Below are 144179 nucleotides of genomic sequence, written 5' to 3' on the forward strand. Positions count from 1 at the left end.
TTCATCCACCTCTTACATACAGTCTACCATTCATTCTGGATGAGATTTTCTTGGTTCATTTTCCTCTGTTTTGTTATTTTGGGCACCACTTGTAATTTTTTTGATAGCCAAAACAAAAACTATGGCCAGAGCCCTGCATTGGACTGTCTGTTCTTTTTAAACAGCTCCCATAGGATTTCTGATGATTAACATCCGCTCACAGCTCAAACAGTATTCAAACAATAGTTTTTCAAGCTGTAAAATAAACAAAGACATAATTGTAGTCCAACAAAACATTGAATTTGATCCAGTTAAAAACCAACTGCCAACACTGTGGTGCATTTTGCATTGAACTTGAACACAGTCTAATGTGGGCTTTGATTTACTCATAATTATTTGCTCCAAGCTCATCTCAAAGTGCTGCAACCACATCTTATAAGAAGGCAAAAGAAGAAGCAGAGAGTAGAAGAAGGCGAGAGTCAATGAGACAGGAAGGATGTGTGGACGTGAGATACAAGACAAAGGGGAGGTAAAATAAAGAGTGGAAACAGCAGGCAGTACTACTAGAAAAGCAAAGTACACAAACCTAAAAAAAACTGAACAACGTGTGACCGAAGCTGCGCAGGACTCACGCATCGTTGTGTAAACAGATCCAGGAGAAAACCAATCCGAGAGCCAAAAAATCTGTTCAATAAATACATAAATACAGCTACAGACATTCTGTTCACTAAATTCAATACTGGACGTGTGCACTTCATTCCCACCGAGGAAAAAAAATCAAAAAGTGCACAACAGAAATCATCCCGATTTTGGAAAAAAGTGACACACAGATGAGAGCTGTGATTCTGGACTTCGGTCTGGAACATGAAGCTTCCTTTGTCCTAACTTTCACCTCCATTTCTTTCTATTTTGTCACATCCTGCCGGAGCCTGTGTACATGTGGTTTACGGATCCTCACACAGACCTGCACGTCTTCTCGATTTTTAAAAAAAAAATTTTCACTTTAATGACTGAAAACACTCACGTTCTTGGGGCCGTTTTTTCGGCTGCAGTCAAAATAAAAACTAAAAACAAGTGATTTTCTCTGCCTTTAAAGCAATACTATGTAACATTTTTACCTTTAAAATAACAGCTTGAAAAAAATTGTGCGGCTAGAATGAGTTTTAATATCACGATTGGCCTGTCTCCTATGCCCTTCGGGGGTCTGAGTTGGAAAAACTGCGCTATGTAACTTTGCTGGAGCGGCCCGGGAGCTGAGCGGAAGTACTTCGACTTGCTTTCTGGCACACCGACCGCAAAAACAAATAGAACCCTCTCACGCTCCCAGGTACATTTGATTACTCTTACCTTCTCGGTCGACATAGCCACAGTCCTTTTACATACAGCTGTTTTGCTTCCTATTCGGCCCATTATACAAAATTTGGCTGCAGTTCAGTTGATTTTTTTCTGGGGGCGCTGGCGAGCGAGTGCAGAATGAGATTGGCCATAGGGCTGGCGCTAATAACTCAAAAAATGTCCCCGCTAGCGGCTGAAACCTGAAAATATTACTGTGATTTCTGACAGAGGGATGTGGATTTATATCAAAAGTACAATAACCTGGGAGTTATAGCTTTCTGTTTTCTTACAGGTCTGGCATTTGCGAGTCAGTCTCCGCTAGCATCTAGCTAACGGAATCTGAAGAACGCACGGCTGTTTACGACCGGCTGCTTTACGGCACTCGTCCACTGTGCCAGAGTGCTAACACAGCCCATTTACATAACTCTCTGGTGCTAACCTGGTGCTGCTAACAACAACCAAAGCTAAACCAGAGGCTAGTTCTAAGCCAAAAGGGGGTGCGCTCTTAAGGAGGATCCTGAATGAACATTAGCTTCCCGTGCAACCGACCAATCTACAACTGCCAACTGCTGTTCTTTATTTCTATTTTTGGGGAGGAGGGGCCCTTGGACGTACTTATCTTACCACATTGTATTGTAAAACAAAAATAAAGATGAATATTTACTGACTGCGAACATGGATTGAAAAAAAAAAACATGGATTGAAAAATAAATAAATACGACACCTTTTAAACGTGTACAGCCGATGTGATCTGAGATCTCCCAATACCATCTCCAGCTGACAGCTAGCACTACTGCCAAACCAACGTGTACAGCTGACACGAGCTGAAATCTGTAACTATTTGAGCTAACACCTCTCTGCTAGCTCAGCGCTAGGCCTGACCATGCCGTAAAGTGATGCCACATGCGTGACGTCACTCGGGATGCAATACTGACAATAAATGTGTATTTTAAAAAAATCTAGTGAGTCTAAAAAATCAAACCAAGTGCCGTTTGAAAGTATAATTTATCCTGCCTTTAGGAAAATTAAAATGAAAAAATATAAAAAATTCTATCCAAAGCAATGGCTGCATCTAAGGTGGATCTCATAGTACCACATTCATTCTGACTGCTCTGCACTGCTTCATTGGCGCCGCCCTAGAGTGCAGTACCACCCGGAAAAAGCTGCCAGCTTTCTCTCTCCTCATACAATAGAAACTCTCTGACATAGCTTGCACCTTCTGACTCCTCGCCGGTTCGTCAACAAACGTGAAAGCGAAAGGGTGTTGTATTTACGACAGTGTAACTGTACATTACCTCCAAGGCTTTAGGGGGAGCTCCATAGTGGGCTTTTTGAGAAGTTACATTGTATTGCTTTAAAGGTTGGGTAGGGGATCTTTCTCTTGAACATTTTTTTACATATTGCTTGAAATACTCTTCACACCCCCATTGCAACCAATTAATTAAATGTTTTGACATTAATATGAAAAGTTTTAGTGGCCTCTAGAACGTACAATCTAGGAAAAACAGTATCCAATCATTGTGAACGGACCGTTCACAATGATTGGATACCGATGCCGTCTATCAAACTGCAACCTGCTCCTCCCTCCCCCTCCTTCCCCCTGTGCGCGTACCCTGCTCCGTGAACGTCCAGAAGCTTGGCAGGAAGCTAAACTAGAGCCAGCTTGGCTAGCACCTAGCATTATTAAACGTATAGTTAGCATATACTAAATACTAAATACTAAATACTAAATACGGCAACGATCGATGCTTGCTGTCAGAACAGCGCTCGTGCACCTTCGTGCTCGTGCGCGTTCATGTACTCTAGAGGCGTGCCTTCAGGGGGAAAGTGAAGAAAAGGGTTGGGACTTTTTACCTGTGTATTTTCAAAAAGGAAGCTTCGCTGGACTCAAAATCCAGGATCTCCTACCCTACCTTTAATGTGGTAGATTTCCAAGATAAAGAACTGAAACCTAATCACCACACACACACATTGTGCCCACGCTGGTAAGCATAATTAATCTGACTTGTGCTCAGAAAAGTGCGAATATGCACTTAAATGGATGATTACTATTTGCACATTGTCCCATATCAGATGCTCTGTAATATAAAGGAGAATCAGTGTTAAATTATTCCCTCAACCTGACCAACTCACCTCATGAGGGCAACTACAACTCACCAATGAGAGGCAGAGGAAGGCAGATCATATTTTTACCTTCTTGGGAAAACTAAACTGAAAAGCAGCACATAACTAGATGTGATGCTCCTCATAGGTGAATAAGAGGCAGGTAAACTATATTATGACTAAAAAAAATAAGCCACCATCCTTACATCAGGAGTTAATTATCTCAACATCAAGATAACAAGACTTTCCCAAGATAACGGAGTTCTATATTTTGGTAGTTTGACCTTGTAAAGTTTATTTTTCCATCACAACAACAGAATCACCTAAAAGGTAACTATCCACTGAACCAAAGTGGAAGTGATCAAACTTATCTACACCTACAGACGCCGCTTTTAGGAACAACAGAAATTTAAACCCAGTACAGCGCATAGTATTGCACATGACTGCATTAACTTCCTGTTATATATCCTCCTGAAATGCCATGACTGGGATAATGAATGATGAAAAGAGGTATCAATAGAGAAACTACTCTTTAAAAAACCAAAAAAAAAAAACGTTTTTGCTTACTAACTGAAGGAAACAAAATGCGGATTTTGTTTGAAAACATAATAAATAAAGTTGTTATCATGCAATAAGCAGCTTTTTTAATCAGGTGATAACAGCAAGGCCGCTCTCGGCTTCTGATTATCCAACTATCTCTATATAGAAACTGTTTGTGACTTGAAAATGCGAACTCCAGGTCTGAGGGGGCGATATGCACATTTTTGCTGGTCTGAATGGGTCAAAGTGATTTAAATTTACAAGACAAATAATAATTTTCTCATCATTTTAATACTTTAATCTGAGAATAATCAAGTTTTTGTGCTGCAAAGAGATAAATAATCACTAAAATCCGAACAAAAAGCAGACAAACTGACTGATTGTTTTCATATGAGCTGGTAAACTGGTAGTCGACAGGAAAGTAATGAAAAATGACAATGGAAAAAAAGGTGTTCAAGTAGTAACTTTCTTCATCTACGTCATAACATTACAAACAGGAGATGCTGCCTTTGTGGCCCTGAAACTACCACCACTTCCTGTCACAGGCAGCAAAATCTGCATCTTTCACAACAACTAGGTCAAGGTAATTTTCAATATAATTTCCCTTGTTTGTTGTGGCAGAAATGTGTGCAACCTTTTAATGCCACAGATTTCCAAATTACTTGTTTCATTCGATGTACACTTTTCAGATCGAACAATACTTAAAAAGGGACCTCAGTGTCACCTCTCGCCCCCTCCAACATGCAGAATGAGATCAGAAAAATTTCCTCCAGCTTAGTCCAATCGGGTACAAGTGGTTGAATTCATTTTTTTCCCTCCTTTAATCTCACAATAAACTGAATATCCACAGGGGTACAAGTGACAAATACTTGCCTCACTGTTTGAAAACCACATGCCTTAACACAATAGAGAAAACTCAAACTCAACTTCATTCTTAAAGTCCAACCTGTTTGATCTGGTCTCATCCAAAAAGTGGCACCTGAAAAGGTCCATCTGGGACATTCTGACACCTCCGTTCTTTCATTTGCGCAGTAAAAGGTCCATTTAACAAGGTAATTATCTCATCCATATCTGCATTTGAGATATGACACTACAAACCACAAACTCTGCATTTCTAGTCCACAAATAAACATCTCAGTTTAAATCTCAGTATTGCTGGAAGTAAATGTTTCCAGTGCCCAAAATGAAGTTTGCATGTGGACACCAACACATGGGAAAGGCTTAGTTTGTCAAAATGCTCTTACTCACGTGGACCATTCCTCAGAGAGCTGAAAAAGCCTCTTTTCACACAGTATTCTAGTTTGTAAAATGCTGTTGGGCAGATTTGACTGCAGCAACAGAATTTAGAGTAACAGTCTGTGTAAACCCATTTTCACAAGTTAAACAGTCTGTAGAAAGCTTGTTTGTTAAAAGTTGATATGAAAGTAAATGCTGTAAAATATACTTTAAACTTGGGTAAAAGTAGATTTTTTTTACTGAAAAGGTTTTGGTGGATTTATCTGATGGTTTCAGCACAGTGGCTTAAAAAACGTGACTTTCTCTGACTGAACTGAGGAGCTATATCAATTTGAACCGGAGTCACAAGAACCCTGAACAAGAACAGAGTTACCAGAGAGGTTCAACCATCAAGGCTTCGGCGAAGGGTTAGTTTCTGGGCATCCTTCGTGTAAATCAGTTCAAATCGGTCTTATTTATAATGCGCCAAATCACAACAATGTCATCTCAAGGCACTCAAAGAGTCAGTAAAATTGAAGAATCCAATTAGAATCCAATTCACTGTATTCCAATCAAATTCCAATCGAATTCCACACCAATGCAACACTAATTTTAGTGACCTCTGACTGGATTTCATTACTGCCGACATGAATAACTATTTTACCGTATCTATTATATATGTATGTTTATATATGTTTACTCTTGGCCAGCAGTTTCAAATAGGATTCTACGTCGCCCGCTCTGGCTCCTGAAACACATTTGACTGGTCGCTGGTGTCTCTAATGCCATGTTTCTGACTATGGAGCTGCCAGTTACCAGGGTTCTGTCCTCAGCGGGTGGGATGCTGAGTGGGGGAAAATGTATTAGAAATGTGAACAGGTTGATGGTGAACCACAGGCTTTATTTTAGGACTATGCCTCTTCTTGCTGAACGTTACCCAGCCAGCCCGGGGGGCCTGGCTGCATGCTGGGGCATGGCTAACGGGATTAGCTACACTCGGTGGGTCTGCATCGGCTAAAGGGATTGGTTAGAAATCTGGTGGTTTTCAACAGTGTGGAGCCCAGATTCCAATTCGGACAACCTTGCTTTCAAAACTACAAAAAGGCAACGTTTGTTACATGTACCATTATTGCTTAAGGAGGCAGAGGAGTAACTAAATATCTGACACATGGAGGGAGAGAACTAGCCATGCTAAGCAACAGAACTTTAGACATAACACTATCACAGTAAAATGTATCGAAATACCAAAGATCTACAGAAATGGGTGCTAGAACAGAACAAAAAGTGTGTGATAGGGTTTATAATATCATAATAGGAAGAAATTTAGTTACATTTAATAACCCAAGAGGAGCAAAAAGTCCCAGAGCACGAGGTGACAGGAAGTGATGTAATACATCTTACTAACACGGACATAATGAAGCTATTCCTCCAGCCAGACCAAAAACACTCCAGCTTTGTATATAGATACAGATAGTTACTCTATTGATCCCAGAGGGAAACAGTTTAGCAGTATGGAACAGCAATGTTAGCAGCAGATGCTAATAAACAATGTGTGGCAAGGAGCGGAGTAAAGGATGAAATTGTTAGAGCCAACAACGCCACCTGGGGACTTGCACCCCAGGATATGACAACTGAAACCCAACTGCTATAAGGACACAGGGTTGTGACTGAGGAGGCAGAGACAGTAAAGTAAAGAAAATATATTTATTGAAAATAATATTTATGAATAAAACTTTAAGTGGAACTGCTGTTGCTGCGAAGAAACGAAAGAAGGTTAAACACAAGACAAATTTAATAAAGTGTTTTTAATGACAAAGCTAAAAGGCCGGCTATAACCATATTAAAAGCCAAATGACTAACAACATTTAAAAATCAGTGGGCTGAGGTCTCAGGGGGAGGCATACTACCGGATGTGTGTCTCTTTCTTAAGCTGGGGTGCAACACTACAATTGTAAAGCCACCACAAACACGCTAAAAGTGCCCCAGTGTACCTGAATGCAGGCCCGTTGCGTTAAGGTAGGCAATGTAGGCAATTGCCTAGGGCCCCCGAGTAGGAGAGGGCCCCCCAAGGACGACAGTTTTTTTTTTTTTTTTTTTTTTTAATTTAAATTTTTTTTTTTTTTTATTGAAAAAAAAGTCTGATACAAATGCAACATGAATCAAACAACATGTATACCAATAAGACAGGTGATGTATTCAACAGCAATGACGATTTTAAATAGCTTCATAATAATGCACAGTCATCTGTATGAAGGGCTCTGCTGCGAGGGCAGCAAGAGCGCCTCCCGAGCATGCGATGGCCGAAAAGCGCAACAGTGTAGTCGAAATACCCCAGCTCGAGGGGGCCCCCTCTTCCCATTGGTTGGCTGCATCAGTGACAGCATCAAGTCAAGTGCAAATAGCTAAAACTGAAAATGAAGCGAAATTATCTTTCTGGGAACCAAAAAAGGAAGAAGAAAAGGGAAGAGGAGGAGAAAAAAAAACAAGACACCGGTAAGTAAAATATACACAATCAACATGAAAATTGTGCCAGGGTATTACCGTATTTTGCAAGAATAGCGAGGTTGTAACGACGACTAGCTAGGAACTGTGGAAGCTAGCTTACCAGCTGTCCCACAGCGTCGGAAAGTTCATGCACTTGTAGCATGGGACGTGCTTAACAAAAATGTCAATAGGAACTAAGTCGGCTAATAGTTTTCTGGTAAGGTCTTTAGCAGTTGGTGAACACATTTCTTTGTGACCCCGTTGGCTTTGTAATGGTGCGTCTGGGATCATGTGACCAATATCTCGGCAATTTCAAGACACATCCCTATGAAACACTTTTTTTTTTCTTTTTTTTTTTTTTTTAATAAAGGCTACTTTTCAGAGTATGTTTGACCTCTTTTGTGACCCATTGTCTCAGGGGACAACAAAGTTGGCCAATAATTATGCCCACCTGATTTGGGGTGTTTATCTCCTTAGATCACACTGCCTCTCATTATTACAAATGAATCTGCATAACCTTGAATGCTTAAATCCAGTAGGTTTTCATGTTCATACAGTTTAGAGTTGTAAAATATGTGGTAGAGTTGATAAAATATATGGTCTAAATACTTTTTTGCCTCATAATTCTGCACATGGTGTATATCTATTTCAACAAAAGCATTTGAAAAATAACCAAGCTAATCATACTTATTTTTTCTCCAAGGGGCATTGCTGAAATTTCTTCATCCCGCTCTACCAAGTGTTGTCTCTGGTGCTACTGAAGGTAAAGTTTTTTTCTACCTATTATTAGTGCCTTCTATCAACACACTTGATGTTATCAAAATGACTTTAAATTTTTCTAATTCAAGTCATAGTTGTGTGTATTCAATCCACTTGCCCACAGAGTCTTCTGGACATTTCAAATATTAAAATGTGGGACATTCACTAATGTTAATGAATAACTGAGTTGTTGAGATCAATGCATGCTAAATGTGCAATATAGATAAAAAGAATATTATTTATTTATTTGTTTGTTTATTTATTTTTGCACCAGGGCCATCAACATCGTCTTCGTCGCATGTTTATGAGGAGGAGCAAGTGGAAGAAAACATTGCGGAGTCCACACCACTTCCCAGCAGCGGTTCAACAGAAGGTGAAACAATTGAAACAATTTCAACTTATCACCTAACATAGTGACCCAAAGTTATAGCAGTATGTGCTGAGAAAGTGTATTAAAATGACCATTTGCTATAAAGCGTTACACAAGTAGATCACCATACCTTAAGCGTTTAGTTGTCGTACTTCACACATGAAACTGTGCCATAAATTAATTTGTAATTACATATTTTTTCAGCAGTGCCATCAACTCCATCACGACTTTATGAGGAGGAGCAAGTGGAAGAAAACATTACAGCATCCACACCACTTCCCAACAGTGGTTCAACAGAAGGTGCATTAAGCCTCACAATTTCAACTTATCACCTAACATACCCATGTGCTGTGAAAGTGTATTAAAATGACCATTTCTTTTTAAAGCATCATACAAGTAGATCACCATTCCCTAGTTGCTGTACTTACCACATGACAATTGTGCTATAAATTAATTTGTAACTATATGTTTTCAACAGTGCCATCAACTCCATCTCCACTTCATGAGGAGGACAAAGAGGAAGATGACATTGACATGGCAGAGACCACCCCACTATCCAGAACTGAGGTACCTGTCGGTATTGCAAGCACCACATTAAGTGATGACCCAGGATGTTGGCCCAGTGTCATAACAAGCAGTATGTGCTGTGAAATAGTCAAAAAAGGACCTGTGCAAATCATGGACATTGAATTCCCGCAAAACTTAGACAATCCTCCTCGAAGATTCACAAAGGACAGTTACAAAAGAACCATGAAAAATGGTGAGAATATACATCGATCGTGGCTGGTGTATTCCATCCACACAGATGGAGTGTTCTGTTTCCCTTTTACTGTTTTCGGGAAGCGTGACAATGCCTTAACGACCTGTGGCTACAGTGGATGGAAGAACCTTTCCTATCTATTAAAAAACCACGAGTGCACAAAGGTGCACTGTGACAATGTGAAAAAGTGGCACGACCTTCAGAGGAGACTGCAAACCAGTACACTGATTGATCAAAGACAGAAGGAGTTGATGCAACTTGAAGTTGAACACTGGAAAGGCGTGATTCGGAGAGTGATTGCCATAATTTGCCATCTCGCAGAACGCAGCCAGGCTTTGAGAGGAACTACCAGTACCCTGTATGATCGCCACAATGGGAATTTTCTGGCTCAAGTGGAACTCCTAGCACAGTTTGATCCGGTTATGAATGAACACATCAGACGAATACAAAGCAAAGAGACAAAGGTGCATTACCTGAGTGGAGTCATTCAGAACGAAATCATTCAGCTGGTTGGAGACAAAATCCTACAGGAGATTGCAAGAAGAGTGCACAAAGCAAAATACTTCTCCGTGATCATGGATTGCACTCCTGACATCAGCCACAAGGAACAACTTTCAGTTGTTCTCAGGATTGTCAACTGTGAAACACCTGTTTCTATTGCTAAGCATTTTTTTGGATTTGTACATGTTGAAGACACAACTGGTAAAGGGCTCACTGAAATCCTGCTTGACCAGTTGGAGAAGCACAACCTCAGCATTTCAGATTGCCGTGGGCAGTCATACGACAATGGCAGCAATATGATGGGCCACAAACAGGGTGTGCAGGCAAGAATTTTAGAGCTGAACAACAAGGCGCTATGCATCCCATGCAGCAGTCACACACTAAATCTGGTTGTGTCAGATGCTGCCAAGTCTTCAGTGTTGTCCATGTCTTTTTTTGGTGTGCTGCAACGACTGTACAACCTATTCAGTTCTTCTGTGCAACGCTGGGCAATTTTGAAGCAGCATGTGAAGCAGCTCACCCTTAAGCCACTTTCAGGGACGAGATGGGAGGCCCGAATTGACAGTGTGAAAGTAGTGCGGTACCAGCTACCTGAAATACTAGACGCACTGTCAGCACTGCAGACATCTGCTACAGAGAAGGGGGACTCAGAGACCATGTCCTCAGCAAAAAGCTTACATGGTGAGCTTAAAACATGGTCCTTTCTTCTGTGCACAATAACCTGGTACAACGTTTTGTATCAGGTTAACCATGTGAGCAATTCCTCCAGAGCCCGGATGTTTCAATGCAAACACTGAAAAAAGAAACCGAGGGAGTGACAGAGTACCTAGAAGATTTCAGGGAAAATGGACTAGCATCAAGCCAAACGGATGCAATGGAGATTGCAGAAGATCTGGAAATTGAGAGGAAATTACCTGAGAAAAGGCAGCGGAAAAAGAAAAGGCAGTTCCTGTACGAGAGTACAGACGAAACACAATCGACCCCAGAAGAGGCCTTCAGAAGGGAATTCTTCCTGCCTTTGATTGACACTGCCATTACAAGCTTGACAGACAGATTTTCCAGACTGGAAGGTGTGTATGCCCTGTATGACTTTCTGTTCACGGTTGATAACATGAGGGACACAATCAAGAGTAGAAAACTGCATGAGAGATGCAAGAAAGTGGAACAAACCCTCCATGATGTTGATGCAGACGACTTGGCATTGGAAATCAACTCTGCTGTCCACACCTTTCCAGATGATGTATCCAGGTGCCCATTTAAAATGCTGGACTACATATACAGTGAGAAGCTGTTGGACCTGTACAGCAATTTAAGCATTGCACTGCGCTTACTTCTGACCCTTCCTGTCTCTGTTGCCTCCGGAGAGAGGAGCTTTTCATCTCTGAAGCGCATAAAGAACTACATGAGGTCGACCATGACCCAAGAGAGGCTCTCTGGACTGGCACTCATGTCAATTGAGAGTGACGTCCGCAGGTCTTTGGACTTGGAGGGGATTGTGTCTGCATTTGCTGAGGCCAAGGTCCGCAAGCAGCAGTTTTAATCATTTTGGCTGTGTGTGTGTGTGGTTTGTCATTCCCTTTTAAAATGAGCCACAAAAAAAATAAAGACTACTTTCCAGAGTATGTTTGACCTCTTTTGTGATTAAAATGCACGAAATTGCATGTAGGAAATACAAAATTTTCTGGGGGAGGACCCCCAGACCCCACGTAAAAAAGAAAGCCCTAGGGCCTCCAACAACCCCTTTGCCTAGGGCCCCCAAAATCCTAGAAACGGGCCTGCCTGAATGCGAAAACGGAAGTGAGGTCCTCACCACAGTGCCTAGCCTCCCACCCGATGACACCCAGGCCACACTGAAACTCAAAAAAAGGAAAAGTTAACAAACCTAATAATCAAATCAATAATCAACCTAAAAGACAAAGAACTACACAACCAAAACAAAAGTAGAACCAACCAAACACTGCACAACAGGACAGTACAAACAAACTAACAAAACAGCACAACAGAACAGAACAACAGGTATAAACAAACTAATAAAGACAAAGCACAGCAGCCAGTGAACCACCTGAATTAGGTCACAACACAAGCTCAGCAAGAGGCTGAAGGAGCTAAAGGAGGTGCTTACAGGTTAACTTGGGTTGTGTTTAAGACCTATAGGTCCACTACAATCGCTTTCTCATCAACAATAATGGAACAAGCCGGAGATGTTTGTGATTGTATACATTGGCGGTGGGGGGGCGGAGCTTAAGGGGCTTGTTTGTGTAGAGTCATATCAAGGATTTTCCTTTTTTTTCGTTCAAGTAATTCAAATTGCTCTGGGAAATCTTTCGGACCAAATAGTTTTCGTTGTTATTGTTATTTGATTATTCATGAGCACATAATCCACTTTGATCAAAGCCTCATCAGTTTGAGCACTTGTAAACTTCATGATTTGCTTGTTTTTGTATCATTTTGTTTTTTTGAATAACTGGCACAATGTTGTGCAACACAGAAAACCCAACACATATATACATACATGTAGATGAGAGATTTCAGTTATTTGATTCTTAATTAATGTACACATTTCTAAAGGTTCTTGTTGTGTAAGTATGGGTTATTGAGTGTCATAATTTGGGTGATAGGGTTTAAATAAAGCAGCAGCTTCTTGAGTGCACACATCTGCAGAATTATTCAGCTGCAAAATCGATCTTTTACAGAGGGCTGTCCCCGTGGGGGGAAATTACCCAGGAGTGATTTTGGGTAGAATTCCACACTGTCATGGAATGGCAGCAGAGGGCGGAAATGACGATAGAAACCAGACTTCTTTTGGCATGTTCAATCAGTAAAGTCTAAAATATTTTTGTGTTTTTATTGAGCATTTATTCACTGTTCAGTTAATTGGCTCATTGAAAAAGAAAGAACAGTAAATATTGCAGATGTCCTATCATACAGGGTTATAAAGCGGTTACCTTATGACTATGCCAACTTTCAGATAAACCACAAAAAAAAAAAAAAGGTGCTGGTTGCTGTTTTCTTAAAACCAAAAGTTGTATGTTTGTTTAATGCTGAAAGTGATTCCGGTCTCAAAACTGTCAGAGCAGTTATAACACAGTCATAACACATCCTTTTAATCTTTAGATTTGTTTATCAAAATGAAAAGAAAAGGAATTCCATATTCACCAAGACATGGCAGGACAGAACCTCTGAACTCGCTCTAAACATGTCAGAAAAGCCGCCCAGGATTTTGCTCTGTTCTTGTCATTTAATTTCTTAACCATCAACTTGTGTTTTAGACCCAGTTCTAACCAGACTGTTCAAGTCAAGTCAAGTCAAATTTATTTGTATAGCACATTTCATGTATTAAAGGTAGATTTAAAAATGTCTCCATTTGGTGAAAGTTTAATCTCCACTGGCAGTTTGTTCCACCTGTTTGCAGCATAACAGCTAAATGCTGCTTCTCCATGTTTAGTCTGGACTCTGGACTGGACCAGCTGACCTGAGTCCTTGGATCTAAGAGCTCTGCTGGCTTTATATTCTCTAAACACTAGTGATGGGTCATGCGCACAAGCATCGGCTCTGAGAGCCGGCTCGCATCAAGTGAGAGCGGTATTCACATGAGAATTAAGGAGTTTGGTTCTGGTTTTGGATCTGTTCTGTGGATTTGTTTGAAATTTATTGTTAATTTGTGCAATAAAAAAGTTTAATTGAGGACATTATTAAAGTAAGCTTCAGTTTGGTTCTGTTCTGTGGATTTGTTTGAAGTTTATTGTTAATTTGTGCAATAAAAAATATAGGCTACAAAAGATCCTAAATAAAGAGCCGGCTCTTCTTTGGGAGCCGAGTCAAAAGAGCCGACTCTCGGAAAAGAGCCGAACTTCCCATCACTACTAAACACATTCAAGGAGGTTTCCCCCTTAATCAACTTCCATTTTGGATTTGATCAATCTGTCTTTGTTGACAGGATATGTACCTCAGAGTTTTAAAGGGACACTATGTAATTTCTTCCCCCATCTAGTGGTGCAATTTTATTTTGCAAAGTTGAATGAATTTGCTCTCTAGCGCCTCACGTTTTCAAATGTGCGCTGCAACTTCTTGAACTACGGCAAGCGGAATGTGTCAAGATTCAAGAAGCTATAGCTTCAGACTCAAGGTCCATACAAACAAAAAGAAATCAAAACACACAGTACAAAGGATTATATAACACACATACAACAACACTATGAATACAGATGACAGATAACATGTCAGATAACATAACATCTCCTTTGGTGTGCAAGCAATGCAATTAGTCATATTCCGGGAGTTACCGGAAGTGACGTTGACGCAGTGTTAGCATTAGCCTGTGTTAGCAATAGGAGCATTAGCAGCGGTAAATAAACTCCCGGTAAACTTACAAACTTTCTAATGCCTCGTTTTGTGAGCTAAGAGCCTATGTGTACTACGGCAGAAGTTTGGTAACAATCAATGCATTATTAGTGGGATCATTTACGAGATAAAATCTATTTGGCATTTTTTTTTTTTTTAAACTTTATTAGTAAATCAACAAAATAACAGTTTACAAATGTGAGCATAACGCCAAAAAGAAGATATCCAGGGGGAGCATAGGAATAATAATAAAAAGAAGAAGATAATGCACTTACAAAAAGAAAGCTAATGAACACAAAGACATATGTGCCAAGGAATAAAATCTATTTAGCATTAGCGGCTGTAATAAGCCATTTGGCGGAAATGACGTCACAATGACGTCATTTCTGCTTGTAGGCCTGGTGGGGAAATCGCGATTCGAAGTGCTTTATGTCCCTCTCGGCACTTCGTCATTTTTCATAGACCGGAAGGACATGGCAGCCTCCATAGAGCTTACCTGCTCTATGTAGATACAGACAAGTTATTCTTCACTCAGGAGGATAAGTGAGATTTTTGACAGAGATCATTTTACACCAATGAGAACTAACTTATGAATGAATATGTTGATTTGAGCTAATAAATGACTTAATTTATTACATAGTGTCCCTTTAAGGTCGATGTAATTAAACCTTCACCTGGATGGGTCAAATGCGGAGGAGTAATTTCGTGTTAACATGTGTGTGTACATGACAATAAAAGCAATCTTAAAAAAACCTACTCCTGATTCAGAAGTGTTACCTAATTATCATCCTTGATCCAATCTCCCTTTTATGTCAGAAGTTCTTGAGAAAATGACCATGGTTCATTAAAAATTAAAATGAATTAAATAAAAAATGGGTTAAAAACATGAGTCAGAGAAGAGCCAAATGTGCTTAAACCAACAGGTATTATGACCAAAGCCTGTCTCATACATCTCAGTAGGACCTCAGAAAATTGTCCTAAATTGTTAAGAAGGGCTCAAAGAGGCATGATTACGTCTCCTTTAGTTTAAATCACCCGACAGATACCCTGGATATGTTGACCCTGCCTGTCATGTTGGGGTGGGGATGTGGCGTGGAGAAGGAGGACCCAGATGCAGATATTCAAAAACAAACTTGATTTATTTGAAAAAAAAAAAAAAAAACGCGGCTTAGCCGGTGTACAAAACCTAAACTGTGAAAAAACAAAACCTGACCAGAACTGTGAAAACAAAAGCACAAACATGGGTTACTTGGCGTGGAATCAGTGGCTTCAGTGACGGTGAGGATCTGGCAAAGTGCATGAGCTAACCTGGAAACTAAAGACTGAGGGGGTGTTTGGTGAGTGAGTGCAGCTGAGGGGAAAAACCCAGGTGACGTGAGCGCAGCTGATGGCAGGGCAAGAGTGACAGAGGAACACAGGGCAAAAAAACTAAAGATGGACAGGAATCTGAAACATGATCCAAACCAACAGACATGACAGAAACATAAAACATGAGCAGAAATGTAAAACATGACACTGCCTTGTAGAACAGGCCTCTGGTGCAACTTCAATGGCACACTGTAAATATTCTGAAGGCTCATAAGTTAGAGACACACGCTGGTTTCATTCCTCCCTCTGCGATATTTTGCATGGCTTTAGGTTGCCAGTACTCCTCTTCCTCCCAGGCAACTTGTAGTGTGGTGCAACTGGTTCAGTTTTTAGAGAATCAAAACAGAAGCAAACAACTAAATGAACTCACTGTGTAGAAATGTATAATCTGTTAAAGTGAAAGCCTAAAAAAGTTTGAACGATACCTGTTGAAGGTATCGAAATCCCCGATCAATGTTCCTTATAAGCACCATCACCCTCTGTTTGCATGAGGCTTTATGTTCCATGACTCAGAGGACAGAAGTAAAGAAAAGTTTTTTGGTCTGTTAGATGAACTCATTTACCAATCGACACCTACATACCAAAGCCACAAAAAAAAAAAACATCCGCATGCGACAATGTCCCATCAGTCAATCAGAGAGTTTCAAACCAACACTTTCATCCTGTGTAACCAAACAGTTTGAACCTCATTTATGATTTGTAGATTAAACAAGAGCTGCAAAATGTTACATTTGATATTCTAACAGAGAGCCTGAAGCTTAATTTGTTATTGACCCATTGGCAACGAACCCAACTAGTTGCAGCATGATCCTCCAGCCTTTTGTTGCCCCTGACCCAACTTTTTGAGCCATCAAATTCATGATTCATTTCAGAAAATAGTGAAAGGTTGCTGGTAAAATCGTCGCCTCACCTCAACCCTCGAAGAGGAAACCATTCTGTGGCACAGGACACTGCAGAGTTATGTATTCCTCTGAAGAGATGTTGGAACTAATGTGGGCTTGTGGCTGAAAATATCTCAACACAGGTAACCTTCGGGGGAAAGTTTGGGCTTATTTTCCCGAGTAGGAATGTATGATCATTACTTCTGATTTATAAGTTTAAGTAGTCGAGGATAAAATGAAGAAAAGCTATCTTAAGATCTGTCTACGTTTATAAATGTTGTTGGATTCTGAGAAATGTGTGTGCGTTTTTGGTCATGTAGTAACACGATGACGTTCTCAAAGAGCATTTTCCAGTGTTTTTCTGTAGCATTTGTTAACTACTGAGAACCTGAGCTGCTCCTTGCCTCATGGAAACAGATATGGAAGGAATACTTATGGAAGGAAGCGTGACTGCTAAGAATCTGATGTTATCGGTGGGGAAAACAGACTCTGTACCTGGAGATACTGAGGACAGAGGGTTCTAGTTTCATTTTTCTCACTCTATTTTCAATGTACTGTATAGAAAACATTTGTGAATGCTACAATCTGCGTAGTTAGGACTTAAGAACAAATCTGTTGGTGAATGAGGCCCAATGTTCCATCAGACACATGCACTTGTTGATTTAATCATTTCTACCTTTAAATAATGGAGAGGGAACAACACTTAATGCACTTTTACTACACGAAGCATCATGTACGTTTATAAAATCTACTACAGAGGATTACTGGACACATAATATGGCCTCTGGTTCTGATCTGGGAATCGCATGGGATTCATTTAAGACAGTCCAAGTGGACAACTAATCCAATTTAATTCAGTTTTATTCATAAAGCGTCACCAACAAGTGTCACCTCAGGGTACTTTAAATATATGGTCCTGTTCAAGCCAGATAAATCAAATTCATTCAATCCTAAATTAGTCCAATTCACACAGAGCCAATTAAAAAAAAAGTAGCTAAGGAATCCAACAGATTTCACTGAAACTTCTCTTTGATCCAATCCCCGTCCTGAAAGAAAAAAACTCCCTTTTAACAGGAAGAAACCTCCATCAGAACCAGAACCAGGAAGGGCGGCCATCTGCCTCGACCAGCTGGGGGTTGAGAGGACAGGAAAGAGGGGACAACAAGCACCACAACCAATCCAACATTGGTCCAGCCATAAAAAGGAAAGATTATCTGGGCTGGAACAACAACTAAAGTATCTTTGTGATCAATGTACTAAAAATCCAGACCAAATTATCTGGAACAAAATGAATGCATTAAGATTTCAAATGAATATTTACCAAAAGAAGGCTGAATTTACTCTTCTCCCAACTAAAAAACGCTTTGTCTCTCCTCCCCAAGCAGTTTCACAAACATTCACAGCTTGAAACTCTTTTATGACCTATAATGTTCAGAAATGACAGGCTTGAAAGGTCTTTTTCCCCATCATAAGCCACCATTTGATGTGGTTTATTTGCGGGGGACGCTGCATATCAACCGTAGAAAAGGAAGTCAGGCTGCAGCTGTAACAGGATACCACTTGATGAGACTCTCAGTCTAGCTGTGGCTCAACACCAGTGACAACCTGCGACACAGTGATATCAGTGTGAAAGAAAACTTTTACGTGCCTCAAATCTTAACGTTTTATCAGAATTTCCACCGGAAAAATGTCCGACTTTCGTCTGTCTCAAGCGCTGGATGGGTGAGTTAAATAAAATTTTATATTTGACCCGTTTCAGCATTCCTGCTAAAAGATGAGTCTTATGGATAATGTTGGAGGGCTTTAACGTCTCTGATGTCAAACTTAAACGGTCCAGTTCCCTACAGAACACAGGGTTAGAGAGTAACATCCCCACTTATTATCTCTGAAAAGGGAACAGGTCAAAGCTGGTAACATGTTTTACTTCCCATTCAAAGCACATTGTACTCATGTTTTACATCTGAAAACTAAATATACATGTTCATCTCCATACATATGATGTTACAAGCACTTTTAAAGACTGTAATCACATTAGAAGTCTTCCATGTTTGCCTTCCCTGCTCAACAAAGCACATTTGCGCAGATAAATAAGTAACAGGCCAGCCTTGCTGGAAAATATACAGCTGAGTGTTCTCTTAATTTAAAAACTTTGCTATAGACTCGAGGTAAAAGACAAAAAATATATATACAAACACGTGTTCAAATCTATGTAACAGTAGTTATGTAACAGTCCTCAAAATACCGACTTCTGCAGAAAACAAACTTGATTTACAACGAAAACATCTCACTCTCCTCAGTAATAATCTCTAGCATCATTACCAGCTACCTGAAGCCTCCGTCAACTAACATTTTTATCTTTTGACTAAAAGTTTTCAGTATAAAATGGTGCACATTACGTCCAAAACAAAGACATCTTCACTCCACCTGTACATGCACTAAAACCACTGAGATTACTATCAGACCATTTCAAATCTGGGTGTTTGATAGATTCGCTGTCTTTGCTTCTACAAATCATGACAACACTCTTAGAAGTAGAAGGGAGCAGGGTGGTCCCTGGCGTAGTGGGTTAAGCAGGCACCCATGTACAGAGGCTACCGTCCTCGCTGCAGCTGGCCCCAGTTTGAGTCCTGCATCGGACAGCCCATTGCTGCATGTCATTCCCCCTCTATCTGCACCTGCTTCCTGTCTCTCTTCAACTATCCTGTCCATTAAAGGCATAAAAAAGCCCCCCCAAATTTTTTTTGAAAAAAGAAGTAGAAAGGAGCTTCTTAGGGTCAGCGTAACTAATCTAATGTGGTTTACCAGTTAATTATAAACACACACTAGCAAGTGGAAAAAGTACATTTAAACATAAAATATACACATATTTGTGGGGGGTGTTTTGTGGGGTGTGTTTCAGTGCTGTAGTGCAAATTTCCTCACAAAAATCAACAATAACTCAGCTGCTAAAAACAGCAAAAGACAACAATCTGGTGTCAATAAAGTGGGTTAAATGCATTTTAAACTGCTGTTTAAACTGAAGCTCACATATGTAACTGTTTTCAAGGTGTGGGCAACAACTCCCTCCCCATGTACGCTGTTAAATTGAAAAAATTCCCATGTGATTATGATATCGACAGGGCACATTGCCCATTCAGGTTGGGCCACATTGGTTCTGCCAGTCGTTTCTGATCGAAAATATGTAAAGTTCCTCTACAAAAAGACCCACAGACTGCTTTATCATCTATTCCACTCCAAATGGGAACACAACTCACAAAACGGACGTCATGCGCTATGAAATGAGAGGCGATTAAAATAAAAAAATCATAAACATTCAACGAGGTGTCAAATCAAATGCAGAGTAAGCTTCTTTCCACATGCACTTTCACAGAAAACAGCAACACAGGAGTCGCCCTCTACTGGTCATTACATAAACTGCTGTTTCCAGGACAACAGAAACCCCCTCACTGGGCACATGAGCATCATACGCTCATCTCTGTCCACACTTGCATGTAATTTCCAAAAAGATCACCAACACATAGATCAGATGCTACTGAAATACTAAACACCTACAAAGAGACCGTTTGACATTGTTGTGTCAGATGCTGGTGTGCATGTGACATGCACTGCAAGGCAGATCATAGAACAACAGCTAATGACTGAAACTTGGATATTAAAGTTGTGTATTTCATAGTTATCCTGTTTTGGTATTTTAGTTCAGCTGAGTTGGAATCCATCTGCTGTGACATAAAGGTAAGATTTGTCATTTATTTTTATTTTTTAATATATAACTACGAATACAATTAGAGCATTTGCATTGTGAAAACCCTTGTGTCCTGGAAGTTTGTCTTAAAAAAAAGAAAGGAAGATGATCCATGACTTGATCTCCCCTTCTCACGTAAAGGGTCAATTAAAAGGAAGCCTATTTTTGCCTTTAATGGAGCCTCAGTTATCAATAAATAAATAGATCCTCAAACATCGATGACATTATAGTACATCGTGTGAAAGCTGAAATAGAGTGAATGCCATTTTAATGTTGAGTTGAAGTTACGTGACCTGGGCCAGAAACCGATACCTTTTTTTTGGTTTGTGTTTCCTCTAATGCAGGACGTGCAGCTTGAAACAATCAATATTGACGAGAATCTGGACCTGGTGCTTTCCCAGGACAGGAAGACCATGAGGAAAGTAGCTAACTTGGTGCTGGTGGTGAACAGGATGATCAACCTCTCCAAATGTGGCGGCGAACTCAAAGATTATGAGCTCTGTAGCATGATCATGGACCAGGTGGTGGAAGGTGAGTCGACCCAGACTGTTGGTTTTTGATATGTCAGCAGAATTGTCTGTTAAAGCTGCTAAAAACTGAGGCTATGACATTTGTATACACTTTTATTGAAGTAATAGCTCCAGGATGCTACTTTTAGGGACGTTAAAAGTGACGTGTCGGTTTAAGCACAGTGGCTCTCTGTCTCAACCCTTTTTTGACATCTCTCTGAAAACGGTCTGTTTTCGGGGTGGAGACTTAGAAAGTTGAGTGATCACTACTCAGCTGGTCGAGCTTATCAGTTTGAACCAGAGTCAAGGAGCTACCTGAAAGGTTCAAACAACAAGGCTGCAACAGGATGTCAGTGAATGGTTAGTTTCTGTATGTTTGTACGTTGGCTAAGGACGCACTCAGTGGGGTTCCATGGCACTGAAAGGATCGGATTACTGGCTAAATTAAAATAAGACTGAGTTGCTCCTTATTTGAGCAAAGGTAATTATCCTTGGATATATGGCGGTGAATGAATCGAATCATTGGCACAAAGCGTGTCATACTCCGATATGATAGGTGGCGCTGTACCCATTCCAACTATTGCTAATAGAGCCACTTCACCACCACCAACAACAGCAAACTCAGGTATTCGAGAAAATGTCGAACAAAGAGCAAGATGAAGCTACATCATTCTACATTTGGTCTGTGATTCAATTCAATTCATTTTTATTTATATAGCGCTAAATACAACAAATGTCATCTCAAGGCACTTAGATAATAAAGTCCAATTCAAGCCAATTGGAATTCAATTAATTGTAACACTGTAACACCATTCAAAGAATATCTGTTGGAACAGGGAAACATGAGTTAATGACAACAATAATGTCCCATATACATAAAGAGAGTAAAGTGAGGAAAGGTGTGACAGATGAGGCCCCCCAGCAGTCTAGGCCTATAGCAGCTTAACTATGGGATGTTTCAGGATCACCTGAGCCATCCCTAACTATAAGCTTCATCAAAAAGGAAAGTTTTAAGCCTGGTCTTAAAAGTGGAAAGGGTGTCTGCTTCCCGGACATTTACTGGCAGCTTATTCCACAAGAGAGGGGCCTGATAACTGAAGGCTCTGCCTCCCATTCTACTTTTAGAAACTCTGGGAACCTCAAGTAAACCTGCAGTTTGGGAACGAAGTGCTCTGTTATGAAAATATCTTACAATGAGATCTTTAAGATATGATGGAGCTCGGTCATTAAGAGCTTTATATGTAAGGAGAAGAATCTTAAATTCTATTCTGAATCTAACAGGGAGCCAATGAAGAGAAGCTAAACCTGGAGAAATATGATCTCTCCTGTTAGTTCTCATCAGAACTCCGGCTGCAGCATTTTGGATCAACTGAAGGCTTTTCAGAGAATATGTGGGACAGCCCAATAATAAAGAATTACAGTAGTCCAATCCTGAAGTAACAAATGCATGAATTAGTTTTTCTGCATCACTCTGAGACAAGATGTTCCTGATTTTAACAATATTACAAAGACGAAAGAAGGCAGACCTAGAAACCTGTTTTATATGTGAGTCAAATGATAAATTCTGGTCAAAAATAACTCCAAGGTTCCTCACTGTAGAACTGGAAGCCAAGGAAATACCATCTAGAGCAGTGGTTCTCAACCGGTGGGGCCCGCCCCCCTGGGGGGGTACGGACACTCTCCCGGGGGGGCGCGAGTAGACTACAGGATGAGGGAAAAAAAAAAAGAAAAAAAAATCGGAAAAAAAAAAAAATCACGAAAATTCCCTCCTCGAAAATGCAAGAAGTTGGACTATTGTTTGACTAGTTTCATTTCAAATTTACCAGGGGGTAGTATTTTGAGCCTGCGACATCACGTAACGTAACGTAACGTGTCGTGGGGGTGGGGCCGTGAAGAGGGGGGGTGGTGTCGGGAGGAGGGGGGGCCCCAACTGCAATGAACCATCTTAGGGGGGGCCCCGCTTGCAAAAGGTTGAGAACCCCTGATCTAGAGTAACTATATAGCTAGACAATTTCTCCCTGAAACGCTCAGGTCCAAAGATAACGACTTCAGTTTTGTCTGAATTTAGAAGCAGACAGTTCTGAGTCATCCAGGTCTTTATGTGTTTAAGACATGCTTGTAATCTGACCAACCTATTGGGTTCATCTGGTTTTATAGATAAGTACAACTGGCTATCATCAGCATAGCAATGGAAATTTATGCCATGCTGTCTAATAATGTTACCTAATGGAAGCATGTATAAAGTGAAAAGAATCGGTCCAAGCACAGAACCCTGAGGAACTCCATGACTTACTCTGGTGTGTGAGGAAGATTCTTCATTTACAAGAACAAACTGAAATCTATCAGATAAATATGACTTAAACCAGCCTAATGCAGTTCCTTTAATCCCAATAACATGTTCAAGTCTGTGTAATAAGATACTGTGATCGACCGTATCAAATGCAGCACTGAGATCCAGCAGGACAAGCACAGACACAAGTCTGCTATCAGAGGCTAAGAGGAGATCATTGGTAACTTTCAGCAGTGCAGTTTCTGTGCTATGATGCACTCTGAATCCTGACTGAAACTCTTCAAACAGATTATTTCTGTGTAAGTGATCACAAAGCTGAGCTGCAACTATTTTTTCAAGAACTTTAGACATAAAAGGGAGATTGGATATAGGTCTATAATGAGCCAACACCTCTGAATCAAGAGTAGGTTTTTTAAGTAAAGGTTTAATTACAGCAACCTTAAAAGGCTGAGGTACATATCCTCACTTTGTGGAGTTTAATCACCCCATTTCTTCATTAAAATATATTGGAATTGAGAAGGTGACTCTGCCCCCTAGGGGTGGTAACCTAGACTTGTTGTTATCAAGAAGGGAACATTTTGGATTCACCATCTTAGAACTCTAGCACCTCACGGTTTGAATGTGGATTTTGATTTAAAATGTTTCTTGTGATTGACACTTGATATATGGACCTATTATGATTAACTGATGATATTATTTATGATGATCCATTTTGACTGATGCTGTAAGATCATCTTTTGATCCTTTATCTTTTTCTTTTGTTTTTTGTCTCTTTTAGTTTTTTGATTTTTTATGTAAAGATAACATGATGTAGTACTTAGTGTTTACATAGGATGTGGACTGAATGAAAAAAAGTTATGTTGATTGTTATTTGAAAAACATTGTATCCAATCCTTAATTGTAAACAATTGAACACTAATTGAGTGCCTACACACCTGTCTGTAGCCTAATTATGTGTCAGGTGGGAGCAATTAACTCTTTCGGTGCCATTGACGTCTATAGACGTCAATTTAAAAAAAACTGTTCATTGCCAAAGACGTCTATAGACGTCAATTGCGTTTTTTAACGGAGCGGGCTGGGGGACAATCTAGCGGAGTTCGTCACTAAATCTTAGGCTTGTAAACACGAAACAGAGAATATACTGGCAAAATTACCCGCTAGGTGGCAGCAGTGCCACTATGCACAAAAAAAAGAGCTCGTTTTCTCAATTTTTTGGGTCAAACAGCTGTTTTTGGTGAAACCAACCTATGTTCTACTGTCTATTACTAAAAGACTGAAAATGGTAGAAACAAACTTTTTTTTCCTGATCAAAGAAGAGAGTCTACTCTTTCTTTTGGTAATTTCGGTGTGTACATAGTCATAAGACATACTTTTCTGTGGGTCTTGGAAAATCAGTCAAAATACTGAAAAACACTTGGCAGTATGGGTGGCTCTGAACTGAAAATGGCTGGCAGCCAATGAGTTAAGCTTCCCTTTAAAAGGCAAGGTACTACCTGTTGTTGGATACGTGACCTGAGGAAGGCTGACACAGGCCGAAACGTTGTCACAATAAAAGATCATTACTGCAACTCGGGAGTGTGCGGCACTTCTCTCTTTTCTCTATTGTTGTCCTAGTTGCCAGCACCTCTTTTTCTGGTGTGCGTTTGGCACCTCCACTCATCTGAGGTACATATCCTGTCAACAAAGACAGATTGATCAAATCCAATATGGAAGAGTCAATTAATGGGAAAACCTCCTTGAACAGTCTGGTTGGGATTGGGTCTAAAACACAAGTTGATGGTTTAGAAGAGACTATTGCTGTTGTTAGTTCAGAGAGATCAACTGGGCAGAAGCCGTCTAAATACAAATCAGGTTCTAAAGATACTTCTAAAGCTGCTGTACTTGATGATACATCACTGATAATAGTGGGAAGGACTCCATCAATCTTCTCTCTAATAGAAACAATTTTATTGATAAAGAAGCTCATGAAATCATCACTGCTGAGAGTTAAAGGAATAACTGGCTCAGCAGAGCTCGGACTCTTAGTCAGACTGGCTACAGTGCTGAAAAAAACCTGGGATTGTTCTTATTCTCTTCTATCAATGATGAATAATAAGCAGTTCTAGCTTTACGAAGGGCTTTCTTATACGTTATCAAACTATCTTTCCAGACTAATTGAGACTCTTCTAAATTAGAGGAACGCCACTGTCTCTACAGCTTTCTTGCAGTCTGCTTTAAAGCACGCAGCTGTGAATTATACCAAGGAGCCAGCCTCTTCTGACTGATTACCTTCCTTTTCAGAGGGGCAACATTGTCCAGTGCTGTACGCATGAGCTGCTTGTTGCACAAACGCGATGGACAACGGAGCATTCTCCATCGCGTTGTTTGTTTCTTTCCGACGGCGGCGACAACAACAGTAATATCGTCTCTTCCGGCTTCCGGTTCCCGAACCCGGGAAAAAAATCTCGAGCATGCGCAGAACCCAAAGTATAATTCACCACGTGCTTCACCGTCTACAAGCACGTTCAATTTTACTTTCAACCGAGTTATCTCGGGTCTTAATCCGATCCAATTTCTTGTCCAATTTCCGTGTCTACATGAACTTAATAACTGTCTTATTGTAATTTAGCCAATAATCTGATCCTTTCAGTGCCATGTAACCCCACTGAGTGTCATGCTGCTGGGGAGAGTTATGGTGTGTTTACGTAAGTTACCTGTCATCAAAACCGGACATCTGTTGAGAAATTTAATGCAGTAAACACAAACATAATGAAGTTATGCTAAATATTTTAGCAGTGTAGCTGTATATTTATATATAAGTTAGCACATACACTTAAAGTACTATGTAACATTTCTACCTTAAAATAACAGCTTGAAAAAAATTGTGCGGCTAGAATGAGTTTTAATATTACGATTGGCCTGTCTCCTATGCCCTTCGGGGGTCTGAGTTGGAAAAACTGCGCTATGTAACTTTGCTGGAGCGGCCCCGTGGCGGCCCGGTAGCGGCCCGGGAGCTGAGCGGAAGTACTTCGACTTGCTTTCTGGCACACCTACCACAAAAACAAATAGACCCCTCTCACGCTCCCAGGTACATTTGATTACTCTTACCCTCTCGGTCGACATAGCTTGCACCTTCTGACTCCTCGCCGGTTCGTCAACAAACGTGAAAGTGAAAGTGAAAGGGTGTTGTATTTACGACAGTGTAACAGTACATTACCTCCAAGCCTGTAGGGGGAGCTCCATAGTGGGCTTTTTGAGAAGTTACATTGTATTGCTTTAAGTGCTAAAGAAACACTGTCATGCTGCTGTGGAGAGTTACGGTGTGTTAACGTATGTTACTTGTCATCAAAACCTGGATATCTGCTGTGTAATTTTATGCAGTAAACACAGACATAATGAAGTTATTTGTCCAGTCGTACCAAAAACCCTCCAGCTCTATTGAGAATGAGGAGTCACGTGACTCCGGTTGGCCGGTCGGCCATGTTGGCAGAAGAATCTATTGGTTCCCAGGGGCAACGCCATTAACTTAACGGATATCTTCCCGCATTTGTCATTTCGGCAGGGCAGAGACGAATACAAAAGAAAGAAAGAAAGCAAAGCAATGGAGAGAGATAAGGTGAAAGAAAAGGGACCTTACAGGGACAAGCTTATTACAAGCGCAAAGCAGCGGTATTTGGAGAAACTGTCCAGCATCCAAAATATTGATCCTTACGAGCTCCCTGCAGCAGAATGGCACACAGACCTGGACCAGTTACCTCCGTGCACATATATGGACATAGTCAATTATCTTGTCTTTGGTGTAAGTTACTACACTATGCAGGAGTTTAAAAGTCACAAATCTTTGGAATCGTACGAGACTTTCTGCTGTGGCTGGGTGCAGGACTTGGCCATCTACAAGCCTCCAGGTGGCTCTGGTGATGATAACAGCGTTGTACTGGCAAAGGTAAGGTTCTTGTCATGCATTTTAGTGTGTTGTAATTACATTGCATTGAGACACTTCTTGACCAAAATGACAACGTAATTAACTGCGACTTGTTTTGTAAACACTAGATTAACGAGATGTTCAATGTACACAAACGTTTCCAATGTTTTGATGTATGCTAAGGCTTATGTTTAGGTATTTAGTTGTCATTTGATTTTAGCCCAATGACACATACTGTAGCAGGTTATTGTGTTGGGTGTTGGGGGCTGCAAAGTGAACAAACCAGTTCTGGGTTGGCTAGGGTACTTATGTGTGATTGCAAGGTGTACATGTCCTGGTTAGATTACAGCCATTATCAATGTGTCTAAAGTGTAGACTGTAACTTGAAATAAATGCTTTTTATTGTTTAGTTTATTTCACTTTATTTATTTTACAGGTCCTGCATTCACGGAGACTCTGAGCCTCCACTTACCCAGTCCAGTGGTATCACTTCAGTTGTGTGGGGCTTGTGGACAGACCCTCCGCTGACACGCCATGGTTTTGCTCTTCTTGTGCTGAATAGTGTTTCTTTGTTCTTTTGCACTAGTAACAGTATTATTTTATTATTGCTTGTTGTCAATGTTTACATGCTGGAAATTTTTATACTTTTTATTCTGAATGCACACATGTTCTTTTGCACTGTTAACTTTTCCTAGAGGTATATTGCATTCTGCACCTTGCACCCTTATTCTTTTTTTCCTGTTCTGTTAATAAACATTGTTAAGCCATATCAAGTTGTTTCAAGCATTTATTTCAAACAAATTAAAAGGTAATGAACAAGGCACTCAAACATTTATTTCAAACAAATTAAAAAGTAATGAACAATGAAGAATGAACTCAAACAACACTTTTGCACATGTTCGTTAAGGCACAGCAAACATTGACAATCTTATCTAAAGGCATTAGGTTTTCACCCTCACATTTGAGCAGCATGTGCACAGGTACAGTTGAATGTAAAAATCTGAATTTGTCCAGTCAGCGTGGTTCTCCAACATCTCATATGATGGCTTACCTACAACAGAATAAATAGTTTATGAAAAAAAACTATGCAATCAATGGCAAACCCATCACAGAACACATGCAAAATAAAGATACAGACTGAGAGGGTAACGCTGCTCATGGTATGACAAAAGGGCTGAAGGGGTACACATTAACACATTAGCCACATTAGGGGGTAGTTAACATTAATTTTCGAAGAGGCAACAGTTTGCAAATTGAGCATTTTCCAAGAGGCAACAGTTCGCTAGTTAGCTAGCTAGGCAGTAACGTCAGGTGCACTTCAGGGTTTGCAACAACATAAAGTAACTTCGTAGCTTTAAGAGACAACAACATAAAGAGATTTTTAGATAACGTACCCGAGTGAAAATGTAGAGAACACACTCTCATCGACGGAGGGGTGCAATCGAAAGTAAGGTCCAGCCAGCCAGGCAATCCGGCGTCTCCTCGTCAGGTCAGACGCCTGCTCTCCCTGATGCTGCATCCATTTAGGAAACCGAAAAAAAATGTATTTCGTTGTTCCTATGTTTCCCAAACGTATTATGTGAGGTACTGGAACAGTTCTTCACACAGCAGTGATGTTCTTGCAATTCCGCACTGTTTAAACTTACTGATTTAAAAACACACGTGTACAATGTAAACGAACGGAGAGAATGGCGTTTTCTCGCTAGCATTCTGCCAACATGGCGGATAGGGGCGGGGCTCTGTACTATGACGACAACTCCTCATTCTCAATAGATACAGATAGTTACTCTATTGATCCCAGAGGGAAATATTTTAGCAGTGTGGCTGTAAGTTAGCAGCAGATGCTAGCAAACAAAGCTTTCTCATCAACAGTGACGGACCAAGCCGGAGATATACACAGAGTAACTCGTAGTAATGCATGTGTACCGTTAATTACTGCGTTTATACATTTTGTATATATTAACCTCATTAAACAATTGTACTTGGAGACCTACATCTTTATCAGAAACATGCAGATAATGTAATGTTAACACACCGAGAGGTACACAGCGTTCAATGTAGCAGCGAGAGTGAGGAGAGGACCGGTGTTGTGTTGAAAACACACCTTATCCACACAGCTGCAGGTTGATGAGTTACTGAACCTAACCGTTCAACTAGAAAGCTTCAGCTAACAAAGTAATGTGGGAACTATAATGTTCATCTTTCAGAAAGGAACAGCAATAACTCCTTAGAAGTTGCTGTATGTCATCTTCATTAGCTAAGCTGTTAGCATTAGCTACTGCTAAAGGAAAATAAAATAAATCAATAAATAAATCATGAGGAATTATCTCTCAGATACTTCCATTTCCCTGCTCTGAAGTTCAGGCTCTGAGAGTTGGAACTGATCCCTCTTTGTGGCTCAGTTTCTTCAGTCCAGCGTTGAACTGGACCAAGTTGTTAAAACAGTGGGATGAAAAGTGGCTGCTGCACATCCACAGTCTTTAGCTAACTCTGCTGGAACATTAGCCTCAGATAGAGTTTATCCACAGTCTTTAGCTAACTCTGCTGGAACATCAGCCTCAGATAGAGTTTATCCACAGTCTTTAGCTAACTCTGCTGGAACATTAGCCTCAGATAGAGTTTATCCACAGTCTTTAGCTAACTTTTCTGGAACATTAGCCTCAGATAGAGTTTATCCACTGGGCTCTGATATCCTCTGAGGCTGCTGCTGGATGGAAGATGCATGCTCCTCAGTACAGCAGACAGCAGAACAGTTCCAACAGAGCTGGCTTCATCCGCCTAGCAGGGTGGATGTGAGTGGGCGGGGCTTAGCCGAGGAGGTGGAGTCAACTTAACACGTGACATACTTCTTAAATGAAAATCAGAACGGCTAACTAAAAAACTAAACTCAAAAATATGCCAGGATTGTGTTTTTGAGTTTAGTTTTACACTTGCTGGTGACTTAAGATGCCCAAATGCATGCTCCCAGAAACAGGAAAAAGGATTTTTACTTAATATGTCACCTTTAAGCCTTGGTAGAAGTTTATTTAACCCCTCCTCTTCCAAAAGCTGCTAACATCTCCTCCTCTTCACAGAATGTATTGTCAAGACAGACGGGAACTCCACCATAGGAGAGCTCACCTTCCAGCCTCTTAATAGCGTGAAGCAGTTCACATTGAGTGACCGCTCAAAGAAAGATGTCATCCTGAACTCTAATGAGTTTACATTAAAGGCAATCACCCTTAAAGGAGGAAACAGCCATCACAAAGGTAAAAACATTCACTTATGTACTTAAATTTGAGTACCAACCAAATACTGTCAAATAAAATATAAAGGAGTAGTTTTACTGCTGCTTAGTGAATACAGGACATTTATCTGTATACTTCCTTAAAGGTACTGCTGTTGTCCTGTACGTACTAGAATAACGTCTGATTCCATTTTTTCTTCCCGCAGTGAATTTCAAAATGTCTATGTACATCTCTTCCACCAAATGTGATGGTTGTATGGTTGTCCTGTCAATCATGAATGACCTGTACATTTCCTGCTCGAAGCCAGAAGACAAAGTTGTGCTGAAGCTGGAGGTAAACACAACAGTCACACAACACAGCTTCACCCTTCAAAATGTAATCAAATAGTTTAAATATGGACAAACAATGACAGAACTTGCACGAATAAATGACAAAAATGTCTCCTTCCTGTTTGTGTCAGAAAATCTCCAAGGAGAAGATCAAAGAGGATGAAGACAAATATCGCTTTGTCTTCATAAAGACGACCACAGGGATAACTCTGACCAGCTTTGAGTCCCTGAAGTACCGCAGTTGGTTCATTAGCACCTCCAGTGAGGAAGAGAGGCCCGTGGAGATGTGCGAGGCAGACGCTGTGTGCCGTATCACCCACTTCAGGGTCAACTGCTGAGTCTGTGCAGCTTAAACATTTCCACAAATATGCTGACATTTTCAAAAGGAGATTTTTATTTCAAATGTACTTCACTCCCTAAGTTGACTCCACCTCCTCTGCTAAGCCCCGCCCACACACAATCTAACATGTAAATTGGTGGGTGGGTGGTTGGTAGCGTAGTGGGTTGTGCAGCCTCCATGTATAGAGGCTACAGTCCTTGCTGGAGTCGGCCTGGGTTCAATTCCCACATTGAACACCCCTTTATTGCATGTCATTCCCCCTCTCTCGGCCCCTGCTTCCTGTCTCTCTTCAACTGTAAATTAGTACATTTATTTAAGTACAGTAAATACACTTCAAATTCTGCTTTTCTACAATTTAATTACAACTAAAATATATAGATTTTATATTTTTTTGTAAAATATATGTTCCAAATTAGTAAACTTCAAGTTAACTAATCATTACTTAGAATTAGAATATACTTAGAACATTTATTTATTTAATATATTTTTCTGTTTACTTTGTTGTTATATATTTTACGTGCTGTTGTGTACGAAATATCGACTTTCGGCTTTCTTACACATTAAATTTGTCACAGTTTTCCTTTTTTGTTAATATAATTTTAACCCCGTTTTAATTTTGTTGAATTATTTTCATAAATGCTCTTCTTTTTGTCATTCTTAATAAATACCAACCGTTTCTTCACGTGAATCCGCTCAACCCTCATAGGCGTTGAGATTTCTGCTTTAATATAATTTTGTGATTTTGAAGCTTTGCTGTATTTATAGACCATAGATGCACTCACACACATGACAGCCTGTAATCCCAGTTTCAGCACTCCACAAATTAAATGTCAATGACACTTTATAAAAGCGGACTTAAAGAATCTCAGCCAATCGGAGACGGTTCGGAGGAAGACGACTCGTCCTCATTGGTGCAGCCTTTGTGGGTTTGCATGGCGACACCTCGGGCTGTTTCTCAACCGACTAAACGCCAATGAAAGATGCTGCTGAACTACATTTAAAGCAGATTATGGAGTGATGTGCATTTCATTTTAAAGCAGCATGAACGAGCAGTGATCTTCCATCTTAAACTGCATCCTCATTTCTTCATGTTTTGCCTATTTTTTGCCTTGCGTCTCTTTCTCATCTTCTCTTTCCCTTTATGTTCATGCCTTGTTGAGGTGAGAAACATACAGTTAAGATGCCTCATCTGCCACCTCCATCCTCAACATCTTTTTCAGACTTCATGACCAAACTGAGGTTCAATGAGGGCAACATGGAACTGGGGATGATACGAGATGAAATCACATCTGAATCCGGTTCATTGATCTGAAACACACACATATACACACACTCATGCGCAGGAGTGTATGACCAGCAGTGAGCCTATTGTGCAGGACTACAACCGAGTGTGTGCACGTGTGTGCACGTGTGTGCACGTGTGTGCACGCGTGTGCGCCTCTGCAAGGCACATTCCCGGGCACATGGCAACAGGAGCTAAATATAGCCTTCCCAGCAGGATCATGCTTTCCCCTGCTAACGGAGGATCGCTCCCTCTTTCTGTGCTTCCTACAAACATGAACTCCTCTGCTGCACCTCCCTCCACCTCCTTCTTTCTCTGTAACCCCCCCAAACCGGTGTTTTGACACTTCCCTCTTTTTAGTAGCGAATCCAATTGTGTTCTACTGCAGCTCCTCTGATGTGCAGAATTTAATATGAAAAGCAGGTTTGTTTCGCTCATCTCTTTAATTCACATCCATGTTTACACATACGGAGACTTCTTATGCCAAAACTCATCGAGCATTTCATATCATATCATTTACTTATTGCTAGTTGTGTAGAGTTGTGGGGAAAAGAAGAAAAACATCAAATCAATCATTTAACTAGGGAAAAAGCCATTTGAATCTCAACAAACAAATCCTATCCAGTCAACAAATCCATTATTAATTCTGTTCAATTTCTTCACTGAAATACAAAGATTATCATAACTTAATTCAAATGATGCACATAGTATAGCATTGTAATTAATGTTTAGTGTGAAGATGCTCAATGTTCAATCTTTACTTGCGTTTTCCTTCTTTGGTGTGATTCTGTATCCAAATCAGAATTAAAGTTGTAGTTTATGTAGGAGGTGCTATATTAGCTGTAGCTTCACACTACACCCTTTCACTTTATCACTTTTAATAGTTGAACTTCTTGCGATACAAATTAAACAATAAAGATACATAAACACTGAGTTGGGAAATGCTAAACTTGATTTTATTTTTTTTTACTGTTTCTATCAACAAGATAATAAAGATGTTCTGAAATACCAGTTTAATAATGTGTTGCTTTGATTCAATTTATGCACCGCAGAAATACTGTTGGTGCCATTTTAATTAACAGCCTTCATGAGGTGGATGCATAAATTCCCACAAAAATTCACTCATTTGGTTCGATCCCCATGTGGAGATTAAAAGAAAATGTAGACAAGACACACAAGTTCAAGACTTTTATATATATAAGCTAATATAAGCTTTTTTAAAGAAAAACTTATATTTCAAAAGGCTGCAGCTTTAAAACGGTTAGAGATAAAAGGATACTTTAAATGGAAAAACTGTAGAGTGTCACCCACAGTTTATGAAGGGAGTTCATTTAAAGGAGAAGTTAATTATTTAAGACCTTGAGTCCCAGTTCCAGCTTGTTTATCAAGAATAAGAAATGAGGAGACCATTTTCACAACAATAGCTCATTTCTATCCATTTTGGCTGTTTTCGCTGGTCCATCCTGCTGCTGCAGACAGGGTTCCATTGGGCACTCTGTTCAATGTCCTTAAAACAATACTAATGTTAATTTTAAAGAAAAGGTCAACTCACCGGGTGGTTAGTAGTATTAAAAAAAAAAAAAAATGTCGGCGCATTTTATGGTTTTCCATCCGTGTAATCCGTGTTCTTTGCTGTTCAGGAACTATTTTTCATGCTAAATCACGACGCACGTAAACATCCGCTCTATGAGTCTGAGGCTCTAGCCCACTCCCGGCCACCAGATGGGGGTTTCACCCTGGCGCAGTGATCTGACAGTGAAAGTGAAAAGTCTTCCAAACGGAATACAATTGGATTACAAAATGCTAAATAAAGCAAGAAATAACTTTTATTTCGCAACGCAATTTTTTTTGGGACACACAGGAACATCCACGAACCACCCGGTGAGTTGACCTTTTCTTTAAAATTAACATTAGTATTGTTTTAAGGACATTGTACAGAGTACAGAGTGCCCAATGGAACCCTGTCTGTAGCAGCAGGATGGACCAGCGAAAACAGCCAAAATGGATAGAAATGAGCTATTGTTGTGAAAATGGTCTCCTCATTTCTTATTCTTGATAAACAAGCTGGAACTGGGACTCAAGGTCTTAAATAGTGAACTTCTCCTTTAATCACCCATTTTGCGTGTGATGACATCACTAATGACATCACTGTACTGCTTTGGATTCCACAACTTCTGGTAAAAACTTTTTTGAATTTTGAACATATTTCCACATGGTATCTGGAGAGTTTGGAAGTCAGGGGGACACCTCAGGCTCTTTGCTATTCAGCCTTTCCTCAACTGTTTTTCCAATGCTCAGTGCTGCTCGTCAGGGGAGTGGTACCACTCTGGGACTGTACGGCTGTTGGGGGGTTGACTGCTCTGCAGAAATGTTTAGATAGGTAGGTCACGTGTCAAAGCGAAATCCATGTGAGTACCTGGATGCAGGTTTTCTGAGCTGTGCACTGCATCAAGAGCCGTAAGTGGTCATAATGTTATGGCTGATCGGCGTATTCATCCCCGTTTTCTCAGATTAAGACATTCGCCATACACAGTTGGTGCATTGAACTTGCTAGATAGCTGACTGCAGAGCATTGCTTTCGCAGGGATTTAAAGATGTTTGTTCTCTCCCCGGCTTTTCACTGATTTTATTGTTGTTTTAGTAGGTATTTCGGGATTAGACCCGCAGAGTTATCGGTCAAAGCTGAGCCGCAGCAGGATGTCGCTGCTAATCATTACTTTGCATGTAAAGCCCTGCGATTATAAAATGATTGTTGATGCTTCTTTTCTTTCTTTCTTTCTTTCTTTCTTTCTTTCTTTCTTTCTTTCTTTCTTTCTTTCTTTCTTTCTTTCTTTCTTTCTTTCTTTCTTTCTTTCTTTCTTTCTTTCCCATCACTTTGCAACTACTTGTTACTTTCAAAGTATTTGAAACGATCCATAATTAATTTAATAACGTCTTCCACTAATAATGCACACAGAAGACATATTGCTAACATATTTTGCAGCATAGAAAAAACCCAACAGGATAAGCAAACTGTGGCTGGAGCTGCATAATTGTTGGAAACTGATATAGACGTCAGCATATTCTGAATCTCTAACAAAAAGAACCGACTTCTGACCAACATCGAACACACGAGCATTTGCATTGTGCATTTAGGGAATCTTCTGTGGCACACATCGCATGTTAACGCTTCCTTAAAGGCGGGGTAGGGGATCTTTTTCTGGAACATTTTTTTACATATTGCTTGAAATACTCTTCACACCCCCATTGCAACCAATTAATTAAAAGTTTTGACACAAATATGAAAAGTTTTAGTGGCCTCTAGAACGTACAATCTAGGAAAAACAGTATCCAATCATTGTGAACGGACCGTTCACAATGATTGGATACTGATGCCGTCTATCGAACTGCAACCTGCTCCTCCCTCCCCCTCCTTCCCCCTGTGCGCGTACCCTGCTCCGTGAACGTCCAGAAGCTTGGCAGGAAGCTAAACTAGAGCCAGCTTGGCTAGCACCTAGCATTATTAAACGTATAGTTAGCATAAACTAAATACTAAATACTAAATACGGCAACGATCGATGCTCGCTGTCAGAACAGCGCTCGTGCACCTTCGTGCTTGTGCGCGTTCATGTACTCTAGAGGCGTGCCTTCGGGGGGAAAGTGAAGAAAAGGGTTGGGACTTTTTACCTGTGTATTTTCAAAATGCAGCTTCGCTGGACTCAAAATCCATGATCTCCTACCCTACCTTTAAATGATCCCATGACTTCTGTTTTGGTCTGGCAGTGTCGGGATCACTAAGGCGCATTCGCACTGTAGGAACCTTTATCAGTTCCTGTAACCTTTTCAGGAATAGGGCCGTTTTTTCTGTTCTGCGTTCTATAGGAACACATCTGACGGAGGTGGTTGGTAGCTACGCCACATGTCAGATTTCCGCTTCTTCATGTTCCTGATCTGCTCAGAATAACGGCCGTAGAATAACGGCTGAAATGTTTCCACATACGACACGGACACAACCTTGGCGTGTTTAATAAGTTAAACCTCCACGTGGTCTCCTTTGTCTGCGGCGCTCTGCTCTCCTTCCTTCATGAAACCAAGAAGTATGGCCTGCGCTCCATCCTTCGTCTCCTGACTCTCTCTGTGAGCTCTTCCAGCCTCCATGTTAGACGCCCGATGTGATCGTCCATGATTAATATCACCATCATGCAGACCATGAACACGGTGACCTCCCCGCTCTCCATATTAGCTTCTTTGTGGTGTTTTTTCTTCTCTGCTTACTTTTACCAGGTTTTGTTTTGTTCTGTTTTGTTGTTGAATGTGGCGCTAAAGTAACACATCGCTGACGCAGACGGCTGCGTCGCATCAGTCCCATCAAGGTCCCGACTCATGTGGGAATTCAAACTGAAACAGTTCCGCTGGGGAAGGGCAGCTATTAGAACGAAATTCGAGGTGGACCGAACATGCGGCTTATGTCAATAACGTGTGTCTGCTTTAAAGAGTGCAGCAAAGGGCAAACACCCTGATTCTGCAATAAAAAAGCTGCAAAGTAGTTTGTGATTTGCTTCCCTCTTTCAGAGTTTTGTGAAAGCTTTGGCAACATTTGTTCAATTCAATTCATTTTTATTTATATAGCGCCAAATTACAACAAATGTCATCTCAAGGCACTTAAATAATAGTCCAATTCATTGTAATCCTAATTAATTTGAAAATAATCCAATTCGTTCATATAGAGCCAATTCAAAAACAATTTCCTAGCTAAGGAAACCAACAGATTGCACTGAAACTTTTTCTTTTTCGGTCCAATCTCCCGGCCTGAGCGTGCCTGAGGCGACTGTGGAGAGAAACGACTCCCTTTGAACAGGAAGAAACCTCTGGCAGAACCAGACTCAGGAAGGGTGGCCATCCGACCTTGCCCAGCTGGGGTTTGAGAAGACAGAAAAGAGGGGACAACAAACACCGTAACACCATTCAAAGGATACCTGTTGGAACAGGGAAACACGAGTTAATGACCACAATAATGTCACATGTACATAATATCATTTGAGAAATTAAACAGGGGAAAAAGAGAGTAAAGTGAGGAAAGGTGTGACAGATGAGGCCCCCCAGCAGGCTGGGCCTATAGCAGCTTAACTATGGGATGTTTCAGGATTACCTGTGCCATCCCTAACTATTAAAAGTGGAAAGGGTGTCTGCTTCCTGAAGCCAAACTGGCAGCTGGTTCCATAGAGAGGGGCCTGATAACTGAAGGCTCTGCCTCCCATTCTACTTTTAGAAACTCTGGGAACCTCAAGTAAACCTGCAGTTTGGGAACGAAGTGCTCTGTTAGGAAAATATCTTACAATGAGATCTTTAAGATATGATGGAGCTCGGTCATTAAGAGCTTTATATGTAAGGAGAAGAATCTTAAATTCTATTCTGAATTTAACAGGGAGCCAATGAAGAGAAGCTAAAACTGGAGAAATATGATCTCTCCTGTTAGTTCTCATCAGAACTCTGGCTGCAGCATTTTGGATCAACTGAAGGCTTTTCAGAGAATATGTGGGACAGCCCAATAATAAAGAATTACAGTAGTCCAATCCTGAAGTAACAAATGCATGGAGCAGTTTTTCTGCATCACTCTGAGACAGGATGTTCCTGATTTTAACAATATTACGAAGATGAAAGAAGGCAGTCTTAGAAACCTGTTTGTTGGCAGCAACTTCAACCAGGTGTTGTTGGTCCTTCCTCTGCTGGAAAAGGGATGTTTGCTCATGTTTGTTGTATTTCAAAGAATTCAGTTGAAGCCAAAGAGCTTCCGTATGCAGGCTTTTAATGCTGATGTTGCTGGTTGGATTTATTGCTCAGCCATCATCTGCTTTCCATTCACTCTGCAGATGCTTCACTTCTGTTTTTACCAAAGTTTTTAGTTATGCTTCCTGTCATTACCTTTAAAAACTATGAACGGTAAGAAATTAATATATCATTTGAAATATTGCTTTATGTCATGTTACCTTGGTAAAGTGTTTGGGACAAATAATCTTCTTAAAAGACTACCGGTAGCGTGTAAGACGGCGATTACACAGAAGTGGCTTAATAAAGAACCACCGATGAAAGAAGAGTGGACGACCATTGAGCAACCAATTGACTCTCTCCTTCGAACTTTGAGTGTTTCACAAATGCTGGTCTATCAGGGCATTGAGGAAACTGTAAAACACTGTATCCAAGTAATGTATCTGGATTAAATGTTGTGGCTCAACAACTTTCTATAAGGTGTGTTTCTTCCTTTTGTTTTGTGACCTTTGTAATAAAACATGCTCCATTGCTGGATTACAGATAATGACAAGGCCCGATGACCCGGTAATGTAACCCCGTACGTGTGGATTTGCTCTGATAATCTGAATTATTTTTGTTACTACCCTTTTTGCTCTGCGTTTCTATTTTTAAGTTCATTAAAATCTGCATAAAAAACAAGTTTAAAAAAGGAGGAGAGAGCTGTGGCTCGAGCTTTGAGTAAATGTTTAATTCATGGCTGCATTACAGCAGGACACGCTCAAACATGGAAGCCAGTGAGGCTGGATGTGGCCGACCTCGTGTGCGATAGCAATGGGCTGCTGGGAGCATGTGGAATAATCCTGGCTTGATTTGGCGTTGCGCCCGGCGGGGTATTACAGTGCACACAGGCTGCATTAGCCCCACTGTTGACATGTGCATGCCTGCACACATTACAGCCGGGAGGACAGGGAGGGATGAAAGTGATGATGGGAGGTCATCTGGGACGTGGCGCTTTCCAGTTTGGAAATCTACAAATGAACTCAAGTCAAGATTTCTGGGACCAATCACTGATTGTTGGAAGCAGGATCTGCCGATTGAGGCCACATGGTCCTTCCTTCACCGTGGAACATTATCGATTTGTTGCCTTTAACGACATTACATGGATTTTCTCATTTCAAAGTTGTACACAGTTTTCCAGAGACAGAACAAAGAATCTCATGAAGGTTGTGGCTCGCTCCTGTTTAAGGTGGTCATAAAACTCAATCCAGGGCAGGCTGCTGCATTCTGGGATACTATGCTGCCCCGACTCCACATAAGTCACCCCCAGATGCATCCTCAGTAAAAAGTACTTTCCTTGATGCATACTTTGTATTTGATGCGTATTTGGCGCCTACTACGCCTAGTGCTCGCTCAGGATGGGAGACTGGATCAAAGAGAAGTTTCAGTACAATCTGTTGGCTTCCTTAGCTAGGCTACTTTTTTTATTCATTGATTTTTTAAATTGGCTCTGTATAAATTGGACTAATTTTAATTGCATTATGATTGTATTGCAATTAATTGGATTTTATTTGTCTTGAATTGGACTGAATCTGTAAAATGCCTTGAAATAACATTTGTTGTGATTTCGTGCTTTATGAATAAAACCGAATTGAAAAAAGGATTTCCCCATGGTGCATGTAAGTACAGCTGAATTCACTCCAAAGACGCTGTCTTTAAGTTATTTTAATGGTGGTTTTGTCAGATGAGGCTGTGGTTATAAAAGCAGGATTTTATTAGAGCAGAGCGACAGTCTGGAAATGCTTTAAGTGTCTTAATGGGCTGATTTTCAGTCACAGTTTCTGACAAAAGAAACAGAAAAATATGTGAATGAGAGCAGCTTTATTGGGAATTCAGCAGGATTAATTTACAGTTACACTTGACTATTTTTACAAAAAAAATTGCAAAAAGGTGGAAGCATGTACAGGAAGCCTAGGCCTATTTGAGTTTAGTTGAGTGTTTACATTCAGAAGTGGCTCAATTCCCAACCACATTATCCAAGTATGTTTTCAGAAGCTCAATTTCGTGAGATTTTGGTCAGACAAACATGTTTATACGCATTTTTGGTTTAAACGCAGTTGGTTTATACACAATTTTGGTCAGACAAACACTAGAATTTGTTTCATGTAAATGTGCTCATTGTCCACTCATTAATACTTCACACAAAATCCACGTAAAAAAAACTAAATCTAAATATATCAGGAAAAGATCTTCCAACTAAGAAACATGTTTCAAACACCTACTTGTGATAAACACCTCACAGTAACATTGTACATCGAGGAAAAATGGGAATAACAACTAAATACTGTTAAAGAAGATGATATATTGGAGGAACTCTGTGTAAACTGTCACATGGGAATCAGTAGCCAATTGTGGGAAATATTTTACTGGAAATCAATGACAATATACTTCAACACTCCTCTAGACATTTCTACATATCTGAAAACACTATCGCAACAATTTCGCTGTAGAAAATGTGGGAAGTTTGGACATCATTCATTCAATACTGGAAAAATACTAAAGATTTTACAATTAGAGATTCCCTCAGAACCGCTCATGTTCGTGTTCCTATAAAGAAATTAAGTTCAGAACAAATATATATTCTAATAATACTTTTATTGACAGCTAAAATAACCATAAATTGGAAAAAGAAAGAGGCACCAACCAGGATACAGTGGATTCATAAACTAAAACAGGTCCAATGGACTCCTTCAATCAAAGATGGGATTGGGTTAGTGTTTATTGTCTGTGACTATTGCCCTGCATATTTTCTATTTATGTAATTATTTGCAATTCAAGCCCTTGTTCTTCTTCTTTTAACCTCTAATGTATTACCAAAGGAATTGCTATTTGTTGTTACTCTTAAGAAAAAAAAAAAAAAACATGGAAAAATGAATAAATGTATTTGACCTCGTTTCCTCCAATTCATGTTTTAGAAAGCGAGTTCTTCAACATGGTCCCACTTTCAGGGAAAGTTTCTGCCTCGGAAGCAACCGTCGCAGCCATGAAGACGACCAAGAGGAGGATGGGCTTGTCTAGAGTCATGCCTGATTTTTATCAAATGGAAATTACTCAAGAAAGGCCTGAAATTACTGCAATAAATGCTTTGACTTAGACATTACTAATAGGGCTTCAATCCCTCTGCATGGCTGTGTTACTCACAGTGAGTCACTGTGCTGGTACACAGCTCACCTCACTCAGAAACCACATCCATGTCTTTTTATACGATCTCCTTACATGTAATGTTAGTCGGAGCAGCAGAGGGTGGAGGATTTGTGCTCTTCGGCTGCAGCACTACGCTGTCTGCTCTCATTAAAGACCCAGCATCTCGCCTCAGTGCTGCAAGATAAAGCAGTTTTGTAATATGCAACATTACATGCAGCTCGTCCTCTGAAACGTGCACACAGGGCCTTGTTCATCTAATTGCTGGTAAAGCACCTCTTATCGCACGCTGGATGCCAAATTTAAATTCCTAGAACGTGACATGAATTATACTTTCTTACATCTTTATAAGTAACCTGATCTCATCTTGGTTCATTCCTGTTGTACTAAAGCAAACATGTATCCCCTTTTACATATTCCTGTTTTTCATTACTCTTTAAGTAGCAGCTTGTATGGGAGAGACAACGATTTACATATCATTTAATAATTTATTCTCTGCTTTGTTTCCTTCTACTGTCATTTTTTTTAAAAAAGAAAGAAAACACTCTTTCAATTCTAGTGTTTTAAATATCAGGACATAACTCATCATCTGGTTAAAAAATGCAACACATGATATATTACACTGTGTCACTTTTAATTGGATAAACTGAGGCAAAACACGGAAGAAGTGTGTGGAAAACTAAGTGAACCCTTACTGCTTCCACAGGAACTTAGAGGGTAAGTAGCATCCAGCTGCTGCTGATCAATACACTGACTAATTTATTCATTAGTGAGCGTGAGCACCTCTATAAAAGCAGAAGTTTTATAAGTTTGCTGCTCAGGAGCATTCAGGTGGTTGTATTAACACAATACCAAGGAGGAAAGATCTTAGAGAAGCAGCTGTTGCTGCCCATCAACCTGGGAAGGGTTATAAGGCCTTTTCCAAACTATCTGGAGTCCATCGTTCTACAGAGAGAAAGATTCTTCACAAGTGGAAAACATTCAGGACAGCTGTCAATCTGCCCAGGAGTGGACGTCCCAGCAAGGTCACCCCAAGGTCAGAAACCCAAGAGCTACATCTCAGACTCTGCAGGCCTCAGTTAGCATGTTAAAGGTTAAAGTTCATGACGGCATGATTAGAAAAAGACTGAACAAGGATGGCTTGTTTGGAAGGGCTGCAGGAGAAAGCCTCTTCTCTCTAAAAAGAACATGGCAGCACAGCTTAGGTTTGCAAAGCTGCATCTTCTAGACTGCCTGGGCTGGTTCAGGTGGAGACCCTCGTTCATGGCAATATTATGCTAATCTGGCATGCCTTCTCTGGGCTATATAGCAGTTTGCCCCCTGCTGTATGGAGACACGCCCACCTGGCCTTCAGCTCAGTGGTGCTTTGATGCGTATATGTGTGCTGTCTGTTGCTACGATTATGTTTGGCAGTCCAGCCACGGGATGAAAGTCCCTCTTAATTTGTACTTGTTGGACAGCGGTGTATGGGAATCTGATGTACCATGGGTGATAAACTGATGAGAGCTTTGATGACCAAGGGGAGCGCACGACTCACAGAGGACTGGGACACCCCCGATCTGTCTCCAGTCTCCCTCTGAAAGGTTCCAGTGGCCAAAAATCCAAGGGTGGTGAGGACCTGGACGTGTGGTGGAACTGGGTTTGATCAGCGTGTTTCTCTCTGGAGCTGTGGCTCTAGCAAGCTGCATATTTGCAGCAGCACAGTCCTTGGCAATCTAAATCGTGATGTCAGCCATTTGTCTGTCTCCGCAAGGACATCTACAAGCTCTGAGCTGAGCCTGACACGCTAAGGCATCCAAAAGTAGCAAGTCAGCCGCTGGTTACGCTTCCCATTGACCTTGTTATATACAGAGTCAAATTAACATTCAATTAGTGCATAATTTAAGTCAAACAGAATAATGTCAGCATAATAATGGGGTATAATGTATATATTTATTTATGTTTGCTTCAAAGTAATTAAATATACAATCCATTACTCAAGTAAACTTGATTGGAATAACAGCGGACTATTTTAGGAAACTCCTACGACAGGTCTGGATCACTCGTAAATTCTGTTCGTACCTGAAAGAAAACGTAAAATACGAAAAGATTGGTGAATACGCAAATTCTCTTAAATCACTCGTACGCACGACTTAAAGGTGATAGAGAAAGGTTGAATGGGGCATTAATCCTTGTTCTGTGATGTGATGTAGCCCAAAAAAAATTGGTTGGGTCTGTAATGGCTCAGAACCTCCCTAAAAGGCTCTCTGAAACAGCTGTTACTATGCTGGGTTTAGAATGCGTCGTTTGCCCTTATTGGCGTCGTTTCAGAGCTTATCTGGCAACCTCATTATGAAATGCAGGTAGGTGTTGGCGTTATTGGGTTGCCGTTGCTTGATTGGCTGCCTTTGCTCTCACTGAAAAGAAAGTACTCCGTTTGGCTTCATTTATTTTGTTTTACTTCGGTAACTGTGACTTCCAAAGGTTATGCATTGAAACAAGCAAGCTGGCCTTTGCAGGCTTACTTACCGCCTGCATAATAGTGCAAATAGCTAGCTGCTAAGGGGTTAGCTCATTCCCTTTAGATAAATAAGCCAGAGCTAACGTGCAATTCTTACAACAGGAATATGGCACAACACACATTTAAAACAAAATAAAATGTGATACTTACAGGCTGTACTGATTGCTGGGGGTTGATTTTGTTGCAAAGTCGGAACTGACCCTCTACTGAGCATTAAATTCCGACTGAAGCCTGCTCGGAATCGTGCAAGGTTTGTGAAACTGTACTCCGTGAAGGGGCGTGTCTGAAAGGGGGTGGCTGTGGATTTGGGTGTGGGGGGGCGATTGCGTCAAAACTTACGTCACTTAAAGGTAGGATAGGAGATCCTGGATTTTGAGTCCAGCGAAGCTGCATTTTGAAAATACACAGGTAAAAAGTCCCAACCCTTTTCTTCACTTTCCCCCCGAAGGCACGCCTCTAGAGTACATGAACGCGCACGAGCACGAAGGTGCACGAGCGCTGTTCTGACAGCAAGCATCGATCGTTGCCGTATTTAGTATTTAGTTTATGCTAACTATACGTTTAATAATGCTAGGTGCTAGCCAAGCTGGCTCTAGTTTAGCTTCCTGCCAAGCTTCTGGACGTTCACGGAGCAGGGTACACGCACAGGGGGGAGGAGGGGGAGGGAGGAGCAGATTGCAGTTTGATAGACGGCATCAGTATCCAATCATTGTGAACGGTCCGTTCACAATGATTGGATACTGTTTTTCCTAGATTGTACGTTCTAGAGGCCACTAAAACTTTTCATATTTGTGTCAAAACTTTTAATTAATTGGTTGCAATGAGGGTGTGAAGAGTATTTCAAGCAATATGTAAAAAAATGTTCCAGAAAAAGATCCCCTACCCCGCCTTTAATGCTCAAACACGGATTGGCCCATTTTCTGGGGGCAATTCAAAAAAGGGGGAGTACTTGAAACAGAGGTTCTGACACTTGTTGGCACTTCGTGTGTACTCCCCACAGCGGGGAGACTCAGAACTAACACCAAAAACGTGAAAAAGATGATTTTGATTCTCTATCCCCTTTAAGAACAATGGATGCTGTGGTGGGACCTTCAGAGAGCTGTGCAGAAACCAATGCTGCAGACCTCAATGAGCTGAAGCAACGTTGGAAAGAAGAGTGGGCCATTTTGTAACAGCATGCATTTTGACAACCTCTCTTATCTTATCATTTAACTTTGTTACTTTGGCCTTTTATAATGCAAAAGTAATCCTTTCAACAGGAAAAACATCCCATAAACACAAAATTAAAGAAGAGAAGTCAGGTGAAGTTATTCAGATAAAAGAAGGCCAAGTAAAAGTCGACGCTTATTCAGTCTGCATCCCATTGATCAAGTGAAGTGTATTAAAAAGCTTTGCAGCAACCCAGTTACAATGAATACTGTTCGAGAATTACACAGCATATGGAAGGCAGCCCGATCACTTATCACTTTCAACCAAGTTATGGATAAATATGGCATATCAAGAAATTATCTTTCTTTTTTATCATGAAAAACACATCGCTGCTTGCTGATATGGTCACACAGATGGAAAAACAAGTGCTTCTTCTCAGGGGGAACCTTTAGTGAGTGATTGCTCAGGTGTTGGCTCTTGGAGTGATCCGGGTGCTGTGATAACTGAGGAGCTGTGGGGGGGGGCATCTGGGATAATGCAAGGACAGTAAGGTTTGTGACCGGAGAAGAGCGATGGAATGGAAGATGCTGCCCAGAGCGCACGTTGCTCCGAACCGTCTCTCTGAATATAGAAAGGATGTCTCTCCATCACCGTTTCTGGTCATGTGTGAAAATACAAAAATATTAGAATGTTTTACTTGAAATACAAATAGTTCTGAAGAAGGAGCTTGAACTCAACCCGGTTTTTACCTCCTTCTGGGTCTTCCCGGAGACCGTGTAACTGATCCATCAGAAAAATATTCTTCAGCGCTGGATTTCAGAAAAGGCCCCTAAGTAATGGGATGGCATCAGACAATAATGGAATATAGATCTTTCTGCTTTATTTAGCTCCCATTGTATTTCACTCTGTACTTTATAATGAACTTGTAGCATTTACTTGAAACTGATTGTTCTGTTTGTGTTCTTGGCTTTTGTGTCGTTATTCCCAGCTTGTTTTTGTTTTGTCCTGTCCTGAAATCTAGTAAAATGTCTATATTCAAGTTTATTTCTTTTACAACAGTAAGTGGAGGTGGAAGCTAACAGGCCAGCTATGTGTTTAATGCTGTGAATGTTCAGTTTTGTGAATAAACATGAAGTACATGAACTCAGAAAGTAACTTAAAAAAATGATAATCCTCAAACAAACTTAAGTTTGGGAACGTTTTTATTCTGATTCCAAAGCGGATTTCAAGACATTTATTGCAATGGGCATCACAAACAACGTTTTCCTGTGAAAGGAAAGCTAAAGTAATAATTCATTATATACAGATGTTTCACGTCTGTTTGTTCTGATTTAACTTTTGGTCATAAAGCTAGTCATGGCAAGCTGGGTTACAGGGAGGCAGTGTGGACTGATTTGACTGACAAAGAGTAACTAAACTCCAGTTTAGCCAAACTTTTAAAACAGGTAAATATGCCGAATCCACTATACGGAATATAGCTTTGTTAAACATTTTTAAATTTTAAGTTTTCACTTATTAAATCCTTTTGACAGTGATGAAAACTTAAAAACATAATCATTCTCAGGCATGTTCTGTAGGTTTATAAACTGCCTTTCTCCTCCAAGAGCTGCCTTTTTGGGACACTTAAATATGTATTTCTTGTTTATCTTTAGGTTTTATTGAGCTCTGACACAACGTGTTCACATAACTCGCTAATAAAAGTTTTAAAGTGGTTAATTTACCTTAAATGGATAGTTCGCCTCTTTTGACATGAAGCTGTATGACATCCCATATTAGCAATATCATTTATGAACATCTTCTCTCTCCCTTTGTATCACTACGGGCTGTGCAGAACGAGCAGACTGAAATGCAGACCGAGCAGTCGCCTGCTTCCAAGCAGCAAACACCGTAACAGGTGCGGCTGTCGGCAGGTGGCTGAACGCAGTGATACGAAGGGAGAGAAAATAGCGCCAAGCGATTGTGAGGTCTGACTTTTTTTGGAGAACGATTTTGTGATGCAAATGTATTACCCTGTTGAACGCATATTGTTTTGAGAAGCAAGACGCTTTATTTTTTAAACCCCAGCCAACTAGCCGGACTACCTTCATCAACACCAAAACTCAGCTGGAACTCGGCTCACAGGACGCAGCAGGGGGTAAGAAAATGTTCAGAAATGATATTGCTAATATGGGATGTCATACAGCTTCATGTCAAAAGAAGCGAACTATCCCTTTAAATAGATGAGCCACGCATCACTGGCTGTCGCCAATTAACAATACTAATGTTAATTTTAAAGAAAAGGTCAACTCACCGGGTGGTTCGTGGATGTTCCTGTGTGTCCCAAAAAAAAATTGCGTTGCGAAATAAAAGTTATTTCTTGCTTTATTTAGCATTTTGTAATCCAATTGTATTCTGTTTGGAAGACTTTTCACTTTCACTGTCAGATCACTGCGCCAGGGTGAAACCCCCATCTGGTGGCCGGGAGTGGGCTAGAGCCTCAGACTCAAATATAGAGCGGATGTTTACGTGCGTCGTGATTTAGCATGAAAAATAGTTCCTGAACAGCAAAGAACACGGATGGAAAACCATAAAATCCGCCGACATTTTTTTTTTTTTAATACCACTAACCACCCGGTGAGTTGACCTTTTCTTTAAAATTAACATTAGTATTGTTTTAAGGACATTGAACAGAGTGCCCAATGGAACCCTGTCTGCAGCAGCAGGATGGACCAGCGAAAACAGCCAAAATGGATAGAAATGAGCTATTGTTGTGAAAATGGTCTCCTCATTTCTTATTCTTGATAAACAAGCTGGAACTGGGACTCAAGGTCTTAAATAGTGAACTTCTCCTTTAAAGTTTGGTTTCGGCCATAGGAGCAACAGTTTTGTGGTGAGTTTCGTTTTGCAAAGAGACTGCGAGTTTTTGTGGAGCTAGCTTGAGAAAAGTGTTTTGTGTTTAGAGAAAACGGAGGGCAGTTTCCTGAAATGTGTTCTGACATTCGAGAAAAACTGTAACAGGTAATTATTTTTGGTGTATAAAATGGCTGAAATGCACCTTGAGTTAACGCGCTTTTTTTCAAGGTTCAGTTTATTCATCATAACGCAGCACATTTAGTTTATTTGGTTTTGTATTTATTTATTTTCTCTGTTTCTATGGGCTTTAAGTTGCTTTTTGGATGTTGTCTTTGCAGATTTTGTGCACTTTTAAGACTTTTAATACTTTTAATACTCACACTTTGAACTTAACCTCTTAAGATATGTCCTTTGAATAGACTGAATACTTGATGCTCATGCCAGTTTTTTTTTTTTTTTTTGTGCTGAAGCTTTGGATAAAAAGCTTCTTCTAAATCCCTGTTTATTTTTCAGCATTTAACATTTGACAGTTGTCTTCTTTTTGATTTGTGGCTGTTAGGAATCTGTTTGTGCTTCTTCTGCATTCATCTTTAGCTGGTTCAAACAGAGCCTCTGGCCATGTGTCTGCTGACACTTTGACCCTGACTTCTGCTATTTAGTGCTCTGCTTTATTTATTGTTTCATTCCTTTTAGGTTTTTGAGGCAGTAATTATGAGCTGAGCTCGTAGAAAGAAATAAAAACAATGAGGAAGCTAGTAATTGGTCTGTTGGATAATTGGAGCAGCTGACCTCCTTCTGCTGCTGAAACACAAGGCTTCTTATAACCACATTTGAAATATCAGTCAGCAAATAGCTTAGAGTGTTTCAGCACAATGAAACTCTTGTATGACTCAGTACCCCAGGCATTGAGGTACTCATGGCACAGCTGACTCCTGGACCAGGAATGTCAAGTCTGTAGAGGCCTCCTATATTAAAATAGCCGGCATGCCCGGTCAGCACACCCCCGGTGCGTACGCATAGGTGCCTAACAGCTGCCAAAGTTACCCAGAGAACCAGCAAACGGGCTCTAACAACAGGCAGAGATCACCACAAGAGGAGGAGGAGGAGGCTGAGAAGGGAGTCAGATTACCCTGAACTATCCCAATCCACCACAGCCAGACAAGTTCAGCTGCACAAGTCCACAGAATCCATTAATCAGACGAGTCCACGGTGGGATGAGGCAGCAGCGACTCATCGTCTTACTGGGAATCAAGAACAAGCTCTTGTTGTGTGGAAATGCTGACTGCAAACAGTTTGGATTCATTTTAGAAGCAGCTGTCGTTATGTGTGTGTGGGGAAGAGCTACTGGAGCATATAAGCCTCGTACACAACTCCAAACACGTTTCAGGTTATATGTTAGTTTTATCCTTCACTCTTTTAGATATAAATAGCCAGAAAGTATTTGAAATGTTTGCAGTCCAAAGAAACCTATTTAACAGCATAAAACTGAATAGAACATAAACAGGAGGCTCCAAAAGTCAGAGGCTACACATATAAAATGCTTCCATTTTTAATTATTTAGAAATTTGATACAATTTTTTCACCCCAAATGATAACATTACCATAAAAAATCATAAAGAAATTAGATTTATCATTTTGTCTGTGCTGACATAAAATCTATGTATATATTTATATGTATGTATGTGTGTGTCTATATGTAGATACGTACATACATGTACGTATCTATATATATATATATGTATATATGCTGCAGCCAGAGTTTTGATGAGAACTAACAGGAGAGATCATATTTCTCCAGTTTTAGCTTCTCTTCATTGGCTCCCTGTTAAATTCAGAATAGAATTTAAGATTCTTCTCCTTACATATAAAGCTCTTAATGACCGAGCTCCATCATATCTTAAAGATCTCATTGTAAGATATTTTCCTAACAGAGCACTTCGCTCCCAGACTGCAGGTTTACTTGAGGTTCCCAGAGTTTCTAAAAGTAGAATGGGAGGCAGAGCCTTCAGTTATCAGGCCCCTCTCTGTGGAACCAGCTGCCAGTTTGGGAGGCAGAGCCTTCAGTTATCAGGCCCCTCTCTTGTGGAATAAGCTGCCAGTTTGGGAGGCAGAGCCTTCAGTTATTAGGCCCCTCTCTGTGGAACCAGCTGCCAGTTTGGGAGGCAGAGCCTTCAGTTACCAGGCCCCTCTCTTGTAGAATAAGCTGCCAGTTTGGGAGGCAGAGCCTTCAGTTATCAGGCCCCTCTCTGTGGAACCAGCTGCCAGTTTGGGAGGCAGAGCCTTCAGTTATCAGGCCCCTCTCTGTGGAACCAGCTGCCAGTTTGGCTTCAGGAAGCAGACACCCTCTCTACCTTTAAGATCAGGCTTAAAACTTTCCTTTTCGATAGTTAGGGATGGCTCAGGTGATCCTGAAACATCCCATAATTAAGCTGCTATAGGCCCAGACTGCTGGGGGACCTCCCATGATGCACCTCTCCTCCCTCTGCTCTCTTCACTCTCCATGTAAATGTGATATCATTGTTGTCATTAACTTGTGTTTCTCCTTCTCAGCAGGTACCCCTGGCCTGGTGTAATGGCGTGTTTCCACTATGCAGTCCGGTAAAGGTCGGTTCAGAACGGTTCGCTTATTTCACTGTTTCCACTACCACGAAAGCGTACCGGTCCCATGGAACCCGTTACCCATGTGTGTAACCCTTCTGCTTGGGGTACCCAGCACACAGGACCAGTTCCAGGCTCTGCTCTCCGTTGTTGGTGAGGAGGCTGTGCAGCGGGGGCTCGATGGCGCTGTGCGAAATGAAAAAGTTTTCCAGCTGATTTCAACCGGACCGTGAGCCAGTGTGGCATTAAGCTGAAGAAGCTTGGAGGTGGTTCCACATTATGGATGTTATTTGTTATTTGCTGTTATTTGCTATTTACGCTTCGGCACGCACTCCGCCCACCCCTGAGGGTCCCCTTTGTATAGTTGGAACGCAAGCTGACCCCAAAGCGACCCGACCCGTACCGTACTGCATAGTGGAAATGAGGCTTTACAGTGCTTGTTGTCCCCTCTTTTCTGTCCTCTCAGCCCCCAGCTGGTCGAGGCAGGTGGGCTTCCTTCCTGGTTCTGGTTCTGATGGAGGTTTCTCTCTCCAGTTGCCTTGTGAAGCTCATTATTGGATCAAAAAGAAGGTTCAGTGAAATCTGTTGGATTCCTTCGTTAGGCTACCTGATTTTTTTTACATTTAATAAATTTGATTTGATTGGATTATGACTGTATCCCACTGAACTGGACCGTATCTTTAACCCCTTAACACCTGAATTTATATAGCTGTATATAAAAAAATGTTTTGTGTGTGTTTTAGCCTTTAAGTAGATGGTAAATAATGCTGAGATTATTAATTTCACTTTTGCACAAAAAATAAATAGAAATTTTGGTATGTTGCAAATTTGCGACAACAGGCATCCTGGTCAATAATAAGATAACAACAACACAGTGATATAAAAGTGAAAAAACAATGTTTTTTTATTCACCCTTTTTTTTTTTTTTTACATATTTATTTATATAAAGGTTCCTAGGTCCGTAGTGAATATGGACTAACCGGCATTGGGGGAATAAAGATGCTCAGATCTCAGCTGGTTGATTGAGTCAAACGGTTTGTAGCATATATGCGACAATAGGCGTTAAGGGGTTAAAGTCCCTTGACATGGCATTTGTTGTGATTTGGGGTTTATAAATAAAATTTAATGTTTCTGACTGTTCTGCAGGACATTTAGGGATAAAAAAAACGTGTTAGCAATGTCTACAGAAGTGAGTTTTACCTGAACTCTGCCCTAATAAAAGGATTGAGCTCACCTGACTTAGATGACATTTTTCTTCAATCGTGAGTCTAAAACCATTTTTTTATCATATTTTTTATCATATTTGACAAGGAAACTACGAATATTAACCTTTGAAAAACTGACATCAGAGAATTTAAGTTTTGTTTCTTTGCTTGAATGATTTTCCTGCAATATTTATTTTCACCGGGATGTCTTGGACATCGTTTGTCTTCTAAGAGGTTCAAGCATTTGTAATAATCCATCGTGTGCGAATAAGAAAAGCAGGAAGAATGATTTTGACAACATGTTTTTCATCAGTTTAGTCCAAAAAGGAGTCAAAGAATGAATTTACTTTTAATATATTGTGAAGAAAACAGCAAATACATATTTTAGAGCTGGAGCTAAAAGTTGTTTTAACATTTTTATTAACAAGTTTAGCTAAAAACGCATAAAACTACCTTATAAGATTTAAAAGGTCTAAATCTCTATCATTTTCTAAAGATATATAAAATACTTTCGTATAAAACAAAGAAGCAAATATATAATTTTGGAGGCTGTAACCAGAAAAATGATATATCAAAAAGTGTATAGTTTCAACTCTTATGGGTTTTCATCAAAAGATGTTTAATTTCCCTGTCGAATGACAATGTAAACAAGAAATTCTGCCTATTTTAGAAACAAAAAATGAACTCTAGGCTTGAAAAATTGTTTTTGTTTTTAACTTTAAGAGGTATATTATATTAGGTTATAGATCTACAATTAACTCAACACGAACAAATGTGAAAATAAACAAAAGTTATCAATAATAATGAGCCAGTCAGAAACCAGTCAGAATGATTTATACTGATAATTTCCAGCTCTAGGAGCTATCTGAGTCATGTGAAAGTCAACATGTTTATAGGAAAGGATGTTAAAATATTTCACAACCAGTTCTATGACACATGAAGAAACCTGGTTTTAGATAAGATAAAAAGACCATTTTAAGCTGAAAAAATAAAAATGAGGATCCCCATCAGAAGTCTTAGTGGGTTCATTTCATCATGAATTCCTTCAGCTGGTCACTTTTAAAGGAAAACGGGAAGATTTATCCAGTGTTCGTTCAGACCTTTCAGGTTTTTATCCATTAATCAGACAAAACTAAGAAAAAACAAGCTGAAAATCTGACATTTTATGAGCAAAACCTAAAGTAAGTCATGAAAATAAACAGGAGCTGGATGGGACCTCATAAAGACGGTACAAAGCATCTTTTTTTAATCCTCCCGTTGACCCGAGCGACGACACAATAATCCTGCTCTGGATTTGGTTCTGACGACTTCCCAGTAAGGATTTCTGTTCGTCCTGAGTGGATCAAACAAGTTCAGACGACATGAGGAATTTCTGTTTCTGAGGAGAAACCGACGTTATCGCTGCTTTTCTTCCTCACTTTAATGTGAGATTTACTTCAGGTTAGCTTAAACATCATATTAAAGAAATGAACCGTTCATCCAATCAACGTCAAACTCTGTGGGCGGAGCCAAAGGATGATGTCAAAGGTCACCGCAAAAACCCAGTAACCCCAAACCACGATGAATAATAACCAAAAAATATGCAATCACAACATTGGGTGTTACATTTAAGGTGGTTTTAATTAAGGAAGTGTTATACTGAAGAACAAAATGGAAAATAATCTGACAATTTCAGTCACAACTTTTTGTTTTAAGAAATTAAAATCTTGAAATTCTTTTAAACACGGCTTCTTTATAAGTATTTGAAAATATCTTCTGCTGATCTGTTTGATAATATCTTTCCTATAAGTAGAATTTCATTTTAATATAGTTCTCTTTTGAAAAAAAGAAAGAAAGAAACACAAAAAGAAATCATCCGTCCAGGGTCGTCACGTCTTGGAAGGCGGTGTAAAAAAATAGCCGGACTGGAGGGCTCCTTGCCGGTTCTGATGCGGCATCTCTCACCCCCCTCCCCCCCGGCCTACTGCCTGATATTTGGACCCTTGTATGTGGGAGGAAATGAAGATCGTAGAGGTCCCATAACATGTCTGCGTTGTCCAAGGGGTCCTCTAACACCCCGCTCTACCTCTCTGAGTGAATCCTACTGAAAACAACATGAATTACACTTTGCTAAGATTATATGTATAACATAAACCCAACTGATCTGCTCTCCAACTGACTGCTGGAGTCAAAGCTTTCATTTATTCCAAGAGGCCCTCGTTGTTTGGGCTTACAGACCATCCTCTCGGCACATTCCCCCTGACATTTTTGGGTAATCTCCTCCGCTGAGCATTCTCACAGTGGCGGCCGCTCTCAAAACGTTCCTCCCGGGTCCCTCCGACTCGACTTGGAACAGGATGGATGCTCGCTTCTCTCCACAAACTTAGCAAGTAAATCATCTTTAACAGGTCTTCACTCCTTAAATATAAACTATGTTTCAGGTAGGAAAGCGATCGCTGGCTGCGTTTCTAGTCATAAAACCAATGTGCTGGTTTTAGTTTGTACTTTCTTTCCTTTTTTTTGTTTAAACAATAAAGCATAACTCACTCATTTTTTTTTTTCAACCAATGAGATACATCTCATTTACATATTTTTCACTTTCAGGAAATTCACACAACCACTCCAACCCTCAACCCTACTAACTTTAGGATAATACACCAATAATTCCCTGCACATGTACTTTTTACGCCACAATACTTTAGTAGGCTATTACAGCACGGTTTGTCATGCACTTTATCTGTCATTTCTGCTTTTTTTCTTTTATGCCAAATACCCCTATGTTGCACATCTGCAGTGTAGCTGGACTAACAGCTGTCTCGTGTCATCTGCTCAGTCGTCATCCACGTCGTCCCCCTCGGATTCGTCTCTCCTCTCGTACATCTTGTCCCTCTGCCTCTCCTGGATCTCCTTCATTTCCTCGGCGTATCTGCTGAAAGCTCCTCCGAATTTGCCCCAGGCTTTAAACGGGATGGTAATAGAGTTCCTGTAGCTGGGCTTCACCTCGCTCACGCGCAGGAACACTCCATATTTGTTGGACCCGACGTCGAAGAAGAACCGCTTGGAGTCCACCATGATGGATGTGCCCTCGGGCAGTTCACCATAGCCCCCTGCGGCCGTGCCCCCAGTCAGCTCCTCGTCGTCACCCCCGTAATCATCTATGAGCTTAGCAAGGGCGTCTCTAAACTCTATTAACCCCTGCGCCGGAAGAGCTATGGTCTGGCCGGACAGCATGCCGCCCACTGGGCCACCAACTCCGAAGCCTGGTCCGCGGTTAACGGTCTGCCGAATCCGCAGGAACCTCCCCCGCTGGTTCTCCTTCAAGTCCAGGTAGTACTTACGGTTTTCCCGGACGAGAAACTCGCTCTTTAGAGCTCGCCTGGGCCCACCGTCTTCCCCCGCGGTGGCCTGGGCTATCTGTTCCGGACTGCTCGGGCCCAGCTGGGCGTAGTGTTCGATGAAATCCCCGAGGTAGTCACGGAACTCCGCCGCAACTGACAGCGAGAGGGTCAAGCGACTTTTGGAGCCCCCGGCCCCAACCTCGGCGATTTTAATGAACCTGCCCTTGCTGTTCTGCTTAACATCCAGGTAGAAGCGCTTGTTCTGTATGTCGAGGCGCTTGGACGCCAGCTCCTGGGTCTCCTGGTCCCTTTGAAAGTGCTGGAAGCCGCCGCCTCCTCCTCCGCTGCTACCACCGCGCTCACTCCCGCTGTCTCCATCCGCCATCTTCAGCTCCACCATTCGCCTTCTGCCCTCCTCTCCTGCGTGCACTCGTCCAGCGGCGCGCGTCCTCCCTTCACGCTCACTATGGGTGCCCTTCAGGGAGCGCTGTGATTGGCCCAAACACTTGCCACTTCCACATGTTCACACAGTTACAGGACTCCAATTGGCCAATTGTTGTCCTTAAACCACGTCCACTAATGCTGTCTGTCTTTTGCCATTGGCTCAGACTCATGTTCTGTTTTCGTACTTCTTGTAAAACTTTTATTTATTTATTTTTTTTAAACCCTGATTGTGAAATCTACTTTTTTTTTAAGTGCGACATAATTCGTAACAGCTAAATATGGCACAGTAGATATTTCGACATGCTTAGTTTCCCTCGCTGTTCCTATGAAAAACTCTGAAAAGTATGAAATAAAGTTGTTTTTACAGGGGAACATTTCTGTGTGACTCATTTCTAGCAGATTAAATCAACCAAATTCAAATAAGAGTCATTCTCCAGCCAGGTAGCGGAGGAAGAATAAACTCACAGGTGGTTTATCCAGCAGCCGTTTAATTTGTTTTTCTACATTGTTGTTGCATTACTCCAATCTGTCCACTAATGGCAGTGTAGACCAGGATTTAGGTTGATTTGACCTCTTCACTGCTCAATATGACAGAAACATCTGTGAGACGGAGATAAAACCACAGCTGTAATACGCTTTTCCATCTGCTTATCATATACAGTGTTCATGACAGTATGGAAACGCTTGTGAGGGAAGTTTGGACACTCTAAAGTCATAAAAACTTGTAGCTTTATGTCCATAGTGAACATTTTGATACTGAAATAAGTTTATAATATTCGAAGAACAGTCAGATTTCATAAGAGGAAAATGTCACTTAATAAAAAGTTAAAATTAATGTAAATGTATTACAAGCAAATATCCGTTTTTGGAAACTCTGTTTTCTAAAAAATGTTGAAAACTGCAAATCATTTAATCATTTCTCTTACTGAAAATGGTGTGAAGTTGATATAAAATGTTGAAACTTGGATTTTTTTCTTTAAATGCTCATTTTGAAGTTCAGAGCAGCTTTGAAAGTGAAATATTTTCAGGATTCAGTTCCTCGTTTGTTATGTTTTAGTTTCATAAAGGTCCAGATGTTTCAGTGAGTAACTGCAGGCAGCTGCCTGCACAATATTTTCAGTATTTTTCTGTTATTGATCTGTGCCGTTACGCTAAAAAGTCAAACAGGTTCTAAACCTTCACTTTTATAAGCGGAGTAAATTAAAAATTAAAAATTAAACCCTTGGCATTAGATTAGGATTTAATTTATCATCAAACGTTCATATTTTTAACTTGATATCCTGCTAAGTTTGAGTAGAGGTTTGATTTTTTTATGCTGTTGACCTTCCACTGTTAACGTTTGGCATTGTTCTTCTTTTTTTGTATCTTAACTGAATCCTCTTGTGCAAAAAAAAATTAAAACAAAAACTTTAACTGAACAAAAACATCAAACTATTAAATGTGGTTTGCTGAATATCAGATCTCTCCTTTCGAAGTCTCTGTTAGTGAATGAGTTGATTTGTGATCATCATATTGATATATTTTGTCTTACAGAAACCTGGCTGCAGCAGGAGGATCATGTTAGCATTAATGAAGCAACTCCCTCTGACTGTTTAAATGTTCACGTTCCTGGAACCACAGGCAGAGGAGGAGGAGTGGCAGCTCTTTTCAGATCAGGGTTACTAATCAGTCCCAGACCCAAGATTAGTTTGAGCTCTTTTGAATCTCTGATTCTCAGTTTTTCCCAAAGTGGAAATCACAGAAACCTCTTGTGTTTGTTGTTGTGTAGCGTCCACCTGGCCCTTATTCTGAGTTTCTGTCTGAATTCTCAGAGCTTTTATCCCAGTTAGTGCTGAGTACAGATAAAGTCATTGTAGTGGGTGACTTTAATATTCATGTAGATGTTGAAAATGACAGCCTGAATATGAACTTTAATTCTATATTGGACTCTATTGGATTTTCTCAGAGTGTTCACAGACCGACTCACTGCCTTAATCACACCCTTGATCTTGTGCTGACTTATGGCATTGAGAGTGAACAGTTAACAGTGTTCCCTCATAACCCTGTCTTATCTGACCATTTTCTGATAACCTTTGAGTTTACATTACTTGACTATACAGATTCTGAGAAGAAATTTACATATAGAAGGTGTCTATCAGAGGATGCTGTTACCAGATTTAAAGAATTAATTCCATCATCCTTTTCTTCACTGCCATGTGCAGATATGACAGAGGACGACTACCTAAACTTTACTCCAGCAACACTTGACTCTCTTGTTGACAGCACTATAGTTTCAATGCGTACAGCACTGGACAATGTTGCCCCTCTGAAAAGGAAGGTAATCAGTCAGAAGAGGCTGGCTCCTTGGTATAATTCACAGCTGCGTGCTTTAAAGCAGACTGCAAGAAAGCTGGAGAGACAGTGGCGTTCCTCTAATTTAGAAGAGTCTCAGTTAGTCTGGAAAGATAGTTTAATAACGTATTAGAAAGCCCTTCGTAAAGCTAGAACTGCTTATTATTCATCATTGATAGAAGAGAATAAGAACAATCCCAGGTTTCTTTTCAGCACTGTAGCCAGTCTGACTAAGAGTCCGAGCTCTGCTGAGCCAGTTATTCCTTTAACTCTCAGCAGTGATGATTTCATGAGCTTCTTTATTAATAAAATTGTTTCTATCAGAGAGAAGATTGATGGAGTCCTTCCCACTATTATCAGTGATGTATCATCAAGTACAGCAGCTTTAGAAGTATCTTTAGAACCTGATTTGTATTTAGACGGCTTCTGCCCAGTTGATCTCTCTGAACTAACAACAGCAATAGTCTCTTCTAAACCATCAACTTGTCTTTTAGACCCAACCCCAACCAGACTGTTCAAGGAGGTTTTCCCATTAATTGACACTTCCATATTGGATTTGATCAATCTGTCTTTGTTGACAGGATATGTACCTCAGACTTTTAAGGTTGCTGTAATTAAACCTTTACTTAAAAAACCTACTCTTGATTCAGAAGTGTTGGCTCATTATAGACCTATATCCAATCTCCCTTTTATGTCTAAAGTTCTTGAAAAAATAGTTGCAGCTCAGCTTTGTGATCACTTACACAGAAATAATCTGTTTGAAGAGTTTCAGTCAGGATTCAGAGTGCATCATAGCACAGAAACTGCACTGCTGAAAGTTACCAATGATCTCCTCTTAGCCTCTGATAGCGGACTTGTGTCTGTGCTTGTCCTGTTGGATCTCAGTGCTGCATTTGATACGGTCGATCACAGTATCTTATTACACAGACTTGAACATGTTATTGGGATTAAAGGAACTGCATTAGGCTGGTTTAAGTCATATTTATCTGATAGATTTCAGTTTGTTCTTGTAAATGAAGAATCTTCCTCACACACCAGAGTAAGTCATGGAGTTCCTCAGGGTTCTGTGCTTGGACCGATTCTTTTCACTTTATACATGCTTCCATTAGGTAACATTATTAGACAGCATGGCATAAATTTCCATTGCTATGCTGATGATACTCAGCTGTACTTATCTATAAAACCAGATGAACCCAATAGGTTGGTCAGATTACAAGCATGTCTTAAAGACATAAATACCTGGATGACTCAGAACTGTCTGCTGCTAAATTCAGACAAACTGAAGTCGTTATCTTTGGACCTGAGCGCTTCAGGGAGAAACTGTCTAGCTATATAGTTACTCTAGATGGTATTTCCTTGGCTTCTAGTTCTACAGTGAGGAACCTTGGAGTTATTTTTGACCAGAACTTATCATTTGACTCGCATATAAAACAGGTTTCTAGGACTGCCTTCTTTCACCTTCGTAATATTGTTAAAATCAGGAACATCTTGTCTCAGAGTGATGCAGAAAAACTAATTCATGCATTTGTTACTTCAAGATTGGACTACTGTAATTCTTTATTTTTGGGCTGTCACACATATTCTCTGAAAAGCCTTCAGCTGATCCAAAATGCTGCAGCCAGAGTTTTGATGAGAACTAACAGGAGAGATCATATTTCTCCAGTTTTAGCTTCTCTTCATTGGCTCCCTGTTAAATTCAGAATAGAATTTAAGATTCTTCTCCTTACATATAAAGCTCTTAATGACCGAGCTCCATCATATCTTAAAGATCTCATTGTAAGATATTTTCCTAACAGAGCACTTTGTTCCCAAACTGCAGGTTTACTTGAGGTTCCCAGAGTTTCTAAAAGTAGAATGGGAGGCAGAGCCTTCAGTTATCAGGCCCCTCTCTTGTGGAATAAGCTGCCTGTAAATGTCCGGGAAGCAGACACCCTTTCCACTTTTAAGACCAGGCTTAAAACTTTCCTTTTTGATAAAGCTTATAGTTAGGGATGGCTCAGGTGATCCTGAAACATCCCATAGTTAAGCTGCTATAGGCCTACACTGCTGGGGGGCCTCATCTGTCACACCTTTCCTCACTTTACTCTTTTAATGTATATGTGATATTATTGTGGTCATTAACTCGTGTTTCCCTGTTCCAACAGATAAAAAGTTTTCAGTGCAATCTGTTGGTTTCATTAGCTAGGAAATTGTTTTTGAATTGGCTCTATATGAACGAATTGGATTATTTTATGAATAATTATGATTACAATTAATTGAATTCCAATTGGCTTGAATTGGACTTTATTATCTAAGTGCCTTGAGATGACATTTGTTGTATTTGGTGCTATATAAATAAAAATAAATTGAATTGAATGTTTTTAGTGATTTTTAACCCAAAGGCTCAGCTCTTTTTGAACTCTTTTTGAGCCCTCTTTGAACATGTTTTACCTCCAGAGATGCGACGACACTCCATCTGATGATGACTTCTTTATTTCAATCTCACTTTACAGCCACACAACAGAGATGATTCAAGTTTAAATATATCCAAATATACACACACAAAGATCCAAACACTAATCATATTATTGCACACGACCCTGTTTGATTCAAGTTTAAAAGCTGCAACTGTGCCGTCGACCATCCGTTTGTCAGCCTTCATCCTCTCAGGGTGAAAGGTCGAGTTAGAAAAGATGAAGTCGACATCCCAGCAGACTTTACGGAGCTGGAGATCGTCTGTTCTGTAATCTGATCAGTAATACTGAGTGTAGGTAGGGTAGGATCCCCGGAGCTGAGAGGCGGTGGGCAGCATGACTCCTGGGAGGCTGTTGTGCTGATAGAAGGAGTCCAGGGGCAGGGTGGAGGTGCTGGGCAGAGGGGAGCTGTACTGCAGGCTGTGAGGATGGATGTACGACAGAGGAGCCGGGGCCTCCGGGGCCGCCGCTGATGGGTACCTGGGGTAGGGAGCCGGCCTGTAGGCCTGCAGCTCGGGGTAATGCATGAACGGAGAGGCAACGTTGGCCTGGCAGGCGTGAGCCAGGGCGTCCTGCACCGTCCGCTTCAGCTTCATCCGTCTGTTCTGGAACCAGTTTCTGATCTGAGAGGAAGAGAAATGTTCATATCTCATGAGAAAAGCTTCATTACAGAATATCAGACAAGTCATTTAAGGGACATCAGAGGAGTGAGTTGAGAACATGACCTAAAAATGAGTGAAAACTATCAGAAAATATTCTGTGATGAGGGTCTCACCTGTTTGTCGGACAGGTTGAGCTTCTTGCAGAGCTCCGCCTTGTCCTGCGTTCCCAGGTAAGCGTTCCTCTTGAACGCCTTCTCCAGGCTGCTGATCTGTTCCGCCGTGAAGGCGGTCCGAGGCCTCCGGCCGACAGGTGGGGATGGCGGTGACGTGGAGGCACAGTCGGCGTGGGCGGAGGGAGAAAGAGACCGTCCGCCTTCGCTCTCGTACCCGGAGGTCTCTTCTTCGGTCCCGCTGCTGAAACCGCCCTCAGTCACTGGAAACAGAAGAAGAAGAAGAGACGTTTGTTAATGCATTTCAACAACAAACCGATTCAGTGTCCAGATGCTTCCATAAAAAAACAGTAAAAACCAGTAAAGCTCATCTGTTCAGGAGCAGAACATAAATGAACTGAGTTTCACTGGAAGATTTTTGACTTTAAACTTCAAAACATCACCTGCAAAGATATATTTGCACAAAAGAAGGCAAATCTGAGTTTTTCTGTCAAATATTAGGTTAAAAAATGTTCAAATCACTTTAAAAAGTGATTTAAATGTTAAAAGTTTAAAAGTTAAAAGACAAAAATCGAGGCTAAAAGCATTAGAACAATATTTTCTTGCAGTTTGATTCAACAGGTCAATAGATTAACTCAAATAGAGAAACTAACACATTCAAAAATGAAATCAAATTCCCCAAACAATGAATAAATGAATAACAAGTAAAAAACTTTTAGTCTAAATAATTGATGTAAAATCTGAATCAAACTTATTTTAGTCTGAAATGAAAAAAAAAAAAAAAAAGGAGATAAATCAAACATCTTCAGTTAACTTCCTTCCAAAAACAGAAATAAATGAATAAATCTCAGATGGATGATTTCATTTAACTGTAAATGATTAAACATAAATGAACTTAATTAAATCATGTGTTTTCCTCTGAGATGCCATGAAATGGAGATACTGGGGTAAACCAACTTCTGAACTGAAAGCTCTCACCTGGCTGACCAGGTGAGCTCTGGTTCTGGTTCTGGATGGTGCTCCTGCTCTCCTGCTGGACCCGTTCAGCAGTCTTTGGCCTGCGGTAAAAACCCGGCAGGCTCTCTGAATGCGTCCCGCAGGCCGCAGGTCCGGCGGGCTGGATGGAGGGGCTCTCAGGTCCGGCGGGCTGGCTGCTCTGAGCCATCCACTCGATGGAGAAATGTCCTCTCATAGCTGCTGAGCTCTGAGCTTCTGAGCGGCTGGAGTTATATCCTCTGTTTTAAGGCGGCTGCGGGTTTGTCCAGAGTTCAGGTCAGGAAGACGTCTCTCTTGGGGGGTTTGTGGCTCTGTTGTGAGAGAACTGGTATTTATAGCAGACATCCCAGCTCATTTCACCCTGAAGATCAAAGCACACATCCTCCCCTCCCTCCCTCCCTCCCTCCCTCCCTCCTTCAGTTTTCACAACTGGAGTAATTAAGACATCCCATTCAGTCTCAATGAGGCTGTTACAACAAGGCTCCAGTGAGTCTGGCAAGGACCCCCCCGCACCCTCCTTCCTGCCTCCGAAACAGATAACAGACTCACCTCACCCCAAACCGTCTGCATCTCCTCCACAGCCACATCCACGCTGTAAAACATGTGTAGTGAAGCTCCTCTGCTAGGGGTGAGTTTCCACTCAGGATGGGGGAGGAACTTCTGAAAATCTACATCAACTCCTCAGAAAGTCTGAGAGAAAAAAATCAGAGTTTAGACATGAAAACAAAGCTGGTTTTAAAAAGGAAAAGCGCCAGAAAAGGGATTTAAACTCAGAGATCACATCTTTAAGAGTATGAGTTTGGCCTCTTTAAACACACACACACACACACACACACACACACACACACACACACACACACACACACACACACACACACACACATTTAAAAGCAACAAAAAGGACAAAAAGCTGCATTTTCATGAATGAAATAAAGTTTTAAAGGAGTTAAGGTGAGAAAGTTGAAGAGTAAATGTTTTGTATGATAACAAAGTGAATTTTCCACCAATTTCTGACACTTTAAACCCAGTTTAATCATTAAAATGTGATGCACATGTTCTGATTTGATTTGTCAGAATTATTCTGCAGATTATTTGATAAGAAAACAGTTGTTTTAACAGCCTTTAATCAGCCGATGAAAGCCCTGCGAGTGCTAAACTCCTCGTCCCGTAACGTAAATCCTGATAAACCGCTTCAAAATGACACTTCCTGCAGCTTCAGGTGAGAAGGGGCCTTCAGGTTAATAAGCAACATAATGAGCGGTGAGTGGCTTAACATGCAGACAAAAGCTAATCCCGGGATGATCCCGAGATTAAAGGCCAACTGTGTGAAGGCTGATATGAGACACCCACACCGAGGGTCCTCCCCTGTGATCAGGATTCATCCTGCATGGATTTTTAAATCAATATCCTGAAGAAAAGAATGATTAATGTTCTGTTACAGGAAACAGGAACCTTAATAAGTTTTTAAAAGCACCAGACAACGTAACAAAGAGGCACATTTGAGGTCATTTGAGTCAGAAAACCACGGATATCAACAGTAATTTAAATTAAAGCTCAACTCTTTACGGCAATATTGTTCAAAAACATGATTTTTGAGTTATTCAGAGTGCAATTTTCTTTTTAATTCTCATTTTTAAAACTATTTTTCTCTTTTTTGTTGCATTTAAACCATCCGAAGCACTTTCTTCTACATTCAATTAGCATAAAAAGGGTTTGATTGAATTGAGTGAAAAGTTCTTCATTTGGTGTTAAAGTTCTGCATTCAAAAGCCCACTCAAGTCAAAAAAAGGGTCATTTTTATCTAAAGTATAGAAACTAAAGCAGTGAATGCAGGTAAATGGCTTACTGAGCTACGTTATCACATTTTACAACACTATGTGGGGCTCATGGAGCTTATTTCTAATGAATTTATACACTATTTTGACATTTCTAATGATGTAACGTACTTTAAATAAACATATAGACATCAGAGATAAATACAGGAGTAAAAGTAAAACACTTTCCTCTAAAATGTGCTGTGAATTTGCTTTAATTAACAAAACTCTTAAAGGAAGTCCCTATCAGAAAGAAAAACATCAAAAAATGAACGAAACTGGATGAAAAAATGCAGATTATTTACTTTAAAAGTGAAGTTAAAGTCCTGACTGAGAAGTTCTTTTATAATAATTAGTTTGTTACAGTATCTGAGTGACTACAGTTGTCTGATAAAGTTTAGAATCTCACCATGAGCCTCATGATTTGGGTCAAAAATACAAATCTAGTTTGATGTTATTTACTTGTATTACTGCAAAGAAATTCAATATTTCCAGAAAAACCTGTTGAATAAGACGTAAAAACGAGCTTTTTTAACTAAATATTTGTGTTCAGGTTTATTTCATGTTAACGTTGTCATAAATTTGCCAAAAACAAAACTCTTCCTTGAATGCATCAAGAATTCATCTGACAGGGAAACCTAAAGAAAGAGACAAGAATGTCCAACTCTGATGCTTAAAAAAAGAGTCAATCCATCAGAAAGACTCTCCGTTACAACCAAACAGCTGAAGCTTTTATACATTTTCATGCTTGTTTTATTCAGACTTGTTCGTCTTATGACTGATAATTTGTCTTTTCACATTTTTGATGTAAAATTTGCTGCAAACAGATATCAAACTGATATCTGATTGGTTGATATCAAACAAAGAAAGTGGAGTAAGTGAGTAAAAGTTCTCAGTTTGTTGCTGAAAGAAGTCAAACACCTCCAACTGAAACGTGTTGAGAAAAAAATCATCCTCGGGAGCTGGTTTCCTTCGGACTTTTTGGAGCAAATAAATGAGAATAGACTTCAGGTCCTTTGAGAAACTGAGGTTTGGTCTCTTCTGTGTGTTTGGGAGTCGGAGCAGAGTCTGTGGGGATGGAGCTCCGCGTCAGATAAGGAGCTGAGGATGAGGATGATGACCCAGCTGGGAGGCGGCTCATCTCTGCTCCGGTCGTCTGCAGCATGCGGGCGCTGTTCTGTGTGCAAATGGTGCGGTTTAAAGGATTAATCGGCTCAATCACGCCATTGATAAGATAATGAGGGCGCGTGCAGAGCGGAGGAAGGCTCCTCTGACCCAGGGTTCTGATCCAGGGAGCCGATCCGAGCCCCCAAAAGCTGCTGTTACCTCAGCTGAATGGTTTGGATAAAACCAGTTAATAGGAAGCACTAAAGAGCAAATGTGGAGATAAACAGAGGTGATCAAACATTATTATAAGCGGTTCTTTTTCCTCTTACTGTTAGAGTCATGATCGAAAGTTTAAGTTGAGCTGAGGACTGAACTGATGGATCATTATCATAATCAAGATGAAGTTAACCTTCTTCCTCTTTCTGACCTCAGTCTGACTCGCTAGGACCCACCACTTCATTTATTCCTTACTTACTCCGTTACTTCTTCATTATTGGCACATTTAATCCATCTTTATTGTTGCACTTGAAGCTAACCAGAGTCAAATTCCTTGTATGCGAGTACAAAGCTGGCAAAAAGTGTGATTCTGACTTTTTTTAAATTCTACTGTTCCACAACCTTTCTTAGTAGTTAGAAGTCAGATATGAGCAGTTGTGGAAAGATATTGCCTATACAATATGACATTAATATGTTCTTATTCTATCAATAGTTTGCTCATTCAGTTCACACATTGCTATTAATAAAAAGTTCACTTAAATTTAAGCTACAGTCTAATTTAAAATAAACTAAAACTTTAACGTGTCTATATATATATATATTAATAAAGTATACTTTCAGTGCACTGTTACAATAATAATTTTGAGAAAACGACATTTAAAGATACAAATGTGACATAAATCCACAGTTAGTGTGGATAACTTTAACTTAACGTATATTTTCTTTAAATAAAAGGAACTATGGTGCGATTTTTTTCAAGTTTTTTTGTTTGTACATTGGAAATATATTGAAAATGTGAAAATATTTTGAATAAAATAAAGAATTTGTGTTGTTTTTCTGTGACTCAGAGAGAGGAGCCAAAGTTAATCAGCAGATAAACCGGCAGCCGGCTGATTGGTACAGTTTAAAGTTCAAAGGGCTCCCTCCCGGTTGTTTGTTTTCTCTCCATCACCTCCGGCCGCTGCCCCTCCGTCTGATGATGATGATGATGATGCAGGACGGGTGGATGTCTTGCTGAGGCAGACGGGAGACGCAACCAGAAGCGCGTTTGTCCTCAGAAACTCAGCTCATCTTTTGTGGGGAATAAAACCACAACATTTCCCTTCGGTGAGGATATTTAGTCCTCAGAGACAGAATTAGTTCATGCTCTGATGATCAGATGCTAATTTGCTTCCTTTCACTGAGTCCCACGGTCATATTTTGTTCCTTTTTTCCGCCATTTCACACTTTCTGCTTTTCAAGCTGCAGTTTCTTTAGTTTCAGGAAATGAACCCTGATGATGTCGCGCTTAATTTCCAACTTCTTCACTTTTTAATTTCCAACTTTTCCAACTCCAGATCAGGGAAACATCCTTTAATCGTCCCTCTTCCACACCTCTCCTCAGCATCATCTTCACTTCTTCTAACATTAAACAACTTTCAGTCTTCATCGTGATTTTGCTCTGGTTTGTTTGCTGTTTTTGGAGGTTTTTGTGTCCCCACCTCAAGATTAATTGACTATTTATATGTTTATTTCGTATCTTAAGAATGACCAAATTGTGTGTAAAACGACACAAAATGCTTTGTTATCAACTGTAAAGTGAACATGCTCAGCTGACGTCTCTGGGGCATCATTTTCTGAGCTTTAATAACAACCTCGCAGATCATTGTTTAGGATTATCAATCAAGTTTTTATCTGGGATTGACGTAAATAATAAAAAAACTGCAGAAACGGCCATTTTCCCTCTTCGTTTCTTTCCTTTGAATACAACAAATAGGCTAAAAAAAGGCCCACTTTCTCTGAGTCAGAGGAGCTCAGCGTTTAATAAGACACTTCAGATAACTTCATGCCTGATCTGTGTTCGTTTACACGTGTTTTCTTCTGTTTGTTTCGTATGTGTGGACAGAGTGTGTGTGTGTGTGTGTGTGTGTGTGTGTGTGTGTGTGTGTGTGTGTGTGTGCGCGTTAAATGACGGGGTCATTCATCCGTCCTCCTCGGCCCCGGTCGTAGGACGCTGCTGGCTGTGGGGTAACAGACCCACGCTGGGCTCCTCTTTGATAGGCTCCATTCAGCCCCTTTCATCTGTAATGGGCCTGTTTGCTGCTCTGTTATGGACACAAACACACCTCAATCCTCCCTCCTCCCACCCCAGCCTCCCCTTCCTCCCCCTTGGAGACCAGAAGGAGACACACGTCCCCACAGACTGAGATCTGAGATCTTTTCATATGGAAGTTTTTATGCTCCACGAACAGAACCGACTTCATCTCAGGGAAACTCTGCTTCATCTAAAGGATAAAAGCTCTTTAAAGAGTCCAGTCGTTTCTCTAAAAAGAGACAAACCAAAAAAAAAAGCTCAGAAATATATGGTTTCATGTTGAAAGTGAGCTCTGTAGCTTTTAATGAAAGTAAAGAAAACTATTCCACAACCTCTCTTAGTAGTTATAAGTCAGATATGAGCAGTCGTGGGAAGATATTAAGCTTATTTTACGATTCCACAACCTTTCAGGGGAGAGTTTTGCACTTATACATCAAATGTGATGCAAATAAGCTGAAGTACTACAGTATAATATTCTTAAAACAGATGATTTGGTTCATTTTTAGACTTTCAGGCAGATTAATAATATTTGTTTCTCATTTGATCATTTGGGGTAGCTGCAGTCGGCTCAGACTATATATTAAATATTTTTCTGGTTCCAGCTCCTCAAACTGGAGCTTTTAACCTTTTATCATCCTGGTCTGCCATTTACAGCTCATTATTCACTGACTGTACTCGGCCTTATTACAGATTACTGGAAGTAAACCAGCCTAAACCACGTTTTAGAGATGGTACTTTGACTTGAATTTTGAATAAAGGGTCACAAGTTTTTCTCAGCGTGGAAGTTGAAGGGTTAAGGAGCTCGAGTTTTTCCACTTTTTGACATTTTTCAGACTAAACCACTAATATCCACCTTATTGAGAAGATAATTAACCATTTAAATGGTTGAATGAATTGTTATTGAAGGTTATTTTACAAAAATAATCTAACTAAACTTAATTTTCCCTCATCTATATGTGGTTTCGACTTCAATCCTACCCAAAACAACTTTCTTATAATATCTGTAGTTCATTTCATTTTTGGTAAAAACCGCTCAGGAGTAGTTATTTCATAAAAGTTGCTCAAAAAGGGGGAAATAGTACACACGTGGGAGAGTTTTCAGCGTTCGCTCGGTTGAAAATGAATCAAAAGTAAATTCTAAAACTATTTTAAACATTTTTAATAAGGAGCACATCAGAAAAATCCTGATAACTCTGGTTCCAGCTTCTTGGATTAGACTTTTTTTTTTAATGAAATGAACCCAACTGCCAAATAAGGTAATAATTTAAAGGATAGAGCTTCTGTTTATTCCCATTTTCTTATTCCATCCAATAAAAATGACCAAAATAAACAACGTATTAGTCCACCAGTGTTCTAATTTTCCCTCTTTGTCTGTGGCCTCGTCTCCAAGCTCAATAATTCCAACTAAATACACAAATATTGATCTTTTAAAAACAAGTGTTTTCTAAAACATCTGAGCACTAAAGCTTAGAATAATGAAGTTAAAAACAAAAGAATCTGAATTTTAAAAGAGGAAGAGGTGCATTTGTTGGGGACTAGTTTAAATGGCGGATTAATCTAAAAATAGAAGTTTAATCAGAGTTTAAAGAAAAAATGGGACCAAATCTCAAAGTTAAACTCCTCTATCTGGAAGTTTTATTAGATTTAGGAAAACTGAATGAGATTAGTGTTTTAAATGCCTCAGACTAAAGAGGAGAATAATCAGTGTTTTAGAGAATGAAGCTGCTATCACTCCCCTCTTTCTGATCTGATAAGTTAACCAAAGATAATCAATTAGTTAGTCTCTGTCCTGGCTCCATCCTCAGTACGTATTTCTGTAAATACTTGAATACTTTTCTAATGAGGCTCAGTTTTATTGTCACTCTTATTCTTAGCAAACGTTATTAAAACCTGGAAATGTGACTGGCTGCTTTCAGCTGTGAAGACGACCACACAAAACCCATCATTTATAATAACCTATGTGCCTTTTCCTTTCACATTTAACAACTAATTACTGATATTAAGCAGATGATTTACGTTTTAAAGGATGAAGCTGTTGTTATTCTGCATTTTCTTCACGATTAAATCCAATAAAAAGAATCCCATTTTCCAGCTCCTCTGCTCCATCTGTTAGCTGTTAACGTTGGACTTTTTACAGTAATTGTTTCCAATAATCAGAGAAATTAAGCAAATCTCCAGACGTGCACTTTGAAACAGACACACAGGAGCTTAAAAACACTTCTGGATGTGTCTCTTTGATGCTGAATGGATTCCTCTATGCAGATCAAGGCGGTGATGACACCTAATAATCATTGATCTCCACTGCCGGCAGTCTCCAGCAGTTGCCCGCCCCGTCTGTAACACAGTCAGTTAAGGCCTCTTTCCCTGTCCCATTGATCCCTATCAGCCTCATCAAAGGCTCCCGGGGCTTTGATGGGGCCAGCGGGACTAGTCCCGGTGGATGAGCAGGCGCTGCGACCCCCCTCATCAAATGGAGGCTGGTTTGAGAAATTTGAATTTCTTAAAAATGTAAAATTAAATATGTAAACTCTTCTTAATGATCAGTTCGTCTGCTCTGATCTGATACAGTTTGATCGTTACATTCAAACATTGTGCTTGATCAAAAAAAGCCCACAAACAAATGAAAAGTTTCATGTTTGTTTGACTTTTCTTTATGAAACTGGAGCTACTAAAGCTCTCTGGTGGAAACAGTAAGTGTGGATTCACCTACATGCTCAGCATTCTTGTTCTGGTTGCCTCCAAACGCGGTCTTCTGGATGTTTTCAGGTGTGGCGCAGAGCAGCATGCTCCTCTGAAAAGGCAAGAAAAATGTCTGTTGCCGTGTTTTACCGAATACATTTTACATTCATCTAAAAATAAACCGAATAACTGTGTTAGTTTGACCAAAATCAGACTTTTAAAATGCACGCAAACATGTTGGTCTGGCTGTTAGAAAGCTTGTGAAAGCCAGACTAACATACCAAGAAAACGATGTAGTTGATCAAATCCCTCCTGCGTGAACACACTCAAACGGTCCAAAATTCCATTTTTTTGTAAAAACAGTAAAGGATAAGTGTATATTAAGCCAGCTGAATTCCTAATAAAGCTGTTCACATTCACATATTTTTCTGTTTCTTTTGTCAGAAACATATAATATAATAATGTTTAATAATAATATTTTTAATTATTATCTGAATTAAAGGAAATCAAAGTCAGTAAATGAGGTTTTTTTTAGGTGTGGCAGGGAAAGAGGAGCAGGAGGGATGTTCAGATTTGACTTGGTTTTGTTTGTTTTAGTATTCTATGTCTAAAAATGTTTTGTCCATGATTAGATTTTTATCTTACCTATAACAATTGGTCCTGTGTTTTGTAGTGCCTGATACTTACCAGCTGTGCAAAGGAGTGCAGGAAACAGGGCAAAATTCATATAGTCGAACATAAAACATTTTGAGAATAACACACTCCAGGGGAGGCTCACCAGATATGGTGCACCTTATCTTCTGGCTATGTGCCTGTGGACGGGGGGGCGCAGCATCTTCAGGGTCACCAAACAGGAGAAGGTTTTACCTTACTTAACGGGAGAAGCACCCACAGTGAGACAGAGATTGCACGGACATTTGGGCTTTAAAGATGTCTCCGGATCTGATGCATCATTCTGTAATTCTGATACAGACCTGGCTGGCAATAAAAAGGTTTCTGTGTTCGACCAAGTCTGCGTCAGCAGAGTTCTTCCTCTCCCGTATACACATAGACCTCATACACCACAGTTTCCCTGCATTGCACGTTTCACGAACAGAGCTGATTATTAGGATAAAAAATGTGACCTCAGTAACTTTATGTGCAGCAGCACCCCTGGTGGGGGGACTGTTGTTGTGTTGTTATTATTTTGCTTATCTTACATCCATATCTGTGATTGTTGTTATACTCACTGTACTTAGATAAACCAAACAAAATGTATACCTGTAGTAATAAGATTTGGCAAAAGAATGTTTAAATGTTAGTGAAGCTGTAAAGGATAGCACATCCTCTGCCGTGGCCACGTGAAAGTGATCCAAACCAACATATACTGTGTGATTTCTGGAAATAAGCTGAGCAGTTATCTGCTAACAAACACATAAACATCAACAATCAGGTGCGTCTGCTCTCTCCTCGGTAGAGAAACAAGCAGAAAAAACTGCAAATATAACAAATACAGGCATGTAGACGTGTTGGCTTTGTTGAGGACAGAGGAAGAAGAAGTCCTGGGGGGTATTCCTTGAAGCTGGCTTAGCGGAAAGCCTGGCTTACTTTAGCTACTTTCTAGGAATACCCCCCTGGTCTTCATCGTCCTCACGAAGCTCCCAAAGTTTACGCTGACAATGTTTGGTTTGTGTTTACCAAACTATTCTCATATGACAAATACAAATAAGTTCAAGTTGAAAGTTGCTAAAACAAGCTAATATTATCATTTATAACGACATTGGTTGCAGAGATTGTTTTTACTATAAAATGAGTCCTTTTACTTTGATTCTTAATGTACATTTAATTAAAAGCAGTCTGCTTTCTTTTTAATAGTATTACTTTTAGAGTATTTTTGCTAAAACCTATGTAGAAAACAACTTAAAATGAGGTTTGAAGGCTAAAAATGAATATCAACTACAAGTCGAGTCTATTTGAGCCACTGCTATGATAATCACAGACTCCTTTAAGTCATTTTAAAAGTAAATATAATAGAATAAACTCAAAATATTTGCACATTTCAGTATGCATGTAAAGATTTACAGCTTTTTGAGCCACTGAAAACTATTGCTAAAACTAAATAATGCGATTTAAATAAACATTACATTTTATACTCTACATTTATCTTGCATCTGTAGTTTTTATTAAAAAAAACATTTGATAGTTTCTTAAATTCTAAAAGTTATTAACTGATCATGTGTTGTAGAGAAGAAGCATAAAGTTTTAAACAAAATTAAACACTTGACTTCAACATGCTTCATTTCTGCGTTTAATCAGGTTTACCTGAAGCTAATGTTTACACAAATTCACTCTAAGCAACCATTTTCAGTTATTTTCTCCCATCATAAACACACTAAAAAGGCATTTTTATTGCCACAAATTGTTGTAATCTGAAAATCTTGGGGTTACAGGGGGTATTTTTCCATCATTTCATAGATTAAAAATAAATCATGATAATAATCATAAGCCTTCGTACTCGGTAAAATTCCAAACTGCGTCTATCCTATCTCACAGGTCCAGGTCTCCTGTTGGTTCACACATACGGCGTCAAAAACAGTCATGTGTCGACGCCGATTTAAAAGAGCATAAAATAGGACCTCATTCCCCCTCGTAAAGCATCTCCTTTACGTCTCACACAGGGGACGCGTCTCGAAAAGCGTCTGCTGAGCTGTTTAAATCACATAAAGACCTGGCTGAAGCTCAACTTTCTTCATCTTGAAAGCAAAAATGAAAGAAAAGTTAGGTGATTTGTTTTGGGAAACTTGACCCCTTTAGTGAGTCATTTGGCTTCATGTCAGGTCTTTTAAAATGGATCAACAGATCAGCGCAGTCAGTAAAACGAGCTGTTAAGAGTTATTTCCAAGGTGAAACCTCCCCCTAAAGGACCTGAAATGGACGGCTGAACTTCTTTGTGTTTGGGCATTAGTCACAGTCTACAGTTTTAACTAAACCCTGATCCCATGAGTCTAGTCCCGTCTTCCCTCCATTGGCTCCTAGTTCATTTTTTGATAGATTTTAAGGTTATATTGCTCACTTTTAAGGTTTTAAACCAACAGGCACCCTCATACTTTGTACCCAGTAAGAGCTCAACCAACCAGATGCTCTGAGACACCCACAAAATAATCTTCAATTTGTCATTAATCACTTTCAGATCACATCTGTTCTCCTTGACTTTCTGCTGCAGTTTGACATCTTTTAAGATGACTGGACCTTTATTTATTTATTTTTTTTTTTGTCTTTTACTTCTGTCAACTGGGTTGTGCTTCATTGATATTTTTGTTGTTCTGTTATTTACTTAGTTTCAGGCATATTGATTTGAGCTATTTTTCATAGGATTTGATTGTTGTTCTTATTCACTTTATCCAACCGTGCAGCACATTGGTCAATGTTGTTTTAAATGTGTTTTGTAAATATAAATGGACAGAAAAGCCAGTCCATGAAGAAGGTTGTGGATGTGAGAGGAGGTGGAGGTGTGAGCGGGGACACCACCTTTGATGTTTAACGGGTATTTAGAGGTTAATGAGGCTGTTAGGAAGAAGTAAAGGAAACGCTTGCGAGTTCACACTCGAAACCTCTGCAGCTCCTGACAGACCTCTGTCACCTGAAGTGGGGTGACGTCCATCCATCCATTTTCTATTTTTCTTTTCAACATGAAAAAATTCAGATGTGCGGCTGTAAATGTGCAGGGCTCGCAGGTTTAATGCAGTGGAGGTACATCCCACAACTTTAGGGGGAGCCAAATGTGTCCAATTCCCTTGGGTCATATTTTAATAAACAGATCTTTTTTATATGTTAAATCTTAATCCAACACGTAACGGGTAAAATCTGTGAAGATTTTGAAATGTAGTTAAAAAATCTACAATAAATATCACTGAAATGTTGCAGAGTTGTGTTTTTGCCTCCGTTCTGCCTTTAATATCAGTAAGACAATAAAATATGTATGATTTAAATGTAACTAAACAGTCAGTGTTTTAACCCTTCATCACAGTATTTTTTAAAAATGTGAAAACTAACTGTTTCAAAGGTCCTTTTAGCCTGTTAAGGCCTCGGTATGCTACTCCGTCGCTATCCGTCAATCCGACTCCGTAGTCACGCAGAGGCTTTAAACCTTTCGAAGTTCTCCGTCTCCTCAGCGGACAGATAGATAGGAATGTTGGCCGACGCATGCAAGCGACGGAGAGCGTCTCCGTGGCTCTCCGTAGCCTTTCCAGGACAACCATAAATCAGGCTTTAAACTATCACCTACTCAAAGACTTTTCTCTACTTGATAGGCTAAACAAAATGTTTTTAAGAAAAATGAATCCCTGTAGTGGATTTCCGCTGCCACCTACTGGATATTTGGTGAATCTCCAGCTGCAGGTTGATCCGCTCAGTTTCAGGTGAAAATAAATGTAACCTGTGCTCTGCTTTTTTGTTGAATATCAGCTTATACCGATGTTATATCTTTGCATGCCTTGTGCAAATGTACAAACCTAAATCCAAAAAAGTTGGGCGCTGTGTATAAAGTAAAACAAACCAAAACAAAATGATCAGCAAAACATTTTTATGGCAGCAACACGTCTCAACAAGTTGAGATAGGGCAACAAAAGGCTGGAAAAATAAGTGTAACTCAAATGAAACAGGTGGAGGAACATTTTGTAACTAATTAGCTTAAAGGGACACTATGTAATTTCTTCCCCCATCTAGTGGTGCAATTTTATTTTGCAAAGTTGAATGAATTTGCTCTCTAGCGCCTCGCGTTTTCAAATGTGCGCTGCAACTTCTTGAACTACGGCAAGCGGAATGTGTCAAGATTCAAGAAGCTATAGCTTCAGACTCAAGGTCCATACAAACAAAAAGAAATCAAGACACACAGTACAAAGGATTACATAACACACATACAACAACACTATGAATACAGATGACAGATAACATGTCAGATAACATAACATCTCCTTTGGTGTGCAAGCAATGCAATTAGTCATATTCCGGGAGTTACCGGAAGTGACGTTGACGCAGCGTTAGCATTAGCCTGTGTTAGCAATAGGAGCATTAGCAGCGGTAAATAAACTCCCGGTAAACTTACAAACTTTCTAATGCCTCGTTTTGTGAGCTAAGAGCCTATGTGTACTACGGCAGAAGTTTGGTAACAATCAATGCATTATTAGTGGGATCATTTACGAGATAAAATCTATTGAGCATTTTTTTTTTTTTTAAACTTTATTAGTAAATCAACAAAATAACAGTTTACAAATGTGAGCATAACGCCAAAAAGAAGATATCCAGGGGGAGCATAGGAATAATAATAAAAAGAAGAAGATGATGCACTTACAAAAAGAAAGCTAATGAACACAAAGACATATGTGCCAAGGAATAAAATCTATTTAGCATTAGCGGCTGTAATAAGCCATTTGGCGGAAATGACGTCACAATGACGTCATTTCTGCTTGTAGGCCTGGTGGGGAAATCGCGATTCGAAGTGCTTTATGTCCCTCTCGGCACTTCGTCATTTTTCATAGAGCGGAAGGACATGGCAGCCTCCATAGAGCTTACCTGCTCTATGTAGATACAGACTAGTTATTCTTCACTCAGGAGAATAAGTGAGATTTTTGACAGAGATCATTTTACACCAATGAGAACTAACTTATGAATGAATATGTTGATTTGAGCTAATAAATGACTTAATTTATTACATAGTGTCCCTTTAATTTGTAACAGGTCCGGGGTTTAAAAAGAACACCTTAGGGAGGCAGAGTCTTTCAGAAGTAAAGATGGACAGAGGTTGAGTAATCTATAAAAAAAATTACTTTTAAATTGTGGATCATTTCAGGATAATGTTCCTCTTTCTATCATCTACGGAACATAATATAATCAAAAGATTCGGAGGATCCGGAGACATCTCTGTGAACTTCAGGCCCTCGGGGAGCTGTGCTTTAAAAACAGATCCAATTCTGTCCTGGAAATCACTGTATGGGTTCAGGAACAATTCCAGAAATCACCGTGCCATCCACAAATGCAGGTTAAAGCTCCATCATGCAGAGAAGATGTGGTGGAGCAACAGATGAAGAGGAAATTGTATTCTGTTTTGGAGAATAATAAACATCCTCTCCACAGCATCCTGCAGCTGCAGTGAGAGGCTGCAGGACTGAGAGCTTCAGGAGGTCCTTTCAACAGGGACTGCTGAGTTCTTGATTGATTGATTGATTTTTTTATTTATTTAGTCATTTATTATTATTATTATGAGTTAGTAGTAGTATTTTTTATTAGAATTGGTATTATTATTGTTGTTGTTAATATACAGTCATTGTAAAAATTCATTATTTTTTGAGCTACTTGACTAATTTGAATTTTGTTGCTGCCATTAAATTCAATATGAGCTGATATTTCTCAAGAAATTGTAAAATGTCTCACTGTCAACATTTAGTGTGTTTTCTTTGTTCTACTGTGAGTAAAATATTCCTTTAGGAGATTTGGAAATCGTCTTTCACATCCTCACGGCAACATTGTTGACAAACTGCTTTTAAATGCAAAACATTTTCTGTCTTAATTTGAATAAAATTGGAGGATGTTCTTTTCTCCTTAAAGTCTTCTTGTGGCGCCTGCAATCTCTTTACATGTGAAACAAGTTGCTCTTTAATGAAATACGTCGACAGTTTGATTCACAAACAAATAAAAAAAATATGTAAAAGTAAGAAGTTCAAGGATGCCGATAAAGTCTGAGAACTTTGATCTGTTTACCTGGTGCGACTTTAGTATTTGAACACATCAGTTAAATTCACAAAGATTAAAGTTCCACGCTACAAGATAATAACCAGAAAATGTCTCAGCGAAACCTAAATATTCACATAACTCAAACCAAAAAACCCACAAACCATCACAGAAACGTCTTCGAGAATCAAGAAAAAGAAGTCCAGTTGCTCTTATTCAAGCTCTGAGGATCCACACTGAAATGTTGAAAACCAGAAAATTTCAATTTCAATTCAGAATTTATTATTATTTATATTGGGAAATAAAGTATGACTTATTTCTATTTTGATTTAAGTGGTTTTACCAACAGTTTCATGGACAGATTTAGATTAAGAAAACCAATTTATAACAACTCAGTGATGTTTCGGAAACATTAAAATTCTTGCCTTCCATGTTCACATGAAAAACATCCGGTAACAACATCTGCATGATGATAAAGTGCCGTAAAAACATCAATATTTCACCTTCGTCTTGAGTTAAAAGGGAAATGATCCGGTTGAGACCTCCAAACCTGCACTTCAGTCAGTCTCTTATCCCACAGTGAGATCTCTGCGCAGCTGTGTGGTTTCTGTTCAGATAAGAAGACGACGTTGAATGCAGGTCACTGTTCCACAGGTGTGTCTGCGGGGAAACCTAACCAAACTTTGAAATGATCCACTCGAGTCGCACAGAAAGAAGAAGGAAAGCGGGAAACTAAAACTGTCACCACATAAACTGTCATCAGTTCACAACTGAACTGGATCTGCTTGTTGTTCATCATGTGGTGCTAAACTCTGGAACTGGTGACTCCAAACTTACCCGAGGAGTGAGAGTGGTTGGCTGGTGGTCTCTGTGTGACCCGTCCAGGGATGTTTGCTCGGTCCAAAATGTTTAAGAGGGTGAAACGTGACACCATTGTTTCCAGGCAGAACCTTGTTGTAGTTCACAATGTTTCTCTTTGTTGTTCTACTAAACTTTTCATTTTCTGCACGTTTGCATATTTTAACTTCCTACACCAATCACTACTCACACAAAGAACTTCTAGCAGACAAATTCTAACAATTATCTGTGTGTTTTTTATGTTTTTCCCCCTAACATTTCCTGGAATTTAACATAAAACTGATTTACAAAGTCTTTTCTGGATTTTAAAGCACGTTTATGGAAAATATATATATATATAAAATCTGTTATGTTGTGTACTTTCTATAGCTGCATAATTTCTAATGCAATAACTTTTCATTTTACAAACCATTGAAGCCTTTTACGTACCTATATTTTTTCTCTAACTTCCATCTGGTTCAGTTCAAGTGAACCTTTTCATAAACGCTTCTTCTTTAAAATAGTTTTGTGCAATAATTTTCTCAATTTCAAGGTTTATTTCTTTACTTTATGCATGTTTTTTTTAAATGCATTTAATTATGGATTTAAAAACAAACAAGAAAAGAATAAAAATTAAACATAACATATCAGTGGTAAAATGATAGAGACTTGAGCTTTTTCACTTCTATATTTAGTGGTCTGTGCACCGTTTAGTCCAACTCCAAATATCTTGACCTTCTTCATGAAAACTGTGGATGCGTCTCATGGTTTGGTGTCACCAGAAGATCCACAGTGTTCATAATAAGACTTAAAACTTTATTACACAATATAATTCGTTATAAAACACACCAATATTGTACAGGTAGTATCAGGATCACAGTACTGATGGTACCAGTTCTGTAATTCCAGTCAAAGGTAAAAAGCACTTGTACTCCCACCGGAACCAGGTTATTCCCTTTATGTTTCATACGTCAGTGTTTACTTTTCCTTCGATCCGTTTAATATGACAAACACATGAAGAAGAGCTTGAATAAGGGCAACTGGACTAGTTTTTCTTCATTTTTGAAACTGTTAAGATCGGTGGATTGTGGAGGTTGTAGAGGACCTCAGAGAGCTGGAGGCAGATGGACGATTACTTGAGGACATAAACTAACAAATGGAAGATTGTATAACTAAATAGGACAAAGAGGAAAACCAGATGAGTTTGAATACTCGATAGACAGCGAACAGTGATGAGGATCTGACAAAAACATTAACCTGGTGTGAACAGAGACAGGAAGTGAAGCGAACTTAACACACGAGGAACAAGAGACTCCAACATAAAATAAGAAGTAACATTAACTAAGACAACAGAGAATCCGGGTAAAATAACAAGAAAACTAAACTGAGCCAAGAACTAAAATACCAGAAATCAAGAATGAAAAATACAAAGGAGGCACAAACATGAAAACAAACTGGATCTAAAGATATAAAAACCAAACAGGACACAAAGATTAAAGTTCCACGCTGCAAGATAATAACCAAAAAATGTCTCAGCGAAACCTAAAAATTCACAAACCATCACAGAAACGCCTTCGAGAATCAAGAAAAAGAGGTCCAGTTGCTCTTATTCAAGCTCTGAGGATCACCGTGACCTGGGTGACTGAGGATCCACACTGAAATGTTTCCATCTGTTCAGCAGATTTGGAAAAGAGAACCAGATAAAGGCCTCAGTATGCTTCTCCGTCGCTATCCGTCAATCTGTCTCCGTAGTCACAGAGAGGCTCTCCGTCCTTTCAAAGCTCTCCGTCGGGATGTCGGATACGCAAGGCAATTCACCTCCCGATCAGTAGGCGTCGCTACGCTAGACGACCCAATCTCGCGACGTCTATCGTAAAAGTCGTTGGTTGATTGTTCACCTTCCGGCTCCGTTCCACTCCTCACAGTGAACGATGGCGATCGAGAGAGAAAGACTGTTGTTGGAGTTGGAGCTTGTTAATATTGAAATGCAAATAATTTTGACCAAATGTTGACCAGCACACAGTAAACTCTTTCAAAAATGCCGGTGTTGTTGTTCTGAGAGGGAGGAGCTAAACCGGAAAAGTGATTCCGGAAATGATGTTGTTAACCGACCAATCACAACCCTTGCGCCCTCCGCGAGTCTCCGTCGCCTCGACGGATAGATAGATAGGAATGTTGGCCGACGCTGGAAGTTTTACAGGTGTGCCTAACACCGTTGTGTAATGGACACGGGACTTCCACGTATGTATGGGATATTTTAGGCCATAGGGTTTATTTTTATTTCAGGTATTTTCCTTTTCTTTTTTTTTCCTCCCTCTTTTTTTTCTTTTTTCTTTTTCTTCTTACTATATCTTGTCAGATACCAGCTACTTTCACCTCCATGAAACAGGTTCTTGTTGGAAGCCAAATGTAACATCTCCATATACTTGGAAACAATATAAGATATGACACCAAACGCAAGTACCACACTCAGACTTATTTCTTGGAATGTGAAGGGGATGGGTAATGCCATTAAATTACGACGTGTAATGACCCATTTAAACCAGCTTAAGGGGGATATTTATTTTATTCAGGAGACTCATATGTTTAACAATCATATTAAAAGTAATCAATGGACTGGAAACATTTTTCATTCAACATTTAATGGTAAGGCCAGGGGGACTGCCATCATTTTCCGAAAAAGGCCTTCCTTTTATACCAGAGAAATCAATCCTAGATCCAAACGGTAGATATGTCATGGTTGCAGGGAGGCTTCGGGAAATCCCATTTTTGTTTGTGTTTACGGTCCGAACTGGGATGACAGGGACTTTGTGTCTAAACTTTTTTCTTCTTTCCCAGATATTGAAAATCATTATATACTTATTGGAGGGGACTTTAATCTGATACAGGACCCTATTTTGGACCGATCTTCCAACAAACCCGCTCCTCTCACGAAGGCAGCAAAAACACTACGTATTTGTTCTCAGCAGTTCGGTCTTACAGATCGTCTACCAAAGCCTTTTCCTTCTTTTCACATGTTCATCATTCATACTCCCGAATAGATTTTTTCCTTATGGACCTTAGACTAATACCTAAATTAGTTTCCACTGATTATCACACTATTGCGATTTCAGATCACGCACCTGTTTCCCTTGATCTGGCACTGCCTTGTCGATTGGTTCTGATAAGGCAATGGAGATTCAATTCAGTTCTCCTGGCCGAGGAACATTATCGAGATTTTATATATTTCCAAATCTCCTTATTTTTTTAATTAAATGATGTGCAGGATATAAATAGGAGTAGTCTATGGGAGGCATCCAAAGCCTATATCAGGGGCCAACTTATGTATTACATCTCTACTCAAAAAAGAACTGAGAGTGCACGCTCCAATGAGCTGCCCTACTTAAATCTAGACAGCATTTTAACGAATCAGGAGACAAGGCCGGCAAGCTTCTTTCATATCAGGCCCGGGCTGAGGCATCTTCTAGACTTATACCAGCAATTAACTCCAGCTTTGGTGTAACTACACTGACAATAAGGTTATAAACAAGGCCTTTGCTGACTTTTATACTGCTCTTTATACATCGGATTGCCCACCCTCACCAGATACTATATTAGATAAAATAAACTTTCCCTGTGTTACAGAAGAATCTGCAGAGCAGCTTGGCGCCCCAATTACTACATAAGAAGTCCAAGAGGCCATCGGTTGTCTGCAGGGTGCCAAATCACCAGGGCCTGATTGGTTTCCCACCGAATATTATAAAGCTTTCTCTACTCTGCATAGCCCTTTTCTTAAAGAAATGTACAATGAAGCCTTCTCTCTTGGACAACTTCCTAGCACCTTGTCAGAGGCTACGATTTCACTTCTTCTTAAGAGGGATAAAGACCCTTTATTAAGCGGCAGCTATAGACTCATTTCACTTTTGAATGTTGATTTTAAGATTTTAACTAAAGTTTTGGCACTACGCTTACAGCGGATACTACCCACAATTATTAATATGGATCAGACTGGTTTCATGCCCGGGAGGCAGTCCTCATGTAACACCAGGAGGCTCTTTAATATCATCACCTCCCCTAGTGCTACAGTTCCTGAAGTCGTTGTGTCCCTTGATGCTGAAAAGGCCTTCGACAGGGTTGAGGGGAGCTTCCTATATAAGGTGCTGGGCAAATTTGGACTTGGCAGGGCCTTTGTCGACTGGGTGACACTCTTGTATTCCTCACCTAGAGCCTCTGTACGGACAAATGACATTCTATCCCCCTCCTTTCCTCTGTGTCGCGGTACAAGACAGGGCTGTCCCCTCTCCCCGTTATTGTTTATTTTGGTTATTGAGCCCCTAGCCCTCTGGTTACGTGCAGAGGCCTCTTTTAAAGGTATAACAAGATTTAATATAGTTAATAAGGTTTCTTTATACGCTGATGATCTTCTACTGTATGTTTCAGACCCTATCTCCTCCTTTCCCATTATCCTAAATATTCTTTACAAATTCAACACTATATCCGGCTACAAACTTAGTTACCAAAAAAGCAAACTTTTATCCATTAATGACTCTGCCAAAACCCTTCCGTCCTCAATAGTACCGTTTCGCTGGTCTAATAATGGTTTTCGTTACTTGGGCATTCAAATTGCACCATCTCTTTCTGATCTGTACCGAGTAAACCTTACCCCTTTGATAGATAAGACAGAAGCTGACTTTGCTCACTGGTCAATTTTGCCCATTTCACTCGCTGGGCGAATAAGCTTGGTGAAAATGGTGATTCTTCCTGGGTGATTCTCACGAAATCAGACTTATGAGGTGGCATTAAGGATTGTGATGAAAAGGTAAATGCTATCAATTTGGGAAACACTGGTTTATAAACATATCATCATAGGCTTTTATTTTATTTATTGGCTCTATATGAACGAATTGGATTATTTTATGAATTATGATTATTATTAATTAATTGAATTCCAATTGGCTTGAATTGGACTTACTATCTAAGTGCCTTGAGATGACATTTGTTGTATTTGGCGCTATATAAATAAAAATGAATTGAATTGAATTTATTGGAAATGATTAAAAGAAGACATTGTGATATTTTAAATTATGTATTTTTTATAATTTAGTGTGAAATTCTCAGTACCGCAAAGCGTCCATTGCTGAATCTCAGCTCTTCAACTACACAATTTTAATAATAATAAAAAACTTAAATGTATCTCATAAAGTAAATTGTTACATTCAATAAACATGTATTACTTGGAATTCATTGGTAAAAGAAAATAAAATATTTAGAAAAGGAACTTTGGTCACAACCAATATTCTCATCCTCCGCAACAATTTTCAAGCACCATTTAAGACCACAAGGAAGAGAAAAAAAACAGCCATTTTGAGGGGGGGGGGGGGGGGGGGGACACCTTTTACTGTAACACCCAAGATGGCTACCAGGTAAGCACCCCATTTTATATCTCTTCAGATAAATGTTAAAAACTTGGTTGTCAGCGAGCATACACAACTTTGTGTTTCTCATTAACGAAACAGCAAGTTTTCAATTTTTAAAAAATATAAATTTTATTGTGTTTTGGGAATTTTTAAGGTTTTTAAGGTCTAAATACAAAAAGCTAGCAAAAGTTTAGCCAGGCATCATGGTGGCCCCAGAGAGATCAAAGAAGGTCAAGGTCACTCAGGCTCCGCAACAGCCTTCTCATACACCGCAACAATTAAAAGCCTGTTGCGGTGGAGAGATTCACTGTTGCGGTAATGAGAAATTAATGTTTTAAGTGACATGAACTTATATATATTGTATATTATATTGTACATTATATAGTATATTGTTTTATATATTATATATTTATATATTATATTATATTGTGTATGATATATATATATATATATATATATATTATATGTATTATATATAATTATATATATGTAGGCCTATATCATACACTATATAATACAATATGGCTGTGGTCATTTGTAATTGAGCACTGACCTGCTATATAAATCTGTTTAGTATGTCATTGCATTGTATCATGTCATTTTCAGAAGTTTAATATACATTGCATAGTAGAATGTGTGGTTCAATGTAACAATTCTATGATATCTCTATCCATATAAGCTATCTTTGTAAATATTAATGTAATATTTTTACCATTTACATTTTTAAATCAACTGTAATATGCAATGTCATTTCATTGCCTTACAGACAAGAATCTGTTCTGAAAAAAAAGGCATCCGCAAAGGCTAGGCTGACTAAGTTCAGAGAGAAAATCTTCAGCAATCCTGAGCTACTTGAGGAGTACAGACGGAAAGAGAGAGAGAGGTTCGGTGACAGGGAGATAATAGGGACACACACACAGGTTGAGACAGACTGAAAGACAGGTGTGTACATTAATATATTTAAGTGCTCACATAACAAGTCACATTACCCACCAGTGGCGGTTGGTCAATAGAGGGCGCTAGAGCGCCGCCCCTCCCGTGAATCAACCATAACAAATGTGAAATTAATTATAGATTTGTACATTGCGATTTTACTTGTGCAGTGGTGTGATAGACTCTGCTGTAAGCTACATGCCACTGCCAGCAACCATTAAATGCTTTCGACTTTAAGATAGGCTTGCTATTTGCTATTGGATATAAAGCCCTCCTCCAGGTGGTCGCCGGTAACACTGGAGTCTATGAGAGCTAGCAAACATTTTTACCGCGAACAAGCAGAGGCAGCTTTTCATTGGCGCATGAAAAATTTATTCTAGTTCGCAGCTCTGTGCGCCCAGACCAATGGCAGAGTTTTCCTTATTTTTAATCTTAACGTGATTGCACAATTCATCGAATCAATCACGTCCATCAAGCAAGCATCCGAGGAAGCGCCGGGCTCTCAGGGAAGAAGACCACAGACAGTAGGATTGCTGCAGAGGTGAGTCTCTGTTGCAGAAATTAGTTGTTGTCCATTTTTCAGTGCAGTCAAGTCAAGTCAGCTTTATTTATATAGCACATTTAAAAACATCAGAATTGATCCAGTCTTCTATATTAGTCCTCAAAACATTAGACACACCTACCTTTTAATGTGGTCTTTCTTTTTCCTGAATATTTGTACATTTTGCAATAGAATAGGAAATTCAGAACCATCATCCCTCCCTACTATTATGTTGTGGTTATGGTATAACATATGGTCTATTTTCATTAAAGTAGCCTACTTTCTGAATCTATTCTGCCCCAAAACTCTTCATTTTTGATCAACCCAATGTCTGTCTCTAACTGTATTGATAGTTTAACAATTATCTAGTTGACTGGTGTTTAGATGGTGTAACATGTGGTCTATTCTAATTACAGTAGCCTATATTTCTTTATCTATTCTGTCCCAAAACTCTTTATTTAAGGTCAACAATATCCAAAGTATCTCTCTAATTGTATTAATCCTTGAACAATGGTCTAGTTTAGGTGGTTTTTAGAATTTGTGTGTTGTGCTCTGATTGTGAGGTGCTATTTGATCCGTCACGCGCAATTGCGTCCCCCCAACAAATTGAATCACCAGCCGCCACTGTTACCCACACATACTGTAAGTTAGTACATTCAAGATATCATTATGTAGCCATCCTAATCACATTTCCATAAATTAGTATACCAGTAGATACTCAAACTGTTTTTGTTAATCTATACAACAGGTGATGTCCACCACCCCTGGGGTAGTTCACACGAGGGAAGTGTCGTGTTTCTATCTGAAAAATTGTGAGTGCTTCGGTCCATCACGCCATGCATTTGTGGAGGAAGAAGACTTTTCCACAAAGCCACCAGTGACCCCCATAGAGGTTGGCCAGTGGGTCCTCGTGGAGTACGACACAGATCTGTACCCCGGTGTAGTTACATAGGTAAAAAAAATATTTCAAGGCATTACTTTCAAGTGAAACTACAATGTAGAAGGAAGTCTCTTAAAATTATTTTTCTAAAACACAGATTGTAGATGACCAATATGAGGTGGACACCATGAACTGCGCAGGGGAAAACCGCTTCTATGTGCCGTCAAATAAGTTTCCTGGGGAAAAGGTCTGGTACTACCGCCACGACATCAAAGACCAAATTCCAGAGCCTGTGCCGGTCACCTCCTCTGCGAGGCATTTTTGTGTTTTGCCTGATATTTGGGTTAAATACAAGCTGCGCACCTGAGGCATATTGTTTTCCAAAGTGCATGTACAGTATATTGAATGGTTCCATTTCAATTCATTTTATTTTCTCTCTCCTCAGGCAGCCCAGGCGAGCCCAATCTGCTGCAGCCCAGGCGGGCCCAATCTGCTGCAGCCCAGGCAGGCCCAATCTGCTGCAGCCCAGGCGGGCCCAATCTGCAGCAGCCCAGGCGGGCCCAATCTGCAGCAGCCCAGGCGGGCCCAATCTGCTGCAGCCCAGGCGGGCCCAATCTGCTGGCTCACTTCTCTTTTTGGGGGGGGTCAACCCTTCTCACAGGCTCCTTCCTCACCTTCCAGCCAGTCCTTCACCAGCTCGGCCCCGGCTCAGTTTTTGGGGGGAAGATATTCAGCATCTATCTCCCTATGCCGGACTTGCAAGCTCACAGCGGTTCAGCTTGCATGTCCGGAGCCGGGGCCCGAGCGCCAAAAAATATTGACAATAAACCTTGCAATTGTCTCCCTATCTCTCCGTGTGAGTCTCTCCAGGTTGAAATGAGATGTTGTATTGATTATTTTGTATTTAAAAACATTTCAATTTATATCTACATTTATGTGTATTTCTTTCATGAATTTAATGTTTCATAGGTGTGTAATGAGATGTATTGATTATTCGGATTTAAACATTCCTTTTCAATTAATATCTACATGGATGTATACATACTTCTTTCATGAATTTAATGTTTCATAGGTTTCATTGGTGTGTATTGAGATGTTGTATTGATGATTTTGTAACTTATGTAAACCTACCATTTAAATTTATATCTACATTGATGTGTACTTCTTTGATAAATTTAATGTTTCACAGGTGTGTAATGAGATGTATTGATTATTTTGCATTTAAACATTCCTTTTCCATTTATTTCTACATTGATGCTTACATTTTTTAAATGAATTTATGTCTGAGATACAGTATGCTGGAATCTGTTTTATTCAAATGCACAGTTCAAAATGGGATATTTTCATTCTTTCTGGGAATAATTTTCAACAGCAAATGCCACATTTTGTTCAATATGACTACTCCATACAAAATTCTAGAGGTACATCATTAGAATTTGTTATATATTCACAGCATTCACACTTTGTGTTTGTTGTGTAAAGTGTTATTGTGAATTAAGTAGGAATCTGTAATAACTCATTACCGAAACTTTGACTCTCATTTCCGAAACACCTTTCTCTTTTCCGCAACACATGTTCATTTACTAATTATTTTGCTATTGTAAAACAAATTCTAGTTTATAATGGTATTTGGATAAATTGTATTTCTTCATATGTCATCTGTACTAAATAGGTAATTATACATGTGATTTTTTAGTTAAATATCCTGAAAAGACGGGACATGAATCATGAAATATGTTGCGGTAATGAGACAAATCATAAAATTGAAAAAAATGGGAAACTTATAAATATAATATTTTCTGGGCTATATACACATATGAGCACAACTGTTAATAATATCTATTTAAAAATAAAAAAATGTGTAACTTTTAAACCATATCTGTTCTATGTTATCATGTTGAATCGCCCTCCTAAGTTTCTTTACATGTTTCAGCATCTTCCAATTCTTCTCAATAAATCGTTTTTTTGTTAAATTAGACAAATTGATTTCAAACTTTTTATGGGCTGGGAAGCCTGCCAGAATTAGTAGGTCGGTTTTACAGTCCCCCAAAGAGAAAGGAGGATTTGTCCTCCCAGTTTTTAGGTATTATTACTGGGCCGCAAATGTACAGAAACTGGTATTTAGGATGAATGATGAAGAAGACACTATGCCGGCTTGGGTTCAGTTAGAGAAAAAGTCCTCCCAGTTCTCACTTCGCTCAGTCTTGTGCTCACAACTTCCTCTCCCGCACTTAACTAACTGCCCTGTTGTATCCACTTCTTTAAAAATATGGAACCAACTTAGGAAACAGCTCGGCCTTTTGCACTCATCTGCCTTGACATCAGTGTTTAAAAACTTCATGTTTGGACCATCACAGGACTCAGCATTCAAAGTTTGGCATGATAATGGAATTAAATCAATTGTAGATCTTTATACTGAAAATGTATTCTCGTCTTTGACAGCTATCTGTCAAATACCACCTTCCAAAACACAATTTTCTTCGTTTTTTTCAAATCCGTGACTATGTTAAGAAGCTGTTTCCTTACTTTCCGAATCGCCCTCCAGAAACCCTATTAGACTCTCTCCTTTCAATTGATCCCAGTCTTAGAGGATGTATTTCGGTTCAATACAAGCTAACGCCATCAGAAACATCAATATCTGCAAATGCAGTCAAAACAGCTTGGGAAGAGAATCTTAACATTGTGTTTACAGAACAACAATGGACTTCTGCACTGGCTCTGGTGCACTCAACTTCCATCTGTGCCCAGCATAGACTAATTCAATGCAAAGTTGTTTACAGAGCTCACTATACCAATTCACGGCTAGCAAAAATGTATTCCTCTGTAAATTATGCCTGTGGCAGATGTCAACTTTCCCCTGCTAATCATTCACACATGTTCTGGTCATGTCCTAAGCTGAAACCATTCTGGACAGAAATTTTCAATTCCCTATCCGAAGCATATGGGTTTCTGGTTGCTCCTAATTCAGTATCTGCAATTTTTGGTATCCCCCCTGTTTCTAACTTGCCGAAAGCAATGAAACAAGCCATAGCTTTCACCACTCTACTCGCTCGAAGGCTGATATTACTGAATTGGAAAGTCTCTCACTCCCCTTCACACGTCTGCTGGGTGCAAGAAGTGCTCTACAACCTCAAAACAGAGACATTGAGGTTTACTTGTAGAGGTTCTACCAAGTTATTTCATGCTACATGGGATCCCTTTTTAAGGTATTTTGATTCCTTAGCTCTGTCTGACATTGAGGATATTTAAATATCTGACAAACCTGTAAGTTTAAATTTTCTATGTATTTGTACTTATTTAAACTAATATTCTTAATCATTTATCCCCTCCTTATTTATTTTTTTATTATTATTTATTTATTTATTTTTCCTTTTTTCTCTTGTTTTTTTGTTGGCCTGTGGGTGGGATGGGTGGTCAGGGTGGGTTGGAGGTTAACAGAATTTTTGCGGCTACTGATTGTATTTATATTTTTATTCTGACCCAACAATGTCTGTCTTATTATGTTTAAAATGTTCAATAAACAAAGTTAAAAAAAAAAAAAGGAATGTTGGCCGACGCACGCAAGCGACGGACAGCAGCTAGTTTTTACATCCAAGAGCACGTACCCGAAGCTGCTTCTTGATTGAAGAACTGCGAGTACAAGATGCTCTAACTAGATGTTTGGAAATCAGAAAGGAGGACACCATCTTTGACTCCTTTAACACATCCATTGTGGGCACACAGATGCTGCAGACTGCGTTCTTAAAGCAGAAACAGACGTAAGTGTCTGGTACCTGAAGCGACAGATCCCCGCGGTCGCTTCCACTCTGCTGCCTGCAGCTTTAAGTCCTCACATGTTCTTTTTGGCTTATTTTAGGGCTTCCTGCAGGACCTTCTCAGGCGTTTCTCTCTGATGGAGGGATGTAGTCCAGACCGAGATGAGTAAATATCTCCTCCTCTGATGAAGCCCTCAGATATCGACTCTGTGAGACAAACAAATATCAACACTGGAATTAATATCGTACCTTAGCTGTTTTTAAAACACAGAAGTTGGAATGAGGGATAGCCTGGTAACCTCTTTGCTAGCCTACTTAGCTTTTAAGCACACGGTTGTCAGTACTTTCAGAAAAGTAAAGTACATAAACAAATGTAATCGAGAATAAAATGACACACAAATTAACAATCAACTACATTTTTGGTTGTCTTTATGCTTTCACTCACTCACTCATTCATTTGATCCTTTCACAGATTTATTCTTTTCTGCTGCTTTCATGTCATAAGAATCTGTTATAAATAAATAAATAAATAAATAGAAATTTAAATTCCCAGTTTGCACACTTGATTTCTCCCCTCGACTTGCCTTCTCTCGAACAGACATTCAGTCAGTCGAACATTGGAAGCAAACATTCATTTTCAGCTTTTTTCTGACAGGAAACAAACAGCACTCAGACACTAAGGCAGAAATGTGACTTTCCTATGAAACATTCATCCACTCAGGTATGTTTTTCTGCTCACCTGGTTGTTGTCGTACAGAGCGTGGCTGCTCAGCGACATGCCCCTCTCGTGCCCCGCCCACCGCCGCAGCTCCCTCTCAAACAACTTCAGAGAACATTACATCAGTGTAAACATCAGAAATGTGAAAGGAAGCTGTTTGAGTACCTAAAGAAGGAGGCATAAAGTGTCACCTTGGATCCGGTCCAGCCCAACAAAGCAAAAGCAAACTGACTGATGGGTGAAACCACCAGGTCCACTCTCACAGCCCGCCACAATCCGTGATCGTGTCGACCGAGTTTGTTTTCTGTCACCGTCTTGAGATTTTCAGCTCCTGGTTCTTCCTTCTTGGACAGTTTAAAGATGGATAAACATCTCTCAAAGCGGTCCATGTTGGAGGCGGGGCGACCGGGACCATCTTTGGACTCCAGGTAAGAGTTTCTTGTAGTTTTCTGGTACAACAATAAATCCTGTAAAAAAAAGATTACACTGTTGGTTGATAGGCTCAGGGTATATCAGGAGCTTCTCTTAATTGGTTCTCTTCATATCTTTCTGGAAGATTTTTCTCAGTAATCATTTCATGGCGTTTGATTGGAACTGATTGATCCTTTGTCTGTAGGTATTCTCCAAGGTTCTGTTCTGGGCCCAGTGCGGTTTGTTGTATACTTGCTTCCTTTGGGTAGTATAATAAGTACAACTAAAGGTGTTTCCTACCATTTCTACGCAGATGATATTTAGCTATACGTCTCTTTTAAGCCTCATGTTACTTCTGAGCTGCATGAAGTCCATACAAGACTGGATGGCAGACACCTTTCTTCAGCTAAACAGATTAAACAAAGTTGCTTATTTCTGTTAAGTCTGTATTTTCTGTCTTCTTCAGTCAAACCTACTTTATGTGATCTTGATGTTTTCATGAGTCAGGATTTGAGCCTTGATCAGCCTGGTTCATTCACGTTTTTATCATTTTAGGAATAAACCAAAATCAGGTTTGTTGTATCCCTAGCAGAGATGAAAATGATTATCCATGCTTTTATTATCTTCTTTTTTTTTTTAAATTTTATGTTCTTGAAAAATGCTTTAGAAATAAAACTTACTCATTTACACTTTGGCTGTACAAAGACAGCTTTTAATATTTCCCTGAATCATTTGAAACATTTCTGTGTCCAACCAAAGGTGAAATCAAGAAACAGGAGAACAGTTTCTTCAGTATTTGGACATATTATTAGGAGTAATGTTATAATTCCTCTTATTCTTTCTGGTTGTGTTCACAATATGTGGTGAAGCTGCTTTGAAATGTCACTGTGATGTCCTGAAGTCGTAAATGCACTATTTGTAAGTTGCATGACAGTAAGTACACCTGATGCGTGTGTGAGAACGCTTTATTCCTGCTTTTGAGCAGTCGCACGAGAAACTACTTTGCCTTTAATTTCTGGAAATCCCACCTTTTTTACAAAACAAACTAAACTCAAACGCTCAGGCTGGACCCGACGTTCTGAGGCCGCCGTGACAGGGCTAAGGCTGCCAGACCAACGACCAGTCAGGTGAGCCTGCCCTTCAAACCAGTCCCGGTCGCCTTGGTTCGTTTTCCTTTCGTTTTTAACCTACTTTAACCCATTGACGCCGGATGTTGCTTAGCGCAACATTGTCCCTAACGCCGGTTGTTGCGTAGCGCAACATTGTTCATTTATCATTATTTTCAAGACGCATGCAGCATGTAATGCACAATAATTGGTTCAAATACACATGAGGTGGGTGTTTTCGATTAGCCTGTTCTGCAATAGTGCGTTTGTAGCTAATTTGACAGCTCGGCTACAATGGCTGCGGTCAACGAGACATACTGTGACAGCGATGGAAGTGATGTGGAGTTGGCGCGGCCACACACCATCCAACTCGAAGTGGAGCCCCGTGTCAAAGCAGGAGATGAAATCGGTCTCTGCCTAACTTTTGGAATAATCAAACTACCAACTCGCCGGAATTACTGGAGGCAGAGCAAGTGGCTGTATCAGACAAATGTAGCCCGAGTGATGGCACGAGATCGTTTCGACATGATGTAATTATTTATTCTTGCGCTGCATTCTGACGACTTCTCATTCTTATTTGAGTGGCGTTGCCCTTATGTCAAAAAAAAGAGAGCCCGGTGCGAATTACTGCAGTATGACAACTATGATGTTTTAGAAGTCGTGTCACTGAAGTATACAGTATAACTGCACAATGCAAGATATATTGCAGTTTTTTTTTTAATCATTCATTATTATTGCTGATATTATGATTATGATTTAGTTATAGTATAGTAACAGTATAGTAATAGTAGTATAATAAATAGCAGCATTGGGTATTATCCTGAATCATAAAGCAAAACTACATGAACCAAATGTCCAACATTGATAAAAAAAAAAGTAATACAATCCAGCCAGCGAAAATTTTCTTAGGTGTTTTCAATGAATTGTTTTTAGTTCAAAAAACCCTCAGGCATTGGGGACCTTTTCTAAAAACTGGCTTAGGCATTGAGGAGCCTTTTTTGCAGGTGCTTTAGGCGCCAATGGGTTAAGCTTGATCAAATCAAATCAAATCAAATTTATTTGTATAGCACATTTCATGTACAAACAGTTCAAAGTGCTTTACATAAAATAAAAGCATTGCAGCAGGGAGTGCAAGAAGCATTAAAAATACATAAAATAATATAAAGAGAAACAAATAAAATCATTTAAATGAATTTAAAATCAGGCAACAGTCTAGATAAGTTAAAAGATATTTCATGCATAGACACATGAGAACAGAAATGTCTTTAACCTGGATTTAAAAATGTCTACATTTGGTGAAAGTTTAATCTCCACTGGCAGTTTGTTCCACTTGTTAGCAGCATAACAGCTAAATGCTGCTTCTCCATGTTCAGTCTGGACTCTGGACTGGACCAGCTGACCTGGGTCCTTGGACCTAAGAGCTCTGCTGGCTTTATATTCTCTGAACACATCACAGATGTATTTTGGGCCTAAACCATTCTGGGATTTGTAAACCATCAGCAGGCTTTTCAAATCTATTCTGTGACTGACTGGAAGCCAGAGTAAAGATTTTAAAACTGGTGTGATGTGTTCAAATCTCTTAGTCCGGGTTAAAACTCTAGCAGCAGCGTTCTGGATGAGCTGCAGATGTTTAATGCTCTTTTTGGGAAGTCATGTATCCTCTTCGCTAGGTTTAATTGGGGGCTTGTCTGGGATTTGGACTCAGTTAGTTAGATACATCAAATCTTTCTGTTTACACATTAGGTTCATTAGAGTTGTATTCAGCTTGGAAAAAGCTGGGTGTTGTGGGATTTAGAGATAGGCTAAAGTTGTGAATGTTACAACAACGTTTGCATGTATAAGAGTCAAAGTCCTTGTTTGTGTGAATATACCTGGTCAATAAAGCTGATTCTGAATCAGATTTTGATTCTGACTGAAAAGTTACCTGTGACTCCAGCCAGGAGACCACTTTGGACATCAGTCCCACCTCCCTGCCCTCCTGTGGGTGTGTTATCAGGAAATCAACATCATGACCCATCACCTTTCCTCTGGGGAAAAAAAACTTCAGACATCATCCAACTGCAGTACAAAAAATTTAAATATTTTCTAATCTCCTCAGATACAACTTTAATCTCATATAAGCTTATGAGAAAAGTTTTAAGTATTTCTTTTTGATTCATAACAGTCACCATGAGTGGATGTTAGACCTTTTACCTCCTGAATCCTCCGGTCAGAACAATCTCAGCTCCTGGTAGCACCGAGTTGACAGCTTTCTCCACAATCCCCCTGATGGCGTCAGCCTCTGCTTTAGTGACCGGCTGGTTGATGTCGTCATAGTGCTCCAGACCTGTAAGATGACAAACTATTCATCAACATCATTGTCATTACAATGTGTTCAAAAAGGAAAGAGGAAAACAAACAGTGATGCTTCCTCTGCAGAGATGGTGATTCTGTTCAGTCATTATCTGAGGAAATCTCTCATTAAGACTCAGCTCAAGAGAGATTTTATTTACTAACAGGTGGAATTTCTAGATAAAAGTCAAATCAAAAGAAAACACAATGGCCCTCATGCAACAACCGTTGGTATACGCACAGATTTGTTCTTAAAGGAGCACTAGGTAGCATTTTCACCTAAAATTATAGCCTTCAGGAGTTTAACAAAGGTTAAACAAGTCAAAGGTAAGCGAATGAAGCCTGTCTCGCTCCCAACAGGGGTCTGTATGCTGAAAATCCCATATGTAACTTCGGCAGGAGTGACCCGCTTCTGAAGTGTTGTGATGCGCGAGAAGAGTCGTTTGTGTTTACGGCACTTAGCTAGGTACTGTATGCTAGTTGTAGTTGTAGGCTATGTGTTCGCTTGCGTTGAAGAGCCAACACCAAGCGTTTCATATTCTGCCTTTCACAGACTGAATATGAAACGTTCGATGTTGGCACTTCCCATCTTTGTGAAATTTCTCCAAGCGTGATCTTGTTCATCTACCATAGTGATCTGCGTTTTAGATTGCAAAGAGACAGGTGATGATGGTGCTCTAATTCCTCCTGAGTTCGAGACGTAGCCTAGCTTCAGAAATACACGGACTGACCTGATTAGAATAAGAATAGCGTTTTGATCCGAACAAGAATTGTTATCTACAAATGAAAATTGATTAATTTGTGATTGTAATCGGAATAGTGTAGAGCTAGTCTGCGTTTATTGCGGCGTGTATGTTGGTAGTGCCTGCGCGCATCTGTCTAAGATGTAACTTTTGTAAGTGTCTGCTAATACAAAGGAATCACTCCACGAATACACCATGATGAGGGAAGAATCCCATTCAAGATCAGCAACATCCATACATCCATACATCCATTATCTGCCGCTTGTCCGGGGTCGGGTCGCGGGGGCAGCAGCCTGAGCAGAGAAACCCAGACGAGCTGTCCCCGGCCACTTCCTCCAGCAACAGGATTATAGCGTATTATCTTGAGTTCTCGCTTCAGAAAATCTCTGATTATAATATCTTACGTGGGCAGTCTACACTTGTGAATCAGATGACCTAACTGCACTGACTAAATAACACAACGGCAGCATTCGCCACGATGGTTAGTTAGTGGGTGTGTACAGGTGGGGATTTTTACGACAGTGTAGAATTTCAGTTTGACCAATAGAGATCGCTATACTGCCGCTAAACTACCTTGTATCCCTTTAAGTCGTGCGTACGCGTGATTTAAGAGAATTTGCGCATTCACCAATCTTTTCGTATTTTACGTTTTCTTTCAGGTACGAACAGAATTTACAAGTGATGCAGACCTGTCGTAGGAGTTTCCTAAAATAGTCCGCTGTTATTCCAATCAAATTTGCTTGACTAATGGATTGTATATTTAATTACTTTGACGCAATCATAAATAAATATATACATTATACCCCATAATTATGCTGACATTATTCTGTTTGACTTAAATTATGCACCAATTGAAGGTTAATTTGACTCTGTATATAACAAGCTCAATGGGAAGCGTAACCAGCGGCTGACTTGCTACTTTTGGATGCCTTGGCGCGTCAGGCTCTTGGAAGGTAGCGTGTGTTCCAAGACCGTGTAGATATCCTGCGGAGACAGACAAATGGCTGACATCGTGATTTAGATTGCCAAGGACTGTGCTGCTGCAGATATGCAGCTTGCTAGAGCCACAACTCCAGAGAGAAACACGCCGATCAAACCCAATTCCACCACACGTCCAGGTCCTCACCACCCTTGGATTTTTGGCCACTGGAACCTTTCAGAGGGAGACTGGAGACAGCTCGGGGGTGTCCCAGTACTCTGTGAGTCGTGCGGTCATCAAAGCTCTCATCAGTTTATCACCCATGGTACATCAGATTCCCATACACCGCTGTCCAACAAGTACAAATTAAGAGGGACTTTCATGCCGTGGCTGGACTGCCAAACATAATCGGAGCAACAGACTGCACACATATACGCATCAAAGCACCACTGAGCTGAAGGCCAGGTGGGTGTGTCTCCATACAGCGGGGGGCAAACTGCTCTATAGCCCAGAGAAGGCATGCTGCGTTTTGCATAATATTGCCATGAACGAGGGTCTCCCACTACCTGAACCAGCCCAGGCAGAGCAGAAGGTGTGGTGCCAGAAGACCCCCCTCATGGACCGCCCATCAAAGAGCCATCATGATGAGGCAACAACTGATTGCACGGCTTTAGTTGCAGTCATCGAGCGCCTGGCCATGGCGAGACGTTTTTTTTTTTTTAAGCCATTTTCATATCAAACCATTTCTTTTTTATTTCGGTGACATTACGAACTACTGGTGACACAGAATTAACAGCACTCGTAATAACTTCCCATTTCTTCGCTTTAGCAGGTCCTGTAATTCCACTGCTGACACTGCTAAAAATGACAGATTTTCCTTTCTGGATCTCTGAAAGCAGAACTTCAATCTCAGAGTCCGTAAAGTTGTTCTTTTTGCACCTTGATGCCATTCTCATGACTCAACTCTTCCTGGCACAGGAGAGAGGAAGCACAGCCTTATATGGTATTATTTTGCGCATGGAGTATGCAAATTTTCTATATTCGAGCATGGCACGTGTACTTAGATACGCACGAGTGGGATTCATCATTTACGCAGGTCGCTTACACACTTTTTCCAAAGTTGAGAGCGTTTCTTGAATCTGACGTGGCGTGTTCGTACGAGACCTTCTTACGAAAAAAGTACGAGAAATTTAGAATAAAAATACGAAAATTTTCTTGCATGAGGCCCAATATCTCACCTTTCTTATGTGAACCATCAGCCAGAGTGACACTACTAAAAACAGAGCAGAGCGAGGCAGCTGCATTCAAAATCTTGCTGTGAGAAACATCTACACAGCTGTAGCACAGCTGATTATGATGAAACGAGAGGTACATTTAGCTCTACCTGCTGGGGTACGTTAAGAGGTTTTCATGGGACAAAATCTTGAGTCTGAACAGAAAAGGCGAACCTCATCAGTAAAGTCGACCTGAACATCAACATTTGGGTTAAAATGTAGAAAACAATCAAGTCTGTTAAATCAGATCTGAGCCACAGAGCCATAAAAAAACTGTAAAATGAATCATGCATACACACACCTGCCTGTTGTGATCGATTGAGTGTTTGTTCTGAAGCTCGTAACTGATGAAGGTCGTGTATCCCGTCTCTGATCCATCGGTCGGCTGTTTTTGATCCGACTCCAAAAATACCCGTCAACACCTGAAAGAAAATCATAGAAAACACACAGCAGGCTTAAAACAGCACTTAATACTTTATATTGTTGTCCTGAAAACGTTTCCTGCTCACGTCACTGCTTCGCTGAGTTTACGGACATTTAAGAAGCGCAATAATCGTGTCGTGAATAATCTGATATAACAGCCCGGATCTGAGGACAAAGAGCTAAATGTTTATCATGTTCAGGTTGCTTATCTGTGAGATTCTAATCATGCAAGTCAGCAAGTTGGCAAAAAGTACTGAGAAACAGGAGCTCTGAGTTCTGAAAATCAATCAAGTCACTCAACAACAAAACAAAAGTTCGCATAAAAAAAATAGAGGAAAAACAAAGTAATTAACCAAAAACCACTGTGCACATTACAAAGAAAGAGCACTAAGGATAGTTCATCAGGTTGGATATCTGGAGCACACACTCATTTTAAAGTCAAATCTGCTGAAATTTGTGGATTTGGTCACATTTAAAACTGGTCAAATTATGTGTAAAGCAGGAAATATTTGGATCACAGAACGTGAGGGATGTCATGACCTGAGGGTCATGGGGGGGGGTCTATACAACAGGATGAAGACCACCCATAAAGAAATGTTAAACATTTAAAACTGCGACAGCAGGAATATCTATCAGGAATATTATGGGATGGAAGACAATTGTATGATTACATATCGTGATATAATAAGCCATATTTTTGGATAGGTGTGTATTAAATTGGTATATTTATGTACAGATTGTGTATGTATGTAATATAATGTACAGACGAGGAGATTTAAATAATGAGTTAAACAGAGGGAGGACTGGATAAGCGTTTGCTTCCTCTTCCTCCTTTTCAAATATAAAATGGTCAAATTTCTCTTTTTAGGGAGATGTCGGTCCTGGAGTCTGATGTTATCGTGTAAAATATGATGACTTTTAGCATATTATTATATATCATTATGTTTGAAATAAAGAATTTAAAGTAAAAAAAAAAAACTAAAACTACATCTGCACACAAACTGTGAACTACCTAAATCAGAAAGAATCAGAATCTCTTTATTCGCCAAATGTACAACGTACACAGAAATTTGACCTGGTGTAACAGCGCCACAAAACATTAAATAAAATAAACTACAGCAGATTATTCAGGATTTCATTCAAAGGATTTTTAGAGCTTTTATGAATATTTTACCAGAAAAACTGTCATTGTTTTAAAAATCTATCCTCTTTATCAAGTCGGTGACCCTTCAGATTTTTCTCATGACGCTTTGAGGTTTAGAATTGAAAAGAGCTGGCCTACCTTTAGTGCTTTATACCGCTCAGACTCTTTGGTAGATTCAGCCTCACTTGATGCTCCATTCTCCAAAATGTCCTGCAGATCCAGGGAATAAAAACAGGGTCATGAAGTCTGTTGAGGGTGTGATGGAGCAGCTAAACGAAGGCTGTGTGAAACATCCTCTGACTCTGATGACTCTGAGTGAGTGATCTCCCAGGCAGGGCAGCCCTCTGAGCTGCGACACGCTCGTCACCGGTGAGGGGAGCGCTTTCAACACGGCGGCAGCCCGGCGGAACGCCACACCTCGCCCCTCCTCCTCGCTGAGCTCCGCGTTTTCAGCCAGAATCGACAAAGCCTCCTGAAACCAAAAGGGCTTTTATAGGGCATGAAGTTACTGACCAGTGTCAGAGGTTGCTGTTTGCTGACGTACAGTAAGGGTGGTGTTATAGTTGTCCAGGGCGGTCCTTCTCTGACAGGCGTAGCTCGGCACCGAGAACACGGCAACCTCTGATTCACTTATCTGCGGCTCCTGAGAGACAAGAAGGGAATTAAAACAACAAAAACACACAAATCTAATGAACATGACTAAAACATGAATGAAATAAATATAAAGTATCTTGTGTGCATGAAAATGTTAAAAATGTTCATATTTTCTGTTGATTTTTAAATGAAGAACGTGAAGTGAGCTCTTGTCTGTCCGTGTCATGTTGAATTGTGCCTGCACACACCCAGCTGGAGCTCCATTTAGCGTAATAAACCAGATGTTTTCTGCACCAGACATGGATTTATACCAAAACTGGACTTTTAAAACACATGTAAACATGTCAGTCTGAACAAAATCATGTGAACTGAGCTTCTTAAAGCGGAAAACCACACCAGATAATACAGTTTGGGATTGAATCCCAGTTTAAAACAGTACCTTTTAATCCATCTGAATTCCCAGTAAAGCTGCTCTCATTCACATATTTTTCTGTTTCTTTTGTCAAAAACTGGGACTGAAGACCAGCCCATAAAGACAACGTATCAACTCCCAGTCTTCAGGATGCTTTCATTTTTAGGAGGCAACAAACACCAGACATGATGATCAGAAGCTGCTCTTTTTGCAAACTTTTAACCAGCAGTGATGAATCACTCCTGCATGCAAACACTCAAGTAGACTCAAATGGACCCAAGTGCTCAGTTAATGCTCCAAAGTTCCATCTTTTTGTACATTTTGTAAAAATCACAGCCTCATCTGACAAAAAACACCATTAAAGTAACTTAAAATCAACGTCTGTGCAGTGAATTCAGCTGTGCTCACATGATCTCCCACAGAGGAAGCTGGCAGCAGCAGGATGTCTTCAACTCCATCTTGCCCACTATCCTGTGCCAAATGCAGTTGAGGCAATAAGGAGAGTGATCAGCAGCTTCCTGAGATGGTGGTCTCAGTGGGGAGACGCTGTACGGTGGCAGCAACACCTGCCCCGCCCCTTCAGTAGCCTGAAAGAGGAGTTTATGGTGTCACTAACAAGGGATATAGAGACTGAAGGGACCTCAGAGTAGCCAGAGCAGGAATGAGGCAGGAACTGGATGGCAGAGGAAGAATGCGGTGGGGCGGAGTCACAGCGGAGGCGGAGGGAGCTTGTGGGGAACGTGGCTAGAGGACGAGGTGGTTCTGGCGCTATGCTTCTTGTCCAGGCGGAGGTTCATGGACAAGGTTGGAGTCTGTAGAGCAGCAGAAGGTAACCAGGAATAACATCCAGGACTGTTACCGAGTCGATCCAGTCTGTGCACGATAGCCTCCCAGGTTGGACTAAACCCCACACCTGGAGCAACATTTACAGTGAACCTGTTCTGGAAGAGGACTCTCAAACACGCCCTGAGCAGGTGCAGTGGCCTCCGCTTTTATTTCCAACAAATCTCCAGCACAGGATAATCACCTTTGCCGAGGCAGGAGGGGGAGGAGCCACAGTGCGAGCACCTGTAGTCCAGGATCCATCACTGAAGATGCCTCTCAGAGCATCCACACGGGAAGTATTCAGCAACACAGCTCCAGTGCTCGTATACGGGGACACTTAAAGGGCCAGGTCCAGCTGCCACCTTAGCTCAGCTGTGCAGGTAATAGTACTGAGAGGCTTGTTTATAGCACAGAGAATGGAGGATAAAGTCCATTTTTACGTTGTTTTTTACACCACTTATATCAGAATCTATCCACTATATTGTCAACAAAGTTAGAATAATACTTCCTTCTGAATCCAGCACACAGTACGTTATATAGAGTTACCATACAGATAAATTAACAGTACCTGTAGTTTATGCCTGTCCAGTATCTCCACCGGGTGAAGCGCGCGCATGCTCTCTGTATACCAGCTGATGTCCAGCAGGTGAGCTGCCGCTCGGCCTCCGCTCTGCGAGTCCAACCACGCCCTGACCTCATCGCCAGAGTTGTTCTCACAGATAACATGTGTGACACGTTCACTGTGGACGGACAACGCAAACATCATGAATGCAGAGTCTGAAGGCTAAATTAAATGTTAGAAGTATGTCAAATTTCATCATACATCAGATTAATCTTTAGTTAACTCAAAGTTTACTGATTTGGAACAACTAGTTTTACGTTCAGTATATTTTACTGCTGAATTTTTGGTGTATTTATCGTATTTTGTGTGCTAAAGTTGAGCAACTTAAAGTATAATTACAGTGTATGTTCTAATTGGCATGTTTGATTTGTAAATTAAAGTTTAGTTTCTCTGTTTTACTCAAAATTGAAGAAAAAATGGCCACTAATATCAATACAATATGCCATTAATATGTATAAATGATACTTTTCACACGTTTATATTAATAACAAATCTGTATTCAACAGTAACTGACCAATAACTTTGTTTTTACTTTATGGGTTTGAAACACAAATATAGAAAAGTTCAAATGTAATTTAAAATAATTAACTTAAGCTGTATTTTCTTTTAATATATTCCAATAAAGTGCATTATAGTAAAGTTAACTTAAAGTGTGACATTAGCATACTTTTATGGATACTACTTTTTAAAGTACATTCGAAACATACTGTTGAAAATATGAATATATTCTGAATAAAATTAAGTAGATTTAGACCATCATGAAAAATAATATCAAACATATTGGTGAGTTACTAATTTAGTATGAATATAAATGTGTTGAAAAGTAATTAAAATAAGAACATGTTTAATATGATATGGTCTTATTTTGGTGGCACTTTAGCAGTAAATGTTTAGTATTCTTTAACGTTAGCTTAAAATATATTTTCTTTTAAAATATTCCAATAAAGTGTATTATAGGACAATTTTTAAAGTCTGTGAAAAGTGTGACATTAGCATACTTCTTGTGTATTTCTAGATAGAAAATGTGAATGTATTTTAAATAGGTATATTTATCTATTTATTGATCTATTTTAACAAGATTATCTTTTATTTTTCAACTGCACAACAAGTTATGTTTAATTTTTATTGATAAAAATGTGCTCAAAGTATGATAGAGCATCCTGTTTATGGAAAAAGAACATATTAATGTCATATTGCCTTAATATTTGTGGCATTTTTGCAATAATTTTTTTTTTATATATAAAACAAAGTAAGTTCACTTTATTTCACGAATAAAACGTGTAAATTAGTGCATATACAATCATGTATATACTTTAGTGTACTTTAAGTTCCACTTTAGCACAGAAAAAGTACAATAAATACGCTTCATATTCTGCTTTTCTACAATTCAATTAGAGCCTAAATATATTTAGCACATTTATCAGACACCAGGGAGCTAATTTTCTTTTCTTTTTTGACTGACTTTGTATCTTTAACACTGATATTTAAGTTTTATTTAATCCATTCTCCAAACAGGATGTTGTTACTTTGTTTCTCTACCTGTATGGGAATTTTTTCTCCTCTCACCTGAACAGCTCCTCCACCTGAAATCCTTTCCTTCGTCCGAGCTGAGAGAGGAAAGCCCTTCGACTGGTTCCCATTTTCCTTTCCAACAGGAATAAAACAACCTGAGGGAACTTAGTCTGGCCTCTGCTGTCAGTCCCAGTGTTCCCAGTATCTGAACAGACGAGTTTTCTTCGTTTTAATGGCACCATTGTTCCCAAAATTAGACGTTAAACCCTCAGATACATTTAACCTTCCATAAAACAACAGGTAGTTGAGTCAATGCGCCACATAACCGGCGGCAGCTGCTGATGGAGGTTAGTGGGAATGAAACCTGACTTCAATGTTTGACAGAAACCGGACGCAGCTGTGATGTCGTACCGGTGCCGGTGCAACACTAAAACAGTCCCGGCTGGAAACAAGGCGCGAAAACTCCATCTATCCATCCATTATCTATACCGCTGAATCCACTACGGAATCTCCTTGAACCCAAAATAAAACTACATAAAAAAAGGAATAATTTTGATTAATTTACTAGTTTTGACATAAAGCACCATAAATAGGTACAAAAAGTAATACATTGGTGAATTTCAATCGGAATTTGAGATGTGATTTAAGTGTATCATAGTTTTTATTTGTTCTTTCCACGCTGTTACATATATGGCATGGGCTCTCCAGGGATCAACTGGAGCGCGTATACATTTTTTTTTATCATGAGACACTTTGCATATCTTTCAGAATATATACATATACTGGATATATATATATATACATATACATATATATATATATATATATATATAAATTTAACCCCTTTTTTTTTACACTTTAAGGTGTGAAACGCCAGTTTTTTTTACTGAGTGATTCACAGCGATTGCATTCAAGTAACTTAATTTCGACTCCCGCTTCATTCTTTCCGGTTATGGCTTTTCCAACCAAACAACTGACCTATGCCACAGTAGTTGTGGATATTAAAATCCATCCATCCATCCATTTTCTATACCTGCTGATTCCATCGGTCGGGTCGCGGGGGGGCTGGAGCCTATCTCAGCGGTCATCGGGCGAGAGGCGGGGTACACCCTGAACAGGGCACCAGTCCATCACAGGCCACACAGAGACAAACCAGACAAACAACCATACACACTCACACTCACCAATTAACCTAACATGCATGTTTTTGGACAGTGGGAGAGAACCAGAGTACCCAGAGAGAACCCACGCATACACGGGGAGAACATGCAGACTCGGATATTTTAATATGCATTTCAGTTTGCATGTTCATTTTAATGAATGAATGAAATAATAAATAATTAGATGTATGTGATGAGGCTTTCTTTGTTGTTCATTCAAATCATTGAACATGTTCTTCAATGATTTTTTACTTTCAATAAATTTCATTGTAGCTATGCTCTCCGGCTGCTACAGCACAGTAAGGATTACTGGATTTACCATAAAACTACTCCAAAAAAGCAGTTCCAGAATATTTTTCTGACATCTAGTGGCCTCATACAGAAACAACAACCAAAAAACGTGAGTGCTGTACAGAACTAATTCAAAGTAAAACTCTACTGACTCCTTTATGTTTATAGCAAAATATAAAGGATGTACCTTTTCAGTTAAACACTGGATAGAAAAAAAGTAGGATTTCCCTAATATGAGCTTCAAGCCCTGGGGTAGAATATAGCTCTGGCAGTGGCCCGATGGTTTAATGGTGGACGTTATAAATGTATTGATAGCCAAATGGACCCAAATCAGTCTCCTTTTACATGATGGCTGGTACATTAAAACACCAAAGGAAAGACCACCAGGTGTTCATAAATGCCAACAAAACTGCCCGGTGCTGTTTATTAAGCAGGTGGCACCATGTTATTCAACGACTGACAGCGCTTATTTAACACCTGGTGGAGCTTGTGATGGCATTTAATAGGCAACAAGTGGCATTGACCAATAAAATGATTCAGTGTAGTTTCAGTGTGTCACAATGTTGATCATGAAGTGCCATGTGAGGTGACAGACTTTGAATAATCCAAACTGATTGTAATCTTAATCTTAATCTTAATCTTATTTTAAATTATTGTAGGGAGTTTAATTGCGAACCAGAAGCTGTAGTTTTTGCCTGCTTTGCAATTTTGTATAAAATTACTTGTAGTGTATAACCTTTGACTACTAGCGGGTAGAACGCCCCCACCCCCAGATGCCAGATGAGACGATGAATAACCCCCAGATGGACTTCACAGGAGGCTTGGGTGGATGGTGGCCATTGCCACCCTTGGCCACCCCATGGCTCAGCCCCTGCTCCCTTGTCCTTTCCTCACCAAAATTCCTCCAGATTCCTTGAATGCTTTAATGATATTCTGCACTGTAGAGGGAGAAATACTCAAATCCCTTCTAATCCTTTCTTTATAAACATCGTTTTTTAAACAATTGAATAATTTTCTCACTCATTTGTGGACAATCTGGAGGTCCTCTGAACATATTTGCTCCTCAAATACTCAAAATCATGATTACAATCACCCGCTTGAAATGCAGTTCCATTTCATTTATTTACTAATTAATCTGTTTATGTATGTTTTGCCCCTGTGTCACTTATTATCAGCATCATCATTATTGTTGTTATTATGACCAAACCAAAATGATAACAATACCCAACTGAAATAAAATCTATTCATTTATTTATTGCACATGTCCCACATATTCCTATCACTCTTGTGATCATTATTATTATTGAAAACAATTAAATATATAGGTTATTTACAGCAAATCAAAACAAATCATATATATACAGTATTTCTAGTACAGTATTATATTATTTTATATTATTTCATATTATATTATATAAAGCTGTGATCAACAGGATTATAGTATTTGGTATTTATAGTAAGTTGGTTAAATAAGAGTAAATCATGTGTTTACGTTGTGTAAAACTGAAGTTGCGTCGTGTTGAACACGGTGTTCTCCGTCCTCTCTCCTCCCCCTCAGTGTGATCATATGACCGCTGAGTCTTCTCCCCACTTCCTCAAACTTTAAACCTCGTCTTGTGTCCTGCACACGCGGCTCAACCTCCGCGCATATCAGGACGCCAAAGCGGGCTTCAGCTGAACGGCAGCGGCCGTGGAGAGTAGCTGCAGGCCGGGCGCTGAGGGAGCTCCGATGGCAGGTCCCAACAGAGGAGCCGGAGCGGGCGGAGGCCGGCGGAGAGGACACCCAGCAGCCCTCACGCTCTTACCGATGCTGGCGGTGCTGCTTACCTGCTGCGTCAGGTACGCGGAGAGCGCCAAGCCGAGCAACATCATCCTCGTGCTCGCTGATGATCAGGATGTTCTGCTTGGGGGGATGGTGAGTGCACCCGGAAAACGCACCATTATCAACTGTATTGATCGTGAAGTGCCATGTGAGCTGACGGACTTTGAATAATCCAAACTGATTGTAAAGCGTAATTCTAGTTGCTATCCACTCAGTTTAGAGTCCATTTATCACACTTTAAGATGCCTTTGCAGCCCATTATCCATGAAACACACTAACAGAAGTCCTTCAGAGCACTGGCGTAGCCAGAAAAAAGACATTGGGTGTGCCAAATTTATTTTCAACAGAGTGTTACACCTTCACAAACATTCAAAAGAATGTATCTATGGAATACAACATTATTAACACAAAACATATCCACAGGTTGTGTGCGTTTTCATCAGTAATAGTCAACAGTAGTTCACAGCAGGTCTAAACGTTCACACGTGACGTGCGCTCAAATAATTCCATAACAAAGTAATACAAAAAGCACAATTTGTGTTCTCAAAACACACACAGACAGACACACACACACACACACACACACAGAGACATTGCGTGCCCAATGAGATGAACATAGGGAAATATAACACACTCATGCGCGTACTCATGCACTCTCGCAGAGCCATAACGTATCCACATTACGCGTGATCAACAAAGCCATCTAAACACAGCTGTTGGGCTCAGCAGCAGAGTACAGGTGATGCTTACCTGTGCGCACTGAGCAGCTCTCAGTTTAAAGGGGCAGACGGCATGGCTTGGCCATTGAAGGCATTTCTTATTTCATCAGAAATAACGCTACGCCAGGTTGGCAGGTGCAGGCGTCGCAACGCATCGTCTGACTGCAATGTTTTTGGGTGTGCCAGCTGCCTCTTTGGGGGGCACCGGCACACCCCTGTGGCTACGCCATTGCTTCAGAGTATTGTTTAATAACCTCTACTGATCAACAGATTATTAGGAGTATGAATTTCAAGACTTTATTGGATGCACTTGGGTTAATCTGGACAAAAGAGGCCAGGCATTGGTATAATAATGACAAAAACTTACCAAATAAGGCCATAACTGATGATGAGTGGAGGGCAGATAACAGATATACATCAGTGAAAATTACAACCTGTAACGCAAGTGCTGAATATTTGAGCTGAAAAGCGCCCGGGCAGATGTGTTTACCTTGCACCATTAATACAAGCAAAGTTATCCAAGTTTGGAGCTAGAAGCTAAAGTAATCTCTTATATGATTCAAGCAGTTTATCAGTGTTTTACGTGAGTCAGACTGACAGAACGTGACTGTAGGCTTTCATCATCACACCACGTTTTCAGGGGAAAACAGTCCCGCACACCACAAACCACAGGTCTTAAAAATATCTCAAAGATATTGTTAGAAGGCTTTTTATCTCCTGTGGTGTTCCTGTAGGGTTTGTGTGGTTCACTTAAAAAGAGAGACCGTGGACACAAAGTAGGTCCAACAATTTAAGCGTGAAATTGGAAAGATTTTTGGGGGGGATTTCATCATCTGTGGTTTGTTATATCATGAAAAGACTGAACACAAGAAACAAGATGGAAACCAGAGTTGAATGTTGGTGATTGCCGAGCAGTTCTGCGTCAAAATCGGACGATTCGGTCGTGAAATCGAGAAGTTAAAAAAAAGTCAAAAATACGTGGAAATAAGATCCAGAAACACAGCAGGCGTCTCTGGGTCTGAGCTCATTTAGGATGGACTGAAAACTGTTCTGTGGTCTGAGCAATCAGAATCTGAGATTAAGTTTGAAATCATGGATGCTGAGTCATCGGGGCTGAAGAGAAGAGGAACCCTCCGGAGGCTCCGGGTTGTTATCAGAACACAGGTCGGCAGCGTCTGTGGTGCCATGTGCACGTGGCCTAACCAACCGTCCATCCAACAGTCTAACCAGAGATCCCCAGACCGCCCTGACACCTCCTCCAGCCAGGGCTGCACGATTATTACCAAAATAATAGTAGTTATTTATCAGGATGATTCACTGGTTGTAGTGAAAAACAAAGTTTTTATTCCACAGCCCTAACTCGGCTTTCATCCATATTGTTCTACATTACTGCCAACGTACAAATCTTCTACTCATAAAACTGCTGATCCTCATTCAGATAAATTCAGAGCATCTCTTAGAATATTCTTTATTTCTATTTTTCTTCTAACAGAACAAACCGACAGGGCCCTGATTTCTCTCTGTGTTTAAGTGATTCAAACCTGTAGAAAACAGAGTGGGTGCTGGTTGATGTCGGACGTTAACAACCATCGGACTGTTTTTCTGGGCCTTCCTGCAGTTTGTTGTCAGACGCTTCATCAACTCTGCAGCTCTCTCTGAACATGATGGAGGAACCCGCTCTGCTCCCTCTGCTTCTGTGTCCACGCTCTGCTCTCTGTCCTCATGCCGCTACTCGTGAAACTTCTAGCTGTGGCTTCCCGGGAACATTTACACCTGCATTGTCTGGAATTTGGCGGCATTTTGAATATCAGACAACCGTGTCCGTTTAATTGCGATCAAGATTAGAATTCGATTGATTGTGCAGCCCTACTTCCCGCTCTTCAAGCCAACCGAGAGGTACAGTCTCTCCGCTGAGTCCTGGGTCTGCACGAGGCATCTGGATGGTATCCTCACCAGATGTCTGAACCACCTCAGCTGACTCCTTTCGATGCAGAGGAGCAAAAACTCTACTTCCAGATGAGCTATCCCTAAAGGTGAGCCGCTTGTATTCACAACCTCATTATTTTGGTAAGTACCCACAGCCAAAGGTGAGGGGCACTGACTCGACCTCAATCCGGAGTGGCCAATCCACCCTTTTATGACTGATCATGGACTTCTGCATGGACCCTCCGACCCTCAGCTGTGCCCATAAAAGTGATTCCTGGCGGAGTCGAACACACACCGGAAATCCGTCTGTTTTCCGTCCTGTGATGTGAACCGAGATGGTTGTACACGGGACCGAATGGCCCCCAACCAGCGGCCCGAAGCACCCGGCTGGGTCCACTCCAGTATTAAAGCATATTCAGATTCAGGAGTGCATCTGCTACCATCCAGATGATGTCTTTTTCACGTCTTATTTCGGCAACACAAACCACGCTCTGCAGGTATTACAACAGCACGGCAACTCAGTAAAACTAACAGCAGCCCAGACGTTGTGTTTGTTGTTAGAAGATGTGTTTCCTTGTACAACTTTCCCTTAAACACAGGTCTGAAACATTTCACAGCGTCCTTTCTTATTTCGGTTGCAGGTGTCGGTTGTTTTTGGTTTGTTTTGCATGTCGGGACGGGATCACTTCACATTTCTGTCTGTTTTTGTTTCGTTTCTGCAGAAGCCTATGAAGAAAACGAAAGCCCTAATAGGAGAGGCAGGAGCAACCTTTGTGAACGCTGTGAGTATTTTTACCCTTTAGCTGAAAGTAATTCCAAATTCAGTCTGCTTTCTGTTTCACCTCCTTATTTCACAGGAAATCCCAGTATTTTTACTTCACCTTTGTTATCTTACAGATGTGTTCACTTTTAGATTTACATTTACTACAAAAAGTGCATTCTTACATATGAAGCCAGCTGATTGGCTTGCCAAAAAGGAAATCCAGTTGTCTCACATGTTTTGACTTGCAACACTGTCTGACTTCTGAATACTTCCCCCTGTACCCGACACATGTGATTGTTAACACTGAATAAGTCACACATCCTCCTCTCAGCTGTCATGCTCGTCTTTCATCATCTTTTTCCCTCCCTCTCGTCTTCCTCTTCTTGCTTCCTGCGCAGTTCACAGTCACGCCGCTGTGCTGCCCCAGCAGGAGCAGCATTCTGAGCGGTCGCTACCCCCACAACCACGAGGTGAGGAACAACTCTCTGTCCGGGAACTGCTCCAGCCTCCTGTGGCAGAAAGGCCCCGAAGCCGAGGCCTTCCCCGTCTACCTCAGCAAACAGAAGTACCAGACGTTCTTCGCCGGGAAATATCTGAACCAGGTGTGAACACGTCAGCAATGCAAGGTGTAAAATAACACGAGTCAGAGTTAACCAGGGAATTGGATTTCGAGTGTGAACACGCCCTCAGTTCATCTCAAAAGTTCTGAGACTGTAGAACTTAGATGAGATCCGAAGTCAGAAAATCTGAAAATGTGATTCGAGCATTTCTGCAGCTAATTTCTCTCAACTGATTGAACTTTCTTTGCCGTCAGTACGGTAAAAAAGATGCTGGAGACGTGGGCCACGTTCCCCCCGGCTGGGACCAGTGGAATGCATTGGTGAGTCCCATGTTTTAAAGATGAAGGAATATTCCAACTGCTTCTGTCATCTCACTTGACTTTCTGCACGACTCGCAGGTGGGAAACTCGCAGTACTACAACTACACGCTCTCTGTAAACGGCAAAGAAGAAAAGCACGGCGACAGCTTTGAGAAGGACTACCTGACAGACCTCATAGTGAGTCGCAATCACACTCTCGCATCGTGACTTCTGCTTGCGCCGAGCTTGTGATCAGCAGTGTTTCGTGCTCTCGGACATCTGGAGGGATGCTTGTGTAAGACTTTATGGGAAGAAATGACCTGAAACTGTCTGAATCAGCTTCTGTCACAGGTATAAAAAAGCCTTTTAGTCTGCAGGGTGGAGGGTGGCAGGTTAATCATCACCCCAAGAAACAGCTGATATAGACTGAGAGAGCTTTTACAGGCATTTGTTTTGAGCAAAGACATTTGACCTCTTGCTGTTTTTTTTGTAATGTTGACATTTCGTGCTGAGCATCACGTGACAGTTGAGTTATTCAGTTGAACCAGCCTAACCAGCTGTCCATTTATTCTGCTTTTAAAGTAGTTTATGAAAGCTGAACGTTCCCTTGTCACATGCAGTGCTTGGATGGCTTTGAAGTGCAGTAATTAAACTGTAACTGAGTCATCTGCCGGTGTTAAGAAGTCCCAGTGGAATCAAACTTCAAGTGATCTGATGTTTAGATGATTTGTATCGTTGCTGAAGGGGTTTGTAGTTTCATTTTAGAGTTTGTAATTTCCTGGAAAGACTCATCATGTGCTGAATTTGCATTCAGTGAAACACTATCACATTGTGAATTTAGCCAGGGTCCTATCAGACCAGTGCAGCTGACCAATCAGAGTAGGCTGGGCTTTTCGGTACATGCATCCTAAAGGAATGATTAAAGGTGCACTCCAGACTTAGGGATTGCTGGTTTAAACACACCAAGGATACAGCCTCCAACTGCTTCTTAGTAGTTTGAATTGTTTTGTCCCTTTTACTGTATCATAAAAAAAGGAAAAAAATCATTAAACACTAAATCAGAAAATGTTGGTACAGAATGGAAAATGCACCTTTAAATAAACTAAATGCAGCGCTGTTACATTAAGTTAGACTTTTATTTAATTACAGACTTTATGAACCCACGATATTTCATGTTTCATTCGTCATCTACATTTGATTTGTTAATAAACATCCTTTTACGTTTCAAACCTGCAGCACATTCCAAAAAATTAGAAGTTTTTATCACTTTGATATTTCCATTCCTTCCTCCAAAACATAAAGACATTCTGACATTGAGAACACCAAGTGATGAAGAGTTTCAGCTGTTATTTTATCCCATTCTTCCTGCTAACAGTGTGCAACAGTACGGGGGGATGGCTGCTTCAAAGCTCTCCCGGTCCAGCAGCCGTACCCTCTTCTTCCTCAGCCGTGCCTTTGGAATGTGTGCAGAATGTGCTTTTACACTGTCTGGTTGAAAAATGCATGGACGTCCCTGGAAAATCTGTGAACTTTTCTGCATTGATGCTGCCATCACAGAAGTGGAAATGAGCTTTGCTCATTGGGGCCCTGATCCAAGCCCATCCCATCCCAGAGCCTGGCTGCAGGGACTGCTTGCTGACAGCAGGCTGGATGCTGCTTTGGCTCTTTGCTCCATTTCTTCCAACAAAGATCTGGAACACTGATGGCTCTGACCACAGCACATGTTTCCAACCTGTGACGCTCCATCCCAGACGCCTCCGAGCCCAGAGAAGTGCACCAGGTTAACATCAGGCTTCTTCTCTGCACAGTAAAGTCTGTGAATGGAACTCTGGATCGTAGTGCTGGACAAAGGTTTCCCACAGTAATCCCTTGTCCGTGTGCTTCTATCAGCTGTTGATGAATGAGGGTTCCTGATGCAGCGCCGTCTGAGGGGTCAGCGGTCACGGGGGTCCAGCTTAGCTTGTTCCCTTGTTCTTTACACACTGAAACTCCTCCAGATTCCTTGAATGCTTTAATGATATACTGCACTGTAGAGGGAGAAATATACAAATCCCCTCCAATCTTTCTTTGAGGAACATTGGGCCTCATGCAAGAACATTTTCGTATTTTTATTCTAAATTTCTCTCACTTTTTTTGTACGAAGGTCTCGTACGAACACGCCACGATTCAACAAACGCTCTTAACTTCAGAAAAAGTGTGTAAACGACCTGCGTAAATGATGAATGCCACCCGTGCGTATTTAAGTCCACGTGCACGAGGATAGTAGATTTGCATACTCCACGCCCTAAATAATACCATATAAGGCTGTGCTTCCTCTCTCCTGTGCCAGGAAGAGTTGAGTCATGAGAATGGCATCAAGGCGCAAAAAGAACAACTTTGCGGGTTCTGAGACTGAAGTTCTGCTTTCAGAGATCCAGAAAGGAAAATCTGTCATTTTTAGCAGTGTCAGCAGTGGAATTACAGGACCTGCTAAAGCCAAGAAATGGGAAGTTATTACGAGTGCTGTTAATTCAGTGTCACCTGTAGTTCATAATGTCACCAAAATAAAAAAGTAATGGTTTGATATGAAAATGCCTTTAAGAAAAAAACGTCTCGCCATGGCCAGGCGCTCGATGACTGCAACTAAAGCTGTGCAATCAGTTGTTGCCTCATCATGATGGCACTTTGATGGGCGGTCCATGAGGGGGGTCTTCTGGCACCACACCTTCTGCTCTGCCTGGGCTGGTTCAGGTAGTGGGAGACCCTCGTTCATGGCAATATTGTGCAAAACGCAGCATGCCTTCTCTGGGCTATAGAGCAGTTTGCCCCCTGCTGTATGAAGACACACCCACCTGGCCTTCAGCTCAGTGGTGCTTTGATGCGTATATGTGTGCAGTCTGTTGCTCCGATTATGTTTGGCAGTCCAGCCACGGCATGAAAGTCCCTCTAAATTTGTACTTGTTGGACAGTGGTGTATGGGAATCTGATGTACCATGGGTGATAAACTGATGAGAGCTTTGATGACCAAGAGGAGCGCACGACTCATAGAGGACTGGGACACCCCCGATCTGTCTCCAATCTCCCTCTGAAAGGTTCCAGTGGCCAAAAATCCAAGGGTGGTGAGGACCTGGACGTGTGGTGGAATTGGGTTTGATCGGCGTGTTTCTCTCTGGAGTTGTGGCTCCAGCAAGCTGCATATTTGCTGCAGCACAGTGCTTGGCAATCTAAATTGCGATGTTGGCCATTCGTCTGTCTCCACAGGATATCTACACGGTCTCTTCCAAGAGCCTGACACGCTAAGGCAGGGGCGTCAAACTGGTCCATGAAAGGGCCGTGCGGGTGCAGGTTTTTGTTCCAATCCTGAAATGGCACAGCTGACTTGTTTCCTTCAATCAACTGAACTGGTTAAGACCTTCAGTGCAGACAGTTCAGTTGACTGAATGAAACACTGCACCCACACGGCCCTTTCATGGACCAGTTTGACGCCCCTGCGCTAAGGCATCCAAAAGTAGCAAGTCAGCCGCTGGTTACACTTCCCATTGACCTTGTTATATACAGAGTCAAATTAACCTTCAATTGGTGCATAATTTAAGTCAAACAGAATAATGTCAGCATAATTATGGGGTATAATGTATATATTTATTTATGATTGCTTCAGAGCAATTAAATGTACAATCCATTAGTCAAGTAAACTTGATTGGAATAACAGCGGACTATTTTAGGAAACTCTTACGACAGGTCTGGATCACTGTAAATTCTGTTCGTACCTGAAAGAAAACGTAAAATACGAAAAGATTGGTGAATGCGCAAATTCTCTTAAATCACGCGTACGCACGACTTAAGAACAAATCTGTGCGTACGAACGGTTGTTGCATGAGGCCCGATGATTATAAACACATTTTTGGACAAACTGGAGATCCTCTGGACATCTTTGCTCCTCAAAGACGAAGATGACTCAGCCTTTATGGTAGTTATGTCACTTGTTTCTTTATTTTGGAATATGCAGAACCTTGAAACAGAATAGAACACAAACCGTGAAAATAAGCAGAACAGGTGTCGGTACAGACGTTAACACGGGAGTGCAGAAGGTATCGAAGATGACCGGCTATATGTTCATCAGGGAACTGACAGTACTTGATATTTGCTCATATTGCTTATAGTTGATCAGTTGCTGGCTGAATCACTGATTCATGGTGGGAAAAAGCCTCCTCCCCTCAGAGTGATTCAGTCCTGTGTACACAAGGCACCGTGGACAAAGGTGAACCGGCAAATATCGAGCTAAACAGTAAGAAAGACGGGAGTAAAAGTAGGAGAATTTGTGATAGTAGTAATAATGATCAGCGACATTATGATAGTATTTTTTTGTAACTAAAGTAATAATGATAATCATGTTTATATTAAGATATGATGGTGAGATCCTGTGCTTACAGTCAGCTGATGAGACCAACATAAATATCTTGGGTTCATACTTTCTGCGATGAAACAAAAGTAAATGTAAGAATCACTGTTTTTGCGTTCTTCATGTCATCCTAACTCTTTAACTCTTTTTTAAACACCTTTTTTTCTCTAATTTGAGGTTATGAATTTTCCATCGTACACACATTTAGTCATTCACAGCCTTTCAGGTGCACAGCCTGGGGGTAATTGTGTTTCATGACATCCGAGCCTCTTTGCTTCCTCATCTCTGCCCTTAATGAAATGTAATGTATTTGGCAGCAGCGGTGTGCTTATTCTTTGCTGCTTCGTTGTTCCAGCTGAACCGGTCGCTTCACTTCCTGGATGACAGGAGCCCCCAGCATCCGTTCTTCATGATGTTGTCACCTCCAGCTCCTCACTCCCCGTGGACGGCAGCGCCTCAGTACCAGAAGGAGTTCAACAACCTCCAAGCCCCTCGAGGCGGCAGCTTTGACAAACCGGGGAAGGTACGCTTCAGACGACATCGCTCGGTGTGTGAGGCCTGGTTTTAATTTTCATCACTAATGAAGTTCCATTTGTTGGGCTGTTACAGGACAAACACTGGCTGCTGCGACAACCTGTCAACCCCATGCCCAATAGCTCCCTCGCATTCCTAGATAATGCCTACAGGAAAAGGTACAACGACTACATGTTCCCCTCTGGGTGGAGCAGAGATGCTCAAAAACACAGAACAGATCATAAACAAACACAGATGCAAGACAAGAAGTCAATACTTGTGGTTTAAATCTGGTCCGTCACGTAATCCATTACCTGCCAAGCCTGAAGATTTACAAGATACGCCAGGTCATTTACAATAAAAGCTGAAGGTCTAACCTCTCAAGTAGGTTTTTATTTCATGTTTCTTGTGTCTAGTAAAGTTTTATGGGACAGTTTCACGTTTCCAGAACAAAGTTTTGGTTTTAGAAAGTTGTTTTAAATGAAGCCTCAGGTCTGAGTGAGTTGATACCTCTTTAAAAGCAGCTGTATAGCATCTCATGGAGCTCAAAGGCTGAACAGACGGTGGAAACAGAAACAGAAACTGGTCAGCTCAGAATGTTCCGAAATGTCAAAGAAAGGCGACATCTGCAGTTTTACCTTCTTAATGCAGTTCAATAATACTTTATTAATCCCCAAAGGTAAATCATCTGTATCAATTATTATTAAAGATATGCTGTTGTTATAGACAGATAAATAACCAAACATTTGAAACTCAGCTGACAAACATGTAGAAAGTTGAAGTGTAGCAGAGAGGAAGGTGTGGTCGAAATCTTCAGAGGTCTCCATCAGTGGGTTGGGGTGTGGTTTTTGTAGCTTAGCAACAACTCCCCTGATGATGTCACACACAGCGTCAGCAGCTAACGCAGCTGAACTCTCTCAGTAGACAACATGGACAGAAGCTCACAGCCAGCAGTTCAACATCTGGGGTGCAGATACGCTCCTTCTCAGGGACACGTCCAGGATTACAGCATCTGTTAACCAGCTCTGTGATCCTCCTCCTTCACTGTTACCGCTCTGTCTGCAGTCTCTGTCTGCCTGCAAGCTGTTAAGAGTTGTTCTCTTCCTGATATTCCTGCTGTGTCCTCATCAGGGCTCCAAGCTCGTCCATTTTATCTGCCAGTGATCTCACATTTCCCACAATGATCGAGGGAAGAAATGGGTTAAAATTCCTCCTCCTTTCTCTCCATTTTGTCTCTGATCTGCATCCTAGACGTCTCCTCTTCAACTCATCTTGATTTGGGGTCTTATTCCAAGCATTACTTGTGCTTTAGAAAGCTCAGGTAGCTTCTCCAACAGGTTGGACTTCCAGCAACACAGCATTCACTAAAATGTTTACGAAAATTGGTTTTCATTGAAAAAATCTCAGAAAGATGCAAAAGCAGACGCAGTATGTCCAGAGCTGCTGCTGCAGCAGTCTGCCTGCCTCGAGGGCGACATCATTGTGGAGCTTTGTGTTAGTTTAGTTGTTGTGTCCATGTGCAGAGTAGCTTAAACCGCCTCTTAATGACTGAACTACACAACCAGGTTTACTCCCTCGCGTCTGGTTTAAAAAATCTTCAAGATGTACTCAACAATTATGATGCACGACATGGGATAAACGATCCATGTTATTCAGGTTCTTGGCTCCTTTTTCTACATAAAATGATTGAACTGGAATTCTAAATCTACACTGATGACCCAGGACTGATCTTCATACCACGAGAACTCTGGAAGATATGTAGTCCTTTCAAAAAGTAATGCCCAGATTGTACCAAGGCAACACCAATGTTGACTTGTTAAACAGTGCTGCTGTAGTGAGAGCAGAATCTTGACCTGTAATTAGCATTTATGTTTTCATTGTTTGTGGTGTATACTGTTTAATGAAAATAACTTGTGATCGACCCGGCAGGTGGCAGACGCTGCTATCTGTGGACGACCTGGTAGAGAAGCTGGTGAAGAAACTCGACAGCATAAAAGAGCTGGACGACACCTACATCTTCTACACCTCGGACAATGGCTACCACACAGGTCTGCGCCAGTGCTCCATGCAGCTCGAGCTGTAGTGAAGCTGTGTACATGGTTTCTGTACACGCCCCTGTTCATACTCCGCGGCGGTGAAGCCCCCCACGTATGGGCATCTACACTGATTACATGCCCATACATGGGAAGTGGATGTCGGGTATCTGTGCATGCATCTGATCCAGATGCATGCACAGTCGATACGTTCATTTCGGGCTAATCGCAGCTACTGATGGACTTAAATCTGTCGCTTAGGCTTCATTCATGAGTGGATGCAGAAATTCTCGTTTTACTTCAATGTTCACTTCCCCAGAAACAGATATGTAAAAGCCCCATGTATATATTTTTATTAATGGCTGTTTTTCTTCTTTTTATGGATGTCACTTTGCCTCTATGTGGTCATTGTGTGTTTATAGTCACCTTTTTTGCTTTGAATGCCACTGAAACAAAGCTTTTTTGCCAATTAATCCAAAAGTAAGAACAACCAACCCAGCCACAGCTTGTTTCTTAAGGGATGGATGTTATAGAGTTAAAATAAGATATGACGGGTCGCCATTTGTGCCGCCTCTTACCGTTTACAAGACCTTTTCTGATTCTAGAACACTGGCTGGAGGTTTATTTGATTTCCAGTTAAGAATTAGCCAACACCTTGCTAATAAAGAAGTGAAGATAATTGTGTTTTTGTAGAATGAAGCCAGTTCTCTGGAAGCCCAGAGATTGCAATGCGAGGTGAGATTGATAAATCAGGTGAAAGTGTCTTGGTCTCTGTTCCAGGTCAGTTCTCGCTGCCCATCGATAAGAGGCAGCTGTATGAGTTTGACATCAGGGTCCCGCTCCTGGTTCGCGGCCCTGGCATCAAACCAAACCAGACGCTGCAGGTCAGAACAGTCCTCCACCATCGACACATTTTAGCTCGCATCTCTTTAGATATGTCGTAATGTTGCTGCACGCTTTTTAACCTCCCAGGCTCCGGTGCTGAATATTGACCTGGCTTCCACCATACTGGACATTTCTGGTGTCAACCTGTCGACTGTGAATATGGATGGACAGTCTTTCCTCTCTCAAATGGTTAGCTGCTACTTTACCGTCATTGGACAGACGGACGGACATGTTGTCCTACGGTTTATGGTGTGTTTTTAAATTTTAACCAAAGTTTCTGTTCAGGCTCCCTCGCTGCGGAACGGCACGGCACGGCCATTTTTCCTGGTTGAGTACACGGGAGAGGGACATCCAACAACAGACCCTGCTTGTCCTAAACTGGGCCCTGGGCTGTCTGTGAGTGGATAACGCACAAAGAGCATGCAAGCTGAACGGGTCAGGCAGCCTAACAGAACATCAGTCGCAAACAGATAATCAAGTTAAACATTTCTGAGAGTGGGAGATTAATTCAGTCGTCCCACAGTTTGATGGGGTAAAAGACTCCTTTAAACGCAGGTGGAACAGACGTAAATGCTTCTGTGGTGCCGAGCAGCAGGATAAACAGGCTATAGATGGGATGGATACTGCTTATTATGTCGTTTATTTCGTGCTTTGTGCACTGAAAACATCCTGAAGAGCTTCACCCGTCCTATGGCAGTCCTTTAGTGTTTTCTTATTCCTTTATTTTAATACCAAATTTAGAATCCAAACTCAAAATAGTTGGGATTCATCCTAGCCTGGGAATTCCAATGCTGCTTTGCGTGCGATTTCATTCACACTGCAAAGGCAGCCTGGAAACCACCGCCCTTATTTAGAATGCAAGTTTACTTTTAAAAAAGAGCAACGTTTGGCTTTGAAAGATTTCTTCCTCGTCAAATTTCTGTCGCTCTACATATGTCATCTGGTATAAGTGATACAATTGGCTATGAATCGCGCGCAAAGCAGCATGGGAAGGACCAGATGCCATTTGATAGACATTCGTAGCGCCCAATAAACGGCTCTAGGCATTCGTAAACCACGCCTCAAATACGAGAAAATGCACACCTAGTTCCCAGACCACCATCTCATCGAGATGTGGACACGTCAGCCAGGCTAGATTCATCCTACAATATCTACAGTATGAATATTCCTCCAGTGACGCTGCAGACATGGGATCAGGGTGTTTAAAAAAAGAACTCGGGTACATATTTACTACGTTTTCTCTACATAAATGTATTGAGTTTAGGATGTTAACAAACCCTCAGCTCAGTACATTTATGTTAAACAAACAGATTTCTAAACAGTCAATCTAACATGTGCCTTAATTGTTATTTCCAGTGCAAGTAAATGATAAAAAATTTGAAAAAATGTATTCAGAAAAAGGTGAATTAATGCCCATTTCCAGAAGAGCAAATATCCGAGGTTGGAACCAGTTTGTGTTTTGATATAACTGTGGCCACATAATGTGTTTCCATTTATGGAAAAGTCTACTCTAACTATTCTTAAAAACTTCTGTGAAGGTGTGGTGATGATGTAACGGATGTTCATACCATCCATCTTGCTTGAGAGATCCTTTCATTTTCAGATCCCACATGGATTCAATATAAACACAAGAAACGTGTGCTAAAGAAAATAAAAAAATAAATAAAATAAAATAAAGGACCAGACTCAGTGAATAATTCCCTACACTCCCTATTATATAGATCAGTGAGCAGTGCTGACCAACATATCATTGGGGTCATCAGGTGGGAACCTCCTTTCATCAGTGTTTCGTCTAGTTGGGCCCACTACACCTCCAGGAGGCTAGACAATGACCACTGGCGTCCCAGAGTCACCCCCCTAATGCCAGCCAACACTGCCCCTCACACCACAACCACCATAATCTACTTCAGCCTCTCACCAACTGCACACCAGTCACAGCGGGGTGGGGATGCAAACCCTGGTTCGGGTAGGGGAAGAAATAAAAGAGGTAAGATAAGCGGGAATGGGATTCAAACCCTGGTTCGGGTAGGGGGTAATGAAAATATAGAGGGTGCCAGTGGTGGAGGCAGGACAAGACACACTAGCAGATTCAGCCGACAAACTCACCTAAACAGTCCTATAATAACTAAAATACCAGCAAAAACAAAGCCATACAACTCACTCTCACCAACTGCACACCAGTCACAGCGGGGTGGGGATGCAAACCCTGGTTCGGGTAGGGGGAGAAATAAAAGAAGAAAAGCAGGAATGGGATTCAAACCCTGGTTCGGGTAGGGGATAATGAAAATATAGAGGGTGCCAGAGGTGGAGGCAGGACAAGACACACTAGTAGATTCAGCAGACAAACTCACTTGAACAGTCCTACAATCACTAAAAATGCCAGCAAAAACAAATCCATACAACTCACTCCAAGCCAACTCACCCAAAATGGCCATCTGGTTTCAAAAGGATCACATGTGCCAAACCCTCCACTTAAATAGCTTGAACTTCTTCTTTGCTTTTTCAAAAGTCTGTTTACCCTAAGTGCTGCCCCTGCTGGGCCCCCAGCTGCTATTGCATCTTCTAATCCAAATCCACTGGCTGGATTTTACTGCTTTATCTGACATTTCCTGCACTATTTTCCTCACACTCTGTCCACTTACACCCAGCTCCCTCAACAATGAGACAACAGACTTTGCAACAAATCCTCTACATCCTACTTCCACTGAACAGATTCTAACCTTCCATCCTCGTTGCTCTGCTTCTGCCCCCAACTCCACATATCTAAGCTTTTTCCTTTCATATGCTTCTGCTACTAATTCCTCCCAAGGAACAGTCAGCTCTATGAAATAGACTCTCAATCTACTCCTAGACCACAAGACTATATCAGACCTTAGGTTTGTAGAGGCTTCCTGGGGAACAACAAGCTTATTTCCTAAATCTACCTGCATCTCCCAATCACAAGCATCCTCCAAGCTGCCGTGCCTCCTTATCGTCTTTTTAACTTTCTCCCCCTCTTGAACAAACTGAATTGCAACTCTCTTCACCATGGACCCTCCTAAGTTTACCTGCCTTCGTTTATCTTCAATACCTGCAGCTTAGCTTCTTAATACTTGGTCATGTCGCCATGTATACCGGCCTTGTGACAGACTAACCTTACAACCTGACAAAATATGCCTTAGAGTTGCAGTACCTGAACATAACGAACATAGTGGGTCTCTATTTACCCAGAGTTTTAGGTTCTGGGGAGTTGGCAATACATCATATGTTTCCCCTATCAAAAATCTAATACTCCTTTCGTCCATACTCCACAGCTCATTCCAACTAAGCTTTTTCTTCTCTACACCTTCCCAATTCAACCACCGTCCCTGCTTAGCCTAAGCCACTGCCTTTGCACCCCTTAACATTTCCTCCTTTCTACGAACCTGCTCAACAACTAGCTTTCTCTTCTCCTTGGGACCTGCTCTACTCCACACCGGTTTGCCTGGGCCAAGCCCCAAGCCTCCCCGGCCTATTTGCACATTACCCACAATCTCTGCATGTCCAAGAGTTGCTTCTGCCTCCTGAGCTGCCATTCTTGGTTTCCACTTCCTCCCCTTGGTTGGGTTTGGAACCACCTTACTAACTACCACATCTTTACTCCCAGCTAACAGGAGCTCTGTCCTAACTTTAGTACATTTAAACTCCTCTACTAGACTAGATACTGGGAGCTGGAGTATGCCTTTCCCATACAGTGCCACAGTACTTAAGCATCTAGGAACACCTAGCCACTTCCTAATGTAAAAGCTAACTAATCTTTCCATATTTTCTGCAACAGATAATGGAATCTCATACACAGACAGTGGCCACATCAACCTAGGAAACAATCCAAACTGCAGACACCACAGCTTCAACTTTCCTGGAAGCTCTGATTGATCTATTCTATCCAGTCCCTCAGCAACTTCTTCCCGAAACTGCACTGCCTGCTCTCCATCATTCATGTCTGCCTGGTACCACCTGCCTAAACTTTTTACTGCCTTTTCCCTTATTATTGGAATGCTTTCTTCATCCATTACAAACTTTCCATCACTTAATTTCCCTCTACTTATTGAGATACTTCTAGACTTAGTTGGTTTGATTTTCATACCAGCACACTTTAGATTTTTATTAAGTCTCTCAAGTATTCTCTTCATACATGGCACTGTTGTAGTCACTAACGTCATATCATCCATGTATGCCCTAATTGGCGTAAGGCACATGCCATCCTGACGTCTCTCTCCTCCTACAACCCACTTGGAAGCTCTAATAATTATCTCCATGGCCATTGTAAATGCTAATGGAGAAATCGTACACCCTGCCATAATGCCTATTTCTAGCCTCTGCCAACCTGTTGTGAAACCTGCTGTACTTAAGCACAGTCTAATATTTTGAAAATATGCTCTTACCAAGTTAACAACTCATACAGGGACTCTAAAATCCTCAAATGCTTTCCAAATAAGGCTATGTGGCACTGAACCAAATGCATTTGCTAGATCCATTGCTAGCAATGAAATGGCAAATTTGGAGAAATAATAGTTGTTTTTTTAAAATATTGGTTTACACACAAGGGCAAAGACAGTAATCTCCCATATGAGCTTATTATTTAATCATCTCAAACTTTCGATATTTCATGTGTCTAGTATCATATAACTGCTTAAATATATTCTTAGACTCAGCTCGACTCTTTCTGAGACTCATCCGATATCAGCTGCAAATAAGTTTTTAAACCTGCTTATAAATTCTAGACTAAAACCTTTAGAAGATACCTGTGAATTATCAGGTTAGGAATTCTGCAGCAGTGTTTCCCATACATTGAGGAAACTATTAGTGACGTGTCGGTCGCGAACGATCCGGCTCTAAGAGCCGGCTCTTTCAAGTGAACGACAGGAACCGGCTCCACAATGGGAGCCGTTTTGGGATCCTATTTGGGAGCCGTTTTTTTTCTTTCAGTATCTCTCCGCCTCCCTGTCGTTGCACTTGTGCTCTGCAAGTGCCACAAAGCCGACAGTTTTTTCCCCACATCGTGTCTCTCCCCTCTCCCTCTCCCTCTCCCTCCCTCTCCCCCTCCTTGTGCGTTTTGCTCTGCTTCTGCCAGTGCTAGACGGAGTTTTTTTCCTCAGTAGGTGCCTTAATGTCTCCACTGCCCTCATGTCAAGCGTGTGCTCCACACATCTGACCAATCACACGCAGCTTTCAATTAATAAGGTGACGGGAAACACTGAAAAAAAGTTTGTCCACTTTTTTCCTTTCCTCTGCTGTCCTGTGTCAAGCTTGTTTGTATTTATAACTGTTTAATTTATTTTAAGTTATTTTTGTGGAAGTGGTGCTATTTTGTGATAATTTAATTGGTTATAATCAAACTTTTATTTATAAAGCATTGTTATGCCACATTTTTACTCATCATAAGTGCTTAACAATGTCAATAATGAAACAAAATGTTATAAAATGAGGTTTAAGCTATTATTAATTATGTAAAAAATATATAAATGGGGAGCCGTTTGGGAGCCGAAAGAGCCGGCTCTCCACAGTAAGAAGAGCCATTAGAGCCGAATCTCGAAAAGGAGCCGAAAATCCCATCACTAGAAACTATGGCGGCCCGCCATAGTTTCCTTTTGGCCGCCATAGTTTCCGAATCCCAATCGTTTGACCAACCAACCAATATGACTATACAACAGGTGAATTAGTAATTAAACATGTCCTAAAGTGTGCAATGTCAGAGTTTTGAAGTTTAGTGGCAAAAAAGGTTTATGTGTTATTAGTCGCTGTGGGGCGATTGACACAGCTGAGTGAAGCTGCCACCCCACCCACGTGAAAAATTCAAGCAAATAGATTGATCGGTTAGTGCTCCGTTTGTGCAGGTTTGTGCCGTTAAAATTCAGTCAGTAGGAAGTTGTCGGATATGTTGCTAACGCAGGAGAGAACAGAAGGTAGCCTAAGTTTGTTTTTTAAAATCCCTTTCTGCAAATAACAGTGACATTAGCCTGATAATGAAGTTATATGTATTTTACGGAGTCAGTATTTTTTTATTTAGTTTATTGATGGTTGGCAAGGAAATTGGTGCATTACCGTCACTGAATGTCACTCAAGGGTTATATGTGTTAATTCTGTTCTCTCCTGCGTTAGCAACATATCCGACAACTTCCCACTGACTAAATTGGCGAAAAGAACTTACTGGAACAAAACAGAATGACTACAACCTGCAGCAGATGAAATTCATTGCCTCCTGATCAATATAGTGAAATCATGTGATCAACTGAAAGTAAAACGTAACTCGGAGACGAAAGCAGCACAAACGCCCGTTTTAACGGCACAAACCTGCACAAACGGAGCACTAAAAAAGTAGACCACTCTGGTTTGTTTTGGGGCAAGATGGATGGTGACCTTTGGATGACCTAAAAAATAATCTCAGAAACCAAAGCAGCACAAAGGAAAATTTTAACGGCACAAACCAGCACAAACGGAGCACTAACCGATCAATCTATTTGCTTGAATTTTTCACGTGGGTGGGGTGTCAGCTTCACTCAGCTGATTGACACACGTTATAGATCAGTGGGTGCGCGTGCATAAAGGTCAGCTGTAATCATCGTGATTTAGTTGACAAACATATTTTTTTGACCTATTTATATTATGAGAAATAATGTGAAATTTGAGCAATGGTGAGTACACTAGTATGTTGTCCGGTATGTTGCTTAAAAAAATAGTAAACTCAATAGTTTCTGTTTTAAAATAAGGTGTTTCATCTGTCCCGCATGTGTGGTTCAACCATCCCGACTAGGCGGAGCGGGGTGAAGTTGGTTTTATATTCGACATTCGCTTATTTTCCGGCTTTGTAATTGTAATAGCGTCACGAAAACCGCACCAATTAGCCTCAGGATGGTATTAATATTTACAGAAAACTAAGACTAACATACCACAGGCTTTATCAACACACCAAAGTAAGCCTGAAAGATCAGAGTAACCGCGCCGAATATACTTCTAAGTGAACTACGGCAGCCGGAGCGCTTGGGGACCGTCGCAAAAGTGCAACGCCTTTTTTGTTCTCACTGGATATTCAACCAATGAACACCAAACCACTTCGGATGGGTTTGTGAAGTCACTATAAAGCTTTGACAGTCTTTTAGTTTCCAGAAAAATCATTTTAGGTAGAACATTTACTCAGTGTGCATAGTTAATTCCATTTTAGACTTTTATTTTGTAATAGCTCTCTTGTTTTTAAAGATATCAACACCAAACCACTTCTGATGTGTTCATGAACTCATTGTGTACTTCCCACACCCTTTGTTATCAAGGAAAACCTTTTCAAGTTTCTCAAAAAGGCATAAGTACTCACTGTATATGATCCATTCATATTTTTCATGAAGTTTAGTTTTAACCTGTAAATATTTTCTATTACAATTGTTATCATTGGGTTTTAATGACAAGATGAGGTTTCCTCATAAGCCCACAAGGGTTTCTGACATCTCCAGCACACATTCCTTTTTTTAAATTTGTTGTGTTTTATTGTGTATTTTTTTTTGTTATATTTGAATGAATGTGTGCAAATCAATCAAATAAAATAAAATCTGCAGTTTTACGCCGCGTGAATTTACCCCCCCATAGTTTCCAAAAATTCTGTGGGAAACACTGTGCAGTAAAAAAGTAATCTAGAGGTAAAAGTCTGCACATTCAGGTGGAATTGGCAAAAAGGAGAAAATTCGGTGCCTAAATAAAGCCTCCGAAAAGTAAACAAAAATCATTTCCGTGCTGTTGACCAGTAAATAACTGATTAAAACTTTGTTTTTTTTCAGCAATGTTTCCCAGACTGTGTTTGTGAGGATGCCTTCAACAACACATACGCCTGCGTCAGAACCCTCAGTGGCAAACAGAACCTGCAGTACTGCGAGTTTGCAGACAGCGAGGTACAGCAGGACTCCGTCTGCTTTGGTGACCCACAGGTCGGAGTGGTTTTTGTGCTAAGCTGCAGGTGTGGAGATGAAGCTTGTCTTTGTGGTTTTGTCTCCCCTTCAGTCATTCGTAGAGGTGTACAACCTGACATCGGACCCGCACCAGCTGGAGAACATTGTGAAGAAGGTGGATCCGGCGGTCCTGCAGGCCATGAACCAGCGGCTCATAAAGCTCCAGTCCTGTGTGGGAGACAGCTGCCGTGACGTCAAGTGAAGAGGAGGCCAACGCCAATGTTGCACATTACAGACCGTGCCATATTCAGAGCAGCTCGGGTTGGTATCTGGAATTTCTACCACAAGCATACAGACATTTTGACATGTTTCAAAAGGGGAAAAAAAACATATATTAGTCATGACTGGGTTCCATTTAGCTGCTCCAGTTTCAGGGTCCTGCTACTGTTCAGAACTTTTTGGGAAATTTCTTTATTTTGGTGTTTAGAGAAGAATATTTTTTTTGTTTCTTTCTTGCAGCGTGTTAATGCTTATGCAGGCATTAGCTTAGCTTAAGCTAGTGTTAGCTTAGCTTAAGGACTGGAAATAGGCGGGAAATGGCTAGCCTGCTTTGTGCATAAGCTGTAAACATGACAAACTAAAGTGATTTATTATTTTTACTCTCAAGTTTGTCAGTGTACACAAAAATATTTGGCCTCAGCGTTGTTGGTTTTTTTCCTTTTCCTTTTTTGACAAGTCAAAATGTCCGTGATATTTCTGAGCCTTGCTCATTCATTTCTTCTATTCAAAGAGCTCTGTACATTTTCTTTGGAAGCCTACAATTTTATATCCATGCTGTGACGTTTTTCTCTCCATATAAACTGAACTGTAAACTGAATGTTAAGGTTTTGGAGTGCCCTCTGATCATTTTACCTTACAGAAATGCAAAATTTAGTTTTTAACTGATAAGAAACCAAAGGTCTGATTGTGTATTGTTGCTAATCTAATCATCAATTTAAAGAATATGTTTAGGTTTATTGGACTGACTTTTTTTTTTTTTTTTTTTTTTTTGTGGAAGTTCGATGAGAAGATTTATGCCACTCTTGTATATCTGTATATCCTCGGAAAGCAACCGCTAGCAGCTAGATAGCTTAGCACTCAAAATGGCTGCCACAACAGGCTTGGCTCGGTATCGGTACATAACAGTTTGGTTGTTAATTCCTGTGGAAACTATAAGAATTAACATCTTAAATGCAGCTGATGACAAATTGATTGTACAGGTGTGGTATCAATCTTCTCGTCAAACTCTGCACAGAGTTCATCGCTGTTTTCATGAAGATATTTATGCTGATGTTTTATCTCTGCAGCACTTTCAGTGAAATAAAGACAACCAGATCTGTCTTTAGTGGGCACGCTGTCCTGTTGTCCAGTATCTGCTCCAGTTTTGTTGCCTTAAATGTGAAGAATGGATTTTTACCTTAATGTTTGATATCATATTTTATATGAGTATTCATGATCACTGTTGTAGCGAGCTGGTAACCAGGAGGATGTGCTGTGTTTTTGAAATGTGTATACATGTTATCAGGAATCTAAAAGGGAACTTTAATGTGGAATTGTTTGAGATGACATCTTTAATCCTTTGTGCCTTGTGTTTGCACTGCCTTAAATGTGAATAAATTTGCACTCTGATGAAACTAAATACAAAAATAAAGACAAGCATTTCAACATAGATGTCTTGGTTTTTTTGTTAAAATTCAACTTAAAATCCAGGTCATACTTAAATGAATGGTTTGTAATGCACTTGTAGTGAACATTGGACATTGCAAAGCCTGGAATATACTATATATTAGGCCATGTGCTTGATTGATCACATACCTGCCCGTTTACTACACCAGTTACCGTCCTGAGCAGGAGATTTCAAAAATGTTACCGAATTCTCACCAGTTATTTTGGCAAGCTAAATAAAATAACACCGGAAAAAGCTGTTCCTGCGAAACAGCAGCAAAAACGCTGATAAGCTGAATGAAGATGCTGGAGAGCAGAAAAATGTTAACGGCTGAATAAAAGCTGAAAATGTCTGATAAAATAAGAAAAAATGTAAGATTTAGCAGAAAGAAAGTTGCTGGAGTCTAAGCATGACTGATATAAATATTTGTGGAAGGACCTGGAAGTGAATTAAAGCCAAAACAACTACTGAACAAAAAGTGAAAATTTAGCAGAAAGTTTGTTGCTGAAAGGTATTGTGGAAGAACCCACTCCACTTCAGTAGGAACAAGGCTTTGCTGGTCAGTTCGATGTGTTATTTGTATTACTGAGGCAAAAATGACAGAAAATACAGCAAGTTAATAGAGCTGTCTCTTTGGGGAGTAAATGATTCTCCCACTTTGTATTGCAGTCTGTTGAGCAGTTGGAAGGCACTCCTGTGATTAAGTGGCTTCTACTTCGAAAAGTAAAGTTCTGATGGCAATGAAAGTCACATTGTGAGCGAGAGGACACATTTTCCTACGTTTTGATGATAAAAATGATGTCTGCGGGTTAAAGATTGTGGACACAGTGACGGGTTGAAAACAGTTGGAGTCTCCACATGCATTTTAAACTCATTTCAAAGTGTGATATTTCAAAATTGTCTGAATATTTGAAAAAGCTGAAACATTCAGTAATAGCTGAATGTCTTGTGACCCGTTTAATTAATTTTGGCTTAAATAAAACATTATGTTTATGTACTCAAGGTACTTCAAAGATAGAATCCTATTCAATCCAATCCAAACAAAGCCTTTGAGTTCCATATTGGTCCAATCCATACAGAGCCAATTAATAAAAAGTTTCCAAACGAAGGAAACCAACAGATTGCACCGAAACTTCCCTTATTTATGGATTTATTCTGTGATACAATCTTGTCCATTGGCAAAACAATATAATCTTAAATGGTGAACAGGAGACAGCTGTGCACACATCAGGGCAGCTGCATAAAGAGCTAAAGGTTTTCACAGATGGATTTTATTTAAATTGTCAATGATCTGCACATACAGTTGTGTTTTCTTATGCTAAGTACATAAATACCTGCTTTCAAACGACAAAACACCACCCGATACTCTAACATGATCAAAGTGTGGAGGTTTATTTGAGAGTAGGTAACATGACATATTTCATTTCTGAACGCTGGTTTTTCTCATTACCTTTATGAGAAAATAGGCTTTTTAAATGTAAATAACAGCTTCTGTTGGTACGTTCAACGCCTTCTTTACGTTCATTTCACAAAAGCACTGCAGCTGAGAACTCTTGAGGAGTTTTATCACACGACATTAGCAGCTCCCTCAGAGGTACTTATACACGGCTTTTTCCTGCAGGGTCTGAACCTCCAGCTTCACGGGACATTTGTAGAAGTGCGACAGCAGTGACTCCGTATATCCGATCAGGAAGTAGAACTTATGAGGCGGGAGTTTCTGCAACATCAAAGCGCACACGATGAGCACGTTGCCGCGCCTTTTGATCACGATCTCGTTGGCCAGGCAGCCGTGGAAGGTCCCAAACATGAGCCTCCGGATGAAGACGTCCTCCACGGTGCGCTCGGCCGCCCCCTCTTCACCTTTCAGGTTACCTGTCAGAGAAACAAGGCGTGTCCTGAGATATACAACAACTTTAGCTTTAAGTGTGTGTGAGATTCTTAATGGGAAGGACTCAGTTAAACTCAGTTTTACCAGCCGTGATCGGTCAAAATGAAGATTATAGGGTTTAAAAAGCAAGAAAACACAAAGTAAATCCTGTTTTAAATGTTTTTTAGAAACATGTAAGGACTCATCTTTGCATGAATTAAAATGTTAAAGCTCTAATGACAGCCTGTATTAAAAGAATGTGTTTGACATAACAGAAAAATGACGTATCACAGACTCTCTCTCTCAGAGTGAAACAAAAAAAATTTAAATAAAATAACAAAATAAAAAAATTTGGAGGGAAAATGTAGGTCAACATGATATAAAGGGAAGTAATACAGGAAGAAACACTGGAGTAACAAATAAACCAAGGAAGAAATTAAATATATTCTACTTAAAATTAAAGGCCTACAGAAAGCTGACACTACACCCAATACATAACGATAATACATACACAGAGGAACAATAATGATCATTGGACTCTACACCAAAACATTTCATAAAGGCATGAAATTTGCGATTTTGAATTTGCCGCTTGGAAATCCTTCCTGGAATTCCAGACTGAGGGCGGGGCTTCCGTGTGACGTCACAGGTGCCATGGGTTTTCCTGGCTGCCGCTATGGTATGCTTGTTGAGTGGTGAAGGCAATAAAACGTTGGGTTCAGTGCAGTTTTTATTGCGAGTAGATGTACGAAGTGCTGTGGGTGCGTATGTTGCCCTCAGCAGCTCACACCACCGGGGACAGAGGAAGCAGAGAGACCCGCGGTCTTGTGTCTGTGCCTCCCTGTCCGTCTGCCTCCTCTCTGGTGAAATCAGCCGGAGCCATCCCGCCGTGTTCAGCTCCCTGCGGTGCGGACGCTCAGGGGGAATCCACCTGGCGGAGAGCGGACACACCGCCGGATGGTTGCCCTGAAATCAGCCGGCGGGGGTCTTGATGATCGCTCTGCCGAGATTTCCACTCTCCACCTGGCGGAGAGTGTGTCCGCTCTCCGCCAGGTGGATTCCTGTCCGCACCGCAGGGAGCTGAACACGGCGGGATGGCTCCGGCTGATTTCACCAGAGAGGAGGCAGGCGAACGGGGAGACACAGACACAAGACCGCGGGTCTCTCTGCTTCCTCTGCCCCCGGTGGTGTGAGCTGCTGCTGCTGCTGAGGGCAACACAGCACTTCGTACATCTACTCGCAATAAAAACTGCCCTGAAACCCAACGTTTTATATTTCCAAGCGACGTCCCGCGGCACACATCGAAATTTGCCGTGAAGAAGCTGTCCAGGTCTGGCAAACTGCTGGCTTCGCTACTAGAACTACTGGGGGTTGTTCCAGCAGCTGGCACTCGCGACGTCACGCACCTGTCGTTCCAGTTTGCCAAATTCGAGTCAAATGTGGTGATAGTTTATTGGGCCTAATCAGGACTATCCAGGGGCCTAAAATTATTTTAAAATCATAAAAAAATTCCATGGTATATAAGGAATCGATCTGCTATTTCAGTTTTGTGCAAAAAAAAAAAATCACCTTTCTGTAGGCCTTTAAATTGAAAACTAGGGTGCAAAGTAAATAAATAGCAACATTAACAGAAGTTTCAATTAAATTTCAAGCAGAAAAATAAATTACTTTCACAATCTCTATGATTATTTCTGCATAAATTAACCTTTTTATTTCATTTTAGTTATATTTATCATCATATAAACTTATTTGTTTCGCCATTTCCATATTTTTGTATGTATTTAGAATTTCTTCCTGTAGCTCATTGCTTCTGTAGTTGCTGCTCTCTGCCTGTAGAGGGCAGAACTGAATAGAGCTGCGAGAGACACTTTCCAGTATACGAAGCAGGTGTTTTCAAGCCAAAACGCCCTAAACGTACTCACTGGTGTGCTGTGACAGCCATCCTTTGCGGTGGGCGATGTGATGAGGATGATGCGCCTGCTCGTAGGTCAGCGGTCTGTCGCCTTTACCCACTCGGATACGAGCGGCTCGATTCTGCAGGACGGAAGATGAAGGCAGAAAAGAACGAAAATCAACCTTTTATCAAATTCATCTACATTTACAGGCGGTCTTTAAGGTTCACAGTAGGGGTGTGCAAAAAAAAAATCGTCATGACGATGCATCGCGATTCTAATTTTCGCAATCTACTGCATCGATTCTGGACGCCAAGTAGCCTATCGATTATTTAAAAAAAAAAAAAAGCCTTTAATGATAGGACACATGCAATTGATGCATTTCGCTGCAAGGGATGTTTGCAATATATGTAAATATTTTTTATAGTTGTATAAAGCCTATGCACTTTTTTTGTCTGTACTGATCATCCCTATTTTGTTATTTTAAGTTTTATAAATCCTATGCACTTTTTGTGATGAGTGTGTCCAGTAATAGTAATATTTGTGTCCAGTAATATTTGTTTTAATGGCAATACCTCCAAAAGTTGTTTCAATAAATACAGTTATGAATTGATTTGCTTTGAGTTATGTATCAATTGAAGACACTATCCATACACAGCCAGTCAGCCACTGGTAATGGCTGTATTTTTTTTTTAAGTATGTTCAGTGAAAATATCGCAATGCATCGCGATGCATCGTGATAGAATCACATCGTGGCATGTGAATCGTGATTCGAATCGAATCGTGACTTCTTTGCCAATACCCACCCCTAGTTCACAGCCCCTCTCAGGTCAAGGTAAAACAGACTTATTCCAGCCTAAAGTAAAGTTTTCAGTCATGCTGTTGGTGTAAATGTGGCTGTAATAAGAATATAAGGGGATAAGCTTTTTAATAACTCAGAGGTGTCTTACAACAATATTTTTTATTGATCTATTAATGAGCAGCTGTAAACAAACTGTAGATGAGTTCATCCACACAGTTAAAGGCTCCTGATTCTGGACTCAAACACATGCTGTATTTCAGCATCTCTGGTTCAAAATGTATTTAATATTCAGAATAGATTTTAAGATTCTTCTCCTTACATATAAAGCTCTTAATGACCGAGCTCCATCATATCTTAAAGATCTCATTATAAGATATTTTCCCAACAGAGCACTTCGTTCCCAAACTGCAGGTTTACTTGAGGTTCCCAGAGTTTCTGAAAGCAGAATGGGAGGCAGAGCCTTCAGTTATCAGGCCCCTCTCTGTGGAACCAGCTGCCAGTTTGGGAGGCAGAGCCTTCAGTTATCAGGCCCCTCTCTGTGGAACCAGCTGCCAGTTTGGGAGGCAGAGCCTTCAGTTATCAGGCCCCTCTCTGTGGAACCAGCTGCCAGTTTGGGAGGCAGAGCCTTCAGTTATCAGGCCCCTCTCTGTGGAACCAGCTGCCAGTTTGGGAGGCAGAGCCTTCAGTTATCAGGCCCCTCTCTGTGGAACCAGCTGCCAGTTTGGGAGGCAGAGCCTTCAGTTATCAGGCCCCTCTCTTGTGGAATAAGCTGCCAGTAAAGACACTCTCTCTACCTTTAAGATCAGGCTTAAAACTTTCCTTTCTGATAGTTATGGATGGCTCAGGTGACCCTGAAACATCCCATAGTTATGCTGCTATAGGCCTCGACTGCTGGGGGACCTCCCATGATGCACCTCTCCTCCCTCTGCTCTCTTCACTCTCCATGTACATGTGACATCACTGTTGTCATTAACTTGTGTTTCTTATTCTCAGCAGGTATCCCTGGCCTGGTGTTACATTGTTTGTTGTCCCCTCTTTCCTGTCCTCTCAGCCCCCAGCTGATCGAGGCGGATGGCCACCCTTCCTGGTTCTGGTTCTAATGGAGGTTTCTTCCTGTTAAAAGGGAGTCGTTTCTTTCCACAGTCGCCTCGTGCACGCTCAGGACGGAGAAGTTGAATTGGACTAATTTGGATTAGGATTGTATTACAATGAATTGGACTGCATCTTTGAAGCGCCTTGAGATGACATTTGTTGTGATTTGGCGCTTTATAAATGAAACTGAATTGAGTAAATAGGTAAATAGGAGTGTTTACCTTGCAGCATGCTGCAGTGACGTGAAGGCCTCTGCTTCCAGAGGAGCTGCACAGTGAGCTGGACCGGGCCAAGGCACTCTGTAAATGGCAAATGGTTCTTTTTAACCTTGTTTAAGTTCCATAAAACATTTTCACACATTCATTCATACATACATACACCACTTCAATTGATATATTTAGATGTATTTAATACAACCAATGCGCATATTGGTGCCATGCTCAAGGACCCTCTGACACAGAGTTGTATCGGGTAATTGAACCACTGAGGTTCCAGTTGGAAGACAAGATCATAAAAATGATCACATGTCCGTGAATCTGGTAGAGAATACAATGTGTCCGATCGGCCCAAATTGACCCTGGGGTAATGAGCCTAAATATCCAGCCAGTTAATTATTCTATTTATCTTTTTAGGTAAATTCACACTACATTTCTGTAAAAGTCTTTAAAACATTAGCTACACTCTATGAGGAAGAGGTGGATGTGATGTTAGATATTTATGCTTTGTTTAGTTTTTGCCAGAAATCCAAGAAACAAGTCATTGGCTCCCCCAACCAGGAGCCAGGAATGTCATATAATAAAAAGGGTTCAAAAAGGCGTAGAGTAAGACTAAGTTTATACATTAACACATTAAAACACACAAATGATGAGTTAAACCACACAAATATGAGTTCTTAATAACTGATGAGTTACTGTCACTCTATACAATCTCTGAAATACTTCTGACATAAAATTATTATCTCTAAACGACAAGATGCGACGGTTAGGTTACATTTTTACAGGTGAAACAGATTAGAATGGTTTGAACTGATAGCTTATAAATAAACCCGATCTGAAAGCACAAACCTGCATATTAAAATAATTGAAAATAAACTCCTTACCAGCAGCCTCACGCTCAAGGACGCCGCCATGTTTTTTCTATAACGTACAAAGCGGAACTATCTCACGCTAATCCCCAATTTCTTTTAATTTAAATGTAGTCACAGTTTGAAAAAGCACTCAATTTTTTTTAAGGTACGCAGTAATCATTACAGCTCTTCTTAAAAACGCATTACTACCGGAAATTGTCTTCGTGGAACCGATATCCGACGACAAGTTGCCAGCGGAAGTCTGTTGAGATGTACTAACCGGAAATTGAAAAAAAATAAAATGGTTTTAACTTGAAATTCAGCTCTTTTTCGTGCTTGTAAACACATTTATTTTAAAAGTACCATTTTTAAATGTAAAAACTTTCGTCGACGATAAAACTCGAGCCTGAAAGTTTTCTTTAAAAATGTTTTTTCATTCGTTTTCTTTCTAAACACTTTTTATGACTCTTATGTCTTCTATTTGAGCTATGATTCTATTTTAGGCTGCTTCCATGGTGAAAATGAATATATTTTACTATATATCAAATACATTATAATGTCAGTAGTATATTTACAACGTGCTGACAAAATGCTAATGTCACACTTTTCATACACGGTCTTTATTTGAATATGTTAAAAGAAAATATACTTTTAAGTTAAAGTTATCTGCAGTTACTAAAGTGTGTTTATTTAAAATGTTCTGTTAAACATATTTTTACATGTTTAAAATAGTATTCTCAGAATTATCATTGTGACAGCGCATTGAAAGCATTTTTTTGTATATATATATATTTAGATTTTCCTAAAGTTTTGGTAAATTTTAGATGACATTTCAGTGCAATTTTAAACAACATATAAAGTAATAACAAATTATTTTACTAAACTACTATTAAGTCCTGATCTTTGTATATTATATTTTTTGCATACAAAGTAAGTGAGCTTTCTCTTACTGATCAAGCATGTAAATTAGTGCACACACAGAAGTACAATAAATACTCTTTAAATTCTGTTTTTCTCTTATCTAAATATACTGAGCACAAAACTAGTTGTTCCAAATTGGTAAACTCTAAGTTAACTAATCATTAGCACACTTTAAGTTTACTGAGGAAGATTTTTGCTCAAGCACTCAAAAAAGTCAATAGTATCCATAACAATCCATAACTCTGACTGTGTTCAGCATAGATATATATATATGAATATTCGTACATATATGTATTTATATGTATATTCGAGGTGTTCAGTCTCTATCTCTGCTCCATCTGACACATTACGGCAGAATACTGTGCACTTATTTTGAAAACACTGCACCGGAAGTGGCTTTATTGTTCTGGAAGGGGGAAAGCAGCCGTTGGGAAACGTCAACTCGTACTTCTTGGTTATTTCTATACTTAACTCTCTTGACAAATACTCGGTATTTCGGTCGAATCGGTGTCGGCTGGAACACTTTACGGCTTTCCTGAAGGGGACGAACGTTAGAGGTTGCCATGGCGTCGCCGCTGGAGATGACGGAGATGTACGACAACGCTCTGCTGGGGATATTGCAGCACGTTGGGAACATTCAGGACTTCCTACAGGTCTACTTTGGGTTTTTGTACCGCAAGACGGACTTTTATCGCCTCCTTTCAGGTCCAAACGACAAGATGGGCTTCCCTCCAGGTGTGGCGGAAAAGATGGTGGCAAAGGTGGAGTGTGTCCTCACTACTAACGGTCGTAAAGAGCCAGTGAAGTTATTCCACCTTAAAATGTATATGTTTTAAACTCAGTTAGATGTGAAAAAGAAAGCCATCAAGGCGCTAAAAACATCATTAGGTTCTTATCAGGTGTTAAAATTAGGTAAAAAACGACCTCAGATGAGCAACAACACATGATATGTTACACTGCGTTATTATTAGCTACATCTCAGACTCTGCAGGCCTCAGTTAGCATGTTAAAGGTTAAAGTTCATGACAGCACAATTGTGTGGCTTGTTTGGAGCGGTTGCAGGAGAAAGCCTCTTCTCTCTAAAAAGAACATGGCAGCACAGCTTAGGTTTGCAAAGCTGCATCTGAACAAACCACAAGACTTCTGGAACAATGTCCTTTGGACAGAGCAGACCAAAGTGGAGATGTTTGCTCATAATGCACAGCAGCACGTTTGGAGGAAACCAAACACAGCATATCAGCACAAACACCTCACACCAGCTGTCAAGCACGGTGGTGGAGGGCTGATGATCTGGGCTGGTTCTGCAGCCACAGGACCTGGGCACCTTGCAGTCATTGAGTCCACCATGAACTCCTCTGGATACCAAAGTGTTCTAGAGTCAGATGTGAGGCCGTCTGTCTGACAGCTGAAGCTGGGCTGAAACTGGCTCATCAACAGGACAATGATCCCAAACACAGCAGGAGATCTACAGCAGAATGTGTGAAGAAGAGAAGAATCAAGGTGTTGCAATGGTCCAGTCAGTGTCCAGAACTCAGCCTGACTGAGATGCTGTGCTGGGACCTTCAGAGAGCTGTGCAGAAACCAATGCTGCAAACCTCAATGAGCTGAAGCAGCACTGGAAAGCAGAGTGGGCCAAGATTCCTCCACCACCATGAGAGAGACTGATAACCATCACTTCAACATATTGCTGCTAAAGGTGCTTCTACAAGCTGTTGGATCAGGGGGTTCACTTAGTTTTTGTTCCATAAATAATAATTTAGTGTAATATGTCATGTGTTGTTGTTCATCTGAGGTTGTTTTTACCTAATTTTAACACCGGCTGAGGACCAGATTATTTAAAAAAAATCCTGACCTGTAAAACTTTAAGATTAAAAGAAAGTGTACTTTCTTTTTCTCACTCCATTACTGAACGGAATAAAAGCGGACGCTTGACTGACACTATGAGGAAAATTTACCTGATTTTGAGTTAACCTCAAGCAAAGATGTGGTTTGTGTTTATGTAGAGACATCTAGTGGCAGAAAATGTGAATTACATTAAGCTGAAACCCCCCAAAAACTGTGAGAACCTCCAGAAAACCCTTGATTTTTGCAGTGATGGGGGCAACTTGTTGCATCTTTGGATATAAACTCATTGTACTTATGTTATGAAAACACAACAATTCTAATTTATTTGTTAGTTTTTAATATTATATCACATTTTTGCCAAACAGAAAGCCTTAAAATGACACCAAAACCCGAAAGATACTGATTATTGGTCTATTTATTTTATTGGGAAACTAAAGCTAAAGCTAAGATATTAAATAGAAATACCCATGAAGCTGTTTCCTGATATCTAAAAGCAGACTTATTGAAAAATATATTTTTTTAAACTCACAAAGTATTCCACCTGAGTGGATAAATACGGTTTATCTTCACGTACCACTGTTTGCATTTCCTCTCCTTTCACCTGGTGTCAAACCATAAAAACGTAACAACTATCTCAAACTGCCGTCTCCACCTCAGTTATTTTTGTTGTATTACAGAATTTCTAAGTTTAAATATGTAAATGTAGGTGTTATCTAGTTAAAAATATGCTAATTTTCATGAATATACAGTTACAAACGTGTAAATTAAACAACTAAATGTGTGATTTGGAAGATTATTTTCAAGTAGCCTGGAAGAAGATACTTTATGAAAGCAAAATAGCTCAAAATTGAAGTAATTTCACCTCTAGAAATCACAGTTTGTGCACCTGTAACTGTCTTAGGTGTCTTTATCTGTACCGTATTTTCCGCACTATAGAGCGCATTGGATTATATGGCGCACTTTCGTTTTTTGAGAAAATTAAAGGCTTCTAAGTAAGCCTTATAGTGCGGAAAATACGGTATTAGCTTCATATTGGAGCTGGCAGATCCTGTCCTAAAGGGAGAGTCCACCAGTTTTCCGCTACAGCAGCTGATGATCTGGGATGGTCTTCTGTTTTCCCTCAGACGTTTAAGCTGTTTGAGAATCTGGCGGAGCACGAGAGGGAGCGAGCGCTCGGCGAGCTGCAGAAGAGGACGGAAAGTAAAAGTGTTCCTGCAGCGTTCCAAGAGTTGGAGGTCATCTCCGAGCCCTGCGAGGGGAAGGAGCAGAGCGGCGCCGAGGCAGCGCAGGTGGAGAGCGCTCCCTCTGATTCAGGGGATGTTTCCACTGCCGAGGTTTCAGATGTGTCCGCCAGCGGCGGAGGTGGCGGAGGACCGACAGCTGAAGGAGATCAGGCAGCGTCAGCAGAGGAGTGAGTAACCATCAGTTTTTCCATCAAAACTTCCCGTTTTTGTTGCTGAATTAAATCTGATCTGCTTTTCAGGTCTCATTACCCATGAGTAAGCCTTAATAACTGTGGAACTTTCTAAAATTTTAAGAGTTTTAAGTCACTAAACAAAGATCTAACAAAGACTCTTTCAGGGTCACTATTAGCAAGATGTTCTATCCCCATGCTGGTCCATGGTGAGAAGATAAGGAGACAATCTGAGCAGTTTAACTTTCTTTTATGATGTTCTTTTCATTTAGAAGTTGAAAACAGAAAGGCGCCGCACCTTCAGGGAGAGCCGAGGCCAACGCAACAAACAAAACATCCCAAACTGTAGATTAAAGGCACGACTGATTAAACCGTGAAGATTAAAGCCTGGTTTATAGTCGGTAACGCAAGACGCAACGCAAGACGCAAGCCCTTGCGCGGTTGCAAGCCCCCCCTTGCGTGCGTCACCTCAATTTTCTAAACTTCACGCAAGACGCAAGCGCAAGCCACTGGCTGTGGTCGAAACCGCCTACTACTTGATCGATCTGACAGTATGCAGAGCGTTTACACACAGTGCACTTCACTCCTGCCCGAGCCGAAATCAGCCGGCTTGAAAAGCTGATTTCCCTTAAGCTATAAACTCTGTAAATATATAACTTTAGCAACATTTGAAACATTTTCAGGCGAGAAAGTAGTCGTTTAGACCCCCAAGGTGTTGAAAATCTGACAAAATACCGGCTATTTACAAGAAGAAGAAGCATGAATCACTCGAAGAGGTCCTGGCGGTGAATTTCCTTTCATCGTAGTAGGCTTGTCATTGAAAAAACCCGCTACTCCACCTACTGTCCTGGCGGCGAATCGCCACGCAGCACACGCAACCGCCGACAAAGCAAAATGAAGTATAAACGTCTCGAGCCATTAACATACGCCCAAGACGCAAGCGCAAGGGCAGTTAAAAGAAGTATAACTCAGCCTTAACTTCAACATGAACGGGTACAGTCAACAAAAATGGCTTAACCAAGAAGTCTGTGACCAACACAAAGATGGGGTGGAAGTGGCAGCCAGGAGGGGCCGGACCTGGGAAATATGGGATGTAGAAACTCCTAACAATGAAGTCGACCGATGAGCAGCTTTCAGCCACAGCTGCGTTTTTAAGTGCAGATGAAACAACGTAGAAACATTCCTGCTGTCACCATAATGCAGTTAGCTGCTCCTCCTACTTTTCGGTCCAACTGAACCGTACGTTTTTAGCTTCATCGCCATGGTTACGGTCAGCCACAGCTTCCCCTGCTTCCTGTTTGGAAGTGACAACAGCGCACGTGCCGGTTGAAAACGCAGAACGAGTCACTGAACGACGTAATCAGTTTCTTCAGTCCAGCGTTGAACTGGACCAAGTTGTTCAAACAGTGGGATGAAAAGTGGCTGCTGCACATCCACAGTCTTTAGCTAACTCTGCTGGAACATTAGCCTCAGATAGAGTTTATCCACAGTCTTTAGCTAACTCTGCTGGAACATTAGCCTCAGATAGTTTATGCACAGTCTTTAGCTAACTCTGCTGGGACATTAGCCTCAGATAGAGTTTATCCACAGTCTTTAGCTAACTCTGCTGGAACATTAGCCTCAGATAGAGTTTATCCACAGTCTTTAGCTAACTCTGCTGGAACATTAGCCTCAGATAGAGTTTATCCACAGTCTTTAGCTAACTCTGCCGGAACATTAGCCTCAGATAGAGTTTATCCACTGGGCTCTGATATCCTCTGAGGCTGCTGCTGGATGGAAGATGCATGCTCCTCAGTGCAGCCGACAACAGCACATTTACACTAGAAGCTGGCTTCATCTATCCAGCAGAGTGGATGTGAGTGGGCGGGGCTTAGCAGAGGAGGTGGAGTCAACTTAAGGAGTGACGTACTTTAGAAATGAAAATCAGAACGGCTCGTTAAAGTGATACTCCGGAGTAGATTCAACCTGGGGTCATTTGAACCGTGATATCCAGCCAAGTAGCCCACCCGCAGTTTTTTCGATATTGGCTGAACATCAGCTGAGTTACTGAGTTATCCCGAATAGCTTCGTACAAGGGTTAATGGATCCTGGTCCGTATCTCCAAAATTACCACACTAAAATTACATGCCATGACACCAAACTTCTACAGTAGTACAAATATGGTCTGTACTCACCAAACAATGCATTTGGAAGTTTGAAAATAGTCCAGGAGTTTATTATTATCAACACAAGCCTGATAGCTTCTCTGCAGCTAAAGCTGCGTCAACGTCACTTCAGGAAGCTGGGAGCTTCAAAGTAAGATGAGGGTTGATCTACTACTGTAGACAACAAAGCAAGGCTGCTCAATTTCTCCATTGATAAAATAATTTCACAACTCTACAACAAAAAATTCATAAAAAAACATGTAGAATATAGCATATACTTTGTTGTCTACAGTAGTAGATCAACCCTCATCTTACTTTGAAGCTCCCAGCTCCCTGAAGTGACGTCGACGCAGCTTTAGCTGCAGAGAAGCTATCAGGCTTGTGTTGATAATAATAAACTCCTGGACTATTTTCAAACTTCCAAATGCATCGTTTTGTGAGTACAGACCATATTTGTACTACTGTAGAAGTTTGGTGTCATGGCATGTAATTTTAGTGTGGTAATTTTGGAGATACTGCCAGGATCCATTAACCCTTGTACGAAGCTATTCGGGATAACTCAGTAACTCAGCTGATGTTCAGCCAATATCGAAAAAACTGCGGGTGGGCTACTTGGCTGGATATCACGGTTCAAATGACCCCAGGTTGAATCTACTCCGGAGTATCACTTTAAAGGAGGAACTTTCAAACGAAGGCGAACTAAAAAAATTCCAGGGTTGTGACCTCAGACACCCTAATAAATGCTCCAGGAACAGAAAGAAGTGATTTTTATACGATATGTCGCCTTTAAAGCAGCACTTAGTGAAGTTTGTGAACCTTAAAATGATGTGTTTCTGACTCGTTTTGACTTTTCTTGGGTGTAAAGCTGCAGTTCACAGTTTTAGCTCCCAGCCCTGCCCTGTTCCAGATCACTTTACAGTTGCTCGACATGTTTATGGGCTTTGATGCTTCTCTGGTGCCTCATCCACATGACAACAAATTCCGGTGCACGGCCATGCATGTGCAGGGTTTGCACAGAGATGTGTTTTGTATTCATGTAGGAAGAGCCAAAGAGCAAAAGAAAAAAGCCAAATTCTCTTGTGTTACTTTAGAATAAGATAAAAGTAGATGTTGAGTGATTGAGAACATGCTACAGAACATTATGAAGTCACTGTGTGAGGTGATAGAGCAGGAACTATTCAACATGTTGGTTGTTAAATGTCTTCGTGCTTCAGGGGTCAGAACAAGTTCCAGGCCGATTCCGACAGTTACAACGGGGCGGTGAGGGAAAACTACAGCTGGTCTCAGGACTACACGGACGTGGAGCTCCGGGTGATCGTCCCCAAGACGGTGATGAAGGGCAAACAGGTGAGCGGGGTCTATTGGACCACCTGACGCAGCAGCAGCTCCGTGGGTTGGCTGACTGCAGGTGTGTTGTTGTGTTGGCCGGCCGTCCTCAGGTCAGCGTGAGTCTGCAGACCAGCCGGCTGCGAGTGTGCGTGAGGGAAGGCGCCGAGGAGAAAACGCTGATGGAGGGCGAGTTCACTCACAAGATCAACACGGAGAACTCTCTGTGGAGTCTGGAACCGGGAAGCTGCGTGGTCGTAAGTATGCAGGCGTTGTGGTGTTTTTCTGTTGGGAGACGTCACAACGCAACTTAACTCGCCTTGATGTTCTCTAATCTGCAGCTGTCGCTCAGTAAGACCTCCGAGGTCTGGTGGAACGCGGTGCTGAAAGGCGAAAAAGAGATCGATGTCAACCAAATCAACCGCGAGCGCTCCATGGCAACGGTGGACGAGGAAGAGCACGCCGTTCTGGACAGACTCACGTTCGACTACCACCAGAAGCTGCAGGGAAAGCCGCAGAGTCACGAAATGGTGAGAAACCGCCTCAGTCTGAAGGAGTCGATTTCTGTGTAGGTCAGGTGGTCGGTGGCGCTTCCTGCTGGTGATTCTGGTTAGTGATGTTAGTGATTCTGGTTCTGAACCGACCCGTACCGGACTGCATAGTGGAAACGGGCAAGAGAGAGTCAGGAGACGAAGGATGGAGCGCAGGCCATACTTCTTGGTTTCATGAAGGAAGGAGAGCAGAGCGCCGCAGACAAAGGAGACCACGTGGAGGTTTAACTTATTAAACACGCCAAGGTTGTGTCCGTGTCGTATGAGGAAACATTTCAGCCTGACAGCATGACAAGGGGCGGAGCTACCAACCACCAAACACCTCCGTCATGTGTGTTCCTATGGAACACCCCTTCCTGGCTGCTGTTGCAAGGATTGGTCTTCTGTCTGCCCCACCAGTGGGAGAGGCTGGCATATATAAAACTTAACCATTGAGTTTCCGGGTTCAGTTAGTCTGAGCAGCTTCTGTGTGTCTCACTCTCTGTATTTCAGGTTTTGGTTAGTTTAGTTTCCTCTTTAGTTCTATTCGTCTCTCTGTGTTGAGTCGCTCCCTTTGCTGCTGAGATTTTCTTCTGTTTGTGGTTAGTTACTTTCTGTTATCCCCCGATTCAATGTGCACAGTCCAAAAAAGGCAGCTGGTGGTCATTCACACCCTCCCTCGTGAAACGTCCTCTAGATCCAAAAAGAAGTCCAGTTGCTCTCATTCAAGCTCCTGGGATCTAGTTCGTGGTGACCACGAATAAAACTCAGCCGCACACCTTAAAGCAACACCAGCTATGAGCTTCGGACTCATTTTGAAGTACATTTACTTTAGTTGACCATTGACCAGTACCTGACAGCATCCGGCAGCTGAGACACAGCAGTCCCTGGCTTTGGTTTCCAGCCCTGCACCACAATGACGATGAATTTGTGTGCACGGCTGCACGTGTGCAGGGTTCACACGGATGTTTTTGTGGTGTGACATCCCACAACTGCAGGAGGGGCCACAGAACCCAACTTTCTCTGGTGTTGCTTTAACTCCTGCAGCTTCATACGATGGAAACATGAACAACATAAACATCCTGATAATAAGATGGATTCATTTATTTAAATATTGTCACTCAGTGGCTCCCAACAAGTGCATTAAATATATCCAAATAAATGGATAAATGTCCACTTAACTGTCAGTAATGTATAATGTCTTATAAAGTAGTAATTCTATAACTTTATAGTGTACTCTGATCTTAATTTTGTTAGTTAAATTGACCTATTTTATACTTTGTTAGGCTTGCCTTTTGTAACGTGGTGTAAATCAGTTGATTCTATTTACCAAAGTCAGATGTCATTTCTGCTTAGCTGAGGGTGATGCATGTGATAGACCGTGAGAGCCCAACATATTTAATGTTTTGTCTCTTCAGCTTCAGCATTTTGATGGTTCAGACTTGCAAGAAATTCCAAAATAAGCTGTGAAAGGAAAGCTTTCACCACTTGGAGATGTTTCCATTCCTTCTTACAACACTTTTATTGTTCTGGCATTGATGATTGAGGATTGTTAGCATGAACTGTAATTCTCTAACATACTTGTCTCCATCTGTAGAAAGTGCACGACATGCTGAAGAAGGGCTGGGACGCAGAGGGCTCGCCTTTCAGGGGGCAGCAGTTTGACCCGTCCTTGTTCGACATCCCACCGAGCGCGGTGCAGTTCTGAGACGAAGCTGGAATTCAGCCTGATGTGAACTGACTTTAGTTTATTTAGCGAGCACACTGCAGGAGGGTCAACGTGCACCTGCTGAGCTGGCAGCAGCGTAGGTTCTGGTGTGTGGATTAAGCAGGAGGAGCAAGATGCTGACGAGGGCTGAATGAACTGTTTCTTCACCGGTTTGATCTTTATTTAATAATTCTGCAGTGCCTATGTGTTTATTATTGTTTCAGTGTATTTTGTAAAGCACATCCCCTTACTGTCCAGCAGCAGCAGTTGCCAAATTTATAGTTAAATTCAGACCAAAAATTCTGGAGAAGCCAGAACAGAATATCCAAATGTCCAAAGGTCAAGTTAAACGGCTGCTGCAGAAGAAGAAGAAGAAGAAGAAGAAGAAGAAGAAGAAAAGCTACGGGTTGATGAGACATGAATGTTAAAAACATGATGGGGATGCTTCTGTTTGCTTACGTCATGGTACGCTCCATCTTTTCTGCTTCTGTCAAGAGTAAAAAGCTTCATCTGATGTCAGTTTTGAACCTGATTTACTTTTAATGACGTGGCTCCAGCCTGTTCCTGCACTCATCTGTCACGGTGACGGACATTTCAGTGAGGAGAAGGGCTGATTTGAGGATCCACTGCTGGTTTACTGACTCCCAAACAAACCTCAAACAATAATTGAATAAAAACGTGTTAAAAAACAAAAATGAGTGATCCTTTTAAATCTGAACTCCTTCCACTTGAAGACTGCTGACAACCTTTTTCCAGAGCCTGAATATAAGCAACCGTCTGTAATGATCTTCTAGAAGTTTCAGCTGTTGTGACTTCTGGGCTAAACTCGATCCAAATGAGGGAGAAAACACAGCAGCCATTTTGGCTTTAAAGAGTT

The 144179-nt window shown here is 40.7% G+C and overlaps 7 protein-coding genes across 8 annotated transcripts; 3 read left to right on the forward strand and 4 right to left on the reverse strand.

The window, feature by feature from the left end:
- The first annotated feature begins 18149 nt into the window (after window positions 1–18149).
- On the forward strand, window positions 18150–33247 carry il1b (interleukin 1, beta). Its single transcript, XM_075456178.1, has 6 exons — window positions 18150–18358; window positions 20332–20368; window positions 20723–20909; window positions 30153–30326; window positions 30511–30638; window positions 30766–33247. Exons 1-6 carry the CDS (start codon window positions 18324–18326, stop codon window positions 30970–30972), a joined length of 768 nt encoding a protein of 255 aa, XP_075312293.1. The 5' UTR covers window positions 18150–18323; the 3' UTR covers window positions 30973–33247.
- Window positions 33248–53066: 19819 nt separating this feature from the next.
- On the reverse strand, window positions 53067–55240 carry purbb (purine-rich element binding protein Bb). The gene has a single exon (XM_075455327.1). It carries the CDS (start codon window positions 55180–55182, stop codon window positions 54274–54276), a length of 909 nt encoding a protein of 302 aa, XP_075311442.1. The 5' UTR covers window positions 55183–55240; the 3' UTR covers window positions 53067–54273.
- A 4791-nt stretch (window positions 55241–60031) lies between these two features.
- ved (ventrally expressed dharma/bozozok antagonist) lies at window positions 60032–76994 on the reverse strand. 2 transcript variants are annotated; one of them, XM_075455816.1, is made up of 6 exons: window positions 70447–76994; window positions 69700–69780; window positions 62328–62468; window positions 61761–62089; window positions 60786–61045; window positions 60032–60633 (listed from the first exon to the last, which is right to left on the reverse strand). In XM_075455816.1, exons 4-6 carry the CDS (start codon window positions 61972–61974, stop codon window positions 60289–60291), a joined length of 819 nt encoding a protein of 272 aa, XP_075311931.1. In that variant the 5' UTR covers window positions 61975–62089; window positions 62328–62468; window positions 69700–69780; window positions 70447–76994; the 3' UTR covers window positions 60032–60288. The 2 variants fall into 2 exon arrangements, with proteins under 2 accessions (XP_075311931.1, XP_075311930.1); XM_075455815.1 differs by having other exon boundaries at window positions 69700–76994.
- A 10478-nt stretch (window positions 76995–87472) lies between these two features.
- polm (polymerase (DNA directed), mu) lies at window positions 87473–102131 on the reverse strand. The gene is made up of 11 exons (XM_075456152.1): window positions 101804–102131; window positions 100184–100355; window positions 98329–98427; window positions 98086–98256; window positions 97923–97994; window positions 96519–96639; window positions 93144–93276; window positions 92875–92977; window positions 89625–89900; window positions 89455–89538; window positions 87473–88922 (listed from the first exon to the last, which is right to left on the reverse strand). The coding sequence occupies exons 1-11, from the start codon at window positions 101989–101991 to the stop codon at window positions 88836–88838; spliced, it is 1506 nt and encodes a 501-aa protein (XP_075312267.1). The 5' UTR covers window positions 101992–102131; the 3' UTR covers window positions 87473–88835.
- A 2638-nt stretch (window positions 102132–104769) lies between these two features.
- gnsb (glucosamine (N-acetyl)-6-sulfatase (Sanfilippo disease IIID), b) lies at window positions 104770–126698 on the forward strand. The gene is made up of 13 exons (XM_075455227.1): window positions 104770–105115; window positions 108390–108449; window positions 108829–109032; window positions 109245–109310; window positions 109389–109487; window positions 114023–114190; window positions 114277–114359; window positions 116110–116228; window positions 116994–117097; window positions 117186–117287; window positions 117384–117494; window positions 124883–124993; window positions 125103–126698. Exons 1-13 carry the CDS (start codon window positions 104930–104932, stop codon window positions 125250–125252), a joined length of 1563 nt encoding a protein of 520 aa, XP_075311342.1. The 5' UTR covers window positions 104770–104929; the 3' UTR covers window positions 125253–126698.
- A 1134-nt stretch (window positions 126699–127832) lies between these two features.
- mrps24 (mitochondrial ribosomal protein S24) lies at window positions 127833–133676 on the reverse strand. The gene is made up of 4 exons (XM_075455444.1): window positions 133448–133676; window positions 132570–132647; window positions 130485–130596; window positions 127833–128567 (listed from the first exon to the last, which is right to left on the reverse strand). The coding sequence occupies exons 1-4, from the start codon at window positions 133475–133477 to the stop codon at window positions 128284–128286; spliced, it is 504 nt and encodes a 167-aa protein (XP_075311559.1). The 5' UTR covers window positions 133478–133676; the 3' UTR covers window positions 127833–128283.
- A 1044-nt stretch (window positions 133677–134720) lies between these two features.
- nudcd3 (NudC domain containing 3) lies at window positions 134721–143997 on the forward strand. The gene is made up of 6 exons (XM_075455750.1): window positions 134721–135096; window positions 137305–137591; window positions 140953–141085; window positions 141178–141321; window positions 141406–141594; window positions 143192–143997. The coding sequence occupies exons 1-6, from the start codon at window positions 134899–134901 to the stop codon at window positions 143300–143302; spliced, it is 1062 nt and encodes a 353-aa protein (XP_075311865.1). The 5' UTR covers window positions 134721–134898; the 3' UTR covers window positions 143303–143997.
- Window positions 143998–144179: the final 182 nt, after the last annotated feature.

The sequence above is a fragment of the Odontesthes bonariensis genome, chromosome 22 (genome assembly GCF_027942865.1).
Source record: "Odontesthes bonariensis isolate fOdoBon6 chromosome 22, fOdoBon6.hap1, whole genome shotgun sequence".
NCBI classification, from domain to species: Eukaryota; Metazoa; Chordata; class Actinopteri; order Atheriniformes; family Atherinopsidae; genus Odontesthes; species Odontesthes bonariensis.

What these genes read in the sequence shown, in the direction of transcription:
- il1b (XM_075456178.1), top strand. Translation starts at nt 18,324, where the DNA reads ATGTCCGACTTTCGTCTGTCTCAAGCGCTGGATGG. An exon ending in CTGTCTCAAGCGCTGGATGG is followed by an intron (nt 18,359 to 20,331) that starts GTGAGTTAAATA and finishes TTGGTATTTTAG; the next exon opens with TTCAGCTGAGTTGGAATCCA. An exon ending in AAGTTGTGCTGAAGCTGGAG is followed by an intron (nt 30,639 to 30,765) that starts GTAAACACAACA and finishes TGTTTGTGTCAG; the next exon opens with AAAATCTCCAAGGAGAAGAT.
- purbb (XM_075455327.1), bottom strand. Translation starts at nt 55,182, where the DNA reads ATGGTGGAGCTGAAGATGGCGGATGGAGACAGCGGGAGTGAGCGCGGT.
- ved (XM_075455816.1), bottom strand. Translation starts at nt 61,974, where the DNA reads ATGAGAGGACATTTCTCCATCGAGTGGATGGCTCAGAGCAGCCAGCCC. An exon ending in GAGCTCACCTGGTCAGCCAG is followed by an intron (nt 61,046 to 61,760) that starts GTGAGAGCTTTC and finishes TTCTGTTTCCAG; the next exon opens with TGACTGAGGGCGGTTTCAGC. An exon ending in TCAACCTGTCCGACAAACAG is followed by an intron (nt 60,634 to 60,785) that starts GTGAGACCCTCA and finishes TCTTCCTCTCAG; the next exon opens with ATCAGAAACTGGTTCCAGAA.
- polm (XM_075456152.1), bottom strand. Translation starts at nt 101,991, where the DNA reads ATGGTGCCATTAAAACGAAGAAAACTCGTCTGTTCAGATACTGGGAAC. An exon ending in AGCGGTATAAAGCACTAAAG is followed by an intron (nt 96,640 to 97,922) that starts GTAGGCCAGCTC and finishes ATTTTCTTTCAG; the next exon opens with GTGTTGACGGGTATTTTTGG. An exon ending in CAATCGATCACAACAGGCAG is followed by an intron (nt 93,277 to 96,518) that starts GTGTGTGTATGC and finishes GTCATCTTACAG; the next exon opens with GTCTGGAGCACTATGACGAC.
- gnsb (XM_075455227.1), top strand. Translation starts at nt 104,930, where the DNA reads ATGGCAGGTCCCAACAGAGGAGCCGGAGCGGGCGGAGGCCGGCGGAGA. An exon ending in GCTTTGACAAACCGGGGAAG is followed by an intron (nt 114,191 to 114,276) that starts GTACGCTTCAGA and finishes GGGCTGTTACAG; the next exon opens with GACAAACACTGGCTGCTGCG. An exon ending in AACCAAACCAGACGCTGCAG is followed by an intron (nt 117,098 to 117,185) that starts GTCAGAACAGTC and finishes TTAACCTCCCAG; the next exon opens with GCTCCGGTGCTGAATATTGA.
- mrps24 (XM_075455444.1), bottom strand. Translation starts at nt 133,477, where the DNA reads ATGGCGGCGTCCTTGAGCGTGAGGCTGCTG. An exon ending in TCACTGCAGCATGCTGCAAG is followed by an intron (nt 130,597 to 132,569) that starts GTAAACACTCCT and finishes TCCGTCCTGCAG; the next exon opens with AATCGAGCCGCTCGTATCCG. An exon ending in ATGGCTGTCACAGCACACCA is followed by an intron (nt 128,568 to 130,484) that starts GTGAGTACGTTT and finishes TTTCTCTGACAG; the next exon opens with GTAACCTGAAAGGTGAAGAG.
- nudcd3 (XM_075455750.1), top strand. Translation starts at nt 134,899, where the DNA reads ATGGCGTCGCCGCTGGAGATGACGGAGATGTACGACAACGCTCTGCTG. An exon ending in CAGGCAGCGTCAGCAGAGGA is followed by an intron (nt 137,592 to 140,952) that starts GTGAGTAACCAT and finishes TTCGTGCTTCAG; the next exon opens with GGGTCAGAACAAGTTCCAGG. An exon ending in AACCGGGAAGCTGCGTGGTC is followed by an intron (nt 141,322 to 141,405) that starts GTAAGTATGCAG and finishes TCTAATCTGCAG; the next exon opens with CTGTCGCTCAGTAAGACCTC.